The 144,179-nt window shown below is 40.4% G+C and overlaps 1 long non-coding RNA gene across 1 annotated transcript; it reads left to right on the top strand.

The window, feature by feature from the left end:
* The first annotated feature begins 23,315 nt into the window (after nt 1-23,315).
* On the top strand, nt 23,316-103,974 carry LOC129717586 (uncharacterized). The gene is made up of 3 exons (XR_008726711.1): nt 23,316-24,306; nt 39,895-39,948; nt 103,883-103,974. It is a non-coding gene; the product is annotated as an uncharacterized LOC129717586 (long non-coding RNA).
* The last annotated feature ends 40,205 nt before the right edge of the window (nt 103,975-144,179 follow it).

The following is a 144,179-nucleotide window of genomic DNA, read 5'->3' as shown; positions in this document are numbered from 1 at the left end:
CAAATAATTTGATATTACACGGCAAGCAAATATTGATCGTCGTTTCAAGCAAATATTTGCTTCGTATGATGCACACTATGAAGCTGCTCTACACTTCTACAACTTAAGATTCGTGTTTTGATTTTTAGTTTTATTGCAATTTTGTATGAAAAATTTTCCGAGGAGCTCGGGAATCCCGGGATCCCGGGAATCAATATTCCTATTCCCGGGATCCGGGAATCCCGGGAAAAGGCAATTCCAGGAAAATCGTTCCCGGGATTGCAAACCCTAGACATACGCATTCTATGCTTTCTGTGTTACGGAAATGAGACGAACTGTAAATTGTGAATTGTGAAATACGACTGCCTCCACCGAATTTTTTTGTGCATTTTAATTTCTTTTTAATTACCGATACAATACTCTAACTAACGACTTCATTACACTGGTGAGAAATAAATTACCCGTTATGTGAGCCCATGTATCGCCTATTCATTATATGCAAATCGATTAGCACCAATATGAATTCCACTGGACACCAGTAAATTGGGTACCCTAATTCATACATAGTGTTGGCGATTTCCAACTTCACACCAGTTCGATTTGTCGGTGGGCGTATTTTACACGAGCTAAATGAAATATCGATACAGCCCATCGAAAAGGGACAACGTCGAGGAATCGTGTGGACATCCGTGTATGTCTGTTTGATGATGACGATAATTAAAAAGGCTTCTCGCAGCTGAAACCAGCGCTACTACCTGCCGGATGATGGAATCGCAAAGAGCTGCACCCTGCAGTAGCCCACTCGATTCTCTCTCTCGGTTCTTCTGTCACAATGATTTAGTACGGCCAGTCAATGTGTAAAAATGAACGTAATTTCAAATTTAATATGTCAATTTTAGTTCGCTGACAGCCAAGCAGACAATAGGGTTGTTGATATTTTGAAAGAGCAGAAGGTTGAGAGGTTTCGCCGTATGGACGTCGAGAAGTTTTCCCAGCAGCTGATACAACTCGTGGTTAATCCACCTCCGCCACGGTCCATCATCCATCTGCACTCCATGTACCTGTCTTCGACGCATTTATAGCCACTCCAATTCGGCCAGCTTCTGTCTGATGTACGCTTTCATCAACTTCTCAAAAGTTCCTGCTACGATATTAATGTCAAAAGTGCCACTGCGTCACGAATGTTTGTCTTCCAAGGCTGGCCCCGATTATTTTACACAGATTACAAGATTCTCGAACTTATTGATGGAGTTGAGCTAATTGGTTGTAAGCCTGTGCCCCAATTCGGAGCTACATGGTTGATGAAACCAGTAACAGTTTTGGGATTGGTTATCCATACCTGGTATGGAGTTGAGAGTTAGTGTCTGAAAGTTCGCAAAGAGATAGTTTATACTTTATACCTGTTCCGTAGATCCCTGATCCAGTCTGGACCCGCTTGTTGAGCCATCCCTATAGAAACGGATGGTGGCCGATGGAAGACTTCAACCCTCCATTGTACCACATTTAGCGATCTGTGTCAATCACCCTATCCAGTCTGAGACTGTTGTTACTAAAGGTGTTAGCTTGAACTCCTTCAGGATGCTTAGATAACCGGTAAGGTCACTTCGAGCATCGTTGTGTTTTTTCGTAGCCTCAGTGCACCAAGCTATGCCTCCTTCTTCACATGAAGATGTAGAGGTAGTAAGTTGAGTATGACTTCCATGGCTGCAGCCGGCGTTTTACGCAGGGCACTGTTAAAAGAAAGACAGGCTAATCGTTGAACTTTGGTAAGGTTCGCCAGGGCTGCCGTTTCATTTACCTCGGGCCACCAAACGAGGGTTGCGTAAGATATACATGGCCGAGCAATTGGGACGTAAGACCAGAGCGCTAACTAAGGTTTTAGCCCCCGGGTCTTGCCGAACAGTGTACTGCAAGCCCAGATAGCTGAAGTTGCCTTCTTTATAGCGTAGTCTAGTTAAACGATCCAGTTCAGCTTCTTGTCCAGAATAATTCCAAGGTATTTGGTCTCGTTGCTGAAGCTTGGTCTTAACCCATTTAATAGGGGAGGAGTGATTGATTGCATCCTTCACTTGGTAAAGGGTATAATGACGATTATTGTTCAGCTTTTCTTCTAAGCACCACTGAGAGGTGGTGTTGGGAGCCGTTTGCATATGCCGAGATAGAGTTGCATCTGTCATCCGCATAACCGAATGACTTCATAGCCTAGCTGCGATAGCTTGGTTATGAGAACGTCTTCCACCGGTGACCATAGCAGTGAAGAGCGAACTTCGCCCTGAGGACAAGCTTGCACTGCCTCTACTGTGACAGACGTATTTCCTAATGCAGCTGTGATCTTCATGTTCAAAGGCATTACTTGAATCCAGCTTATTGTAGTATTGTCGACTCCTTTATTTTGTAGAGTATTTGATGCAAAGGACGTGTTATCGGAAGCTCCGACGGTATCAAGAGAAACGCAGACCGCTGTCTGTTTATATTTCTTTGACTACTCGATCTTCATCGCTAGGCAATGCACAGCGTTTTCAGTAGATTTACCTTATTGATAAGCATATTTGCAGAAAGATTAATGGAATGCCATCCGGTCCTGGAGACTTCATAGGCTCAAAAGAGCCTAATGCCCAGTTGATATAAGTCTCCGTGAACAGTCGACGAGCGAGCACTGCGGAGTCACGCGACGTCATACGTCTGGATTCGAGCCTCTGTAGCTTTTCAACGTTCGACTCGGAGGTCACAGTCGAGCCAGGAAAGTGAATGTGCATGAGAACATCCAGTGTTTCTCTGGCTTTGATAGTCATGCTTCCATCTTCCTTTTTCAATTTCCCAAGACCATTGTTATGACCTTTGGACAACGCTTTTTGCAGTCGTGTTACCTCAGGCAGAGTTTGAATATCTTCACAGAATCGTACTCTGGATCTCCTTCTGGCTTTGCGTAGCTCAGCATTATATTTTGTGAGGGATGCTCTATAGGCTTCCCAGTTGGGCGTGATTTTAGCCATGTTGAACAAGCGTCTGGCTTCCCAACGAAGGATGCTGGGAGTTTCGTTCCACCAGGGTACATCACGACAGACTTCATTAACGGACAGTTTAAGGTTACAGCTTCCGTGATCCTGTACTGTAGGTCACTTGCTGCGATATCCAGTTCAGCTGGAGTTCGAATATTTTTGTGACAGGATGTTTTCGAGTTGACCAAATGTTCCTTAAAATAGTTCCAGTAGATTTTCTGTGGATTCTTGAAGTGTTCTTTTCCTAGAAGGGTAGCCTCGACGTCAAATCTGATGGTTCTATGGTCTGGAAGTAAACGGAGGCGACTACCATCTCTTGGGTGCAGTTAGTCGTTGAAACATCTAGCAATGGCAACCAAATCCCGTTGGAAGGGCTCTGTAATGGGAACAAATTAAATATTTCTGTTCAAGAGAATTGCAGTTCTAGGATTTAACTGTTGGTTGCAATAGATCAAGTTACCGATTGCGTTGGTTAAGCCAAGAATCCTGGTCTCGTGGACCCATAATGCTTGAATCAGCGCTATTGATAACTGATTCTTGGTGAATCTCCTGCAAAAACACTAGAGTCGCCCTTTGCGTTATGGAGATTCACCTGAACACAGCGTATGCTGCTCACGATGTTGGCGACGCGTCCTTCATCGGATCTAGTTGAGTTCCGGTTGGCGGACGGCTGCCATTAGCGATGATGCTGTGTCGGTTTGACCGCGTACCCTCAGCAACAGGCTTCCGTTGCAGCACACGGTAGGTGACAGAAGTTCGACTCTCACGTTTAGGCGGCGGTATGTATCTCTGGGCGGCGCGACTCGTCAGATGCTCAAGCTTACTCCTCTTTCGATTTGTGCATCATTCAGGTGGTAGCGGTGAACTCCCTGAGGAAGTCTCATTTGTGGTATCCACACTGTTCTGGAAGTACCCCATGAATCTTAGGGCTTTTGACAGGTTCTTCGAGCGCAAGATACGATTTGAGAGAAGATGGCGTAGTCTCCAGCCACCAAACTGTGTCGTTGTTGGCAGAGTCAAGTTGTAGGATACCGTTTTTTAGACGGCAACTACTAAACTTGAGCTTGATGGCAGGTGATTCTTGGTCCGCAGTGCAGTCCAGGATGGCGTCGCAAACAGTTTTGAACTGTTCAGGGAAAAGTAGGGAGGCTGTATAGTCGATCGATGTGATTGACATGCTTGTAGCCTTCAGTATCTCTCTATAAGTTACCCCTATCGTTTGTCGCGGTCCCGGAGTCCCGGAAGTTTTTACTGCTCGGGCCCTTGGCACTCGTGTTTGGCAACGCTGTCTCAGTCGACCGTAGTCGCTTGTTTGCGACCTGACCTAAGCTGTCAGTCTGGTCGACTAGTTGATGTACTAAGTTAGCGGCCTCCTCGCGTAGTGGTCTTGGTTTTGCAGCCTCTTCAAGCGCCGCAGTTGCGATTAGGAGAGCCGTTTGACAGGAGCACGAGATGACTCAGGTTTCTCTTTGTCATTCGGCTGAGTCACCGGATCTGGAAGACAGTCGGTCGGGCTCTCCTATTTCCCGCAGGGCGAACCAAGTATTAGTGATGAAACAGAAGGCACTCCATCCAGTGATTCGCTGTCTAGGCTGAAGACCTTCTCCAGTTCCATCTCCTCGGTTTTGTCTGTTGTGTGCGGCCCTGTAGGGCTGCACGCCATGGAACTTGTTAACTTCGTTTGTTTCGGTAGAGTAAGGTTGTCGGGACCCGGGTTTGAAATTGATTATTTTTGTGTGTTGGAGTTCATTTTTGATCCCACAAGTTTGCCCCGAAAAAAGGGGTCCTTTGCGTGTTACGGACTGGTCAGGCTTCGTTAGCGGCTGGGAATTTGTTAACATGCACAGCCCTCACCTAGAAGGTAACGAAATCGATAAGAAGCCTTTCACTCGTAGTTGGAGCGTGCATTGGATAGCTATCCAAAAGCTTCCAAAAACATGACGTCAACGCACACAGTCTCGCGAACCGCCAAGAACATGGCCATACTATTTATCTACTTTCAGCAGCCTCTCTGATATCGATACACCCGAAGATCACCACAACAGACCGAATCACAAATCGATTATGTTTTGATTGACGGAAGGCACTTCCCGGATATTATAGGCGTCTGAAACTACCGTGGTGCAAACGTCAACACTGACCCATATGTCTTGAAGGTTTTAAACTAGACTTTCGTTTGTCAACAACATCCGCTACCGTCACCCACCACAGCAAGATCCTAAGCTTCCTAAACTCCTCAGAGTTGTCACTGAGCAAAGGCTTGAGGCAGAGCTGTAGGAGCTGGAGTATAATCAAAGCTGCCATTGACAGGGCAGCGGAAGGTACTATCGGGTTCGTCAAGCAGAATCGACGTAATTGCTAGTTTGATGAGGAGTTTAAGACGATTCTAGATAACAAGAACATAGCGCGGGCATTGACGCTGCAGCAAAGGACCTGTCAGAAAAAGATGGGATGCGAACAGGAAGAAAAACAGAAGACTCATCTTTTCGGGGACTAAAAGTGCAGCCTGGACGAGCTGGATTATGAAGCAATGGAGCAACAGTATCGTTCTCAGGTAACACGTAAACTCTACAAGAACGCCAACGAAACCCGCGTAGGGTTTGTGCCAAGTGACAAGTGTTTTTGACAAGTTGAAATGTGAAAACTATCACGATTCATGATTCTCAACGCAGCCTACTAAGTGCTCTCCCAGATCATATTTCGCCGTCTCTCGCCACAAGAAGTTTCATAAGAAGTTATCAAGCCGGTTTTGTGAATGTATGATCGACAATGGAGCAAATCTTCACGCTACGGCAGATCCGTCGCGAATTTCAAGTCCCCACGCACCGCATACTCAACGATTTCAAGGCCATTTACGATTCTATCGATCGTGTAGAGCCATGGAAAATTATAGACGAAAATGGTTTCTAGCGAAACTAACAAGACTGGACAAGGCCATGATGGATAATGTTGAAGATTTCGGGTATGTTATCATACCCTTTTGAAACATGCAAGAACCTTCGACAAGGCGACGGTTCTACCTATCTCTAGTTATGAAACGTGCGGCTTCGCTGATGACGTGGACCTTATAGGAGGAACGTTCCAGGGGATTGCAGAATAGCGCACCAAGCTGAAGTAGAAAAGCTTGGATTTAGGGTGAATACGTTGAAGAGCAAGTATCTGCTAGTTTGAAGAACCAAGCACGATAGAGCTTGCATAGGCAGTAGCGTAGAAAATGATGAAGATAAGTTCGATGAGGTGGACGAATTTGTGTAACTCGGATTATCCGTAACATCAGACAACAACGGAACAGAGAAAGCCGCAGACGTATTGTAGCTGGAAGTTGTGCCAACTGTGGACTCTACAAGACCTTAAGGTTCGGTAAAATTCACCCCAGTACTAAATACATCATTCTAAAGACGCTTGTAAGACTCTCGACCAAGGATGGCAAAAATCGTATCGCATAACAATCATTTGGGTATCATTTCTGAACTTGCTATTCATAAGCTTTCAATCCCAGCAAACCATAGCTATTAAAAGTTACACATTCTCACGCATGAAAGAGACAACCTATAGCAAAGAAATATATGGTAGCTTTCTTTGATGATTTTGTTTCAGTATTGCCTGCTTTAGGTGGAGCGAGCAACATATAGCGAGTGTTTCACGAAAGAAATCGTAAATCGGCTACTCCACATCGTGCTTTCACCGTGATACACCGCGATGATTTTTAGTGATTTCAAATATCACATGCTAACGCACCACACTACCATTTCCGTAAGCATTGATGATACCTAGTTGCTCCGGTAAGCAAACAGTTGAACGCAATCTAACGTTCATTTGGATTCATAATTTTGTATCACTGACGATAATATCTCGCAGCTTCTCGCGATACCGTTGAATGCAAGTGAACTTGGATACAATAAATACTATCGTGTTTGAATCATTAAGTCTCCTTCTATGGTATTCGGAACTTTTAGAAGCAAAAAACAATCAGCAGCGTTTCTATGGAAAACTTGCACGCGAGTGGAAACTATTGCACGATACCTGATGAATCAAAGAACACATTTGCATGAAATATTGCTAGTGAGTGAAAATTTCCATGGACCTAGTCCTCTGGAGCACGAGACATGTACAATGCTCAAAGAAGACTTGCAAGCCCTGATCGTTTAAGAATGACGTATGCTTAGGACCATCTTCGCCGGTGTATATGAGAATGGCGCATGAAGGCAAAGGATTCTAGACGATGTTTCACCAGGAGAGGAAACAATGTTTAGGTGATAAAAATTTAAAAAAAATTAAAATGTTTTTTTGTCCATTAGTTTAACATTTCCATTGACTATTCACAAAAGACGTATATTTTTCAGAGTGTTTCTTTTTTAAATCAAGAAATCAATCTTCCCGTGACCCGTGCCGTTGTATACGGTTTTTGCCATCAATTTAGTTTACTACCCATAAATACTGAAGAGTTGATTTGTGGCCAATGGGATATGAGAAGAGAACTTGGTTCAGTGACATATCCAAAAATACTCCAATAGTTGACCAATTCTTTCGGTTTCAATGTCAATAAAACACTAAAAATTAGCAACTCGTTCTTTGCGAATTTATGGCCAAATCGAGCCTCAAAAAGACGCCTTAGATGGCTTTGATCCCCCGGTTTTTAAATTTCTTCCCGGTGGGTAGTTCTCATCTGTTCATTATTTTATCTCGGTGATAGATCGTCACACATGTGACCGCAAAAGCCCATTCTTGCGTGACCATAAACCGTAACACTTTCCGCCACCCACCAGCGCTGCAATGTACCGCATACTCGTACCTGGTTGCTGTTTTTACCGAAAAGAGAATAACACAACACACAGGCTTTTCCCTTTGATCGTCACGGCCTAGTTGATTTCGGCTCGGATGGCCAGAATGGTCTTTTGATGATGATTATGACGATAGTGACATGTAACAAGCGCTATTTTTTGGCAACTCAACCGACCGCTCCGCACAGTTGAACGACTAATGGAACGACTCAAACAGGGAGCTACAGCTTCTACATGCTGCAGTCGAATATTTCGAGGCCAGCATTTGCCTATAGTGCGGTGGGTCAACCGATGGGATCCGTAGCAAGATGGGCCAAAATAGGTTTAATTGCTATCACACGCACGACCCCACCCACGGCAGCTGCGCCTAGTCTATCGGCACTGTTTGAAACACTACCATTTGAACGGACGGTGGATGGAGGCGCGGCTGCAAGCCTCCGAAGCAACCAGCAGCAGGCGCACGGTTGATGTTTTGGGCCCCGTTTGTACCTATGAGATAAACTCAAAGCATGTGTAAAATGATGACATAATAATTTCCGCCCGAATGAAACCTACCATGGTTCGACTTCTTTTTATTTTCAAAGGAATTATAAGCGGGATTCGGGGGTTGGTTCCGAAAAGCTTTTAATTTGGTTATCCTGCGGAGACTAGATCACACACGGTAATTAATCGTGCCGAAGCTAATGAAAGGGAAGCGTTTTCGTTGGGTGAAAATCTTTCTTTTGTCGTAGATTATGCTCGATTAGACGTTTTGAAAGATGAAAAAAGGCTATCAGTGAGGTGCAGGGATCTGGCTGTAACTTAAACGTTTTTAGTATGGTGAATTTACGCCTTTCTTTGATTATATATATTATCATACCAGACTGCACCAATCTTAACGAAACCGAAGACAAAATTCTATGAAGTAAGTATTCCTTCGTTTCGTGCTACCAAGATTATGTATGTTAGCTAAATTGTGTCCACGCAAATGTTATTTCAAAATAACAAATTTTTGTAAATTTTCTAGAAATTTAAAATTACTTAGAAATTTGAGGGTTCTAATAAACTTTATCCCGCATCACATGAAAAGTCGTGAAAGAAAATGCGCTTCAAAAATTATAACTTTTGTGAATCTTATTTTGGTTTTTTTTTTACTTCCGTTTCGTTGCAATTATGCAAGAGAAGCATTAATTTAACTACAAGTTAGTGTAACTAAAATGCAATAAAATTCCAACAGCAAATGTTTGAAATATAAATTAAAATTTAGACTGAACGCCTAATTGTTTAGTCACAAAAAAAAACAGATAAGAGGTTGATTAATATTCGACATCAAAACTTCCAATGATCCAATAATTTAAAAAAAAGCAACAATAATGACTTTCATCTGTCACTGCTTTATCATTTCACGATAACGAAGTTGAGCATTTTCTACATTTCCATGTCGATTATCAACGCAAAAACAGTATCACAAAAGACATGTCGAGTATTTTCATCATCCAATTGCTCTCAATACCATGTCTTGGATTTCAGTAATAATTTCTGAGGATAATTATGAAAAAATTTTTTCAAATTCAAAAAAATATCGAAACGACAGTTTTGTAATAAAATTCTGCACAACTTTGCAGAAGGGACTATTTGTCTATCAAGTCACGTTCAAAAGTTAGGTGTGGCGCCCTCTATATGGTGATAATTGTAGCGGGTTGCATTGAAGCATATAAAGGACAACAGTGTACGAAACAACTTTTTAGAAGATACTGATGACATTGGACTTCAAAATTTCCTATTTCCGTTCTTTCCAGATTTAGCCCCATTGTGGTGTCTTTAATCAGAAAGGTACTCTATAAGCTGGCTTCATAGAAGCTTGAATTCGTTTGCGCCTTTTTGAGTTTCAACTCAAATAAAAAAAGCCTTTAAAAACAGTTTTTTCCAGTTTTTATTCATAAATACTATATATAAAAACCAATATATCACTAGAAATTGTTCATCTTGATTTACCACGTCACTCTCAATTATATACAGTCATGTTTTAGGCCTTAGAGTTGAATATATGGATGAAAAACTGCTTTGAAAAAGCCTTTTTAAAAAACGTCTTGTAGCTCTGAAATCTCAATTTGTAGAGGTTTGTGGTATTCAGCAAACAGTTTTGTAATCAAATTTGACACAACTTTGCAGAAGAAACTATTCGTCTAGCAAGTCACGTTTAAAAGTTAGATATGACACCCACTATACGGCGAAATTCGTAACTAATTCTATTGAAGCATATGAAGGACAGCAGTAAACGAAGCAACTTTCTAGAAGATATGGATAACATAGGACTTGAAAAAATAGTTTTGCCGTCCGTTTCACGATTTGGGCACACTGTGCGACGTTCATAAAAACGTCGAAAACGACAGAAATTCACTTAAGCCCCTTTTTTGTACGCATATATTTCGGGCTCTATCCAACATCAGTATTATAATACCTAGTGTTGCATCCAATGGCACTGGTTCCACGAAAATTTTCTTACAGTGCCATATTTAAATGCTGCTCCTAATATCAAAAGGCATCAAATGGTGAGTTGACAACCTGGAAGGAGCGTCAAGCATAGCTTCGGCCCTCACAAGCTCCTATCTCTCACCTCCACGAATCATATGATTACACTAGACTGCCGGTTGAAACTTGGATACAACTGGTTGGTGTTGCCTGGGCAATGTTGTCATCCGACAATTGCTAAGTGAGAAGGTGCGACGCGATCATTGGCGCGTAAACCATATTCCGGCGGTAGATCAAATGCTTCGCCAACCCGAGCGTCTCTACACCAAGATGGTGCGGCTCACAACAGCGTCTGATCTTCATGTTAGGAGCGGCTGATCAACGTCCTGGTGGCAGTGTGGGACTCTAAACAAAGCTGACATGACGTGACAGGGGGTTGGGGAAGGCCCAACGAGTCGCCCCGGAAAACAACATGATACAAACAACGTAAGAGATAATACGGATCAGAACAATCGGCATGGACCTAGGCAACGAAATAAGACAACGATTGAAAACTTGGGATATGGAACTGAACATCTCTCTGCTTTCCAGGATGCGACAGGATAATCTACGACGAGCTACATCCACGCAACTTCGTAGTTGTAGCGCTGCAGGAACTTTGTTGGACAGGACAGAAGGTATAGAAAAGCGGGCACCGGGCGGCTACTTTCTACCAGAGTTGTGGCACCACCAGCGAGCTGGGAACCGGCTTTTGTACTGGGCAAATGCGCCAACGCGTGATGGGGTGGCAGCCGATCAACGCAAGGATGTGCAAGTTGAGGAAAAAGGGCCGGTCCTCAAATTACAGCATCATCAACGTGCACTGCCCACATGAAGAAAGACCCGACGACGAGAAAGAGCTGGAGCAGGTCTACGATAGCTGCCCGCGACGGGACGTGAAAATGGTCATTGGGGACATGAATACGGGTCCTACGGGAGGCAATGTACAGACCGGTAATCGGACCAGATAGTTTGCATGCCGTGACTAATGATAACGGCCATCGGTGCGTAAACTTTGCGGCCTTCCGTGGTATGGTCATCTGAAGTACCTTCTTCCCCCGCACAGGTATCCACAAATCGACCTGGAGATCACCCGACCAACAGAGAGAGAACCAAATCGACCACGTTCTGATCGACGGCAGGTTCTTTTCCGACAGCATCAACGTTCGCACCTACCGCAGTGCGACTTTATTCGGACCTCTACCTAGTAGCTGTGTGCATGCGCTCAAAACTATGAACGGTGTATGACACCCGTCGAAGTCGAACGCCGTGACCAACTATTGAGCAACTGCGGGACGCTGAGACTGCACAGGAAGGCAGCGCTACCCACGGAAGACAGCTTGGCGCAGCTACTCTTGAAGATGGCTGGAGGAGCCGGTAAAAACGCCAGAGCCTGAAGGCTCTGGTATATTTTATGAACTGACGAGTTTTGTGTAAATTCTTTTAGCAAATATTTTTTTGTAAAAATCTATACAAATTTTGACTGAAATGGAAAAAGCATCCGGATTGTCGTGTTTCTGGAAATTCACCCTTGATTGCATTGATTAATCCTTTCTCAAAATCGGTTATTATAACCGATGGATCAAGCCTCACATTCTTTTCTTTGCCGTATTCTAGTATTTCGGAAAAAACCTTCTTATACATATAGTAACTCGTGCTTCGATGTCAGTAACGCGAAAACAACAGGGAAAGAACGCTCATGCGAAGGTCCGATGCTCGCATGGATCGATAGCAGTTGCCGAAACAAACCGGGCACAGTGGAAAATGTGCCGTCAATGATCCAATATTTTGCTTGACTTAGACGTAAAACACTTTCTCGTGTTCCAAATATCAATGCACGTTGGCCATCGTCCTCCATATCTCCGATTAAAAAAATTTCACCATCTCCAAGGATTTTGCAAGTGTCTGTAATATTAAAGCCATCCAGAGTTTGTGGCTTCACGATTGATATAGCTTTGGATCTGATACGTTCGATAGTTTTACGTCTGGTTCCTTCGGTCATCCGCGACTGTATATCTAAAGAATGTGAGTTGAGCGTCACCTGTAGGTCATAAAACAGATAATTTTATTCTAGGTAATTGATTAAAAAATGACTCAGACGCGTTTTCTTACCTGGATAATTTTTGCGACGCTGCCTGAACTCTCTTCAGATTTTCGTTTCAAATTATCGCGGAATATTGTGAATGCTCGGAGCTCAAGAGTAGCTTGTGTGCACCATCCGAAAAAACGGTAGTGGCTCTTGCCGTGCAACCAGCTCGTCCTGCCACGTGCCGCCTTTTATTGCACTCCCAATAGAACGTTAATTCCTTTCACAAATTAAAATTGTGAATATTTGCAATTTTTCATATCATTACAGTTGACATACCTGTTTCCGATTAAGATGATATAAGTAACCATCTTAACATATCTCCACCTTTCACTGACTTCACTATGGATATAACCTTTTCCTCACTGAACCTCTCCATTCCACTTCTATCACTAATGAAAGTTTATGAACGAATGACTGTGTCTTCTCTGAAAATTTTTCCAATTCTGTCAATGTTACCAGGACAACGCGTCTTACCATAGTAACCAGCATAACGAAAGAATGAATAATAGCGTACAGATATCCATTTTAAATAAAATATAGTTACTATGGCAATGTAATTGCAATGAACAACAGTTAGTTCTGTATGGGTCATAAATGAATGTTACGTGTTATCTTAATGGCTTACTCCGATACAGTAAAGGGAATATGCGAAAAAACGTGTGAAGGAACCGATCGAATACTTATTTGTACATTATAACATAATCTTCATTTTTATTTATTTTCTTTTACTATCAACATAGATAAATTGATAGGGATAGTTTTATTCGAATACGAGCGACATAGTGCCTTACTTCGAATGGTTATTCTGATTGGTACCGTGAACTGGGGTGACTTTGATCACTTTTTTGAGTATATCTTAAATATTTTCAGAATATATTGAATACAATATTGTTTGAGCAAGATCCAGTCATCACTTCAAAAATTTAGCAACAATTTTGCTGTTTTCAAACATGCTTTAAAATTTTTACACCAATTCTTATTCCGGGGTGACTCATTATTTTGATGAATTTGCAATAAAACTTTGCTGCTTAGTTAAAGCAAAAAAAAATTTAACAGCCTAAAATGACCTAAACGAGTTTATAAATATGAAAAGCAATTTGGGACCATTCACATTCTACGTGAACAGTTCATGTTGGCGAATGTCCACGATTCATACAAAATTTTTAGAATATATATGAATGATTCTCCACGGAGAGAAAAGGTGATCTAAAATTATAGAAAACTATCTATTCCACGTGGAATATTGCTCATGCAATTATCCAAGTTTGCATGTTATTCTACGTCTTGGGTTGTTATTAAGAAGAAAACATGTGATACGCTGTGAAAACTTTTGGGACTCATTGCTCATTGCCTTCGAGGAAAAACTTGCAACAAAAATTATGAAAATCATTGTTATAATATTTGTTTATCCTAAGAGCTAATCAGGGAACAAAATCAAAAAAAACTTTAAATACTGCAACTTGTTGTTTTGAATCTGCTTGAATCGATTGTTTGTATGCAAAAAAAATCTCAAAAAATACATTTGATTTAAAATTAATATTTTAGCGTGACCAGTCGCCTCGCGAACATTCAGCCTCGTGTCCATTAGGCCTGGTGTCCATTCGGCCTCGTGTCCAGTCAGCCTCGTGTCCATTCGGCCTCGCGTCCGTTATGCCTTGTGGCAGTATGCCTCGCGTCCATTCCGCCTTACATCCATTATGCCGAATGGACACAAGACCAAAGGGAAGTGATGCGGAATATGTTATTATCGCCATCATCATCATCACAGCCCTCTTTCAATAACATATATTTCGCTTCAAAGTGTCATTTGGAAAGCAATACACTCGCTGTTCGAGCGAATGCTGTCCTTACTCGCTACCGCTCGTTCGGACTTAACTAAGGGAAGGAAACTCTGTTTGAGTAGACCTAGCAAACCAGTAGATCAGTCGTTTGGGTGCAAGAGGCCGCCGCTTCCGACTAGCGGGTCGGCGGCCGGCTCGGACTGCGGAAACCACGGTGGCTTAGTGCCGCCTCGTTCCCTTGCCCTCGATTATGCGTCTTCGCCGCATGATTCCAAGAAAAGTATTATACCCAACTTAAACTCTTTAGGAATATATTTACAAATGAACTACATAATTGGATCTCATGCGATCGTACAACATCGCATTCGGCCTTGCGTCCATTCGGCCTCGCGTCCATTCGGCCTTGCGTCCATTCGGCCTCGCGTCCATTCGGCCTTGCGTCCATTAGTCCTTGCGTCCATTCGGCCTTGCGTCCATTCGGCCTTGCGTCCATTCGGCCTTGCGTCCATTCGGCCTCGCGTCCTTTCGACCTCGCGTCCATTCGGCCTCGCGTTCGTTATGCCTTGTGGCAGTATGCCTCGTATCCATTATGCCTCACATCCATTATGCCTCACGTCTGTATGCCTAGCATACTATGCCTAACATCCTATTCGCTGTTCGGCAGGTCATGCAGAAATGCCGCGAATACAACGTGCCCATACATCATGTCATGTTTGTCGATTTTAAATCGGCGTACGACACAATCAATCGCGACCAGCTATGGCAAATTATACACGACTACGGATTTCCGGACAAACTGACGCAGTTGGTCAAAGCGACGATGGATCGAGTGATGTGTGTAGTTCCAGTTTTGGTGGCACTCTCGAGCCCCTTCGAAACCCGAAGAGGACTAAGGCAAGGTGATGGTCTCTCGTGCCTACTGTTTAACATTGCCCTGGAAGGTGTCATTAGAAGAGCGGGGATTGACACGAGTGGCACGATATTCCAAAAGTCGGTTCAACTGTTTGGTTTCGCCGACGATATCGACATTGTGGCTCGGACATTTGTGTAGATGGCGGATACGTACGTCGGACTAAAGGCCGAAGCCAAACGGATTGGACTGGTCACCAACGCATCGAAGACGAAGTACCACGAACCACGAACCACGAACTGCAGGAGCTGCTTGGTGAGCCATCTATCGTCCACATCGCATAGATTGGCAGATTGCAGTGGGCTGTGCATGTTGTAAGGATGTCAGACGATAGCCCGGTAAAGATGGTTCTTGAATCGAATCCGTCAGGGACGAGACGGAGGAGACAGAATGGAATGGAGACGACTCTTATGTACAGCGAAGGTCACACCACGGCTTGGGACTGTTTGGTAAGGTAAGTAATAGAGTAAAAAAGTCTCAGAAATCGATTGGTAGGTGCATGATCTACGTGAAATGTCAGCGACATGTCGATTTTGCCCCAATTTTCCTACAATACTAAAATAGATTTATCTCGATGTTAAATTAACTTATTTGAAATCTGTTTAATGTAATACCATATCTGAGTGGTACTTAAAGATACAATAACAATTTGTCTTCACATAATCCTCTCCTTTTTGCGGGGAGGGGATCGCATTCAACTTTATCAAAGACGCGATGATTCTGTCTCATAGCTGAAGCGAGATTTTTATGTTCAGATCGGCCTTGGCCAAAAATGCAACCCCCTCCCCGCAAAAGGGAGGAGGATCAGGTAAAGACAAATTGTTATTGTATCTTTGAGTATCGCTTACACTCTTGGTATTACATTAAACAGATTTCAAATAAAATAATCTAACGTCGAGAAAACCTATTTTAGTATTGTAGGGGAATTGGGGCAAAATTGATATGTTGCGTCGATCAGACACCAACCGTTTCTTCAATGTTAGTATCATTAACGTGCACAGCCCTCACCTAGGAAATAACGATGGTGATAAGGACGCTTTTCACGCGCAGGTGGAGGGTGCATACGAAGCTGCCCGCAACATGACGTTAAAATTGTCATCTTAACGCTCAGGTCACCGAGAAGAAGGAATTTAGTCCAGTTATTGAGAAGTTTCTCGCACACCGGCTCACGAACGAGACGACCTCCGATTTATTGACATATCCTGATGGTCAAAATGAGTCAAATACTTTTGGTTGTCAACGACCTCCACTATCGTCGCCCGCCACGATACGATCTGGAGCGACTTGAATAAAACGAGATGCGATATAAGAAAAAACGAAGATAAAAACTGCCGCCTAAAAGAGCTAAAGTGTGAAAATTAGGCAGCGCTATGGTTCTAAGGAAACACATTAATTCTACAAGAAACTGAACGCCCCGCATGCGCGGAGGCCTTTGTCCTGTGATCCGAAATATGTCGGGATAAGGATGGGGGATTGTTGACAGAGGCAGAGGACCAAGGCGGTAGGAATAACGACTTCGTCAGCACAGTGGATGAGGAAGACATACCGCCCCTCCCCAAGGTAATTAAAATTAGGGATGCTATCAACATTGCGCTCGAAGGTGTTTTGAAACGTGTGGCCCTATAACATGCGGGTCACGATCTTCAGAAAATCCAGCCAGCTCATCTGCTGGGCCTTGTCGGAAGGAGGTTTCAGGCTGTTGCTGAACAGTACACCAAGCATCTGCTCGCGGGGGGAACCAAGTGCGATAAGCTTCGCATAGACAGTAGCGTAGTAATTGACGGAGATTATTTCAAGGTGATGGACGAATTTGTGTACCTCGGCTTATTGATAACGGCTGCACAAAGCATGAAAGTCGCTCCCTGAAGCAATACCTAGCAGTCGTCCCGAGGAGTATTATGATCTGGAGACAGGAGGGTTTTTCATGGGTCAAACCCCACACTACCTGAGGTTGGTCTCTCAGGTGTTTGGCAGCAAATTTTCCCTCTACCTAAAATAAAAAAAGATAACAACGAGGGCAGATAAAGCCGCAGTCGTCTCATAGCAGAAAGCAATGCCTACTACGGACTCCACAAGACCTTGAGTTCTGGTAAACTTCGCCCTCGTACTAAGTGCACTATGTACAAAACGCTTGTAAGACCGGTAGCCCTCTAAGGGCACAAATCATACACAATAATCGAGGAGATCTTTCAAACACTGACCGTTTTCGAACGACATGTGCTTGACACAGTCTTCGATGGAGTATGCGAGGCTGGCGTATGGAGGCGAAGAATGAACCACGCGCAAGCGCAACTCTACGGCGAGCCCAGTATCCAGAAAATCGCTAAAGCTGTAAGGGTACATTCGGTGGGACATGTTATGAGAACGCCGGACAACAATCCCTCAAAAATGGTCTTCATCTCAAATCTAGCCAATACAAGATTTAGAGACTCGCAACGAGCTAGGTGGTTGGACCAAGTGGAGCAAGATCTTGGAAATGTGGGTCGCTAAAAAAACAAGATGCCAATTTGTATCTATCTAAATAACTTTTCCTTTGAATGACGAACGAGATGAGTATAGTTCACCACAATTGAATAACAAGTTTTGTTATATATATGCTTAAAAAAAACACACTCTTGAACATTCAAGTGTATAATAACAGAACTGGATATAAATCTATTCTTTTTAGCATTCTGGCATATCGAGAATATTACAGGCCTTGTTATTTCTATCAAGTTCAGATATATTTGTGTTACCCTGTTTGTTATAATTGTTTGATCAGGCAGCCTCCTTTCTTCATTTTTCATTGACGGAGGACACTAAATTTTGACGAAAATATAAATAGACCGGATGATAACAGTTGAAATTCTCGGTTCAATTTTTTCGCAATTTTCTTTGGGAAGTACAGAACAATCCAGATTTTGCTAAAACCTTAAAAAATGTATAGTTAATATTTTTGAAACCGATATATGTTCTGTTGAATTGATTCGCTGAGTGAGCGATCCTTGCTAATAAATATGAAAAAATAGAACACACACTTCTTCCACTGTCACTGAACAATAAACCTTCGATCGTAATAATCATAATTTCCTTATTGAACGATTCATTTCATCTACCAGCCGAATAAGGTAGAACAATAGTGAGCTTGTGTGCGTATGTCTGCCTGGATATGTTTATATGTTTGCGAATAGAAAAAAAAACGGTTAAAGATAGCGTTAATAAATTTATGAGCGGTAATATTTGGCGCTCCAAGAAAACCACATGGAAGTCAATTTTCAGCTCGGAACCCAGCCAGGTAATTGCAAATCGTCTGCAGCGATAATCATTAAACGTGTTGCAATTTCTTCTCGGTTCCGTCTCGGTTCCGAAAGACAGACCCAGCCGTTCAGCGGCGAATGGATGAAGATTGCACTCTAAATCCGAGATAAACGCAATTATTGTTCGCTTTCGGACACAATGTCAATACGGTTTGCTGTCGCATTAGTTGGGAAATACGCTTCCAGGGTACCGCCGGCGATGGTAGAATGCTTTTAGCCCGAATCACCAAGTTCAGCTGGAATTCGGAGATGCTACAAGCTAAATGGGGGGTATCTTTTTGACATTTATGTTTTTTGACGCCAAGAATAGTACACAATCAGAAATCATGAAATATTTTCCGAGGAAATCGTTTCAGCAATAACTAAATTATTTTCTGCGATTGAAATTTGTTTCGCTCCGTGCGTTTGATTGCAGGAGTAATTGGCGATCAATTTGTGCAGAAGCACACTAAATTGTAAGCCACTTTTTGACGCCTATATTATGCTACGCTTTTCGGTTTTCCCCTTTGCTCTACTGGCTCGTGTGTAAAGATGATCTCAAATCTAATTTGCGCCCTGCTGAATCGAAATCACTGACAGTGTAATCGCTATTGGCATCGTTGGTTTGCTCTTCGTATGCAGTTTCCCTCGCCGTCGTCGTCGTCATCGACGTCGCTGCCACCCAACGTGAGAACGATTTCCACTGATTTAATGAAAAACGAAAAAAAAAACGACCGTGCACAAGAAAGGGTCAAGCGACAGAGGGTGGATTGGGAGGAAAATCGACACAAAACTTCACACCGACTCACCTAATGAGCAACTGGCCACCTGCTGGCCGTGATCGGGGCCACGGCGCGACACGGAGTAAGCAGGATAATTGTAATTGCCGATTGAACCCAATTTTAAAGAAAAATTGATTAATTCTACGGAATCTCTGTTTACGTTATGGAAGTGAAGCTTTTCCTGAGAAATCGTGAGAATAACACGTGTAGATCGAATATTTTCATTTTATTTAAAAAAAAAAAAAACAAAATTCAGTACATAAAATAGATGCTTTTCACTCATAAAACCAATTAAAATCAAAACTTATGTTCGAGTTATAGACAAAAATGATTTAAAAAAAAGCGTCTCCAAGCCTCTAACCAATATATTTTAGGGTTGAGTCTTTAGACTTTAGACTTTATACTTTAGACTTAAGACTTTAAACTTTAGACTCTAGACTTTAGACTTTAGACCTTAGACTTTAGACTTAAAGATTTTAGACTTTGGACTTTAGCTTTTAGACTTCAGATTTTAGACTTTAGACTTTAGACTTCAGACTTTAGACTTTAGACTTTTTTTTCCTCTGTTTGGACTCATCACTACGACCAGAGACATTTTGATTTATTGGATATTGCCCAGGTGTTTTCTGTACTCCGCACTTCATATTATTGGCAGTATCACTATTGAAGTGAATGATACGCTTTTCATTTATATCCGTACTTGTGTGTGAGAGTTTACCCTTTCATTTCAAGCTTACTACTCTACTATACTGAGCCTCTTTTATATCCTACCAATATCGCCAAATTACAATTCCCTGAACTGAGGCTAACGTTCCTCTCTGGCCAGGTTTATTCTAAGAGGGACTTAGTATGTCAAGAGGAAGGAGTCTTATCGAAACCTCGTTTCTCGTGCCAATATCGCCAATTACAATTCCCTGTAGAGGGTAAATTTTTCTGAATCAGAAGAGATAAGAAGGACTTATTTTCTCAAGAGGAAGGATTCTTATCGAACCTCGTTCCTCCTACCAACACCACGTCACAATCACAATTCCCTGAAGAGGCACTCAATGCTGCACCTCTAGTCAGGTTTATTATAAGAAGGACTTATATTTTTGTCAAGAGGAAGGAGTCTTATCGAAACCTCGTTCCTCCAGCCAAAACTGCGTCATATCTACAATTCCCTGAAGAGAACTATTATACGGTACCCAGAACAGTTTTATTATAAGAGGGATTTTTTTGTGTTGGGATAAAAGTCAGCAAGGGTACTGTAGAGTTCAGCTTGAAGGAAGGGTATGTAGTGGAGAGCCTGAAAATGAACCCATGTTAAAGTCCTTTGACAACCAAATGGCCTGATTCTACTAAGATTCGAACCCACGATCACTCGCTTATCAAAGCGGACTCTGTAACCTTGCGGTTACGAAGCTCTCTCAGAATTTAGACTTTAGACTTTAGACCTTAAACTTTAGACTTTAGACTTTAAACTTTAAACTATAGAATTTAAACTTTAAACTTTAGACTTTAGACTTTAGACTTTTAACTTTAGAATTAAGACTAGACTTTCAACTGTAGACTTTAGACTTAAGAATTTGGATTTTAGACTTTTGACTTTAGACTTTAAACTTAAGAGTTTAGACTTTAGACTTTAGACTTCAGACTTGAAACTTCAGACTTTAGACTTTAGACTTTAGATTTTAGACTTTAAACTTTGGACTTTAGACTTTAGACTTGACTTTAGACTTTAGACTTTAGACTTTTAGCCTTATACTAAAAACATTAGACGTTAAACTTTAGACTTTAGACTTTAGACTTTAGACTCTAGACTTTAGAATTTAAACTTCAGACGTTATACTATAGACTTCAGACACTAGACCTTAGACTTAGGACTTTGAACTTTAGACTTTAGGCCTTAGACTTAAGACTTGAGACTTTAGACTTTAGACTTTAGACTTTAGACTTTAGACTTTAGACTTTAGACTTTAGACTTTAGACTTTAGACTTTGGACTTAAGACTTTAGACTTGAGACTTTGAACTTTAGACTTCAGACTTTAGACTTTAGACTTTAGACTCTAGACCTTAGACTTTAGACTTTGTACTATAGGCCTTAGACTTTAGACTGTAGCCTTTAAACTTTAGACTTTAGACTTTCAACTGTAGGCTTTAAACTTTAGACTTCGGACTTTATACTTTAAACTTTAGACTTAAGACTTAAGACTTTAGACTTTAGACTTTAGACTTTAGACTTTAGACTTTAGACTTTAGACTCTAGACTTTAGATTTTAGACTTTAGACTTTAGACTTTAGACTTTAGACTTTAGACTTAAGCCTTTAGCCTTGAGACCTTAGACGTTAGACTTTAGACTTTAGACTTTAATTTTTAGCCGTCAGATTTTAGACTTCAGACTTTAGACTTTAGACTTTAGTCTTGAGACTTTCGACTCTAGAATTTAAGTTTTAGACTTTAAACTTTAGAATTAAGACTTTAAACTTTAGAATTAAGAGTTAAGACTTTAGACTTTCAACTTAAGACTTCAGACTTCAGACATTAGACTTTAGACTTCAGACTTTAAACTTAAGACTTTAGACTTTAGACTTTAGACTTTAGACTTTAGACTTTGGACTTTAGACATTAGACTTTAGATTTTAGACTTTAGACTTTAGACTTTAGACTTTAGACATTAGACTTTAGACTTTAAACTTTAGACCTGAGACTTTAGACTTAAGACTTTGGACTTTAGACTTTAGACTTTGGACTTCAGACTTTAGACTTTAGATTTTAGACTTTAGACTTTAGACTTTAGACATTAGACTTTAGGCTTTAGACTTAAGACTTTAGACTTTAGACTTTAGACTTTAGACTTTAGACTTTAGACCTTAGACTTTAGACCGAAGCATTTTGATAAAACGCAAGCATGAACATCAAATGCAAAACACGAAATACAAAATAGAAAATACAATAGACAAAACGTAAAATACTAATGCAACATTTGTAAAATTCAAAAATAAACATTTCATCATATAGGATCTGTTCAATTTTTGTTTTCTTGTCTTTTGGGTTTTTGCCTTTTTCGTGTTCTGTTTGGTTTCTTGACGGTTAAAAGTTTTACCTCGTTTTTTATTTGTTTTGACTGTTTCCAATTTTCTAGTTTTAATAAATGTTGATTATTATATTTCTTGACTTTTAAAATTTTATTACCGATTATTCCGTTGCAAAAAAATAGCCGCCGATTGTCTGATTGATTGATTGATAGCCGCCGACGCCGTAAACTGTCTACTTCGAAACTAATCTTTGTGATATTAATTTAATTATTGTTATACAAATATATCATTAATAACTGAAATACAAATGCATGACTTGGTTCATTTAACAAATTTAAATGTAAGTTTCTTTTTAAACTGCACAATCTTTGCTATATTACTAACAAAATTCGATTTTGTTTCCTTCGTGCTTTGCATTTCTTTTATCTAACGAACTTTTGCAAACAGTCAAACCTAAAAATTCAATCTAAGCTTCGGCTAGGCTACAATACAACAGGTGCAACAGGTGAGAAAGAGCCAGCCATAGTGTTACACACTTTCCGACTAGACGTCATCAATTTCCCCTCCGCCGACTACGCGATGTCGAGAAAAATCTTTGCGCAAATTCCACCCGGCACCCGAACCCGAACGGGAACAATTTAGGGGAAAGTGCACACTAGTTGCTTCTCACTTGCGCTCAACAAGTGTGCACCGGTTCGTCCAAGATCTGGCTATCCCTTTCCGGTGGCCGTCCGTCCCTTCCCACCCATCCAATCACAACCCCAGCCTGACTTCAACCCGGGTTGACTAACGAGAAGCGACCGGTTTAGCACACCGTGTTCGCTGTTTCCTGTTTTAAAATTAACCAAACGTGCTTGCTTTTGGGGGCCCGATGACGACATACACCACGAAACACGGAGACAAAAACAGCCGAAACCAGCTCAAACATTGGCTTGGATGCATTAGGCTAGTGGAATTGGAACTAGCTCGAACTGTCAAATTTCCACTGCCAGCAAAATTACATTTTTTTTTTGCTACAACCACATGAAACATTGCCGTTAATTAAAAAAAAAACACTCATTAAATTTAAAAAAAAATCGTTGTTTATAGTTTCAACAAAGTATTAATATTGAGCTGATATAAGTGATACTTATAAAAATGTTTGTGTGTATAAATTCAAAATTCTTAACACACACTCTCAAGTTGTCCTACCCTCTCTAGCCCGAAGCAACAGCTAGCTGCTGGTCGGATATCTACGTATTTCATCGCAACCACCTGTGCAGCTTCGTCGGCACCTTCAGCCACCGCGATTGACTGTCGCCGGATACCCTTCCCGGAAAATCTCCCCCTCAGGGGTGTCTTCGCACCACCAGCAACATTAAAAGCAATAATACTACGGCGATAAACATTGCACCGAACGAGGAACGAATCTCGTCCTAGCTGGCTTCTGTTCCCCCTCTTCCGGGAAAAACGACACCGGAGGAAAACAGAGTGGGGCGGGAACGGGCAATCGTCCGTTGCTTCTATCCCTCCCATCGTCAACCACAACCCGTCATCCCGCCAGAATTTTCCAGCATCCTGGCTGGCGCGCTGGATCCTGTAATGGTACTGAACGGAACTATGCAGCATCAGTTCGATAGTTGACGTGATTTAAAGCGGTTGGAAATCTGGCGAGTGCTCCTGCCTGATCAGGCTCTCGGTGTTAGAATGAAAACGCTCAACTGAAAACTTATTCAAACCGATCGGTCGGATCGTTGGATTGTCCCCTCTCAAGCACTAGTCGGAAGCTTATTTTCATCGAGCGCTACTTAGAGACTTAACAAAGTGTGGAAACAAGAAACTCAATTTTCCCAGCAGCCAGAGCGGCCGGGTCGGCAAATGGGTGGTGGAAACCCCGGAAGGAAAACTTTACTCCGTCTGTTTGTCCACGTTGCGATGTCGGTTGGCGTGTTTGCTCGTTTGCACTTTAGCGCATACTAGTGAGTAGAGAGTAGAGGAAAAAAATACTGCCAAGTGTTTGGTTCGATCGGTGCGCGCTATTGCCAGTCAAGTGTGTCTGCATTATCGATAGATACATAGAACGGTTGTAGTTGCGGCAGGAAGATAGAATTATCAGCTTAACCTGCTGCACAGACCCGCGGGTAACGAAGGTGGTGTCGTCGGCAGCGGTAGATTTACGCATCCTGAGGGAATACCGGGAGCAACTGTCACCGAATAGTATCCGGGTAAGAATTAAAACACGCTTTTCGTGTTTTAAAAAACTATTAAATGTTTTGTTTCTACATGACATATTTCTAAATAACACCGAATTAGTAGGTTTTTTGGTTGAAAATTAAATTTTAGTTTTTTTCACAGGCAGGATGTTTGTTTTTCCGTTGGAAGGTATTTTTGGTTACCGACACATAAGATGTAATAAGTAAACATAATTTTTAATGATTAATATTTCGAGTGGAAACGAATTTTTTATCAGTTTTTTTGGCTCTAGAACGCGTACATTAAGGATGTTTATGATTTAGAATAATCATTCAAACTATATTAGCTTATCGTAATACATATTAATCTCGCAGAAAGCTTAAAAAGAGTGTTCCGAGAATTCTACAAGTGGTTTCTTCAAAGTGAAGTAAGTTGTTTCCTACAAGTAAAAAAATGTTCTTCTAGTAATTTCTACTCGCATTATTCTTTGGAAAGATCAACAAAACTTTCACATCGAAATCGTGTATAGAGTGTGAACTTTTCAAGTTGACATTCTACCATGCTGAAACATTTCAAGAAATATTTCAATTGATTGAATTGAATTCAATTGAAATCCATCTAGATTATTTCTATAGAAATCATCGACTTGCTTAGTGAACATCATATACAAATTATAATAAATAAATCTTGTTATGATACAGGTCGGACTCGATTATCCGGAGTTTTGAAAAACATTTCGCTTCGTATAATCGAAACTTCCGGATAATCGAGCCATTTTTATTTATTTAAATTTTTAATATACAGTCAGGTTCTTTTTTACGCGGGGGATACGTACTTCGTAAACAAAACCGGCCTAATTCGAAAATCCGCCTAAAAAAACCGCGCTAATTCAAAAATCCGCGTTAGTTAAAAAATCCGCGTAAAAAAACCACGTTAATTAAAAAATCCGCGTAAAGTAACAAGAAGGGCTTTAAAAAAAACCGAGACGCACTAGAACCAGTATTTTAAATTGTCCTCTTTGACGGTCATTCCGGATCTTTCGAAGGGCGGTGGGTATTTTTTTGACTAAGTCTTTTACTAGATAAACACTTAAACGTTTCTGGTTCCAAACCCACGTTAATTCGAAAATTCGCGAAAATTTTTTTGAATTAGCGCGGTATCGCGTAAAAAAACGCGTTAATTCAAAAATTTCGCGTTAATTCATAAATCCGCGTAAAAAACCGCGTTGATTAAAAAATCCGCATAAAAAACTACTTTGCGGATTTCAAGTCGTTATTGATTCCGCTTGATGAGTTTTGATTTAATAATCCGAGAGTATCCGGAACAGAAGCGGGACAGGCCTGCTTGTGGTTCTGAGTACTGCAATGATCATGGCCATTATACTACAGGGATATGTTCCTGCCATAAATCCGAAACCGGCTTACCAATAGCGGTTGTCCTCATTGGCAACAAAAAATCATAATACCTTGCTTTTGGATGTTATTGAGTAAGAATTGGTTGAAGGAACGACGAGAAAGCTGCCAAAAACGAACTGCCTAAGCGAAACTGGGCTTGTACCGCTATAATTATGAACAACCCCGAACCTCCCATTGACCCGGAAGACAAAAGTACGTTATGGAAATACAGAAAAAAAATACTCCGGATAATCGAGCCCCGGTTAATCGAGCCCCCGGATAATCGGGTCCGACCTGTATTACGTAACTATATTCATTCAACCTTTTTTATTAAAAATGAATAAATTATTTGAAATTTCGGAAAGGGATTCTGGGTTCTCTAATGTCAAATAGAAGTGTTTTACTTTAAACAATCAAAACGAAAGCCACGTTTTATAGAAATAATAATAAATAAATAATTATAATGTCATATTTTTACAGTGAACAGTTCAATACTCAGTGAACAGTTAATACTCAGCTATAGCCATTTGGTAAAGTTTCTGTACATTTTCATTCATGAAAATTATTCCATTCCAATCCAACAGACATACTTTGAACTTTTTTTTTTTTCGTAAGAAAATGAGGTACTAAAAATGTGATCTTTCTCTCTGTTTTACTGGATTGATTCAAAAATATCGTAAATTATGAGCTTCATAAACCACATGCAGTCTTATTTCAAAAGATTGTGCAACTTGCTTCAGTGACTTACATCAAAATAAATCAAAAGGAAACGTTCTTCAATACGCTGTCATCAAATAAATATGTAGTGTTCTGACGGCATTAGTGTAAATTTTATAAAAAATGGTAATCGAACAGCGCAAACAAAAATAAACGACTTCATGGTTTAAAGATAGAAGGCTAAATTCGGTAAGAATATAGGAATCATATTCAGTAAAAGTATAGAAATGAACAATTTTGAACCTTTCCAACTACCAACTACACTAGAGAGAGACTTATTACCTTATTACAGGGGGTCATTTACATAATTAAACATATAAAAATGGGTGAATACGCTTTATCTTTAATTTATGATTAGTGATTAGAAATGCCAGTTTAAGTGTGTATTGAATACAAAGGCGAACAAATGAAGGAGTTCAATCGCTCCAATAACAGGACGAAGAGTTAAAATTTATTTTTCAACTGAAAAGAGATCAGAGTAGAGTTAAAATGTTTTGAAATCTAGTAATTTCATCAACGGAAATAAAACCTAAAATTAATAACGCAATTTTTTTTCTTGATTCGAAATGTTGCCTTACTAATCAAGAAATCATAACAAAAATAGTTCAAAGTTTTTTTTGTTAAAAATCGTTACAAGTAAGGTTTCTGCTTATTGAAGTTGTTTGCATAGATAGCTTAAAATTTTCATCTTTTTATTTTCACTTACCTTCTAGATTTATCATCGCTTGCGTGAGTTTGAAGAGATTCGAACAAAGGTCTACACAGAATCTGACAAAATTGGCAGGTCGCATGTATTATCGGCTGGTTGAGTTTCATTTACTCTTCTGCTTTTGTTTCGCTCAGATTTTTAATGTATGGGTTCTCACCACCAACCTTGACGCTTCATTGAACCTCTAGAAAAGAAGAATGTGCACAATAAAAAAACACATTAAAAACCAATTTTACAGTTAGAATTTTAGTTTGTGTTTGTACACCTACATCAGACTTTGAGTAGTTTGAATCTATATTGTTTTAATTGAGCAATTTAAATGTATATTAATCTATATTAGTTCTCCGATCGTAACGTTTCTTATTCGGCAGAGCTGCCAGCTACATTTTATCTCGAAACAAAACATCATTGAAATAAGTTTTTACATTGCACAATGAAGATCTATAGCTTCTCATAGATATTAACCGCGTAATTTTTCAACTTGACCGATTTAACATTTGCATCGAACTGAGAAAATCAATTTTGAAAGATTTCAATATTTATTTGAATGGTTACTCATAACATGTACTCCAACTGATGTTTTACATTGCTGCGTTGAAGATTCTAATTGGGTTTGAGAATAAATGAGTTTTCAGCAAAAATAAAATTTACAACGCTTTGTTTGTTTGTTTATTTGCGTCAATCATAGTAGACTACATCTAAAAACTATTGCTAACGTCACAAACCTAGCTATGTAATTCTAGTGTTCCATTTCAGAGCATTTCGTGACCTTGTTAAATCAATAACTTCACAATATTTATTAAAAAGACTCATAATACAATTTACTGGCCCGGCCATGGCATATTCTGCTCTATAAGAATTTAATACAAAATTTTTTCGCGTTCTTAATGAGCGTGTACTGCCCATAATAGCATACCAGTCCCACCTGTATTCTTGTCGTTTTTATAGAGAAGATATGGTAAATCTCTATCTCATTATATTATGTCGAAAATATGGGAATAAACCACGCTCTACAACTGAAAAAACTTAAGAAAGAAAAAAAAAGAAAAAGCTTTACGCGTTGTTTTCTCAACATGATGAAAATTAAGGTGGGACTGATATGCGATTATAGGGAGCATAGAAGTCGAGTTTTTCTAGCAAATTTTCCGAATATATGCGTTGTGAAACTAAATCGTTAACAAGAGTTACCGAAGCAATTTCTCTTCTTTTTTCAAGCGTTTCTATATTAATAAGCAGCAACCCGATTCAAAACAAGGGAGAGGAAATGAATTCCAACCTAGTTTTCTTAGTGCATATAACAAAAACTGTTTTTGTACGGATTCGATTCTATAAGAATGGACGTCTCAATGAGGCGACCTAACGACACTACAGTATTCTAAAATAGATCTAACATATGCAACAAAGAGAGTTCTTATAGTGTACGGGTCTACGAAATGGTAACTGAAATATTTTATTAAACTTAGCATACTGTTGGCTCTATTGTTGATGGTATTGTAGAGATCAATGAATGTTAACTTAGAATCCATAATCACTCCTTAATCTCTAATTAAATAACACCTTTCTACAGTTTGCTGTCCAAGAGTGCAACTGAAATGTTCAGGATTTTTTTTTCTAGTGTAGGATATGATATTGCATTTTTTATTTTTCTTTCCATGTACAATTTCGTGTCATCGGCATATATCAATAATTTGAGACGATTCAACACAAGGGTGACGTCATTAACAAATAAAATGAAGAACAAAGGGCCTAAACGGGAGCCTTGTGGAACTCCAGATGTCACTTTACAGAAAGGTTCCCCTTAAACCTAACCGTTTGTGTCCTATTCGTCAAATAAGATTCAATCTAAGTAGGCCTGACTCAAATCCCAGTTTTTGCCTTTCTCCCAGAAAGGTATAGCAATCACTGCAAAAACTAAAGGTATGAAAGTGCTTCAAACGGCCGAATGTCGTATATCACTCGACTCAGTTCGACGACCTGAGCATTTTCTGTATGTATGTATGTATGTGTGTATGTGTGTGTGTGCAACTTTTTTTTTCTCACTCACATTTCTCAGGGATGGCTGGATCGATTTCCATGAAATTAATTGCAAATGAAAGGTCTAGTTGCCCCATAGGTTGCTATTGAATTTCATCGTAATCGGATTTTTAGCTTACAGGTTATGTATCATAATGTAAGAATCACGGAACATTAATATCTTAAAAACTACACAACCTATTTAAACAAAACTGATGTCAAATGAACGGGCTATCTCCAGAACCCTTAACTCATAAATTTCATAATAATTAAACATACGGTTCAAAAGTTATGAAAAGAAATGTTTGCTTTAAACTCAGTCATTTTTCTCAGAGATGGCTAGACCGATTTTCACAAAACTAGTCTCGAACGAAAGGTCTAGTAGTCCCATAAGTTGTTATTGAATTTTAATGTGATCGGTTGGTAACTTTGTCCGTTATTTAAAAAAATGTGAAGTCACGTTATAAAAGCAAAGCCTATACCAAAGCCTGCTTAAACTCACTCACTTTTCTCAGAGATGGTTAGACCGATTTTCACGAAATCAGTTTCAAATGAAAGGTCTAGAACACCTTATTGAATTTCATTGTAATCGGATTTTTAGTTTAGGCACCGTGTTTCAAAATGTGAATATTACGAAACTTTTTTATCTCAGAAACTACACAACCAATTTAAACAAAACTGGTGTCAAATGAACGGGGTCTTGAAAATACTCAACTAATGATTAAATATGTGTTTTAAAAAGGTTTCAAAAGAAACGTGTTTCGGAAGCTTTGAAACTCACTCATTTTTCTTAAAATTAGCTGAATCAATTTTTTCTAAATTAGTGTCGTATTGTCGTTGGAGTTGATGATGAGCCCTTTTCTCGCAGCCTTCCTCCTGAGAGGTCCAAAGGCCTCTTCCATTGCTCTACGGTTAATACCAATTATGTCGATATCGTCCGCAAAACCTAGAAGCATGTGAGACTTCGCAATGATGATGCCGCTTCTTTGCACGCCAGCCCTCCGTATAGCACCCTTGAATGCAATGTTGATCAATAAGTTTGACAGCCCGGCTCCCTGCTTCAAACCATCTAACGTCACGAAGGAGTCCGATATCTCACCGGCTATCCTGACGTATGATGTAGAGCCTTGAAGGGTGACACGTATCAGGCGAATTACATTTGTTGGGAAACCATGTCCGAGCATAATTCGAAATAACCCATTTCTCTTAACTGTATCGTTCGCTGCCCCAAAGTCAATGAACAGATGGTGAGTCTGCTAGTTGAATTCTCGAAATTTATCGAAGATCTGTCGCAAGGTGGACATTTGGTCCATAGTAGAGCGTCCCCTTCGAAAACCACATTGGTAATCGCCAACTAAGGTCTCCGACAACGGCCTATAGAAGTCTATAGAACAGAATACGGCTGAAAATTTTTTTAAACGGTGTTGAGAAGGGTTATACTCCGATAATTACTACAATCCAGGCGGTGACCTTTCTTATAGATCGGACATATGAGACCCTCCAACCAGTCAGAGGGTAATTCTTCATCGGACCACACTCTCAGCATGATCCGATGTAAAGCACGATACACGATAAATAATGATCCGAGGCAACACTTGGTCCTCTAAACGCGCTAACGTCTGTAGCGTCTGAAAAGTGTCGACCATCAATCAGAACACGGTCGATCTGAGAGCAGGCCTGTCCATTTGAGTTCCTCCAGGTGTGCTTACGTACGTTCCGGCATGCAAAATAAGTGCTACAGATAGCCATACCTCTGGCTGCAGCGAAATTGACAAGTCTCGGGTTTATCGTTGGTCGGTGCGTACACATTTATCACGCAGTAGTTGAAAAATTTGCCCTTAGTTCTCAATACGCATCGGCCTCCATCTAATGACACGCATCATCTGTTTCTCTATGAGCACGAAATCGACTCCCCTTTCTGCTTTCACCACGCCGCCACAGTAGTAGATGTGGTACTTAAATGAAATGCCCGCAATAGGATCTACTGCCCGGGATTCACATTCACCCGTTTTCGGGAGAACCCCTCACCTCCTGTATGGCAGCAACCTCCACATTCACCTTCTGCAGCTCTCTAGCCAGGATACCTACCGACGTACCGGTTCGAGTAGAGTCCTTACATTCCAATAATCGTTGTCCTTTTTCGTTCACCTAGATTCATGCCGATAATTTCGTTCCGTATTTATATCTGGATTGTTCGTAGTATGTTACATTCGGTATGCTGCCTTACCAGGGTTGCGATATCTAATCCCGCAACGGGGCTGACGTCTTAGATATAGCTGGCAAGGCACCGCCTTTCGTAATTCAGCCGCCCGCCGCCCGAGTCAGACGCTCTTGTACGCCGCCCCTAACATGGGAATACAGTCGCGCACGATCCCCTTATCAGTCAGCATACGACCATAGTTTCCACCGGGGGTTGGTTACCTGATCTCCGCTAAGGTAACTCGTATCCCGGTCGGCACCTCGTGCAGGTTGGGATGGGAGTTGCTGGACAGAGGTGAATGACCACAATGGGGTGACACGTGCCCAGCCATTTACCAACCGGTTGATTGATTATTTGAGCTTTATTTGATCCCATCTGCTTTGAGGACAACGACGCAAATTACAGCCTCTCCGTAATTACTACGATTTTTCTTAGTTTGTTGCTGCAAATAGAATGAAGAAAACTCAAAGAATCAATGATTTTGAAAAACTTTAATAGACTTTTACCATTGTTTAATTCAAAATCTATTAATTAGAAAAGTGTTTTTCATTCAATCGCGGATTCGAACAATGGGTTCCCTTGTGAAATCAAAATACTGTATGACAATTCGTTCAGGGCAAATTTAGACGCTAGCGCACGATATGGGATCTGGATTTCGCCCATTATGTTATAAAATAGGTTTAGGTATAAAATTATGTTAACATAAACTAAATGATTTATACCAACTTTTGCACTACTTTTTTGCCACCCGTTATGGTTTGGCAGAAAATAGTGCTTGTCGTGTGAAGAGCTTTAATTCGATCATAGTCCAGAAGGTATCTTACCTATAATGATAAAATATTTTAGTGAATATGTTCAAGCACACGAAACATTAACAAATTGAAAAAGTGGTAAATACAATTGACACCGAGCACCGATCAGTAGCCACACATTTAATGCAGTTCGTCTCACGTTGTGTGCAAACCATGAACTGTGGTTTTCAAACCGATGCTATTTACTTAGGCCTGAAAGCTGCGTTCGATAGAGTGGACAATGGGATACTGCTGGATAAATGGTATGAGTTCGGAATCCGTATGCTGGTTTAGGTCATACCTTACTGACCGTAAAATTTGTTTGAAAGTTGAATCAGCCGTCTCGAACTCAATAGTTATGTCAGGAGTTCCACAAGGCAGCAATTTGGGCCCGCTATAGACGTACGAGATTAGTCGTGCTCTGACAAGCACACGAACGAGTGGTTTTTAAGAACAGTTTATACAATATGGTGCAAAATGCATTGTTTCATCAATTCAACATATACAAGATAACGTATAAGTTGAAGAGGTAGTTTTGCCGAGAAACAAAATAAAATTAAAATATCCCAAGTATGCCCCGCATGCCGAAAGAAGCCCCGCACGACGGTATCAAAAGATAAGATCCGCATTACGGCAGATCTGATCGCGAACGTTTTGACGTAGAATTAAGTCTTACGGCAACGTTCTGAGAGAGGGGTGCAAAATGAAAGTCGGAACAATGTATTGTCGAGGATATTTTCTAGCTGGAAATTTTCTCGACTCAGCATTGGGGCACGGTGTATCATTGAACTTATTCTGCACATTCTACACTATTGACAAAATGTACAATAAACAATATCGATAACGAATTCTCTCAACTAATTTAGTTGATCAAGACCGCTATTATTCCTACAGAATAACGTGCAATATTGTTGTTGTTGTTGTTGCTGTTGTTAAACGCAAATTTCGATAAACCAGCTCAAAACAAAGCTAAATATCAGATGAAACTCTCAGTGCGGAGGAGTTTCGTAGACGACATAATGGAAAAGAAAACTCAAACATTTTTTCACACAATACTTCATTTGAAAGATCTTGAGGCGCTAAGAATTCCAATTGGTGTGCGATAATAGTTATATCTGGTAAGTTTGTTTAATTTCTCGTTATTGCGGATTAGCATTTGCGTATGACGTGGAATGATTGAGCTACTCACAAATCCCCCCCTTAAAAAAAATAAAAAACGGTACAATCATCACGAAATCTCACATGCTTCTTGGTTTTGCGAACGACATCATCGGTATCAACCGTAGGGCCGTAGAGGAAGCCTTCGTACCTTTTAAGTGGGAAGCAGTGAGATTGGGACTTGTCATTAACTCTGTCAAAACGAAGTACATGGTAGCTGGCAGGGAGCGTGGGAGTTCCCGTGGTGTTGGTGCTAAGGTGGAGATAGATGGACACCGATTTAAAGTGGTTGACGAAGTCGTTTATCTTGGTACGCTTGTGACATGTGACAACGATATAAGCCGTGAAGTGAAACGACGAGTTGCAGCTGCGAACAGCGCCTTCTACGGACTACGTAACCAGCTAAAGTCTTCTAGTTAGCAAACTCGCACAAAACTTGCGCTGTATAGGACGCTGATACTCCCGGTGGCCCTTTACGGACATGAAGCATGGACGCTGTAGGAAACACTCGTCGATCAGCTCGGAGTTTTTGAGCGTAAAGTTCTGCGATCGATTACTTTAATTTACTTTTACTTTGTTGGCTAACGGACCGTTCACCGGTCTACGGCCGAACGAATTAGCAATGTTTCTTTTGTCTTGGGCAGCCGTTCTCCAGTCTCCTCGTACACCAGCAGATCGTGCGTCCAACAGATCGTGCATCTTCGATCGATACTTTGCGGTAAATTGGAAGATAGAGTGTGGCGCAGACGCATGAATCACGAGTTATACCAGGTATGTTTGTGTACCTGATATAGTGAAGGTAATACAGCGGGGCAGGCTTCAGTGAGCTGGACATGTGGCCAGAATGCCTGACGAGAGAGCCGCCAAAACTATCTTCAGTAAAGAATCAGGGGCCTCTTCGTCGACTCCGTGGTAGGCCTCGCACGCAGAGGATGTGCGCGGTGGAAGAAGATGCGCGATCTGCTGGTGTACGAGGAGACTGGAGAACGGCTGCCCAGGACAGAAGAAGCTGGACATCTCTAATTCGTTCGGCCTTAGACCGGTGAACGGTCCGTTAGCCAAAAAAGTAAAGTAAAGTAAGTATATCCCTTCCGACATGTTTAGGACGTGGAACAAGTAAACATAATTAATGTCTAATTTACTTATATTTACTTCTCAAAATTTTACCCCATTTCTCCTTATGTCGAATTCGTTTTTACGGCAGGACTATCCCGTCCCGGACTACGCTTTGCAGCTGAAAAAAAACACTTTCCGAGCAGTTGCAATGGTGTGCGTAAAACCAGAGGTAACTGTCACTTTTGTTTTGGTCATTATCGCCATTGTCTTTTATCGCATTTGACAAAACAACAAAATCAGATAAATAAAATTCTACCTGATGTTTGACACGCGAAGAACGATAATCAAAGCAAACCGATTTTGACACCTTTTTTTTTTGGTTTTGACACATACGTGTGAATGTGTTGGTGTCTCCAAAACTGCACTCTGTTTCTTGCGCGGACTGTCCGGGACAGAAAAAGGGTAGTCCGGGATAGTCCGGAAAATGTAAAAAAAAAAACAGTGATAGGACAAAGTGTAGTCCGCGGGGTAGCTACACCGCAAAAACGAAAACGACATTAGAAATAATTTCTGGCTACGCCACAGCATGAATAACGAGTAAAATAACAAAAGGAAATAATTATTTCATGTTCATAAATCGCTCCAGCATCCCCTTGCTGAGAAGTATTTCCAAACAGTGGAAATGCGCGTGCTGTGTTTGATTTGTTCAACGGATTTGCTGGTATCTGAAAAGGAAACAATGAATTACATTGCACTCAGCCGACTACCAACCACAATAAAGACAAAAACTACCTATTATTTCTAGTTATTTCTTGAAAAATAACTGCTCAATATTGTATGAGTTGCGAAGCCTTTTGAAGCAAGCCGACTTTTCCTGGTAATTACCTGGAAAAAATTCATTATCGTCTTTACATACAATGTTTAGCTCTTCGCAGTGCATTGTTTAAAACATTGGATCACAGCATTGCTGCAGTTTTTCATGAAGCTTGACAAAATAACACACCGCAAACAAGTAACTTCTACTTATTTTCTGACATGAAACTCCTGTTGAAACCTTTGTTACACCTTTTTCGGTCTTAGAATGCAAACGCGTTTTTGACGTGGGACTACGTCTTTGTTTTCTATACTGGTATGCATTCTGTAAAATTCAAAATGAAACTGGCAAATGTTGCGTCAGATTTCAAACGATAATAACAGCTTAACCTCATGACAGATAACAATAACCAATATGTAGTTGGATAGATAGAATGTTGAACAATTTTGTAATGTAAGCTAGTTATCATTATTTTTCCATTGCAAAGCGGTAAAATCGATAAAAAGTGTCGAGGACAAATTTACGCGAACAATAAACCAATCACATGCAAGCATTCCCAGCACAGACGACATGAGTAGAAACCAACCATTCCCTGTGATATTCTCTGTATCAATATCCAAAAAAAATTGACAGATTCTGCCCGTTCCAATAGACAATTTATGTTTGCTTCCATGAACCTAGACTAATTTGATGTCTCGAAGGTAAAGATTTTTCGAAAAGTTTGAATCAACCCCTTTTGTTGAACAATTTCTAAACCTGCTGTTAGAGCGTAATAGAAACTGATGTCTTGAAAGAAAACATGCTGGTAAAACAACAGTACTGTAGAGTATATGTATATGGGGCCCAATGAGCACCCCACTGGGGCATAATGAGCACCCACGGGGTATAATGAGCACTCTTATAGAACATATCTTAAAACTATGTAGAAGTACAACTAATGGGCCAATGCCGTGATACTTGGCGGCTTGTTTTGTGAATGTCCCGTCGCGCCTTATGGTGGCCAATTCTGTCTGCAGTCCCTTTTTCTGAACGATTCGGTCTCAAAGATTTTCTAATATATGTTCGCACCATCACTGTAAACAAACACTGACGATGGAAACAAACAAACTCACAAGTCTACTAAGATTCATTTCAGGTAAGTTTATATGACAAGGTGTGCTCATTTTACCCCACCTAAAGGTGACCATTTCGCCCCTATCGAATTAGTTAAAGTTAACATGAGATTTTAATACTAATCTATACATATATAAATGCAGCTCTGTCTGTCTGTCTGTCTGTCTGTCTGTCTGTTCCATATAGGCTTGGAAATTACTGAACCGATCGGCGTGAATTTTTGTATATAGGGGTTTTAGGAGCCGAGAAAGGTGACTAAGATAGTTCGAGACCCCTCCCTCTTCTGGAAGGGAGGGGTCCCATACAAATGAAACACTAATTTCTGCACATCTCAAGAACTAACCAAGTAAATGGAACCAAATTTGGCAGGTGGATGTTTTTAGGGGTATCAAATTTATCCATAACAGTTTCACACCCCTCCCTCTTTTAAAAAAGAGGGGTCCCATGCAAAAGAAACACAAATTTCGCACAGCTCGAAAACCAATCCACCAAATAGAACCAAATTTGGCATGTAAATGTTTTTAAAGGTAATAAGTATGTGGTTCGTCACCCCTCCCTCTTATGTGAGGGAAGGGTTTCAAACAAATGAAACACAAATTTCTGCCCATCTCGAGAACTAACCAAATAAATGGAACCAAATTCGGCAGATGAATATTTTTAGGGGTAACAAAGATGTCTATAATGTTTCGACGTCCCTCCTTCTTCTGAAAGAAGGGGTTCCACACAAATTTCTGCACATCACGAGGAATAATCAAGCAAATGGAACCAAATTTGATATGTGTAGGTTTTTGAGAGCAAGAACAATTTTCGACTCCAGACGCCATTGTTAAATTTAAGATGGAAACTTCCGGTTTCTATCCGGAAAATGTCTCCAAATATCATTTTGAAATCCAAGATGGCGACTTCCGGTTTCTGAAAAACAGCGGAAAATGACCAAATATAGGTGTTCCAGGGATTGTTATGATGCATTGAAGCCACAAACCGACCTCAGACAACATTTTGAATTGTAAGATGGCGACTTCCGGTGACTGGAAAAAAGACGAAAATGACCAAATACCACCCAATATGGGTGTTTCTTTAATCAGAATGACGACCAGAGGCCAGAAATTGTCTCTGAATACCATTTTGAAATCCAAGATGGCGACTTCCGGTTTCTGAAAAACAGCGAGATATGACCAAATACCACCCAATATGGGTATTTCCGAAATCGTGATGATGCACTGAAACCACAAATCGACCTCCGACAACATTTTCAGTTGTAAAATGGCGACTTCCGGTGACTGGAAAACTGCCGAAAATGACCAAATACCACCTAATATGGGTGTTTTTTTTTTTAACCAGAATGACGTTCAAAGGCCAGAAAATGTCTCCAAATGCCATTTTGAAATTCAAGATGGCGACTTCCGGTTTCTGAAAAACAGCGGCAAATGACCAAATATGGGTATTTCCGGAATTGTTATGATGCACTGAAGCCACAAATCGACCTCAGACAACATTTTGAATTGTAAAATGGCGACTTCTGGTGACTGGAAAAGAGACGAAAATGACCAAATACCACCTAATATGGGTGTTTCTTTGACCAGAATGACGCGCAGAGGCCAGAAATTGTCTCCAAATGCCATTTTAAAATCCAATATGGCGACTTCCGGTTCCAAAACAACAGTGGCAAATGACCAAATAACACTCAATATGAGTATTTCCAGGATTGTTATGATGCACTGAAGCCACAAATCGACAACATTGTTGTTCACTCAGGCAACATTGTGAATTGTAAGATGACGACTTCCGGGGGAAACTGCCGAGAATGACCAAATACCACCCAATATGGGTGTTTCTTCAACAAGAATGACGCTCAGAGGCCAGAAATTGTCTCCAAATACCATTTTCTCCGGTTTCTGTAAAACAGCCAAAAATGGCCGATTTTCATCCAATAGAATATGCTTCGATACCAGAATGATACACAGGAGTTAGAATCGACCACAGACACCATTTTGAATTCTAAGATGGTGACATCCGGTTTCTGGAAAACAGCCGAAAATGACCAAATAACACCTATTATGGGTGTTTCTTGAACCAGAAATACGCTCAGGGCCAGAAATTGTCTCCAAATGCCATTTTAAAATCCAGAATGGTGACTTACGGTTTCTGGAAAATAACCTGAAGTGACCAAATACCACCCAATATGAGTGTTTCTTCAACCAGAATGATGCATGAAGCTAAAAATTGACCTCAGACACCATTTTGAATTGTAAGATGGCAACTTCTGGGAAATAGCCGAATACTACTACATATGAATATTTCCGTAATCGAAATAATGTATAGAAGCCAAGCATTGACCCTGGACACCATTTTGAATTCGAAGATGACCACTTTCAGTTTCTGGAAAACAACGAAAATAACTGAATACCACCCAATATAAGTATTTCCGGAATAGAGGTGATGTACTGAAGGCAAGGCTCCAAATAGAATGAAAAAAAAAACTTGGTTCTGGGTTTCTGCTATCAAGTTTCTTTTTTTTTGCATATGACGATTCCCCACCCTAATAAACACATCGCAAGAAAAGAAATCAATGAATTTGGAATATTTGAAATTATTCAATTAAACACAAGAATGGGCGGGACGAAGTTTGCCGGGTCAGCTAGTTATAGCTTAAAATCAAAACTTCAATGATGGTGAAATTTGGGGTACGACCCATACGTCATATTGATGTGTCTTCTTACTTGATTGAGCCATTTAGACGACCGTAAAAGCTTATTTTGTAGTGCGCAAAAATAATAATTTTTCTAACATCCGGGAACCAAGTTGATTTTTTCAATATATTTCCATATTTTCAACAGACAAACCTCTTTTGCTCTACATAAAGAGATACTGTAGTAACTACGGAAGAGTTCCACATACCATATTGTAATAAAAAATGCGTAGTTTCGCATAAAAGAGGGGTGCCCATTTCGCCCCGTGTGCTTTATAGAAGAGTAAGATCCGGCGAGTGCTTACGAATTTTTTGTCAATTTACTAAGATTTATTCAGAATCTTTTTTTTATATATTTCAACATTGTTTGATTTTTTTATTTTTAACTTAACAAAAAAAAATAATATACTTATATTAGCTGTCATCGTAGTACAGTGAATGTGATTGTTGGCAAATGTAACAAACTTTGTTGTAATTGTTAAATGTTGTTTGAGCACAAAAAAAAACACTTCAGGCATTACATCACCAAGGGTAAATGAAGTTCTTTCGAGTGTAATCAAATATATTTCTGAAAAAAATGAAGGGAGGGTGAGAATTAAAATACCAAAATCACTGAACAAACGAATTTATTGTGTCTGAAATTACAGTAATTACAGTATTTAGTCCCACGTCACCATTTGATACAACCCTAGAGCTGTATACCTTGTAGTATTCGTAATGTTAGGTAGGTTTCGAGCTGCAAAATTTTATTGTATTTTAATTAACTAATTGATCCTTGTTAAACGCATTTTAACATACCTTTGAACTGTTCGGCATTTCTCGGATATTAACAAAAAATATGTTGATTTTACAATGGACTTATAAACCGTCGTTATAAATTTTCGTCGTTATAAATAAACATGTCAAAACTATCAAGCACTCCTTTATTAAGTTTTAGTTTATAATGGTTTTCTTCATCTTTTTCAGATTCTCCTAACCTAGCTATGACCTACCATCGTGTGAGCCACGTTACACTAATTGGTAAGCAACGCCTTATTAAACTCGTAAATTTTATATTTCTTTCCGTCCTAAGCCACCATTCGAGAGTGCATTCAAACGCAAACATCTGTTTAGAAACTACTACAAACACATTGTATCCAGTTGGTCGTGGTTGCCCAAGGATTTTTTAATACAATGATATTTGGTAATGGTTAAAAATTTCAATGATAATTTAAAAGAATTCAACAAAAAGAAGTGTATTTTCTTGAAGTTTACATACGACACTAACATGATAAAACAAATTTTGACGGTAATTTGACGTAGCATCTTTGGCATCACTGCTATTCGTACGAATGGCCAGTGATAATTAGCATCGTACTCATCCTGTGCCAAGAGCTTTTCTTTTACACTATTATGATTGACCTTCTTCACGCTGTACCACAAAAGAACTCTAATTTGAACACGTCGAAACGATAGAATTTCTTAAACGAGTGCACGTGACTTCATTCTCTAGCCATCTTCTTTCGTCACCACCAACCTTCTGGATTCTGTGAGCACTGATTTGTCGTACGTACCGGTCATCACCGGTTAGAATGGGCGTTTTTATTTTCCAGTCCATTGAAAATGACACCCCGAAGCACGAGAAGAGAGTATTCCCTAGCCTAATCATTCGTGGTGGAAGTTTCTACCACGCGGCATAATCCCATCCTTGCAGCCTGCAAGTTGTAGGGCTCCCGATGCGAACGTCGTACGTACGCCAGATGTATCCAGTTTAAACCGGTCAACCGAGAAGCTGGTCCAGCGTACGATAAATAATTATCCAGGTATTCATTAGGCAAAACTATTCGCCATTCTGCTGGAGCTAGGTGGCAGCCGGAAGAATCACGCCACAGAGAAACGGGTCATTAAATGTATCTACCGTAGAGAAGCTCGTAACGCGATATGGAAGCCCGTTCAAGTCTAATGGGTAGGGATCTTGGGAATACACTTACTTCAACATGTCGTCGAAATCGCATTTAATTGCTTAGTATATTAAGGACAAATTCATTATTCACCCCTTTCTTATTCGGTTCAAAACTTCAATTAAACTTTTGTTCAATATTACTGACGTTCACAAACAGTTTCTTATTCTGTGACATTTTATATTACGAAACAGTCGTTTTTTTTTTAAGTAAATATTTGTAAGAAAACAAAGATCTCACTAATTTCACCTAAGGGAAAAAAACCCGAATGCAAAACTTGCAAGCATAACGCAGACGCTGCGTTCATCCTGCAGGCAAACGTTTCTCGAGCTGCTCTGACGAAATGATAATTATGATCTAAGTTTTGTCCCGCTTCCCTGCAGCACTTGCACAGGTGGACGAGGGTGCTACACAATCTGGTAGAAATTACAGATTAAGCAGGAACGGCAACAAATCACGACAAAAGTTTCGTGCAAAAAATGCACAACATTGCAAGCGATAGTGTCTCAAACAAAATGCAGAGAAAAAATGAATTGCATGTGGACAGAACCCATTCAAATCCCCCTATTAGTTCACCACTGTCTGCATTGTAGATTTTTTTGCAAACAATCCCAAAGCATTTTTTTTTTTTTTTTGGAAACGATCACACAATCTTTCGCAAAAGAAAAGTGAAACATAATTAGAGAAAGGGAAGATTAAACAAACAAGTGCGAGGAAACAAATCGTAACTCCGGAATGGGGAGCGAAAAGTTGTTGCTTTAATCAGAGAAATGTGACTCGGTTGGGGTGAATGAGAAAAAAACTAAATACACGACTGTGGTTGAAAGTTTTTCGCGCGTCACATTCCGTCGGTGACCACCTGTGGCTTCGAATCAAACGGTATTTGGCTCTACGTTCGAGTTCGAGGAATCTGTTCCCAACTCGGACGGAAACGGCGCGGGGGCTTTCACAGTCTATTTTCTATCCACTGAAACCTGGCAGTCAATGGCGCTTCCTTTCACGAGCCTTTCCAATTGTTCATCCTTGTGCTACATATTGAATAAAAATTTAATTTTGTTTCTTTAATACGTTTATCTTGAACGTGATCTCCCGGCCCGGAAAAAAACTCTCCATCCTTGTTACTGCCGTACCGCTCGTACGAGCGCCTGGCTGGGTGTGGGTGGTTGTGCGAATGATTCCTTCACAAATCCGCTATAGATTCTACCCTGCAGCTCAGCTTCTCATCTTTTTAACTTCTCTCCTTCCTTCGGTGAATCTTTCTCCGCTGCACGAACCATTCAATGGCTTGTGCAAGCAGATTATGTAGTCACTTCTCGACTTACACGTGTGTCCCGTTTTGCCGCAAAGATGTCTAATTCAATGGAATCACCGGCAGACGGGGACGACGGATGGATTTTCGTTTGCCGCTTTTCGGGAAGTCGGACAAGAAGATTACACACGAGAACTCTCGGAAAAGTTGAAGGAGGAAAGCGTTGTTGCAATTGTACATGAACGCTGCGTGGTTTGATCCCGTTGAACGCGGCCAAAGTATTTCCCTAGTTTCGATGTACGATGAAAATTTTATACGGGGAATTGAATATTTGATGAACTGTCTAACACATTGCCACATTAATTGCGATATTAATCTGTCTTGTTTACAACTAGTTTAAATAAAAGTAAAATTGATACTTGGTACCTAGTGGCCTGAAACGGAAAACGTGATTGAAATGAGGTCGATATCTTGTACCGTTTTTGAGTAATTAAGAAAAGCAACTCGCGTAAAAAAAACCGTGTAAAAAGACCTTACTGTAATTGATCAGGTGACTAGAACAATAACAATCATTAGTTCGATACAACGCGAATTGTTTACAGTTTACAAGTGATATTTCTTTTCTTTTCGAGATGTCGCCTATCGAAGTTAAAATATTGGGCACATAGATCCGAGAGAAGGATATTATGATATTTTATGAATAAATTGCTAAATGTCTCGGTGTTCATTCGGCAAATATGAAATCCGTCATCCACAACTTCGGGAAACACTATTCGTTCGAACAACATGAAGACGTACACATGAAACAAAACAATTATAATAAAGAACAAGATGCCACAGGACCAGTAAGCTGTACGATCGGATTCTTAAGAAACCAATTAGGAGTACATATTTTGATGGATGATGAAACATATGTAACAGAGGATTCAAAAGCTTTTTCAGAACCTCATTTGTATACCACAGGAATTGGCGACGATGTAAGCGACTCAGTGAAAACAATTTGAGCCGAAAAAATAATTGCATAGAGCTTTGCGTAATCTGTTTTCGCGGACTAATCGACTTCTACGCAAGAAACAAGATCTCTTGAATATTTACTGAGCTACAGTAAGTTTTGTTGAGTCCTTGAACTTAATGAAAGACCTCTAGTCGAACATCCTGAAATAATCCCAATTTTTTGTCTCACAAATTTTATAAAAAGTTTATAAAAACAATGACTGAAAATGCTTTTTCTATCCAAATTTAAAATGGCTGCATTTGCCGAAAAATATTTTTATATTTTTTTTGGATTCCTCGGTTTATTTTCTTCAAAAATCATCTGTCAGTATTTTTCGGACATCTTACGTCTATGAATTGTAAGAAAAAGAAAAAAGAGATTTTGAAGAAAAAATGCGTGACTTTGCAATAAACAGGGGGTCCCTCAGAGCGGGGGGTATTCCAATCGACACCAAAATTGGGATTTTTCCAAAGAGACAGTAGATGATTAATCCCCCCAACTTTGAGCAAAATCTGTGGTGGTCGTGTCCAAGTGGTATGTACACTTCGTATGGAATGACCCGTGTACATATTTTGATGGATGATGAAACATGTGTAACAGAGGGTTCAAAAACTTTTTCAGAACCTCAATTGTATACCACAAGAATTGACGACGATGTAAGCGACTCTGTGAAAACAATTTTAGCCGAAAAAATGATTGCATAGAGCTTTGCGTAATCTGTTTTCGCGAAATAATCGACTTTCTACACAAGAAACAAGATCTCTTGAATATTTACTGAGCTACAGTAAGTTTTGTTGGATCTTTGAACTTATTGAAAGACCTCTAGTCGAACATCCAGATATATTCCCAATTTTTTGGTTCACAGATTTTATAAAAAGTTTATAAAAACAATGACTGAAAATGCTTATTCTACCTATGTAAAATGACAGTAAACTTCGTAGCGTAGCATCGCGATGTCTGTGTTTGGCGTTTCTAAAGAAAATTAATTGTTTTATTGAGTGTAAAAACTCATTGCTATCATGATCATGGTTGATATTTTTTAGCGCTTTTGCGTGATCAAGGATACATTTCACTTTTATGCAATGTTCATTCTATACACCTTCGTTTCATCATCATTCGTAAAAATTAATACAATCATCCATTATTAAGGCAATTTACGAGACAGTTACGGTCAACTGATTTCAGTTTGTTTTCATCTTTTGACAGTCTCTGGTATGTTTAAAGGTAGCAACTTGGATGCAATCTAAATCGAAAAGCGTAAAAAAACAAACGATGTCCGATCGGTCGCTCTAATATTGCGAGTGGCAATCCTTTGCACAACAATAAAATATCAAGTTCTTTAAGCAGACAGTATGGGCATCAGGGCAAGCGAAAAATAAGCGGACTAGAAATGTGATACAGATTGCAAGCACGACGCAGACTGACTTTGGTCTCGATCACACAGGTCTATATGAGTTATCAGCATCAGCTGACTCTTCTGTGTGTGATGAGACATTCCTTTCAGTCTATAAATAACGCTTGCACAACAGTGTGTGTAGTTATCTCTGTATGCCTGAAGGGCACTGGGTGCTGAAATGCCACTGCGACATTCTTGCTGATTGTCTTTTGTGGCGGGCCCCGATTGCTGTGCACAGGTTACGGATTGTTCGTACTCATTGATGGAGTAGAACTGTGTTGTTGTAAACCTGTACCCCAATTAGGTACAACATAGTTGATGAAACTAATGACCTGCTTGGGATTGGAGCTCCATACTTGGTATGGAGTTAAAAGGTAACTTCCTAAGAAGTTGTACCTAGAGGAAGCAAGAGCTTCGCAAGAGCAAAGCAAATGCTCTGAACTCTCTGGTTCAGATTTGCAGAATCGGCAGGTGTCGTTCAACACTACGCCGATTTTCTTTGAATGATAAAAAGCGGGACAGTGTCCGATGATGAGTCCCGTGATTATCCGTAGGTCACTACGATTTAGACTAAGTAGCTTTCTGGCGATTCCAGGGTTCGGATAGATAAACTGTTTAGCTTGTCTACAACCCTGTGCCTGTTGCCATTGGGATACTATTTCTAGCCTTTCCCAAGTTAGTAGTTCGCTTTTGATAGCGGAAATGAACGTACCAAGAAACGGCTCGGGGCCAATAAACCGCTGAGCTGATCCCTGTCTTGCTAGGTAGTCAGCGTGTTCATTACCCTCGACTCCCCAGTGTCCGGGCACCCAAAACAGAAAAACTGAATTCTGTCGGGAAAGTTCCCGTAGAGTTTCAATGCATTCCCAAACAAGTTTGGAAGCGCATTTGACGGACTTAAGTGCTAGTAGTGCTGCCTGACTGTCCGAGAATATACCGATTTTCGCATGTCTGTAGTTGCGTGGCAGACATATTTTTGCGCAGATATATATGGCATCTACCTCTGCTTGAAAAACGGTGGGCCATTTTCCCAGGGAAAACGTTTCCCTGATACCGGGTTCGTATATACCAGATCCCGTTAGGGATCCCATTTTCGAGCCGTCCGTATAAAAACTGAAGATGCCAGGGGGAAGATTAGGCCCTCCATTGTTCCACATAGAGCGGTTTGTTTCAATCACTCTATATGGAATATCCATGTTGGTCCTAGGGGGGGGGGGGTTATATTGAGAGGTTATATTTATTTTCAGGTCCCATTCTACCAAAACTTAAAGTTTGATATGTCGCAACCCAGGTTTTAGAACCATTGTGCATACGGTCAAGTTAACCGGTTCACCCGATTTTTGCTTTATTAACCTCGGCAAGAGTGTAAAACTTGGCTGTAGAGCGTGCTCATAGCGGTTATTAGGAATTTCTGATGGAACGCTTAATTTCAAATGATGCGCCGATAATTCTAGATTCTTTCGGAAAGTTCCATGTTTGAGAACTAAACATTCGTCCACATTATTATCATTTTTCGGATGGCAGCACCGTACAGTCGTCCTCATGGATACTGAAAAAATTGTTTCACCTTTCAGCAGTCATGTCTTGGCCTTGTCATCAGTTGATTTTGACGTTAAGCATACATCATCTTAACAGTGTATAAATTAGTTCGTCTTTTGCTCATGCGCAGCGACAATCATGTCCGATGAATTCTGCAAGAGTCAGGTATCTTGTTCTAGTCATCTTTGCTGTGATCACTCTGCTAGAGAGCATCGCGTGTATCCAGTTTCTTGAAGTTTGGTCGATTCCCTTATGAGAAAGAGCCGTATCAATTGATGCAAAGGACGTGTTATCGAAGGCCCCTCCAATATCAAGAAAGGCACATAGCGCCGTCTCCTGATAACTCAGGGACTTTTCAATCAACGTCACTAAGCTGTGAAGAGCAGTTTCTGTTGACTTGCCGCTTTGATAGGCATGTTGGTTCCTGTTCAGCGGGGAGTCTTTAAGAAACTCATCACGAATATATTTATCCATTATTTTCTCCATCAACTTGAGAAGCGATGAAGTCAGACTTATGGGTCTGAAAGTTTTAGGTAGGGTTTTGTCCTTTCTTCCAACTTTGGGGATAAACACTACCTTCACCTTCAGCCAGTTATCCGGAATATGGCCCAGAATAAAGCTGGCTCTGAAGAGGTTGATGAGTTCGGACATGATAACTGCGGCCGATTTTTGTAGAAAGATGGGTAGTATGCCGTCTGGACCAGGAGACTTCATAGGGTCGAATGAGCTTTGAGCCCAACCTATTGAAGCTTCCGTGAACAGTCGACGGGCCAGCAGGATGGACTCCCGAGACGCCATATGTCTCGAATTGTCCTGCCGCGACCCATCACTATTCAGTTCTTCGGTCTCTGTCGATCCAGGAAAGTGAGTGTTCATAAGAACCTCCAGCGTTTCCTTGGTAGTGACAGTGAGGCATCCATCCTCTTTCCTCACTTGTCCTAAACCGTTAGTATGGTCTTTGGACATCGCCTTTTGGAGCCGCGTAGCTTCCGGCAGAGTTTGGATTCTTTCACAGAAACTAACTCTGGATTTCCGTTTAGCCTTGCGTAGCTCGGCGTTGTACTTAGTGAGGGACACCCTGTAGTCGTACCAGTTAGACGTGACTTTTGCCCTGTTGAACAACCGCCTAGTTTCCCGACGAAGGTCACTAAGTTGATCATTCCACCAGGGTACGTCACGGCATACTGACCGCTGTGTTAGTGGACAGTTAGCGTCATCCATGATTCTGTTTTGTAGATCATTTGCTGCCGAATTCAGGTCAACTGAATTTCGAATGTTGCTGTAACTGAAAGTTCGTGAATCGATCAGGTGTTCCTTAAAGGATTCCCAATCTGTACTCTTAGAATTTCTGAACAGCTCTCTTTTCAGAGGGTTAGCCTCTATATTAAAAACGATGTGTCTGTGGTCCGACAAACTAGTTTCATCGGAGACATGCCAATTTTTAATCCTTTCAGAAATAGAGGCGCTACACAGAGTGAGATCAAGGACCTCCTGTCTGATAGCGTTGATAAACGTGGGGTTATTCCCTACATTACATACATTGACATCGTTAGAAGTAAGGTATTCAAGTAGGTACTCACCCCTGGTGTTGGTGTCCGAGCTGCCCCAGATCGTGTGGTGAGCGTTGGCATCGCAGCCGATCAGAAACGGCTTGTTGATCGCCTTGCAGTACCGCACGAGCGCAGCAACTTCGGGTGGCGGTATATCACCTTGGTCGCCCGGGAAGTAGGCCGACGCGACAACCATTTCCTGCTTTCCTCTGGTTGTCGGTACTTCAACCGTGACGGCAACGACGTTGCGTTGGATAAACTCTGTAATAGGTAAAAAATTTTGTTCTCTATTTAGCAGAATTGCAGTCCTTGGTTTGGACTGCGTGTCACAGTAGATTAACCTACCGTTAGGAGCGTTAAGTCCGAGAACTTTGGATTCGTTGATCCACGGCTCCTGGATGAATGCAGCCGCTAGCTGCTCTTTGGCGAATCTCCTGCAAAGAACACCCGAGGCGCCTTTTGCGTGATGGAGATTCGCTTGCACGCAGCGAAGGCTGCTCACTTTGCAGTGAAGTTGCCGTCTTTGTCCGGATCGGAAGATGATCCTTGTATTGGCTGACGGCTTCCAACAGCGGTTCAGCTGGTTGATGAAAGTTGCTCTTCCTCACTGTTCGGCTTCGGTTGCAGCAGTCGATTGGCAACAGAAGGTCGTCGCGCACACTGTGGCGGTTTTTGATTGGATTGACTTATCGCAGTGATAACATGTTCGTTTGATTTTCATCGTGAACTTATCTGAAAATTTATTACTCTGGGTTTCATTGTGTGAGGAGTGAGTTGTAAGTTCGATTTAATAACGCATGCTGTTGGTTTTCCATTTCCGCTTTACCAAGGAACGATGAAGATCAATTGGTTTGATTATCTGCAAATTTTATTGCGTGGCTATGAAAGATGCATGTGAAATATTTCATCAGAGTATGACAGCTCGTTACAAGGACAAAAATTAAATGTTTAAAGTGCGCTGTATTCACAGATCATTGAACGATGACGTCATTTGACAGTGCTGGAAGGTAAATTTTACGGATTTATTTTCAATAAAGCCAAAAGAGGTAGGTTTAAAAGAATTTTTTTTTCGATCGGGTTAGAAGCTTTTTTAAACAAAAATAGATCTGGATATAGTCCTGGAAATTAATCTTAGAAGACCAAAAACGAAAACGGTTTTAAATTTTGGTTCAAATTAATGAAGTAATGAAGCACCGGACCATCATGGTTTAACCTCACTTTACTAAGAATTTAGCGAAAAAATAATGTAAACCATAATTCAGCAAAACTTCCATTATTTTGAATATTTTGTGCCGAAATTCCAGTTAGGTTGAATTGAGATTCACGAATAATTATGACAGCTATCATTTTTTAAAAGAGCACTCAGTGGAATCGTTATCGGCAATAAATAAACGAGTTTCGGCAACAAATTCTAAGTGTGTAAGTATATCTAATGAGAGGAACAGGCCAAAAAGATAATGATTCAAATTCGGCTTAATGGTTGGAGGACGCCAAAAAAGAAAAGGCCAAAGCAGAAATTGATGCCAAATTTAGCTAAAAGTGTTTCCATAGATGGATGAGACTAACGTCAAAATGAATCCAGCCTAGTCGGAGGTCCCTCAAAGTAACTCTTTGGCTGGAAACAAGGTTTATGAAAAATGTTTTCAAATTACCCCATACAAACTCAAAAGTACCACTGATAACCAGAGGAAACAAAGAAAATATCTTCTTATTTGACCTGAAATTCTTGAAAGATTCCAAACATGTGCTCAACATGTTTGAATAAAATTTCCAAAAAAATGACTCACCAATCAGACGAAAGCCGTGGTGACTCATGCTGTATCAAAAAGTCGCCATGATGCTCGGTTTTGGGCTATGTTTCGCCGGTTTCCCAGGCAGCTCATGCAAGTCTCCTTCTATCTTTTCGAGCCATCGTGCACGCAGCCCTCTATTTCTAGTGCCGGCAGGTTTGCTGAAGATCAGCGATTTCACAGAGTTGTCGTTCGCAGAGTTTTCTCCAAGCAGCGCGTGCAGCTCAAGGTTCATGCGTAGATAGTCCGCAGCACCTTCCGTTCGAAAACTTATCCGTTCGAGAACTTATCGGTCTCATCAAAGTTTTCTAAAGAATCGCAGTCACGGTTTCCAGCCAGGATGCGATTCTGGATCTCTTTGCTAGTGTTATTGTCAGTGGTCGTCACCAGCGACCCCAAATAGACGAACGCGTCGACCACTTCAAGCTCATCGCCGTCTACCGAAACTTAAGTTGGGAAACTGATGTTGTTCCCTCTCCTGGTGTTGGAGCCTCTCGATCACATGTATTTCGTTTTCGACGCATTTATTCGCAGTCAGATTCGCTCGGCTTTGGCTCTCGGGTCTCGAGAGTATCCCCTAAACACGCACGTAGCGTATTACCTGCGCCTTGGTGGCTTTGATTAGTCGAGTCAGTTTATCCGGAAATCCGTTGTCGGTCATGGCATGCCATAGCTGTTGTCGATTGACTGTATCATAGGCCGCCGTGAAGTCAATGAAGATGTTATGTGTGGGCACGTTGCACTCGCGACATTTCTGTAAGATCTGTCGGATTGAGAAGATCTGGTCCGTGGTGGCACGGGCTCCTCTGAAGCCCGCTTGGTACTGGCCCGTAAACCTCCTGGTTTAAAGCAATAGACGAAGGAACAAAATCTGTAAGAGTATTTTGTAGGTGGCATTGATATGCGAGATACCGCAGTAGTTGCGGCACTCCAGCTTGTCGCCCTGTTTGCAGTGCCCCACCTGCTCTCTCTATTCACTCGTCTGGCAGTTTTTCATCCTCCCAAATCCTGATGAATGACCCATTGCAGCGCTCTAGTTAGCGCCTCTCTCCCATATTTAAAGAGCTCGCTCGGCAGTCCGCATTTAACTGCGGCTTTGTTATTCTACAGCATCCCGATCTCACAAAGAACTCCATGAACATCGAGGGTTGGTAACGGGTCATCTGCTCCTGGTGCTCCTTGGTCAGATCCTGCTCTGCTTCTGTTTACTGTATCGCCATTCAGGTGTCCATCGAAGAACTCCTTCCACCTGTCGACCACCTCGCTGGCACATAGCCTCTGGGAGACTGGTTTACCTTCTCATAGAACTTTCGTGTATCACTGGTACGGTACAGCTGCCCCAGATACTAAGATCCTCTTCTTGGCGCTTCTTTTATCTGAGAATCTTGGGCATAGTGAACGGTCCGTGCTCGTTCATTATTGGCCTTGTTCTCTCTGATTGACCTGCCCTTTGCTGCCTCGCACTTCTCGTGCTTCAACTACTAGTGTCGCCGTTGATGTCTCCCCGATAGCTATGCGAACACTGCACCAGCCGTCCTCGAGAGGCGATGCGCCAAGCCCCACCACCGTGGGTAGTGCCGATTCGAGCTGTTGCTCGTATTCCCCCGCCGCCTGGGAGTCATGGAGCTGCTTGATGTTGAGCCGTGGGGTTCGGCGATGTCGCGCGTGGTATACGGTCGACAGTTTTGAGTGCAAAGATGGTCGTTGTCGTTCGTCACGAAGTGCAGGCTATGCGCGACGATCACCGGCTTGTATATTTTTTCCCTGTCGATGAGCGTTCATGTCCCAGATGACAATCTTAATGTCTCTACGCGAGCAGCTCTCGTGAAGTTTTTTACGCTGTGCCTAGAACGCTTCTTTCTTTACATCTGGTCTTTCATTGCACATTGAGGATAGTGTAGTTGTAGAACCGGCCTTTTATTCTCAACAAACACTACCTGTCGCTGATCGCCTGCCACTCGATCACACGACGCTGCAGCCTGACCAGTTGATAAAGCCGGTACCCTGATAATTGGCTGTTTCGCCGCTAACACTGTGCCGTGCGGCCACAAATCCTCTTTACTTGCTTTCCTTTTCGGCTAAGTTTCTGGAGCGCAACGATGTCAAAGTGGTGGGGTTCTAGCTGATCCAGCAAAATCCGGTTGCCAACCGGGGACGTTCAGCGATCTACAGTTCCATGTACCGAGCTTCCAATCGTGGTCTTTATTACGTTGTTACCCAATGTTCCTTTCGTACGTTACTCAGACCAGTTTTATTATAAAAGGGACTTGTTAGGAGGAGAGTCATCACTATACTATAGAACCCAGCTTTAATGAAGAGTATGTGTTGGGGAGCCTGACCCATGTTAAAGTTCTTTGACAACCAAATGGCCTGACTCTACTAAGATTCGAGCCCACGACCACCCGCTTGTCATAACGGACTCTGTATCCGGCTACGAATCTCCCCCGTCAAACACCATACGTTTTTTATCTACCACTCATTGATTCTGATACCGAAAGCCGGGGTGATTTTGGTCACTTAACCTCTTTTCCTCTCCGTATACATTCGCTCATATAGAGTAGTGAGGGGCGAAAGTACGCACTTAATTGTTTTTGCAACAGAACTATTGCGAACAATTATCATAAAAATCGGTTTTGTTTCAAAGCGGTACATGAACCACTCGCCTTCAAAATATATTACCAGAGTTTCTCGAATTTTTTTCGTAGCATGAGAATTTCACTTTTTAGAAAGAATACTCAGATGCGAACTTTTACCCAGCATGCGGGGCAAAAGTACGCAGTTTACGGGGCAAAATTTCGCACTGTATGAACAGTGTATTTATTACACTTTGTTCAAAAAAGTTAATTGTTTTTCGCTGGTTTTGCACTGATTATTTTTAGCTGCCGTAAAGCGGTGCCCAGAAATAATTTTCTTACTTCCGGAAATTCGGTTTTCTGGGGATATGTTTGGGTGTTTTGGTGATATATCCCAAAAAATGGACCTTCCAGAAGTGATTCCACTGGGGCTTCTAGAGGCCAAAGGAACAAATTAATAACATTTATTTTCGAAATTGGGGTCATACACAGAGACCCGAAAACGACTCCAGATGCTATATTAGATTTCAAAAAAGGCACTTCCGGTCTCCGAAAAACAACAAAAAATGGTTGAATACCACCAAATACTGGTATTTTCGGAATCGAATTGATGCTCTGAGATCAAAAATCAACTTCAGACGTTATTTTTGAATTAAAGATGGTGACTTCCGGTTTGCGGTAAACAGTAAAAATTGACCAAATACCATCCCATATGACTTATTTCGGAATCGAAATGATGCCAAGAGACCTGAAAACGATCCCAGACGCCATCTTGAATTCCAAGATGGTGACTCCCGGCTTCCGGAACACAACCTAAAATGGCCGAATACCAATATGAGTATTTCAGGGAACGGGATGATGCGCAGACACCAGAAATAAACTCAAAACGCGATTTTTAAATTCAAGATAGTGACTTCTGGTTTCTGGAAAACATCCAAAATTGACCAAATGCCATCGCATATGAGTATGATGCCAAGAGACCTGAATATAACACCAGACGAACCAGAAGTCACCATCTAGAATTTGAAAATGGCGTGTGAAGTCGATTTCCGGTCTCAGGGCGTCATTTGATTTTGAGATATACACATATTGTGGGGTACTCGACCATTCTGGGTTGTTTCCTAGAAACCGGAAGTCGACATCTTGGGATCCAAAATAGCGTCTAAGAGCATTTAATGGTCTCAGAGCATCATCCCGATTCCGAAAATACTCATATTACCTAGTATTTGATCACATTTTGTTGTTTTCCAGAAACCGAAAGTCGCCTTTTGGAATCAAAAATGGTATCTGGGGTCTTTATCCAGTCTCTGGACATCATCTCGATTACGGAAATACACATATTGGAGGGTATTCGACCATCTCAGGTTGCTTTCTATAAACCGGAAGTCGCCATCTTGAAATTCAAAATGGCGTCTGGGCCATTTACCGATCTATAGACATCTTCCCAGTTGCGAGAATAAATATTGGATGGTATTTGGCCTTGTATTTTTCATTGTTTCTTTGGCTTCCAGAAGCCCCCATCTATTTCGGAAGGACCATTTTAAAAGCATATCAACAAAACTATTGAAATGGTTGTAAGATTCCATTTAAAAAATCACGAAACCATAATATTCCTAAGTTTCGGAGCACATCCGCATATGACTAGTTATTTTTGAGTGATTTCTGTACAAAAGATCGTTATCATACACATTTTTTCATTACGGTTAATGGCACTTAGTGCGTACTTTTGCCCAGCGGTTTATGCGTACTTTTGCCCCACAATGAGTTTTTCAACTGGTTTGAGTTTTATGACAAACATCAAAATATTCCCGGCAAAATAAATTTACCCTACAAACCACAATTATACAATAGTTTTTTGGGCTCTGTTATTTTCGAGTTCTGTAGTTTACAAATAGGTCAATCATAATTCCCAAAACTAGGAAAATTAGATCGAAACAGCTCAAAACACAACTTTCCTCATAGCTTCGCCCCATTTAAACGTAATCTTATGTGTTTACATGTGTGATTAACTGACGTTACAATACTGCAAATTCATTCAATTCAAGTATGCTTCGAAAAGGAAACAGCAGAATTAGCTCCGTTCATGCGAGGTCAGCTGTTGCTGCTAGTGGTGTGTAGAAATGCAAAAAGCGGACAACGTTTGTTTTGTTTTGTACGCTCTCTGGATTTTGTGCAGGACATAAATGGTTACGTCCAGACATGTTTCCACTAGCAATACTCATAGGGAGAAATATGCGCAGATTGCCATACCACTGTTAATAGCGTACGGCGAAGGAGCAAACTAGAGTGACGCCATGTCATTCGAGGTAACACTGGTAACACTGAACATCCTTTCTCTTTTCTCCGCTCGAGTTAAATAGCATGTTTGCTCAAATTTAGAATAGAAACAATTGATCAAAGGATTCTGCTTTTACAACATTTACGAGAATCATATGTACTACATCAAATTTCGCACACTTAATCTATGACACGATTTTTTCACAAAAATCAAAAAAAAAGACCGGTCGACCACCATTAATTTAAAAAGTAAGCGTGAACTGCATCAGGCGCAACTTTAATATCGAAACCTGTCTCTGCTCGATATCCCTGCTCCTGGTTCTCTAAATCTGGATTCACTTGATATAAACACGCACAGTATAAATTGGTTACCTAGTGTGTTCATCCTATTATAACAACCTTCTAATAACAAGGTTTGCCAGTGAGTTACGCATATTCAATTTCAACAGGGCCAGTATAAAAATATTCGGTACAAAAACAGCGCGTTGGATTGTTATCATGCTTTTAGTGAAAAATTTTCAACATTTTTATGTGTAGCTAGTAAAAGCACTCAAAAAAATTGCAGAGTGAAAATGGCAAAATACTCAAACGTTCATGACTTATTGTTTTACATTTTAACATCACCAAATTTTGATAGATAGTAGTATATAGATTTTTAAAATAAGTAGTTTTTAAGATATATAATATTTTGTGACAATTTGGGAAATTTGGCACAGAAAAAAAAAATTGTTTTCTAGAGTGTATATATTTTTTCCTAGAACCGCAATTTTGTTACCCACAACGTTGCTGAAGACACCATTTCAAACAAACAAGCTGTTTTTTGATATAGAAATTTTTATCTATCAGTCACCATTTTGAATTGGCCCTTTTGAAGCAGCATTCGCGAGTCTACATGCAGAACTGATATCATGAAATGACCTTATTATCAAAAAGGGACAACAGGGAAAAGTATCAGCGAGATCAGAAATGGTCATTCAAGATCGATGTACGAAGTAGCTTGGAATAACTCAAAGGATAAATTTCGTTTAACTCAGAGAAATGAGTAAAGTTTGATGAAAGTACCACTTGAATTCTTGATCTAATGTCTGACATATCAAACAATGTCACATTTACTTTAGAATGCATAAATTATATTGATGATTGATTTCATCCCGATTAATCTCATAGGAACTTAAGGAATTCTCGGGTTTATTTATAAAGTAGACAAAAAATACCAGTACCAGTACTAATTTAAAATAAATATAGTTTCTAAAAAAATCACCATGAACCGAGGTATTCGGAAATATTGTAAAAAGTGCTCAACTTCACCCCATTCCATGGGAAACAAAATTAAAATAGAATACTGTTCTCGTGAGCATTGTATAATAAAAATAACAAAACAAGCTCAACAAGAAAAAGAAGATTCTGTGCCGTTCCACCTTAAGATTGCGTTTTCAACACTAGTACCGTCATCATCGGTGACAGTTTCAGGGAACAGTCGCCGTTAATTTGGTTAAAACAGCAAAATTTCACTCGAATTCATAAGAACAATGAAGTCATCAAAGTAATCCCGGAATAATGATTGGTGTTTTCAAATTTAAGAGCATATCCGAAAACAGCAGAGTTGTTGCTAAACTTTCAAAGTAGTAACTGGACCTTATTCATTCGTGTTAGTATAAAGTAAATGTATTCTCGAATAAGTATTTTTATAGATGAACAAAGCAGAGCCTCAACGTTTGTTTTCGTTGCAATGTGCCCTTTTGAAATTTTGACACCACGATGAATTCATGATTGACAAGAAAATATATGACGTTAACACTCCCCATCGTTTTCATGTCAGCTTATGCAGTGAACCAATATTGTCTATTTATTTAATTACTACGCAATCACCGTATTTCAACTGCGATATTAGGCTGGTTCCACTTTTGACAGTTGGAACTTATTCCTGAAATCTACTTTACCAAACTGGTAAACACATACTGCCGGTACCCGCATAACTGACCCATACTGATTTTGGTCACTTTTGAGTTATCATCGGGAATCGACCTAGTTGTTATCATACTTTCTGGAAAAAAATTAAAAATGATACTTTTGTATGGAAAAACATGAAAAAAATACCAAGTTGTTTTTGTCCCATATTTAAAGTACCCGCATTACAGTCCCACTGCATAGTGATACAAACTGCAAACATATAATTTTGCTCCAGATTAGTGTATATCGGATTATGTTAGGCATATAGAAGTATGTCATTTAAGTAACTAGACTAATGTTGTTTTTCTGTAGTACAATCTACATTGCCAATGATACTGCCGGTTGCTGGTTAAATTTATATGTGATGGGACAAAATATGCGAGTACTTTTGAAATGTACCCGCATATTTTGTCCCATTTTGTCTTTTTTTTTTTTCAAGTTATATAAGGTAAAACCAATTCCATCCATGGTTTTTTGTTCTCAACGATAAACTTGTGCTGCCATGAAACTGTTATGGTCATTGGTTCTGGATGTAATTGCTTGAAATCCGAAAATTCACGGATAATATTAAATCGCCGTTTTCTCAACATGTTGTTTTTTCATTATGGGACAGTTATCCGGGTACCGGCAGCATAGGCCGTGGCTACAAGCTGTCCGCTCTTCCCTAAAACCAAGACAAATGTCGAACATCAGAAACAGCAACTATTGATTTTTGTAAAATCGCCTAAGCATCCTCTTCGTGTGACAGCCACCGGTCAGACCCAGCTGGCAATCACACATCGCACCTTCCAATACAAATCTGCTAACGGTCGATTTTGCCCATTTAATTTCAAAATCATCCCTTCCCATTACTCCAGTTCCCTTTACTCTCCGCCGAGATAGGGCGGGATACGATTTCCGGACCTTCTCATAAATACACAGACCTTTCATTAAAAATCAATTTCCCTGCGACAGGCTTTTCCTTTTCTTCGGCTTCTTTTCCGACTTGTTGTGCTACGTTCTCACAGCAAGGCAACAGCTCTGCCTCGCCACACAGATTATGTTGGGATATCGGGGGATTATAAAGCATCATTATACGAGTAAATGTGAATCTGTGCATGTGGCGGACTGCTCCGGGAGCAGGTGAATTTGAATAGATAATGCGACTTTTTTACTGATGAGATTACCGAGATTTTATCCTAATTTGTACACCGTTAGCTTTTGGGGACGGGACGAATGACCCTCGTTCCTGGTCCCCATACGGGGGAAATGTATCAATTATCTGCTGTCAGCAAAGAAATCGATTTTCCTCCACCAGCTCTCAATGTAACGTTGATAGTAGCAAACCGTAACCGCATTCTTCAGATTTTATCGTGCCTGTCCTGTGATTTTTATTGATGATAGCCCGGTTCCGCACACAAAAGCAACACCGACTGCACGGCGGTGATTGACAAGGATAGGTAACTCGACTAACAGGCAAGTATGTATATACGCGCCCGACGGTGCGGAAATCGGATGACACTGACAAGGTGAACCAACGGAAGACACAGCACTGTTTCGCTCGGCTGGTTATGCCATCGAATTGTGAACCACGTTTCCCCTGATCTCTGAGGTATAATCTCTGCCGGTCACAGCTATTCAGCCTAACGTTGGTACGGCTGGCGGATTGATTGAAATGTGTTGTTAGAGAGGAAACATTACGAAAAATCTGCGTTAATCCATCAGACGTTGTAATCTATCGAGATTTTTTTCTCAATAATTGTAGTAATCCCGGGAAAGCTTTAACCTCAAATTGTCACACCATTTAGACCTTTTTAGCGATTACACGGAGAAGTGAGAATCTGGTTTTGTCAGAGATATAATAGCATTCTTAACTTTCTCAATCGGTTTTGTAATGTTTATAAATATTTATGCCAATATTTAACCTTATCGGTGCACTGGTCTATTGAAAACTACAAGACCGAATGATGGAATCACATTCCTTAAAGCTTGCTCGCTATAAATTTCTAACCAGTTGTTAACTTTATAATTGATCGATAACTGAAGCAGAATATCAGTTACAAAAAAAACTACCTATACTGACGAAAAATTTTGAAATATCCTGTCATAAAAGAACTCAACAAATTTTGGATCAAATCGGTTGCACCTTTCGACCTGAGCTTAGCAATCATTTTTAATTGAAAATAGTCAGGCGATAGTGACGCTGTTAACCTTCTTAACCTTCAGCTGAAAATCTTTTGTTTTTTAGAGCACTCTGTGAGTTACATGAAAATTGTTCAAATGCTCTTGTATCGATTCTAACAGCTCAAAGGTTCAAAAAGAAAAGAAATGAATTTCAATTGAAGGCGGTAATTAACAGCGTCACTCTAGCCTGACGATTTTCAATTGAAAGGCTGCTAAGCTCAGGTCGAACAACAGATTTGATCCAAAATTTGTTGAGTTCTTTATTCTAACTTTTAAGACAAGATGTTTTAAGATGCATGCAAATTGACATTTGAAGTTCAGTTTGATATCGACCAGGATCCCCGTTCTGTCACGTTCTGCGGATTTAGATACTCTCTGGAAAAAACGCTGCTGTATTGTGACCGAAAGAGGTCGGAAATGTGTGCAGTCGATGCAGCTTCCAGTTGACAGACATCGTAGAGGGCAACCCGGATTCATTATTTTGATCATTAATTCCAAATCAACACTCCCTTTTAACTTACGTTTTTGATGAAAAATCATTGTGATCCCATGCCGAACCCAGAATACGCTTTTACAAAACTCGATCTTGGGCTGCTTCTTGCCAGTCTCCCCTGACTGCTGCCCTCGTCCTCGTCGACAGCACACCTTCAGCGCGTGCCTGGTCTGCCTCGAAGTCGTCGGCCTCTATCCCGTTCTCTGCTAAATATTAAATTTGCCGGTCACTCATCCACCATTCGCGCTATGTGGCCAGCCCACTGTAACCTGCCGTGTTACATAAGCTTGGCAATATTAGCGTGTTTGTATACTTCGTACAGCTCGTGATTCTTGCGGCTTCGCCACATCCCATTTTCTAGATTGCCTCCGAGTATTGATCGCAGCATTCTACGCTAGAAGACCTCAAGCGCTTGTCAATCGGCTTCCTTCCACGTCCACGATTCATGTTCGTAGAGCGCCACCGTGATGATCAGTGTCATGTAGAGCGCAAATTTCGCATGAATCTGTAGGCTACGGGACCTAAGCTGGCTACGCAATTTTCAATAAGCCCTATTAGCCGCCGCAATCCGCCTATTCACCTCGCGGCTCACCTTGTTGTCACATGTAACGAGATTATCAAGATAAACAAATTCGTCGACCACTTCAAAAGTATCCCCATCCATCTCCATCGCGGCACCGACAGCCGCAGAACTACCACGCTTTCTGCCAGCCACCATGTACTTCGATTTGGCAGTTTATGGTGAGCCCAATTCTCGCAGCTTCCCTTCAGAGAATCGTAAAGGCCTCCTCAGCACCAATGATATCAATGTCGTCCGCGAAGCCCAGAAGCATGTGGGACTTCGTGATGATGGTGCCGCTCCTCTGCACATGCGAAACCATCAAGCGTCGCACGTAACAGTTGAATTAGTTTTGTTGGAAATCATGTTCAAGCATAATTTCCCACAGCTCGTTGCGTTCCACTGTATCGTACGCCGCCTTAAAGTCTATAAACAGACGGTGTGTCTGCAAGTTGTGTTTTCGAAACTTGTCGAAGATCTGTCTCAAGGTGAATGTCTTGACCGCATTGGTATTCTCAAACAAAGGCTTCCTGCAATGGCCTCAGTCGCTTCTTTCATAGGAGTAATTGAAGAGGGTTATGCCTCGATACTTACTACCGTCGAGTCTATGTCCCTTCTTATAGATATGAATCCTTCCAATCAGTCCGTAATCTGATGAATTGCACTACACAGCCACTCGCTCCCGACTATGAAATGTTCGGCCGTACTTCCCAGCGGCTTTGTGGTTCTTCAGCTCTTTATAAGCATTCTTCATCTCGTCCAACGTTGGCTGGTCCACAGCTTGTCCGTCCTCCCTAATTTTATCCTATTCCCTTCGACGACTCTCCTTCCTGCCTCACCGTTCTACACCGCTTCAAAATGTTCCATCCAACGCCTGGCCACCTGTGATTTATCGGTAATCAGGGTCCCATCCCTGTCATTACACATGGCAGGTACTGTTACGGTCCAGTTCCTGATTCCGTTAATCGTTCTATAGAATTTCGTTCTATAGAATCTCGTGTCGTGCCTGGTGAAGCAATTCTCCGTCTCCACGAGGACGCGTTCGTAGTGCTCACGTTTGTTACTGCGGTGAAGCCTCTTTTTGGTAGCTCTTGCTTCCCGGTATTTCTCCCGCATCTGACGCAGTTCTTCTTTTCCGTCACCTTTTGACACTCAACATCGAACCACCTACTACGCGTGGTTCCCGTTGTCATGCCTATTACTTCTCGCGCTGTTTTGCTGACCGCATCATGGATGTGCTTCCACTGCTCGTCCAGGTCCACGCCAGCTGGCTAACCGAACCGTCTATCAACTTTCCGAGTATACTCTGCAGCAACTCCCTCCGGTGATAACCTTTAAATGTACAGACGTATCTTCCTCGCTGATCTCAATTTAAATACGTTCGACAGCCGGGTGAGAATCCTCCCTTCCACGAGATAGTGATCCGAGTCGATGTTTGGCCCTCGAAAGGACCGCATTATCTATTACGTCTGAAAAGTGCCGGACGTCGATCAACATGTGGTCGATCTGGGAGCAGGCCTTTTCATTGGGGTGTCTCCAGACATGCTTCCAAATGATATTTAGGTCGTTTTGTGGGCACTCTCAATACGTTTTCTCAAAGAGCTCATAGAACTCCTCCTTTGCGTCGTCGGTTTCGTCGTTTTGTCGGCGGGTACACGTTAATAAGGCTGTAATTAAAGAATCTGCCCTTGATCTTCAATACACATATTCGGTCATTAAGAGGCCTCTACTTAATGACATGCTTCATTTGGGTTCCTAGTAGCACGAAACCGACGCCCCGTTCCGCTTTGTCACCGTCACTGTAGTAGATGTGGTACTTGAAAGAAGTGCCCGCGGTCAGATCAACCTCCCGGAATTCAAGTTCTCCGGTTTTTGGCCGACGCACCTCTTGTATGGCTGTTACCTCCAGTTTTGCCTCCTGTAGCTCTGTGGCCAAAATGCCCTCACGTGCTGGTTCGAGCAGAGTTCTAACATCCCAAGTTCCAAGTTTCCAATCGTAGTCCTGTTTCGTTTGCCAGGATCTACACGATTATTCCGATTCATATCATTCTGCGGATTGGTCATAGAATGTTTTTTTTTCTCAACAGGCTGCCTTACTAGGGCTGCGATGCCTAGTCTCGCGACGGGGCTACCATCTTGTATGTAGCTGGCGAGACACCGCAATTCATAGTTCAGCCGTCCGCTCCGGATTAGTTGCTGCTTGAGCCTTCATACGAGAAGCTACCTTTTGAATCAATATGATTTTCGTGAAAGACTGCCAAAAGCTACTTCAAAAGTATCCCCATCCATCTCCATCGCGGCACCGACAGCCGCAGAACTACCACGCTTTCTGCCAGCCACCATGTACTTCGATTTGGCAGTGTTTATGGTGAGCCCAATTCTCGCAGCTTCCCTTCAGAGAATCGTAAAGGCCTCCTCAGCACCAATGATATCAATGTCGTCCGCGAAGCCCAGAAGCATGTGGGACTTCGTGATGATGGTGCCGCTCCTCTGCACATGTGAAACCATCAAGCGTCGCACGTAACAGTTGAATTAGTTTTGTTGGAAATCATGTTCAAGCATAATTTGCCACAGCTCGTTGCGTTCCACTGTATCGTACGCCGCCTTAAAGTCTATAAACAGACGGTGTGTCTGCAAGTTGTGTTTTCGAAACTTGTCGAAGATCTGTCTCAAGGTGAATGTCTTGACCGCATTGGTATTCTCAAACAAAGGCTTCCTGCAATGGCCTCAGTCGCTTCTTTCATAGGAGTAATTGAAGAGGGTTATGCCTCGATACTTACTACCGTCGAGTCTATGTCCCTTCTTATAGATATGAATCCTTCCAATCAGTCCGTAATCTGGAGAATTGCACTACACAGCCGCTCGCTCCCGACTATGAAATGTTCGGCCGTACTTCCCAGCTGCCTTACTAGGGCTGCGATGCCTAGTCTCGCGACGGGGCTACCATCTTGTATGTAGCTGGCGAGACACCGCAATTCATAGTTCAGCCGTCCGCTCCGGATTAGTTGCTGCTTGAGCCTTCATACGAGAAGCTACCTTTTGAATCAATATGATTTTCGTGAAAGACAGCCAATCGTACCAAACGCACACACTAAAAAATTGCTTAGTTTTGTGTGATGATAATACACTAATGGGCACAGTGCCGACAAATAAGATGACAGGGATTATAATAAGGCTAGCTGTCAAATCCATGAAGCTTCACCGCTTCTCTTCAAGGTGAATTCAATTGAAACTAATTTTGTCCTTATTAGTCAAGTAATCACTGAAAAAATAAAGATTGGTTGCTTATACATAAAAATTATACATAAAAAGGCAAAGCCTTGCTGCTTCAATTTGATACGGAACTTGGTATTCTGTTTGTTGTACACAGACTTTGCAGTCAACTATTTAATGTACAGGATAATTGCGGGGCTACCGCTACAATCCTACTGAAATTAACTGTCGAAACTCACACCTACGACGACTAGCTTGTTAGGCCAGCATCGTTTCAACAAAGTATTTCATTTGAAAACAAAGTTCAGAGTACATCACCATTGGACATCAACATCACTATGGCTGTTTCACGTAAAGATTTCAATATTATATTTAAAATGAGACAACAGATAAAAACTCAATCTTAGTAGTGATTGGAACAAAACATTGCATGAACATTATTACGAGGGAACGATTATCCTCAAAAAGTTTCACTTCCAGAATCCGATTGCTAGTTTTCCCATATACTTGTTGGCACCCTGCTGACCATCTCGAAGACCATAAACCAGTGGCTGTGAGCCACTTCGCCTGGTTTCTACAGCAGATCCCAAACTGCACAAATTGCTGTCATTTTCGAAGCGTTCATTTCTGCTCCCGCACTGACGGTTTAGAACGGGAAAGAAAACTGTTATAAATATTTTGGAAGGCAAATGAAGCAGACTTTCTTCTTCCCTTCTTTTTTGATATGGGACACCAGAAGAGACGACAGAGCAGAGACCGGCTGCTGGGACCCCGCTGTGATTCGACGATAGCACGACGAAAGCACGTCGCACAGAATCGTTCCCATAAGAGTAATGATGGCGATGATAAGATACTTTTCTTTATCACTGAACGCCCGCTACACCTTCATCATGCTGTTCGGAGGGACATGAAAATGATTGATAGAGTTCTGCGGGTTAACACCGACCGGAAGCTTGCCATGTGTGAGGCAAATGCCAGTTTTTGTTGTGAACTTTGTTAGGTTTTTGATCAGCTGAAAAGCGAACGGTGTTGATAGCAATCTAAATATGAGTGGTGAGTGGAGTGGCTCGTAGGATATGATTTACCGTAAATGATCTTCTGTGCGATAAATGAACGCTGTTATTTGTTGAAATCTGAGGAAATCCTACCGAAATGGACGGTAATGATGTACATATACAAATCCTATTTTGGGGAAGTGATGCAAATGGAACCGAATGATTCAGCAATCACTCACTGCCACGGAAACGAACCCAATGCGGTAAGTGTGTTAAGCTGGCAGCCAGAGCATTCGCTTCTACCGCCGCTGTACAGCGCGCACGGAGACCCCCCGCTGTTCAGGCATAAAATCTAATAAAAACACCCGACTTCCCAGGAAAGCGATTAAATCCGGTTTAAAATTCCACATTGCCGCAGGGATTTGTTGTGAAATGCTTCTGAATTCCTCTTCAGACCACAAAAAAAAAACGGGAATAACTACACGGGCATAACAAGCGAGAGGATAACAATCAAAAGTCGATTTGGCAAAAAGGAAGCGACTAAATTGGAATACGTAACCAAATTTCCGCCACGAAGCTGGTTTTCAATTTTAACACTGATGGAGTGCAGCCACTCGTTCCAATACTCCCTCCTGCCAAGATTTAGAGAGCGGTTAAGTTGTAATACTTGCAATTTATTTCGGTCAGTTGGTGATGCCGTACAATTTTTCTACACTTTACACTTTGAACATGGACGATTCAAAATTGAAGCGTCGGAAGTTCTCTGACTTCTATTGCAAGATTTTCGTCCAGTAGAGAAAAAAGTGCCTCTGTGCATTAATTATTTACGAGTAAAATTTTCGCGTAGTCATTTCGATTCGAACAAAAACTGATGACTGTCTCAATTGGGTTTTAAAGTTTTCGGTTTTCTGATTTTTATGTATTATAATCTGAAAGAGTGTAATTTTCTGAGCAAAACGTGATTTTAAAAAATGTTTATCGTTGTTCTTCGATTTTTAAATGAAAAATAAAAAACTGCTCGAAATGTGTTAAATGACAGTTCGCCCATATGCCGTACTGTCATTTAACACATTTATAGCAAATTTATATTCTCCTTTTAAAAGTCGAAGAACAACGATAAACACTTTTTTAAAAACACCTTTTGCTCAGAAAAAGCATCTTTTTCAAAAGATATATAGAAACTGGTATAGCTTTAGGAATTGACGGAGTCACTGACGCATATTATGAAACTTTTTTTTCCTTCGGCGTGTCATTTGAAATTGGCACCGCACCATGTCATTTAATGACAGTTTTGTTACGCCGTAAGACGCAGTTGAAACGGGAATGGCATCCAAATATTACGTCACGCGTCCGTCCAATATTTCGGAGATTTTTTTACTGTTGATCACAGGCGCCCCGTAGCCACTTCGGGTTGTGAAACTGGTACTGTCGTCCTCGTCACGATTTTCTAAACTTCCTCTTCCTTCTATATGCGTAAAGTACTGTATAAAAGCACCCTGTCTCCGTCAGCGCTCATTTGCCATTTTCAATTGACAATCGTCAGGTGATAGTGACACGAATAATCTCCGCTTTCAAGTGTAAATAATTTTTTTCCTTTCCAATCTCTTCAGTTGTCAAAATCAAAGCAAGAGCATTCGAGTAGTTTTCATTCGACTCACAAAGTGCTCAAAAATCTAGATATTTCCTCAAAGTGCATTCGCGCATTTTGAGTTTTATTTTTATGTATTTTTCGACATCTCAAGTTATCTCCTGCTTATATATTTTCCAACTTTCCCATCAAATTCAGGGACACAAGTCTCTAAATGATTACCACGACTATGGTGTCACTCGACAACAACCTTCTTATCCGCACACGGCACACAATCAATCGTTGACCGCCAATCAACCCAGAAAATGCTACTTTACATCTGAAGTAACCGGACTAAACTCCCGTCACAAACCATCGGTCGAGCAAATAAAATGGTCCAGTCACACTTTACACCCCTTTGAAGTTTGACACTCACGCCTCGCCCCGGTGACCAAAACGAATGAGTGGCAGCCCAATGAGGATTCACTTTCTTCAACGCCCTTCGCTTTCAACGCAATTGCGGACAACTTGCCATCAGCAGCAAAAGCAGACACATTAGTCGGATGTCCAAACTAGTCATTGCTCGTACGCTTTCGGGAAAAAGCCAGGCTTATCTAAATTTTAGACGTTTCATCCGTCGACATTCGGTGATGAAACACGGTAGCCTTTTGCTGTGCGGCTCATTTTCGCTGCCTCTGAACTCCAGCTCACCACCGACCGGCATACGCCAGCAACATGAACACACTCCTACCTAGGAGTAACTCTGCACCACGAGGGTGGTCCCCACCGTCTAGATTCATGAGGAAACTCAAATCCCAGTAAGGAAAAGCAGTGTGGTTTTTGGCCACCCTAGTGATAGACACAATCAAAACTTCCACCGGAGGCTGGCACAGGACCATTTCTGCAAAAACCATATACCAGTTGTTTATGCTCATTTCCTCTTCGAGTAGGACCATAATTAAAATGTTGCGTCTCGTTTCCAACCCCATGCAGACCGACCATTGTGAAAGGGTGATTCGCTACAAACTTACTTATGTTTACAACTGAAGGTGGCATTCGAGGTTGGAAGCAGAGAGCGGCGAATCATCCACAACACAAAACAGGAGGAGGAATTGCTTAATATATCTGTGGCACTACATACGGCTATCATAGCCCTCATTACATGGAGAATATTTTCCGTTTTATTTTTAAACGGAGTACTGGGAAAAGATTGGCATGCCTCTACCCCCCTAACTGATGGGGCCGTTTGAAGCTTACCTGTCTACTGTGTGTTAGCTGTTGGTTGAACACATGTTTGAGCGGGATCAATAAAAGTTTGGCATAGTTTGAAGCTTCCCAGAACCGGTTCGATACGAGGGTTAAAGATGTTTAGCAGCTGTACAGAAGTAGGGCAAACCTGAACCGGACATTTTGCTCCGAAATACAGTAGGGTATGGAACCAGTTTTAAGCAATTAATGCAGATTCATGTGCAATGAGACGAAACACTCGAAATATGCGAGGAGAAATACAACCATATATAGGTCTTTCAATTTGTTTACTATCTTTTTCTCTGCCAATTATCAGATTAAAAAACTAATTTGGCAAACTTTTACAACAATAATTTGAAGTTCCTAACCGGATACTATTTGAATTCTTCCGAACGTATTTTAAGCAGTTTTCATCTATTTTAAATGGGGTTTGCTTCTGTATTTTTTTCGATTGGTTTTTTTTAGAAGATTTTTGTTTGGCCCTGACGACTCTGTTGATGGGCGATTAAAATGACTGTTCGACTGACGGCTGACGCTGCAATAAGAATGTTGATGATGATTTGTAGGCAGCATTTTAACCCATCAAGAATCAATTTGCAGTGAGTTATCACGAGTTTACGTAGCGGAAAACTTCAAAAATTTAGATTTTACCACTAAACGGTAGATTTAAACTAAGATAATGCAATTCCAACACGCTAGGTATTTACCGCCTCCTGTTAAAACATAACCCCACATTTAAAACGAACGTTCTCATATATTTTCAATTTCATATATGTATTTCTTTGACAGTAAGCATTCTACTAGATGCTGCCGAAAATTTCTAACCAGCTGTATTCTTTTTGACGTCAAGAACATCCATATTACGCAAATATCGCATGAAAAACAGTCTACTGTGTTTATCAGTTTTGGCTGAAAATTGAATCTATCATCACAGACTAACAGACATAACACTTCGAACAAATTTTCAATAAAATCGTCGTTCGGATGATTCCAGTACTTTACGTTAGTAACACTAGCACCATCTGCTGCTGTGTTCGCGCTGCGTCATGTATTTCGACATCAGCGCTAGCGTTACGGCATGTGTCAAATGGTGAACCACATAAAATGTAAGAGATTGCATGACAGCGCCCCAAGCGGAGTAGTCGCGCGAAGACTGTTATTGGATTGGGAATTTAAAATGATCGTTTTTTGTGACGATTGAGCTAGGTTCCAGTGTTACGTCTGTTAGTCTGTGCTATCATCTTTTTCCTAGTTCTAAAGTTCAAATCCAGAAGTCACACGGTCGTTTTCAGTTTTGCGTTAAATCGCCAATATTGGTTTGATTTTTGCTTTCAAAAGGGAAGGAAAGAAATATTCTTGCTTTTTTACTTCACACATAAATTGACAATTGCATATGAGAATTCGCGTAGGTGCGAACAGCCTTAAAAACCTCTTTTACTTGTGTCAGGGCAAATTATTTTCTGAATTTTGTGTATTTTCGCTGCTTGCGTTGTCATATTGATCAATTTTTCGACATGTAGGCGGCGCTGCGTTTATTTTTTACTTTGATCATCGTAGTGTAGAAGTAGATATTTACAGATCTGTATCATATTTATTTTCGACTGGTTTGTAAAGAAAAAGTAAACTAATTATTTACTGAAATGTGTCTAAATATGCAGAGGATTTTTAACTAATACGAATGTGTCTCTTAACAAACATTTTCAGTCGACAACTTTGCAACTCCCTGCAGGTTTTTTTTTTCTCACATAACATTTTTGAGATCACGGTTAGTTCTCTGCGGTTCTAGTAGATGATGAACTAACATTCCTACATCCGTTCCCCACCAGCTGCAAGGACGTATCCAGGGCGGTAACAATTCTCTGGAGACACCTGCCCTTTGTTCAGTAACATGTAATTGGATCCCAAGTTTTATGTTGCTGCTCACGAACAAGACTAATTTGTTTTCGTAAATTTTGGATTTTGTGTAGCTGTTTATGCTATGCTATAATGTTTTTTCAAAGATATTCCTTTGATAAACAGCCGTTACGAAAAGAAAAATAGAAGCTAGTTGTACTTATTGTTACATAGGGGGGAGGGGGGTAGTTGAGACAGTTACTTAACTGAAATGTTTGTTCAAAATTGAAAATTTGGAGGGGGATCAAGTATTTCAGCGTAACGTTATTCTAGGGGGGAGGGAGTCATATCGAATGTTACTTATTGTTACATAGGGGGGGACAATATCGCACGCTAGCCTGGAGAGCTAATGTGGTCTCGTTATCGATATTGTTTTTAGCACACTATGCAAGTGTAGGATAAGTACAACGATACACCGTGCCCCAGTGCTGAGTCGAGAAAATTTCCAGCTCGAAAAGATCCTCGACCTGATCGGGAATCGAACCCGATATCACAACCGTGTGGGAGAGCTAGCCGACCGACCGAACCACGGTGACCACACAGCGGGGAGGGGGTCGGAAATTTAGATTTTTAGGGTTACGTAATTTGTGTACGACGCCATAGATACATTTCCTTAGTTTCTCTTGGAAACTTCCTAACGAATCTCCATCATCCATTCGTCATAGTCCTCTCGTCCCTGACGGATTGGTTTCATTAACTATATTTATCAAGCTGTCGTCCAACATCCGCACGACATGCCCAGCCCTCCGCAACCTGTCAATCTTAGCGGTGTGGACGATGGATGCCTTCCCAAGTAGTTTCCACAGTAAATGGTTCATTCGCCTTCTTCACGTTCCGTTCTTCATCTGCAGTCCACCGAAGATGGGAGGATGCTCGAAGATCGCAAGGGCGCGGTTTCCTATCATAAAACGCCTCTCTGCTTTCTCTGCTGGTATCGTTGTCGGCACTAACAAGTGAGCCCAAGTACACGAAATCGTCGACTACCTTGATTTTATCACCACCAGCCTGAACTTGAAGTGGGAGTTTAGCAGTATCTTCTCTTGAACCTCTTCCTTTCATGTGCTCTGTCTTCGATCCATTAATGACCAGTCGAATCCGTTCGGCTTCGGCCTTCAGCCAGATGTACGTATCCGCCATGTTTACAAAGAACCGAGCCACAATGTCAATATTATCGGCGAAGTAAAACAGATAAACCAACTTTTGGAACATCGTGTCACCGTTGTTATTACCCGCTCTTCTAATCATACCTTCCAGATTAATATTGAAAGGTAGGTACTAGAGACCTTCACCTTGCTCCAAACCTCTTCAAGTATCGAAGAAGCTTAAGAGTTCCCCCGATACTTGTACCACGCACATCACTCGATTTGTCATCACTTTGGTCGTTAATTTGTAGTCGTGCATAATCTGCCATAGCTGACTCGATCGATTGTGTTGTATGCCGATTTGATCTCGATAAAAATATTATGTGTGTGCACGTAGTATTCGCGGAATTTCTGCAAAATCTGCCGAACCGTTAATATCTGCTCCGTGGTAGCGCGGGCACCCTTGAATCCCGACCAGTAGTGCCCCACGAACTGCTTCGCAAATGTCTGATCAGAAACTGGAATGCTGGTGTCTTCTGCTTGTGCACCAAGATCAATTGCCATACTGTCCTCGCGCTCTACTGCATCGCTGTTCAGATGCTTATAGAAGCGCTGGTTCCGACCTTTCGATCACCTCGCACCCGTCCGCAAGGAGGTTGCCATCGATGCTCCTACAGATATCGGCTTGCGGCACGGAGCCTTTGTGGTAGCTGTCCGGCTTTGCCTCCAAGTGCCGTTCGTTTGGTACAGCAGCTACGCGATCTTGGTCGTCTTGTTGGCACTTCTAGCTTTGGCGAACTGATTTTGACTGTTCCGTGTTCTTCGGTATCGTTCCGCGTTCACTTCCGTACAATGTTGCAGCGTTCTCTGTATTGACAGAATGCCACGCCATCACGCGCAGGCATGTCTAAACCCATCACACCACCCGCGTGTGTGTTTCAAGCGATGCCACGGAGGGTTTTTAAATTGCCCTTCAGTGCGTATACAAAATGAAAACCCGCAGTGTTCTAGATAAAACAGCACTTCGAATGATTCGGCAAACACAAACCCGAGTGTTCTCAACTTTGTGAGCCCTCGAGAACCCGCATGCCTACACGTGTTTTCTCAAACGCTTCATTTTTTAAAAGTACATATGAAAAAAATATTGCAGGTGGTTGTATACGATGCATAACATCCAACTATCCATTATTATTCCATTGTCAATCTCTTCGTGGCGACTAATGCTTGTGTGTTCCCCAAAACTGCAAGCCCTCGGTTGCCTCATGTGCCGAAGTTAAAAATCCTCGGTTGGCGTGTTTACGAATGGCTCTCCAGTGTTTTGTCTTGAGCTCGCGACGAAGGGTAATACGAAATGCCCTGCGTGGTGTGTTTGTTAGCAGATGGGCCACATGCGCTTTGGAGTGCTGTGGTTTCCCCATGCCTAATCACGCGTTGATGCATATTGGCCAGTACTATGAAGCTGGTTCCCAGCTCGTTAATAGTGCCACAAATTTGGTAGAAAGTAGCCGCCCGGTGCCCACTTGTGCATTCCTTCTTACCTGCTCAACAATGTTCCTGAAATGCTACCAATTCGAAGTCGTCGAAGGTGTTAATCAGCCGCTTAAAACAAGGAGATCAGACGCTGTTTTGAGTTGCGCCATCTTGGTCAACCGACGCTCGGGTTGGCAGAATTTCCTTTACCGTCGAAGTATGGTTTACGGGCCAATGAACGCGGCGCACGCCGTGTCAGAATCGGTATATTATGCAACTTCAATGCACCTCGGATTTTTCTTCACAAAAAGTTTGTTTAGGGTCTGAGCTTTCAAATGGAAGCGGTTTCAAAATATTCTATCGGAGAAAACTTGAATAAAATGAGCTTGAATTTCTTTCAATTTTTCCATCATTTTTGCCCGTGTATGGAGACACTAGATACATTGTAACATATGGTATGGTAACGATATAAACAATGTTTGTTTGAGTTTGTGTGTGTGTGTGACAGAGAGAGAGAGGGATAGGGGGGAGGGGGAATTACCGTGTACTAGTGTGTAAAATATGACTTTTATCGATAGGGAAAATGTTCATGATACACTCAAAAGTTGGAGTGTGCGTAACCAAATCATTTATGAGCGAAGTTAGCGCATTTACTGATTAAATTTGGAACCAGTACAACGCATGTGCGTTGGGCATAACGCATTTGATGCTCTAGCGCGTTTTGAATGTATTACGCAGCTCCAGACTAGAGACTGTGTTATAAGAGATACGCACAGAGGAAAGCAGTAAATATGGCAACCCTTTGCTAATATTTTATTTTAGACAATTTTGGCAACCACATTTATTTTCGCATGACTTTTCATACGCACTAAAAAGTGTAATGAAATTTCGAAACTTTGTAAGGATATATTACTGAGTTTCAGTGCTTGTTCATACAATTATAATAATTTCCAATGCATCACTCATAACATGAGCATGACGAACACATTTTTCGTTGGAACCATAATTGCACGTGATTCATAGAATTTGAACTGATCGCAACACACATTCTGTACGAAAAGCAACACGCATGAGTTTGCTTACTTTGCACACTTGGAGCCTCGATTTGACGGTTCACTTGGAGTTTTCGACCTCACTCTTTGCGTATCTGTTCATAACACCGTCTGTACTCCAGACCACTACACTTATAAAGTATCATCCGATGTTCAGAAGGTTGGCATCGTTGAAATAGTGCTGATAAGTTGGGTACTGACTAAATTAGAGAAATTATTGTCTGATCGATTCACTTTCATGAATCAGGTCATTTGAAAACATCATTCAATCATTGACAATAAACAAAAACATTAGATTTGTCCAAAACATTTGGCATTTAATTACGACTCTGGTTTTATTCACATGCATTCGGTTTCGCGTTACTGGCACCAGCGTCAATAACTTCTGCGGCAACAAGGCTCGCTGTTGGCGGTTGCTGACGATTTTTAGGGATACACAAGCCGTTGACACGCACCGGCTCGCGAAAGTAAAGAACGGTTTTTTGAGTGCCTCGAAACTGATCGTTCACCCGAAGCCGAAGTTTACCGAGGCATTACGATTTTTGTGTATATGACACATATTCTGATTTTGATCTCTGTCAATGTATTCCTTGTACAACCTTTGCGTTATTGAGAATATTCTGCTGACATCTATCATGCATTTCAGGAACTTATTGATTCATCCATCTTTTAGCAAATTCGCAAAGAATAATATCAATGGTCTGTTTCGAACATCGTCCAAACCCTTCTTTTGCAACCAGTAGTTGGCAGCCCCCTCTCAAAACTCAATGAAACATTGTGAATGTGTAGGCCTTACTACCCTAAGCAACTGTGAATTTTTCTAGAGAAAGAGAAAAATGACTGTGAGATAGAGAAAACAAATCTTTTTAGAAAGTGTCTGAGCGTTTATAGAAAAATATTGACGAAATTGAATTTGAGATCTTACACTGAAAAAAAAATTATTCTTAAAACAAAAAGTGACTAAAAAAAATCTAGATGACCGATATTTTCAAAATAGGATTTAAAATATACAATAAAGTTGCCCAAAACTTCTGTAACAAACCAAAATGGGCACTCTTAAGGAAAAAAAGTTTTCCTTACGAACATAATAATTGATTATATCTCAAATTTTTCCGTGTACGGAAAGGTTTTCCTCTCAAATTAGTAAAACTTACCATCGATTGATCATATGTGTAGCAGATAAGAGAAAAATAATCATAAAATGTCAAACAAAAAAAAAATTTAAATATTAAATATAATTGTTATGTAATATATATACAAAGTTTCGAAATTTCATTACACTTTTTAGTGCGTATGAAAAGTCATGCGAAAATAAATATGGTTGCCAAAATTGTCTAAAATAAAATATTAGCAAAGGGTTGCCATATTTACTGCTTTCCTCTGTGCGTATCTCTTATAACACAGTCTCTAGTCTGGAGCTGCGTAATACATTCAAAACGCGCTAGAGCATCAAATGCGTTATGCCCAACGCACATGCGTTGTACTGGCTCCAAATTTAATCAGTAAATGCGCTAACTTCGCTCATAAATGATTTGGTTACGCACACTCCAACTTTTGAGTGTATCATGAACATTTTCCCTATCGATAAAAGTCATATTTTACACACTAGTACACGGTAATTCCCCCTCCCCCCTATCCCTCTCTCTCTCTGTCACACACACACAAACTCAAACAAACATTGTTTATATCGTTACCATACCATATGTTACAATGTATCTAGTGTCTCCATACACGGGCAAAAATGATGGAAAAATTGAAAGAAATTCAAGCTCATTTTATTCAAGTTTTCTCCGATAGAATATTTTGAAACCGCTTCCATTTGAAAGCTCAGACCCTAAACAAACTTTTTGTGAAGAAAAATCCGAGGTGCATTGAAGTTGCATAATATACCGATTCTGACACGGCGTGCGCCGCGTTCATTGGCCCGTAAACCATACTTCGACGGTAAAGGAAATTCTGCCAACCCGAGCGTCGGTTGACCAAGATGGCGCAACTCAAAACAGCGTCTGATCTCCTTGTTGTAAGCGGCTGATTAACACCTTCGACGACTTCGAATTGGTAGCATTTCAGGAACTTTGTTGAGCAGGTAAGAAGGAATGCACAAGTGGGCACCGGACGGCTACTTTCTACCAAATTTGTGGCACTATTAACGAGCTGGGAACCAGCTTCATAGTACTGGCCAATATGCATCAACGCGTGATTAGGCATGGGGAAACCACAGCACTCCAAAGCGCATGTGGCCCATCTGCTAACAAACACACCACGCAGGGCATTTCGTATTACCCTTCGTCGCGAGCTCAAGACAAAACACTGGAGAGCCATTCGTAAACACGCCAACCGAGGATTTTTAACTTCGGCACATGAGGCAACCGAGGGCTTGCAGTTTTGGGGAACACACAAGCATTAGTCGCCACGAAGAGATTGACAATGGAATAATAATGGATAGTTGGATGTTATGCATCGTAACCACCTGCAATATTTTTTTCATATGTACTTTATATATATATATATATATATATATATATATATATATATATATATATATATATATATATATATATATATATATATATATATATATATATATATATATATATATATATATATATATATATATATATATATATATATATATATATATATATATATATATATATATATATATATATATATATATATATATCACTTCACATTATTACTGTACACCCCTATTTCCGTAACGTCAAAACAGAGAATGAATGCGGGAGCCAATCAGAAACGTTCGCGCGCTCGCGCAAGCATATAAAAAGGGCTTCGTTCAGTGCATTGGGCAGTCAATATTCCGATGCGAAAGAAGTAACATCAGCCAGCAGCAGCAGCCAAACAAGAGTTAACATTGAATTTTCTGGTTAGTCCGATAGGCATCGGTCTGCGCCGTTCGGATTGGCTATATAAGCCCTCCGTTAGGTGCGTTCACGTCAGTCGTCATTCTGATGCGAAAGAAGTAACATCAGCCAACATTTAATTTTCCGGTTAGTCCGATAGGCATCGGACAGCGCCGTTCGGATTGGCTATATGAGCCCTCCGTTAGGTGCGTTCACGTCAGTCGATATTCTGATGCGAAAGAAGCAACATCAGCCAGCAGCAGCAGTCAAACAAGAGTTAATATTGAATTTTCTGGTTAGTCCGATAGGCATCGGACAGCGCCGATCTGATTCAGTTTATCCATTCGAGATGGAGCAGCCACCGTCTGCTGTCGGTCGCGACAATATGTTGACTTGTTTCGAATGGCCTTCGAAACCTGATAATGTTCAGAACTCTCAGCTAGCATCAAAAGGTCTTGTTACTGTGTACCTTCCTTACATTTATGCACTTTTCCACGTTCTTCTGGAGTCAAACAATCTTTGCAAGTGTTTTTTTTTTTTGTATTTTCTCTATCTCTCTCACACACACATACACATACACACACATACACACACATACACACACACACGCACATATACACACTCACACATTGTTTATATCGTTACCATACTCTAAATTTATCGTCTCAAAGAATGGGCAAAAGGGTCTCCTACGAAAGGCAGAAAATCGATAGGCAGAATCACGAAAAGCAGAATTACGAAAGGCAGAATATTTCATGAGGCAGAATAACGAATGGCAGAATCAAAAAGCGCACGAATGGCAGAATCAAAAAATGGTCTATTTTCTTTTCAACAACACACACTCGCGGCCTTTGGCCGACTCTATTGTCCAAGTGTATGCTGTCCTTACTCGCTACCGCTCGTTTGGACTTAACTAAGGGAAAGAAAACCTGTTTGAATAATCCTAGAAATCCAGCAGATCAGTTGTTTGTATGCGAGAGGCCGCCGCTTCCGACGGCGGGTCAGCGGCCGGCTCGGACCGCGGAAACCACGGCGGCTTTGTGCCGCCTCGGTTCCTTGCCCTCGATTATGCGTCTTCGCCGCATGAATTATTTTATATTAGTTATAACCAACAAGCCGTTAAGACTAGTGTAAGTTATACCTAACCTCGAAAAATCATTCTCCGCGATGCCGTGAAAGTCTTAAGGGCCTAAGCCAAACCAGTTTGCACGTCTCGGACCTAATAATTAGGCTTGATTTGCACCACCCATCAAAACTGGTCATTGCTGTGTGACCAGTTATTATGTCTGGTTACCAAATAATATTAAATAATAAATGTAGAGTAGCAGCTTTGATACCATGACCAGGATTCGCACCAATTTGCCATCACGTACTTAGCTATCGTGAGTCAGGTTCTGCTACCAGTGGTTCTGCCTTTCGTGCCCTTCGAAATTCTGCCTTTTGAAATATTCTGCCTTGTGTGTACGGTCATAGAGTTCTGCCTTCCATGATTCTGCCTTTCGTGCTTCTGCCTTTCGTGATTCTGCCTTCTGTGGCGAACCCGGGAAAAAATGGTCAAAACATTGAAAAAAAATCAAACTCATTTTATTCAAGTTTTCCCCTATAGAATATTTTAAAACCAGTTTCATTTGAAAGCTTAGACCCTAAACTAACTTTTGATAAAGAAAAATCCGAGGTGCCTTAAAGTTTCATAATATGCCGATTCTGACACTGCGTGCGGCGCACCTTCTCACTGTGCTATTGTTGGATGACAACAATGTCTAGAAAACGGCAACCAGTTGTGTCCATGTTTCAGCTGGTAGTCTATTGTAATCATATACTTAATAGAGGCGTGAAATAACAACTTGTAAGGGCCGGAGCTAAGCTTCACGCTTTTTCCAGGTTGTCAACTCACTATTTGAAGCCCCTCGAAGCGACGCTCCATTCGTTATTACCGTGGTTACCATGAGAAAAAGTGAATTGTGGAATCTTCCGAAGCGCCAAAAAACGCAACAACGGAATTCGCAAGCAATAATATTCTTCGACTACCTTGAACATGGTAAAACAATTAATGAACCATATTATTGTACAATTAAGGTAAAACTTCCGGATATGGCGAAGAAAAATGGCCCTTTCACCAAGACAACGCTCCCGCTCATTCTGCTCGCGTGACGGTCAATAAATTTAAGGAATGGCGCTGCAACTGGTTCCACACCCTCCGTATTCCTGATTTAGCCTCGATTCAAGCCCCGACTATTTCCTGTTTCTCCGGTTGAAAATTTTGCTCTGTTGAAGAACTAGATTTGAAAACAAACGACTTTTTCAAAGGACTTGACGCGCAGCATAACAAAGCCGGTATAAAATTATTGGAGGACCGCTGCAAAAAATGCATTTCGCTGGGTAGAAACTATGCTGCAAGATAAAACAGTTGTTTCCTAAAAATTATACCTTTTCTTTGACGTAGGCCCACGTTTATCTAAAAGTTAGGTGCCTGCATTCGAAAATCAATAAATTCAACCGTTGAAAAAATGGTCAGGGTTTGAGCGCTTATATTTCAATCATTTTTATCAGATTATCGAGGTTTTGGCATCAAACCATCAGGATTTTTTTTTGTAATCTTTTGCAACAAAAACAACCAATTGATTGAAATTGGAAAAATTGATAAATAACATGGATTGTCCAAATCACACTGAGCCTTACCTTACTTCCCAAGCACAGCCGACACTATACAACCAGGGCGGAATTTGAGGGAGGGGAGAGAGGGGTTATGGTGGCAAATGCAAAAATGCAAATGCAAAAATGCAAATGCAAAAATGCAAGTCCAAAAATGCAAAAATGCTAAAATGCAAATGGCAAAAATGGCTTTTGGTACCCCAAAGTAATGTAATTAAAGTAGGCAGTTAATTTTTTTTCTCTTGAAACAAGTTGCCGATAGCGGTAAAAGCCATACAAATAAGCTTTTAATCGTATTATCGCTTTTTTCCTTAGTGTTCATTTGTCGACCGCAGCCGGTGCAGCTTTCCAACATGTTTTACTTTTTTTGCTATTCTCTATTCTTCTGCGCTCCACCCTCTTCCTAGGTTGCTGACAAAACCTTGATATAAAAGGTACCATTCGAACATTTCACCATCATTTTCATTCCAAGACCGTACCGGTGACTAACGGACACCAGATTTTCGTATTACAATTTTACAGCGATAGCAGTTTAAAATGCAGTTTCGTTTAGTCAATAAACGAGTATATTGAGAATTTGTACGAACACCTCAATCCTCGCAATGTCTCGTCATCGGCAGAAGACAATATCTTCGAAGCATCGAAATATGGAAAAATACCGTAGTTCTACGTCATGCGGACGTGCCTTGGACACCACCCTCCTACTATTTTTTTAGTAGGCCCGACATTTTCGTCATACTCCAGGTTTTTCTAATGTTTCTCCGTTTATATAATTTTTTACCCCCTCCCCGCTTGGTGATACCATGTGGCATCACTCGAGATTCAAACTTTGATTTTAGTTTACAAATGTACTTGAAATTTTGCACGATGAAATTATTCAGTATGGTTAGAGAACAGTTTGATCTTTAATATATAATAAAGTTTATGTCAATTGTGCATAAAACTTGATAAATAATAAAGGTTTTAAGTTCATTTTTTGAGGCAAAACTGATTTCTTTTTGCCGGAATTGAGTTTTAACGCACTCTTCTAGTATAAACATTCTTTTGTGACACTTTACATATATTTCATGGATTTTTCCATATTTCCGTTTCTGCAGAGTTTCAAGCAACGCTTCAAAGAAATAAAATTTTATTTGGTGTGACAATTTCGACAGCAGTGCCAGTGTATTTGCATGTGTCAAAACGAATTTGAATTTAGTACACACAAAACAATCTAGCCAGAATATCCGTGATTCGTTGACTTTTGTTCATCTTTTATTGATTCGTAAATTCTTGCTCCGTAGTTTACCGATTCACTCCACATTTTAACGTTTAGATCCACAACGAAATCGTGTTAACAAAAATACTGCTACTTGTTTCCAAACTCGTTTCGATTTGCAAGTCATTGATTGGTCAAGTAAAATATACGAAAGCTACCATCACGAAAATGACAAAATTAATCAAAGCATTGAACATGTTGTGTATCAGCAGCACCTAATTTCAGTTCTCGTTGCTGTTGCTGTCATACCTTTTAAATATTTCGGCAAATGTTATAGGGCAATTACTTAAGACGGAAAATAAAATAGCGGTCAAATTGTGATAAACAACCGCCTACGCCTCACTCCTGGATGAAATTTTCCACGGAATGTTCTGCGCAAATCAGTACCGTAGTAACAGAAAAAAAAGTAATCGGATTATATAAACAGAAACTTTTATACTTTACAACAGCAATATTAGGGTGGCAATGCGATGTATGGAAAAATCGAATTTAAAAAACCGACCATGTACATTTTGTTCATTTGCCCAAAATAACCTGTGCAAAATTTCAGCTTAATAAGAGATGATTTAGGGGTCTCAAAGCACTTAAAATTTCAATGTTTTGGTCCTCAAAAATATTACCATTTCTAATCAATAATTTATAATAATAATCAATAACCAATAAATCATGTCCGATTGAACTAAAATTTCACACAGATCATTTTTTAGGTCAATAAACAAAATGTACATGGTCGGTGACATGACCATTTTCGCTGCCACCCTAAGAAATATACATTGCGAACCATCAATGAATTAAGCTCCAATTCGCTTCTTGCCTATGAATCGAAAGAATAACTAAACTTGTTCAGATTGTGCTAGGATATAGATTCATATTTGTTTCTCAGAATATAAACAAACGAAGGCCTCTAAGACTCAGTTATGATGGGAACCGCTGAGCCAGAATGTGGATATCAAATCTAAAATCTGGCTTTAAAATCTTCTTCAATCCGTCAAACCGAGTCCCAATGTCGTTTACATTTCTTTAGAAGCCCGGCACCATAATTGTCTCCCCCAGAGGAAGAAAGCATCGCACCGTGCGTTTCTACCTTCGGCCGGCGGCCATCTATCGAAATCGATTTTCCTCCGTGTCTAGCGGAACCAATTGAATTAAAATTTAATATCGGGACGAAATTATGTCATTCACGGTACAGCGCATGATAGGAAAAGCTGGCAGACCGAGCGGTCGTCGGTTCGTCGTTACGCACATTTCCGCACTTTGCATCCGGCTAGGAGAGAGAGAGAGAGAGAGAGAGACAAGGAGGGGATGCGTCGCCTAGTGTATACCAAGCAGACGCAGGAAACGAATCAGGATGTGTACGATTTACGGCGCTACAATCCTCGCTACCGCTCTCTAGCGAAGTTTAGCTAACGTTCATACATTGCCCCGAAGCATGAATGCGGAGCAAGGTAGGTTTTGCCACCTGGGAAGATGATATTGTTAGTCGGGATGATGAGGATGATGGCGACGATGATAGCGATGATGGAGTTGCAGTCCTTGAGCGGTGTGTTCAGTGTGGGGAGCCGTAACCTTCATCGATTGGGTAAACCTGTTTTCAGCGGTAGGAAACCGATTTATTGGCCGATCAAAATCAATCGAATGCTTCGTATGAACTATTGTTTTTCGTTTATGAAAAGGTGATTTAACTTTGATTTAACATTGCTTTAGATTGGAACACAAATAGTAGAGCATTGTTAATCATATTACAGGTATCACCTGTATCGGCTGTTTTTTAGATCGATCTATTGAAATTTACTGTTCGAAAATTATTTTGAACGATTCATTGTTTTGAAACACACATTTTCAAGATGTAATCGACTTGGGTTACGTTCACATTCACGGATTTACAGAATTACACGGACTTCACACTAGTGTTTTTTTATAAAACCCGACTGAATGGTGTGTACCATACCGATATAATACTATGTTTATGCTCATGTACGTATGTACGTTACTAAAATTTATTTACGAAATCCTAGAATGCAATATAAATAAATCTACCAAAAAATATGGTATAGTTGATCCAAATCACAGATAGATGTTTTTGATGGGTTACCTGGTTACTTGGAAAGAACACAAACATTACCATTCTCGACAATCTGAGCCCCATCGATTAGAGAAATGCAAATTCTGATTTTTGGTTGATAAAAATTCAATGACATTTTCATTATTTGGCAATACTTTTATGAACCCAATTAGATGCTGCTTAATATATTCGCGGGGAATTCGGGCTGATTCAATTTTAACGCAGCACTCTTCCAGATGCACTACACACTCGTAAAAAATAACGACAACGTGAAAAATACAACATGAAATATTTCACGCGCATCGCTTACAGTCGCGCAATATCTTGCTGAGAATACAACCAAACGATCTTCACCTGCTCCGGATGGAGCAAAAATGAAAATCGAACAGCAAGTGTTATCAAAATGAACGCCAAAATAAATCCAAGAGAGGGTTTCTTGGAGCCAGTTACTTTTTGGGTGGTATTTTTCCTATCCACACGGTCATTTAATGAAACTCTTAACTGAGTAAAGTACCATTCTGCTTCTATTCCATCTATCTATCAGAAACTGAGTAGATTTTACTCTCACGCCATTAACCACAAATCAATGGAAGTGAGTAAAATTTCTTTCCTTACATCTTAGCTTGCGAGACGATTCCGCATCCACAACTGCTGCAATTTGTTACATTCTTTTGGGTTCTAACTAACTTACAAAACATATCTGTAAAAGTTTACCGGTTTATAAGACACGACCTGAACTAACTAACCTTTGAACACAACTAAAAACGTCGAGCAACTACTTGAAAACTTTTAACAGCCGTTATATTACGCAAAAATGAGTGAATACGGTCATTGAGAAAACCTGAGGACAAATGGAACCTAAAGAAGTTTATAGTACTTCAGCATAACTTCAAGGAAAAGTATTATAGTACATCATGATTCCACTTGCCCCTTTTCAACCTATACGCTCTTGAAGTTATCGAAAAAAGAAACTAAAATATGAGAAAACTTTGTAAGGAAAAGTCTTGGACATATATGATCTTTGGCAAAAATGTGTATTTTATGTGCCCTAACAATTCCTCCGAACAACACTTTCGTGTAAAACGCAACTAACAAAAGTTAAGTACAAAAAAACTAACTTTTGAATAAGTTCCATATAATATACTTTATAACTTTGTACCGAAAAAATATAGGATTTTCATTTGTTCAACAAAGTTTCAAATATTTAAATCTTCTACAACTTTTCTAAATAAACTAGTCTTCTATCTATTAACACAAAAAGCTATTTTTTTTATTTTTAGTATAGTACACTTTTTATATTTTTTGACAATTTGCGATTATGCGGGTCATTTATACAAACAATTGTTCCAAAGACATGGAATTGAGTTCTTTTTGCCTTATTGGACCACTGTGCAGTGGGGTCGGTAAGTATCTGTCCGGTCGCGTCTCTCGCAGCCATCTTTGGATTCATCCTAGTTCCACTCAAGCGTCTTGAGATATCGTTCGCTCACGCTCGCTTGTCCGGGCTACAAGAGCGTTCACTTTCCTCTCCGGAGCTGAATATCGTTGACGGGCTTCGTTATTGACTCCTCGGGTTTTCTATAGCGCTATCACGGCTTTTGCTTCTCTCCGCTCCTCTATTTTTCGATAGTTTCCATCTGTGATCCACTGTTTCCTCTGGGTGCGCAGTGGTCTCAGATTATTCTCGCTAGTCTTGATAAAAACATTTTTGATGGTCATTCATTTTTGCTCTACGTTACCGTAATTTCGCCAACGAACGATCTCTTCATAGCTGGATCTTCTAGTTGCCGTCCGAGCCTCTTCTTCCGGCGCTGAATTCCCACGATGCGCAGGCGGGTTTTACCAATCAGAAGGCGATGGTCAGACGTGATGTCGGCGCTACGTTTATTCAAGACATCAAGGCTCTGTCTTCATTTTCGGTTAATGCAGATGTGGTCGATGAGACTTTGTGCACTGGTCGATGGGAAACCCCCTATGACCATACCGTTGTTACCACAGAACTCAGCGAATAGCTCGCCGTTCGCACTCATTTCTCAGAGACCATGACGTCCCGGGCCGATCTTCATATTAAAGTCAAGTGAAGTGTAGATCTTGATGACGCCTTTTGGAACCTTGTCCACAATGGCATATAGGTTGGCGCATAACATTGAATCATGGTTAGATGTTCTGAATCTACGATTATCCTCTCTCTGATAGGTTTCAACTTAATAAGCGCAGCCTGTGCATGGGCGCTGAGCAGGAAACCAACTCCACCGGCAGCATTTTCACCTCGAATGCCAAAATACAACAGTACCTGTCCCAACGGCAGCTTGTGTCCTCCAAAGTTTTACCACGAATTTCGCTCAGTCCATTTCGAGCTTCATGCGTCGAGCCTCGCTGGCCAGTTGTGCCAGCTTCCCATGTTAAGTTAACGTTAGTACAGAGTGACAAAAAAGTCCGGTCACAAAGGAAAATCTCAATATTTTAAGGAATAAGAAGAAAATTTGAATCTGGCTTTCATAGCTTTATTCAGTAACTCATAAAGATACTTCACAGACGATATCTCGGAATTACACCACCTTTCTCTGATCGAACCAGCTTCAGACGTCTCGGAAAGTCGTCGCAAGCGGCGCGCACGTGCTCCATCGGCATCTCGTCCCAGATTTTCGTGATAACTCGCTTGAATTGCTCCAAATATGTTGTTTATAGTCATTCAGCTTCGACATCATGTATCCCCACACGAGATAATCCAGTGGATTCAGATCCGGAGACGACGGAGGCCATTTATTCTTCGAAATGAAATCGGTCAAGTTTTCCTCACACCACTCCTCAACAATCTTTGCGGTGTAGGATGGGGCGCCATCTTGCTGGAAGCAATAGTAATCGTCTTCAAACAATAGTTCAGCTTGAGGCAGAACATTTTTATTCAAAACCGTGTCCAGGAAGTACGCTGCGTTGATTTTGACCCCTTTAACAATAAAAATAAGAGGCAGTTTACCTTTCTTGCAAATGGCTCCCCAAACCATCACTGACGTCTTATTTTGGAACCGGGAAACGTTCGGCTTGTCAGCAGGAGCTTGTCAGCAGGAGCTTGTCAGCAGGAGCTTGCTGGAGGCTCACACTCCAAACTCGATCATTTTGGCGATTGACTGTTTGCTCCAAAACGAACAGCTTCTCGTCCGACAAAATAATCTCGTCATCTGCGCGCCAACCGAGCAATTCCCGCGACCGTTGGTACCTCTTGTCCTTTGTAGCTTTGGTAACCGCATGAACCACCTGTTTTTTGTACGGTGTAAGTTTTAAATCCTTGCGCAGAAGCAGGCGGATTGATTCTCGGTTCATTTTAAGGTTCCTGGCCAGCTTCCGTGCAGATTGGGCGGGATTCCGGCGAATCCGGTCTCGTATAATCTTTTTCAGCCTTGGAGTTCTCACAGACCTTGGTCGTCCAGATCGTGCCTTGTCCTCGATGCCTCCGGTCTCTAGGTACCGATTTATGGTCCGGTACACGAATTTCCGGTTGATTCCGAGCGGTTTTAGGTGTTTGAATATGTGTCCGGGTTTGTACCCTTTCACATATTCAGCGATAACAGCTGCTCTTAACTCTGCCATGGCTCACAGCTCAATGTAAACAAACTGCACAGAAACGACACTCTGCCACTTTGGGCAGCAAAGTTAACCCTTTCATTTGACATATAGATGGCACCAGAGAGATGCAACGTGCAGGCTACAGGCGACCCCAAAAAATTGTGACCGGACTTTTTTGTCACCGTGTACATGCCATGTTCCAATTCTTGTCCTCTGTTTTGCGCTAGAAGTCGATGTCGTAAAATCAGTCCGTAATCTTTCTTTATCGGTTTCTTTAACGATTCGAAGGTTTCGGATAAAGTAGGCGTTTAGCATAAGGTCTTCCATTCCCTTGGTGGGGCTGCCATCTTAAGTGTAGCTTCCGGGGAAGAGCATTTCATATTCAGCAGCTGGATGCCAGCCGGACAATGTTTGAGCCGCACCTCCATGATAAACAGATGCTCGAGTTGGCGAAACGCTTTCTCTAACGCCGAAAGATGGTTACCGCGCCAATGATCGCGGCTCACCCTCTCACCTAGCTATCGTGGGATTGACAATATTGCCCAGGCTACGCCAACCAGCTGTGTTTCGACTGGCAGTCTGTTATGGTCAGATGATTCGTCGAGGTTTAAGATATGAACTTGGGAGGACCGGTGATCCTTCCAGGTTGTCAACTCGCCATCTCTTTCAATTAGCGATACTTAGAGAGAGATAAGCGACGCCAATTTGGCCATTGATTCACATGTCAGAGGTACCAGATCTCTTCTCAAAGCGCAATGTTGACTAACTTTTTCATTCGACTCGTATAACTGATGGTAACGATGGAGGTCCTGGGGAATAATGAAATGCATCGCAAAAACCGTGAAGGTGTTGAATTTTATGTTTATGTTTAATTTTATAGTTTAATTTTATAGTAAAGTAACAGTTTGGGTGTGTTGAATTTTTAAAGTATCCACTAATGCGTAATAATTCAAAGTGGTTCGATGAAAATGGATCGTCAGAGATACACTCAGATTTTTACTAGGAATTTTTCTACACGGATTTTCGAATTAACGGGTTTTTCACGCGGATTTTTTAATCGGAGGGTTTTCAAATTACGCGTTTTTATACGCGTTTTTTCACGAGATACGTTTCCCCGCGTAAAAATACTGAGTAAATCAAATATTACGTGTTGTATTTGCTCATACTTCGAAGAATAGAATGACTTAGTCTAATTTTTGCCCAGAAAAGGTGTCCTGATTTCTAACTTCGACCAGATGGTATCGCTAAGCATTCTTAATTCATTGTTTAGCAATAGAACAAGAAAAACGTATGAAAATAAACACGCCCTTCATTGTGGCTGAATGCAATACCGTTCAATGTGTTCTCTTCGCCTATCTCTCCCTCTGAGTATCGCTAATTTCAATAAGCGTAAAGTATTCTGTCAACACTTTCTTCAATTCGTAGTGTCAATTTTCGCATCTGTGACTCTTGAGAATACGTAGAAGTGATTTGAGAGCAGTTCGTGTGGTAAAACGCCCATTTTCAAGTGTCTTAGAGATGTATATTAGCTTCGGGTGTCCTAATTGTTGCTACATTGGTGTGGAAATTACTGTGATATCACTTGCAGAGTCCAGTTGTAGCGAAACAACGACATTGTTGATGGTTATTGTCACATATTTACGTTTTCTGGAGCCAGATCTTCTTCTCCGCTTCAATCATCTTTTTGTTTAGCTTCGTCGGTATCATTTTCGGATACATACGAAGCAGTCATTAAGTTCGACACCATCCGCCCTCGAGTATGAACATTATTCATCAAATTATTTTACGTTTTCGAAAGCTTCCATTTCACGAGATTGTATACCACAACACTCCATCAGCTTCGAAAATTCCGCTTGAAGGATTCTTGCGCACGTTTAATGCAAAGTGTACCAACAAAAAATCTTTTCTGTTAGATTATCTGTCACGTATTTTATAACACGTTCTAAGTGTTCCTTGAGATTGTGGCACTGTCAAATCAAGAATCAAGAACTCCCTGTCACACAAAATCAAAAATTTTTAATTTAATGCCAAGGCAAACAAAACGTGTAGTAGCAAGGGCAATGTTTTAATGGCCTTGTATTTTATGTATAACATCAAGTTTGCATACAGATTATAATGATTGTATGTAAATAATGAAGAATATTTTTTTGATACATCAGGTTATTATATCAATTATTAATAATGGAATTTTGTTTCAATAGACATATAATTTTTTTGGTTTCCAGTTTACGCTCATTAAACGTCAGAACAACTGAAATTGGAGCCTAAAGCAGGCATTACACGAAGCAAATATTTGCCTTATTTTGGTACGAATTTTATTTGCACAAAATAAATTCCGTACTTAAAATAGTAAATATTTGCTTCGTCTAATACCTGCTTAAGACTTTAACCAGATTAGGTGTAAAAGACCTAAAAGGTTACAAAAAATTCTTTCACAAGATCATTCTAATGGCTTAGGCACTTTGAAATATAACAGCGGAGCTTTCACTTCCACCGCCACAGAAACTTTGAACCTAATGATGGAGGTACACTTCCCAGGATCCTCACCAGTCGTGAGCGAAAGTGCGACTTCGTTGGAATCATACACTGGATCAGAAACGACCAGCATAATTAATTCCATGAACCCAATGAAATTGTAGGTGCAGCTGGGCAAAATATGACCAGAGAGCATTCGCAAGATCTAGCAAGTCGTATTTTTACTCACGCGAGAGTTGAATGGGCAATAAATTCGTTTGCACCATATAAATCACCAGGTTCTGACGAAATCCGTCCTATCATGATTCAAGAGGGCAAAGGAAGCTTAACCTCTTGCTTAACTGAGATGTTCAAAGCAAGCTTAAGGTTAAAATATATTCCAAAAAGCTGGCGCCAAGTTCGTGTTGTCTTTATTCCGAAAGCTAATAAAAAGGACAAAACGAGTCCAAAATCGTTTAGACCAATTAGCCTTTCGTCATTCATGTTGAAATTGATGGAAAAACTCATTGATGACTATATAAAGGCAGAATATCTGAAGCCAAAACCTTCGAATAAATATCAATTTGCTCATCAGCATAACAAATCCACAGTAACAGCACTTCATGCACTAGTAACAAAAATTGAAAAAACATTCGAAGCCAAAGAAATTATGCTAGCAGCATTTCTAGACATCGAAGGCGCTTTTGATAATGCATCCTACAATTCAATGAAAGGTGTTATGATAAAACGTAACTTCGACAAAACTATCGTTGACTGGATATTTGAAATGTTACAAAAAAAAGAAATAACTTGCAATCATGGAGGCTCAACAGTCACAGTAAGGACTGCAAAAGGATGCCCACAGGGAGGGGTTCTCTCACCCCTGTTGTGGTCCTTAGTGGTTGATGAACTGTTGACACAACTAGAATCACAGGGTTATGAAGTAATTGGTTTTGCGGACGATATAGTAGTTATAGTTCGTGGAAAATATGAGCATGTAATCAGAGATAGACTCCAACATGCTCTAAATTTGACTACAATGTGGTGCAAAAAAGAGGGACCTACGATAAATCCAAAGAAAACTAACGTTATTCTATTTACACGCAGGAAAAAAATCAAAATTCCTGACTTATGTCTCAATGGAACGAAATTTGATCTTTCTCAAGAGGTCAACTACTTAGAAGTAACTCTAGACAGCAAATTAAACTGGAGCTTACATATGGAAAAAATAATAAATAAGGCTACAAGTGCCTTATGGATCAGTAAAATAACCTTTGGTAACAAATGGGGATTGAAGCCAAAGATGATCTATTGGATTTATACAGCTATCGTTAGACCCAGAATAACATATGCGTCCTTAGTATGGTGGCCAAAAACAAATGTCAGGTATGCTCAAAAGAAGTTGGAAAAGTTGCAAAGACTTGCCACAATTTCCATCACTGGAGCAATTCGAAGTACTCCTTCAAAGGCACTAGATGCTATGTTAAGCTTACTTCCATTGCATCTATTTGTACAATTAGAAGCAGAAAAAAGCGCACTAAGGCTACAAAGAACAAAAAAGTTCTTTGAAGGAGACCTTAGGGGACACCTCAGTATACTTGAAAATTTCAAAATTAGTGCAATGCTATCTCAGGAAGACTGGATGGATAGGTAATACAACTTTGAACGACTATTCCAAGTGACTGAGCAAAGTCGCACTGAATGGGAATCAGGTGGGCCTAGCATTCAACCAGGCTCAATAGTTTTCTACACGGATGGCTCCAGGTTAAACAATAGGGTTGGCGCTGGGGCCCTGGAGTCAATCTATCAATACCTATGGGAGAGTGGCCAACAGTATTTCAAGCAGAAATACAGGCAATAATTGAATGCGCTACAATTTGCTTACGACGTAACTATAGACATACAAATATATGCATTTTTTCGGATAGTCAAGCTGCACTAAAAGCACTGAAATCCGTTTCCTGTTCTTCGAAATTAGTATGGTATTGTATTCAATTGCTACAGCAGGTGGCTAGAAATAGTAAAGTAAACTTATACTGGGTACCTGGGCATTGCGGCATTGAAGGGAATGAAAAAGCTGATCTGTTGGCGAGGAATGGATCAATGCAGTTATTCATAGGGCCAGAACCGTTTTGTGGGATCTCGGAATGTGCCCTCAAAATGGAACTTAAGAAGTGGGAACAATCAATGATAGAAAACATTTGGAAAAACAATAATTCAGCTCGACAATCGAAAAAAATTATTGCACCCCAAAAAACAGTAACCCAGCGATTGCTCAGTATCTCAAAAAAAGACTTATGTACCTTCAGTGGCCTTGTATCGGGACACTGCCCAAGTAAATATTACTTTAAACAGATAGGTAAATTGCAAAATGATGCCTGTCGCTTTTGTAACCTAGATAAAGAAACCTCGGAACATTTATTATGTGACTGTAAAGCACTTTCTCAAAAGAGGAAGCAATTCTTTGATAAACACTTAATACAACCATTAGATATCTGGATGACCTCTCCCAATAAGGCAGTGAACTTTATTCGTTCAATAATACCTTATTGGGACGATGCCTATGTTCAGCAAGTGGAAACCATTCAACCTAATAGTGGTACGACACCCTGATAAGGCTTACATCAAATAGGGGCCCGCCACAAAAGATCAAATCTCTGGTCGAGTGGAAAATGTACCCAATAGGAAAAAAAAATATATCTATATTATATACATATATATATATATATATATATATATATATATATATATATATATATATATATATATATATATATATATATATATATATATATATATATATATATATATATATATATATATATATATATATATATATATATATATATATTTTTTTTTTTTTTTTTTTTTTTTTTTTGTTTCAGGTGAAGGGGAAATTCGCATCCAAACCCCTGTGGGGTTGGTTTGAATCAGTGACCGGACCCACTAAAACCCCTTCAGTCTCCAGCCCATAATACTCCCCGGGACCACCGCTAGGTATTGCTTCGGGGAGCGGCTTTCGTGCTCTGTGCACCCTCTTGGTTCTTCAGGACTTTTTGCTAACTTAGCTAACTAACCTGGAGACTGGCCGTTAGCTAACACTGGCGTGTCGGTGGTCAACCTGTCGCCTGTTTTGCAATTCTAAAACTATTTGAGAGGCGGCTGTACAAACCGCCCTCCAAATGTTTGGGTCTTTACACATCCTCCGAACTAGGTTGTCCGGAGTGGTGTCTGGCCCGCTCACTACCATCATGTCGCTCCGCGCATGTACAAAACGAGGGCACACGAAGAAGACATGCTCAGCAGTTTCTTCCGCATCCACGCACTCGGGACACATGGGGGACCCCGCATGCCCGAATCTGTGTAGATACTGCCTGAAGCAACCATGACCTGACAGAATCTGTGTCAAGTGGAAGTTAACTTCTCCATGGCGCCTCCCGACCCATCCGGATACGTCCGGAATAAGTCGATGCGTCCATCTACCCTTTACGGAATTGGACCATTCCTGCTGCCATCTGATCATCGAGAATGACCTTCTGGTGCCTCGTATACCCCTTGTGTCACGTTGATCGAAGCATTCTACGTCCTCCTTAATGGCTATGCTGATAGGCATCATGCCGAACAGGACGCAGATTGCGTCGTATGACACTGTACGGTACGCGCTCACAACCCTCAGGCACATGAGCCTGTAGGTACTTTCCAGTTTACGACGATGACTGTTGGTACCTAACGCTTTGGACCACGCTGGCCCACCATACCTAAGTATGGACGAAACCACGCTGGCAAGAAGTTTACGCTTGCTGCCATATACCGCTGAGCTATTCGACATCATTCGAGATAGTCCTGCAACGGCCGTTGAAGCCCTCTTACAGGCATAGTCGACGTGACTCTTAAATGTGAGCTTATCGTCAACCATAACCCCAAAGAGCTTCAAGGAACGCCTTGAGGTAATGGTGCAGTCACCGACTCTGACCACCGCCTGTTGCTCTAATTTGCGGTTGTTCACAACCGTAACTTCCGTTTTATGGTGCGCTAACTCCAGTTTCCTAGAGTGCAACCAGTCTTCGACCTTGCGTATGCAGTGCGCGGCCGTCAACTCGACCTCCTCGATCGACTCGCCGTAGACCTCTAGCGTGATGTCGTCTGCGAAACCGACGATCACAACCACTACAGGGAACTTTAGTTTCAACACCCCGTCATACATGACATTCCACAACACCGGGCCCAGGATGGAACCTTGCGGTACCCCTGCGGTGATTGGGACGCACTTCTGACCCTCCTCCGTGTTGTAAACTAGTACCCGATTCTGGAAATAATTTTCCAAAATCTTGTACAACGACATCGGTACGTGGATGCTCCTAAGCGCGAGCGCTATGGAGTCCCAACTGGCGCTATTGAATGCATTCTTCACGTCAAGCGTGACGATTGCGCAATAGCGAATGCCCCAACTCTTACGCTGGAGTGCTACCTCTGCCGTCTTGGTGACGGAGAGAATAGCATCCAGCGTGGATCTACCTTTCCGGAAGCCGAACTGGTTACTTGCCAGACCGTTTACACCCTCTGTGTACTTCACCAGTCTGTTGAGGAAAATCCTCTCAAGCACCTTGCCCGTAGTGTCCAGCAGACAGATAGGTCTGTATGCCGATGGGTCCCCTGGCGGTTTCCCAGCCTTCGGCAACAGAACCTGTCCGGAAAGAGGCAGTCATCCAGGCACTTCTGCATGACTGCTCGAAATAGATCGGGGGCCACTTTCATGGCCGTCCTGACGGCCAAGTTCGGGATTCCATCCGGTCCCGGTGCCTTGCTCACCTTTAGGGAGTTGGCGATCACGATGAGTTCCTCATTCGTAACCCTTACCTCCTCCACAACCTCGGCACGGCTGCCGTCTCTCACGGATTGGATGCCCGGCAGGTTGGCCGACCATCCCTGGTCTGTGTCTGAGATACTGGAACATCGGACGTGAGACTCAGCAACCGGAGGCCAAGGATTTGGCTCGTGGCGTGGAAAGAGTCCCTCGATGATACGCTCAAGCATCGCTGGTGATCGCTCTGCAGGCGCCAACACGCCTTTGGTCTCCGCCATTACGACTCTGTAGGCGTTGCCCCACGGAATCGTATTGGCACTCGCGCATAGCCTATCGAAGCAGGCCCTTTTGCTCGCCTTTATCGCACTTTTAAGCGCCGATCTTGCAGATCCGAATACTACACGGCGCTCTACCCTCTGTGCATCGGTACGTGCACGTTGCAACATCCGTCTTGCACGGAGGCACGCGCTACGGAGGTCCGCTATCGCGTCGGTCCACCAGTATACCGGTGACTTACCATTCCTAGGTTGGCGGGTCCTAGGCATGGTGGCGTCGCACGCCCGCGATAATGTGGCAACTAATTGGTCAGCACTCGGGCGGAGCCAACTGCCCCCCTCGCGCTCTCTTCTCATTGCTTCTGCAAATACCTCGGCATCGAAATGCGATGTCTTCCACCCGCGATGTCTTCCACCCTCGGCATCGAAATGCGATGTCTTCCACCCGCGGACGGTCGGTCGGCTCTACCCGTCGCCTGCCGCCTCACGTTATGGACTACGCTATAGCAGACCGACTGGTGGTCACTATAGGTGTAGCCATCGTCTACCCTCCAGTTCACGATCAGTCCTGGGCTGGAGAACGTCACGTCGATGATCGACTCCGCACCATTTCTGCTGAATGTACACTTGGTTCCAACGTTGGCCAGATCTAGGTTGAGCTTTGCCAAAGCTTCCAACAAGATCTTACCCCTCCGGTTCGTGCGGCGGCTTCCCCACTCAACAGCCCACGCGTTGAAGTCGCCCGCCACTACTAAGGGTGTTAGTCCTGTCAGCTCCATAGATAACAAATCGACCATCTGGGTGAACCTTTCGATAGACCAACGCGGCGGAGCATAACAACTGCAGTAGAACACTCCGTCCACCTTGGCAACCGCGTATCCTTCATTTGAGGTTGACACAACCTCCTGGACCGGGAACTTGCTGGTCGTGCATATGGCCGCCGTACTGGACTTATCTGCACCCCATTTATCGTTTCCGGGAGGAATGCAGTAGGGGTCCGATACGATTGCGATGTCCGACCGCGACTCAGACGCTGCTTGGTATAGCAGCTGCTGTGCCGCATAGCAATGGTTCAGGTTCAATTGTGTCACCCTCATGCCCGTGGTTTCGTGGCCGCCTTACCGGCTGGGCACCGTGGGCCTCCCATAAAGTGCTTGGCGTCCCGTTTTCCAGTACATACCAAGCACTTGGGAGGCTCCCCGCAGTCTTTAGCTTTATGGCCAGCACCGTTTACGGAGGCGAATTACCTCAGTGGCTACTTCCACTCCGCACTTCTCCTTGAGGGCCTGTGCAATATCGCACCTCTCGGTGATTTCATCCAGGTTTTTGAGCTGGAGAGTCACCTCTGAGGTGAGTGCCCGAATTTGCACATCTTTCCCGAGGACCTGCTCGGCTACCGTCTTGTAGGCAGCGCCCTTGTTTTTAGCATCCTTACGGAGCTCAAGGATCATCTCGCCGGTGCGAGAACGACGGATGGTCCGCACATCCGCTCCCAGATCCTTGAGCTGGGTTTCGCCTCTCATTTTCTTCAAGACTTCGGAGTACTTGGACCCATCCGTCTTGAGTATGAGGGCGTCGCCCCTGCTTCGCGCTTTCTTTCCCATTTTTTGACGATTTGTCGCCTTCTCGTCGTTGCGCTTGCTGTCTTTTTGGCGCTTCCTTCCTCCCACGGTAACCCAAGGGTTTCCCATAGCTGCCACTTCGGCAGACTTTTCGGCGGACTTGGAGGCCGTCGGTGTGCTGTCTCGCGGGCTTAGCACAACCAACCGTTTCTTGCTGTTCTCGGGGGCTTCCCCCGGAGACTGCCTTGCTCTTTTGCGGCTGACCCGGAGGCGCAAATCGCTGCAAACGTGCAGGTGTCCGTTTGGACCGACTTCGTTGCCCTTCCGGTCACCTCCGTTGCATTCTTCTCTGCAGCCACCGCTCTTGCCTTGAGCTCGGCGTATATATATATATATATATATATATATATATATATATATATATATATATATATATATATATATATATATATATATATATATATATATATATATATATATATATATATATATATATATATATATATATATATATATATATATATATATATATATATATATATATCTTGCATGAATAAATGTACGGCTCGAATCGATGTGTGGGTTTGATACAATTATAATTTCGCAAAATAAAATTTTTCGTTTAAATATTCATAGATAAACATTTTCGTATGTGCTTTGAATAATAATTGTCCTTTTAGTTGATAACAGTATAGTGTTAAAATAAATTATGTTATTTTTGATATTAGCAATTTAATATGGGAAAGCTATTACTATAATACAGTCTAGAACTGTTCGACTGTAAATAAATTATAGGATCCTTTGATACAATGAGTGCATCCGCTTTTAATCGCTAATTACCCGACCAAAACTCATAGAAAACGCGTTCGGAATAATGAGTGCAACTCAACATCCACCCCTTCCTGGTAGCATCGACTTTCAAGGGCCAGTTAGACGAAGGTTATTCAATTATTTAATTACCATACTGCGTACCTGAGTGGAGCTGATGGTCCTGAAGCAAACCATCCTCCCAGCCCGGTAGGACACGAACAACAGGAGGGTCACAACTCACATGGCATCACTTTGGTGTGGATAATTGGAATCTTAAATAACCGATTAAATGAGCCCAATCGACGATGAAGACACACACACAAGCAGATCAACTAACTACGACTGGCATGGCAGGTGTAAAGAGAAGACTTGCCAAGCATCTTTAGTGTCAAGTATTTTGGGCGGGGTCTGCTCCTCTTCAACAGACAACAGTATAGTGTAGATAGTGGGAGATGCAGGCGATAGAGTTTTGATTAAAATTTTATAGCTATTGAAGATTTGAAGGGTGTGTCGAGCAGTAGAATGAGGTATGTCATGAACCAAGTTTCCGCTAGTAAAGTTGGTGCGAGTAGAGTAAAGCACGACCGGTAGAATGCAGGAGCAAACGAAGCAGAAACGATCATCATTTATCCAATGATGCAATAACAGTAAAGACACTCTAACAAGATAGTTTATATGCAGCTTTGCTGCCCCGAGAGCTCGGTGGGAAAACGGAAGAGGCGGAAAAGGATGGATGCTCCAATGAACTGTGTTCCATCGAGGATGCCGATGGTTTTAAAGATATGAAAATGTGCAGCTAGATGATGCAGACCGGGAGGAGGAACAAGACCCAAAGAGCGGGTGACGGCATCTTGGAGTGTAATATATCGGATTTCATTTTACGGGCGTAAGCCCGGACAAGACAGATTGAAAGTATGGACTCGACTTGTTGCATATTGGAACAAGCAACCACTGTTCAATATGCTTTGGTTTACCTTGTCGTTGTCTGCGGATGATCTGAATCATATAAAGGCAAGCGTTTATACAAAATCTATGTTTCCTAGTTTTTCAGCTGTTAACTGTTTCGAACGGTTGTTACTCGTTTCAAATTGATAATGTCATTATATTGCATTACAGCAAGGTGCTAACGGAACAACTAATCATCAGGGGCAATCAAGTTAATCCGACTTCCAGACAGAGAAACCCAACTACCTGCTGATGACCAAAGCAAGATATTACAGAATACCACTCAATCTCATCTAAAGCGTTTACGGTAATGCCGTGCAAAAGACCACACTACATTAGAGGTGTTCGATTTCACACTTTGGCATGTGTTTTTCAACAGCAAAGTCGAACAGGTAAAATCACCACACAAAAATCACTCTTCCTAGGAAATGGAAGTAGAAAGGTTTAATCAACAGAAGTCCTTTTTGAATATTGTGCTTCACTGAAACAATAAAAAACACCCGCATTCATATCTGAAAAAGAGGCATCCCCTTGCTGGATCCGAAACGGAGCGGAAAAAATCCTGCGGAAAATTCCGCTCTAATTGATTTCAAAAATGTGATTTATTGCCTGCGGTGCGGAAGAAACGAAAGATGATTACATTTCTCCGCTGCGTTGCCTCTCCGGTCGCTAATAATAAACACTAGCATACTTCTTGTAACGTTAATCTAGAGAGAGATAGAGAGAAAGGACACGAAAACGCAGCTTTCAGTTTGGTTTCTAGTCAATTATGAAGCAGTGCTTCCGAAACCGGCCTTAGAGTCTTATACATTTGTGATAATATGTGCAAAAAAGACATATTATTTAATTTTAATTTAATCCAACTAAAAATAAATTAAAAAATATTTATTTATAATTAGATCCCTAAGCCTTTGAAAACTCCATTTCTTCAAATAATAACACTCAAAACCAAAACATTCTCTGATACGCTACACAGTACCAAAAAATGAAATTTTCAACTAATACAAATGAAAGCACATAACAATTTCTTGCACATAAATTGAAAAACATATACAATTTCACACCGTTAAAACAGAATCGTTTTAAGCCATGTAAATTTGTACGTTAATTGATATAAACTTAAAGTTTCGAATATAAATATGCATGCAAATTCGCAATATATTCATTTACTTTGCATGTGAATATAATGCCACACGGAATATTACGTGGTTCCCAATGCTCCATTTAAAACAAAATTTTACAACTTAATTTCACAAAAACAACAAATTATTCGAATCTACTCAAACATATCGAAATTTTGAAGCGATCGTAAAAAAAACATCAAAACTACTGATTATTAATAAATTGATAAGTAAATGATTATATGATTGTATGTGATAAATTTTGACATGTGACTACATCTCACTTCAGCAGGGTGGCATGCTGTGGAAAGTGTAACGGAAATGTCCTCTTTTAAAATTCATATTATTACCACTTAAACGTCATAACTTGGTCGAAAGGTGAAGGTTGCCTCAAACTTGCGGTTTAATAATTAGTATATTTTTTCAATGGTAAATTAATAGAAAGTTGAGTTGAAAATCAATCATTTGTGGTTAAGTTTCGCGATATTCAACCAATTACCAGCTCGCTTCTATAGCTGAGGACAGAATAATATAGCGTAGAATGGTACGTGCCAAGTGTCGGTTTGAATGCTTTGTTATTTTCACCAAACAGATTTTGAACATAAATGTTTTAATCACTAGGTGAAGTTTTCTTAAAACTCTTGGTATTATAATAAGCATATCTTTTTAATTGCTCGGGGACGAATATTGCCCTGATTATGTCCCGACGGATTTGCAGTGTATCTAAGTCGATGAGTCTGCATCGCTGTTCGTAGCTAGGTAATCAAAAAGGGTCGTTCCACGGAAGTCTTCAGAGAACAAAACAAGCAAAACTTCGTTGTGCTGACTTGATTCTGTTAACTCCATTCATATAGGATTCCACACTGTATCGCAGCTTTCTAAGTTCGAGCGCACCAAAGCGCAATACAGTGCTTTTACACGATAGATGTCGTTGAAATTTTTGACGATACCCATAATAAATCCTAAGTTTCTGCTAGCCTTGTCCAGGGTGAATGTCTTGTCATGTGCCTTGTGGAATGTCGAAGTAAAGTTTTTCAAAACTCTGGTCGTCAATTTTTTTGTGGCCGTTGATCGCTCAGGCATAAACCCGTGTTGTTCGTCTGCGATGTACTGCTTGAAAAATTAGAAAGTAGGTTCAAACACGCCGAGCTAGAAGTTTCGGTATGGAGCAAAGAATGATGATTCCACGGTAGTTTTTGATGTTACTTCTATTGCCTTTCTTGTGTACTAAACCTTAAGGCTGATTTCAAGACCGAAGGAAACACATCAGAGCGAATAGATTGAGTGAATAGACGACTCATTGGGGAAGCCAGACTACCAATGCATTTGTGTCAGATGATATGCCGTCTGGTCCAGTGGACATTTTTTTTTGTCTGTGTGGACTCATCACTGCGACCAGATATTGCCCAAGTGTTTTTCGTACTCCGCACTTCAAATTATTGGCAGTATCACAATTAAAGTAAGTGATACGCTTATCATTCATATCCGTGCTTGTGTGCATACCGAGCAGCCTCTGTCCATCCTAACAAAATCGCCCAATTACAATTCCCTGGAGAGAACTTTCAAAGTTACTCAGACCAGTTCTATTATAATAGGGACTTAATTTTGTTAGGAGGAGAATTAAAAGGGGTACTGTAAAATTCAGATTGAAGGCAGGGTATGTGGGGGGGAGCCTGAGAGTAATCTCATGCTAAAGTCCTTCGACAACCAAATAACCTGATTCTACTACGATTCGAACCGACGACCACCCGTTTACCAAAGCGGACGCTGTAACCTTGTGGCTACGGAACTCCGTCCAGTGGACATGGAAGACCTCAGTTTTAAGGCGGCTAATGAGGTAGGTTAGTGCACGACCGAGAAAAGGGACATGTTCTTTATGGGCATTTATTTCGTCCGTCGTTAACCGTTCGTCCACAATTATTCTGGAGAATTTCTGCGAAAAAAATGGCAGATTTGTTCGACAGAGTTCGTCTAAGTGCATACTCTAAGAAAGGCCTTCATCTCTACGCTGTTCGCTAACATATTTCCAAAACGATTTGGGGTTACGTTTAATCCTACGCTCGACATTACATAAGAAACTTCGAAAACAATAGCGACTTAATTGTTTATAGCGGATATTGATCGACAAGTAGTGATTCCGTAGAGGTAGAGTTCTGTATCTTGAGAATCTTCTAGGACCGCTTTTCTCTCCGATTTGAAGCGTCGTAATGTGGAGTTCAGCCTGGGTAATTTCTGTTGGACAGAGATTATCCTTTTTGGGACGTGTCGATCTACGACGTAGTTTAAAATGTGGGAGAGAGTTAAGGCGGCAGTATTTACATCATCCATGTCCAAGATCGATTCCAGTTAGTGATACGTTGATACTATCAAAATCCGCGCGAGCGAAATCGTAATAAACAGTCGTCGGTACCGAAGTCGTGCTGTGAGAGACTCTCTGATGGACTGCCATCAGCAGGGCCGGGTGATGAGGAACGTGTCTAACGAGTGGAGAAGGAGATCAATTGTAAAAGCAGCGGCTAACCAGTCACAAGTTCGCTTTCTGTTCACGATATTTATTTTGAAATAATACTGTAGGTAGCTCCACCTTTTTTTCAGTGTGATGTGATTTTCCCAGCTTTGCTATACTCAAAAAGACTATATGTATGTAATACAAATTTACGAAAAATGAATCTCATTTTGTGTTGGCAAACAGTTGAGCTATACCGATAGATCTCTCAGCAGCCACCTGACAGAATATCACAGTATATCGTGTTGCAACTTATGAGGAACTCAATCAAATTCTTCTCGGATCGGATGGAAGCAGATACCATAAGTGCAGATCTCGCAGCCACGCAACAGCTTATTACGCTGTTGCGTGTTGCATATTGCAGCTGTGTGACTGGGTGACAAAAAATTATGTTGGTTGACAAGAGAATGGAAGTCTGCAATCGAATTAGCTGTCGTTTTTTGAATGTTCCAACAAAAATTAATCAGCATTTTCAGAAAAACACGTCACCTTTTTTGCATTAGCTTTGTGTATAGTGCTGTTTGAACTGTTTATTTAGTACTCTCGAGTTGTACTACTGCGCATCTGTTGCGTTTATTTGATAAAAACATCAGCATCTTCCCAATGTGTTTATTATCCTTGAAAAAGACCGATTAATTTAATTGCAATTTTCATTCAGTTATCAAATGAAGTCGCACGATATCCGCACTATTAAAGTATCCGGGTTTAGTTTGAATACAACATTTCGTCGTTGTATAGATGTGCACCATGAGCAGTCTATGGCTAACAGACGCGCATGGTGTCGACTTGCTGACATTTGATAACTGTTTACCGCGCTCGATGAAAGAGTACCGCGACGTTGCAGTAAAGTTGTTTACGGACTGCACTACGAATCTCGTGCAAGCGTGATTTTGAACGAATTTGAGTGATTTTCTCTATAAGACGTTGAGGCTCACCATGTATTCGGAAGTTAATCCCCTGGACTTTTATGTATAGTCGTACGTACTGGCCAAGCAGAGCACCACAGAGTAACAGATATAACACTTCGAACAAATTGTCAATAAAACAATCGTTCGGATGATTCCAGTACTTTACGTTAGTAACACTAGCGTCATCTGCTGCCGTGTTCGCGCTGCCTCATGTATTTCGACATCAGTGTTTCCGTTACTGCATGTGTCAATTGGGGAACCACAAAATATGTATGAGATTGCACCACAGCGCTCTAGACGGCGTAGTCGCGCGACGACTGTTATTCGATTGGAAATTTGAAATGATCGTTTTTTTTTTTTTTGACGATGGAGCTAGGTTCCAGTGCTACGTATGATATTCTGTGTTAGCACTATAGACCAATTTGAATGACTTATTTCCAAGATCTGAGAAGAGATCCGGATGGATAAGGTGAGTGCCACGTGTGATTTTTTTTGGAAAACGTCTCAAGTTCGCCATGTGTGCTCCCAGCTAATATGCCGTAACGGTTCTTTATAAACGCTGCTGCAATGAAAATTGATTCAGGAATCAATAGTATTTTCATTATTTCAACACATTTGAGCTTATCGAACACCCTGTAGAGGGATTTTAACCATAACGTTCGTGATGTTCATTTTAAACTCTGCCTTTTCTTCACGTTATGTCATTTCTCCTGTTTCACAAGACGCCAAGTGTTTCTATTCGGTAAGTAATAAAAATGTATGAAAAACCTCATTTCGTGTCCACAACCACAGAAATCGGACTGATAGAGCTCTCAGCCACAAAACAACTCGTTGCGGGCTTGCAAAGAGAATAATCAAATTATTCTCATGTGGAATGGAAGCGGAGAGCTGGAGTGCAGTACTCTCAGCTCCGCACAAGTATATCACGCTTTTGAATGTTGCGGCTGCGGCAGGGGTACAAAAAAAATTGTTCTGAGCTCGAAACGCTGCCCTTAAGTCGAACTAACTATAACAGTCTTCCTTAAAACGTTTCAATATTTCGCATGAAATGAGTGACCATCACAGCAGCCATTAACATTTCCGTTCACTAGAACAATAAGCGGACCTTATCGAGACAACCACATCTGTAACTGAAGAGTTTGATGAATATTACTGTGCTACAAATCAAAAATGCAAGCACTGTTGAAGTGACCTATGTTAGGTTGTGGGCCTTGTTGAATATAACTTCGCTCATACTATAAATTTTCCAAACACCCCTAAAATTTGTAGGTTTGGACAAAATACTGTTTTTTGGACCTTAGCGCATACAATTTTTTTGAACTCGGTCATTTCTCAGCCGATTTTCAATGTTTTAGCAGTTATGAAAAGGAAAAATATAGAACATTCAAAATATATACCGGTATGTATTAATTTCACCAAAACATGGTTTTTAAAACTAATCGATTATACTTTTTCACGCGATTTCACAACTTAACATGAGATTTGCCGCGTATTTTTGTAGAAAAAATACAACAAATACACTAATACTTAAAAAATGCGAGTAAAATGAGAAAAATTCAGAAAAAAAACATAACTTATATTATTTATTTCAAAACTGCTCATTACATATAGGTAAAATCTGTAGGCATATCTGAATGTTTTGAAAATCACCACCTTTTTCACCTTTCTAAAACGGCTAAAATATAAATAATCGGTTGAAAATGACCTAGTTAAAAATGAAAATGTGGGGGTTACCAAAATCCTAAAGTTTGGGCCCAAGCAACACTCGACTAGAATCACAACCTTCACTAGGTCACATCAGAAGTTCTTGCATTTTTTTTTCATTTGTTACACCGTGAAAAAAATTGGGCAATATATCGAAAAACACTATTTTATTTTGTTTTTATCATTCAAATATTCGACTCACCCAAATATCAAAATCATTTTCACTACCGGAATTCTGTGAAAATTACAGCCAATCTTTTTTAATTTTCACTTTCAAAGAACGCAGCGCCCCTTCAAACACACTAGAATTTCATCCTTGAAACGAACTGTCACTTCCCGATAAAATAACTCACGCGCATCGTTCACGGTCACGCAATAAAATCTTCCAACCAATTGATATTGGTTGTTCCTTTGGTAAAACGAAAATGACGTTATCAACATGACATTTGCTGTCCCCATCATAATGAAACGCTAAAATTTCTTTCGAGCCAGCATTTTTCTTATCCCACACTAGTCGCGTAATGCTGCTGTACAGTACACAAACCGAGTTTCAAACATTGCAGTTCACACTCAGAGTAATCAATTTTCAGAAAATTTGAAATAGTGAATATCAAACGAACACGCTTTCACTGTGTCTGACGGATAACTAGACTTCAATTTTCTACGAATACTGAAAAAACGTAGGAAGAAAAAATGAACATTGCATGAAAGCGAAATATTTTCTTTTGATGGTAGAAAAACAGCACTGACGTTTATGGTAGCTATTTTTCACTTTCATGAAAAAGCGCTGAAATTTTTCAGCCCTGGCACAAAGTACCTAATATTTTACTTAATACGTCAACAGTACGGCTGTATCTTGGATACCACCCTCTTAATTTTGTTTTAATCATTCATAATGAGACACTGCACCAAAGCTTCTCATAAGAAACTTCACAGGTAAGTTTGAAAAAAGAAAGAAATAAGGGTAGTCTTTAGCAAATATTTCTGAATTCGACAAATTCAGCAAAAAGCCCACCTAGACTTTAGAATGAGAAGAATCGAAATCTTTTAATGTTGATTGAAAACCGGAATTATTTTTTTCCGTGGAGTCGGTACATTCTCAACATTCTGAGAGAAATTAATGCTTCAAAATTAGAAAACTACATGTTTGTACTCATTTACTACAAAAAATAGAAAAGGTTGTTTATAAGACACGACCACAGAGTTAACGTAGAACACGAGAACCTGTCTTATGTCAAAGTCCAGCAAAAGCTCAAAGCTTCGCATGTTCAAAATTTGAATCTTTTTTTTTTTCCTGTATGGACTTCCTCACTGCGACCAGAATCGTTGATCTATTGTGAGATATGCCCGGGTGTCTGCTGTATCCCGCACTTCTATTATTAGCAATACCGCTATTGAGAAGTGGCATGCTTATTATTATTTTTGATCAGTGCTTGTGTATTACCCTTCCTTTCACACGCTTACTGCTCTTCTATACCGAGCCTCCTTCCTCCTGCCAAATATCGCCAATTATAATTCCCTGGAGAAGTTTCGTCGTGCGTCCTTCTGGCCAGTATTATTGATAAGCGGGACTTATTTTTTGTTAAGAGGAAGTCACGCAAATGTATTATAGATTTCAGCGTAAAGGAAGGGTAACTGGTGGGGAGCCTGAGAATAAACCCATGCTTTAAAGTCCTTTTTGACATCGAATGGCCTGATTCTACTAAGATTCGAACCCACGACCATCTGCTTGACAAAGCGGACTCTGTAACCTTGCGGCTACGCAGCTCCTCAAAGCTTTGAATCTTATATTGCCTGTATATTCCGCTTAAAGTCTTACTGAAATCAAATATTGTTTTGCGAGGACATTTGGAACCCACTGAAATGACGTTATTTCAGTCTTTTACTGTCGTTACCTTTGGGCTCACAAGTGTACAATAAAACATGTCATCTTCCAAACAGTACATACGCAAAGTGCCGAGAACAACCGAGAGAGGGCAATGCACGAGAAGCCATTCTCTGCGCGGAAAGGCGATGCTCACCTTTCCGGTGCCTTTGGTGATTGTTCACGCGACAAGAAAAAAAATAAATAAAAGTATAACGACAACCGCATTGGAGTGATAATAATAATCCATTCAATGCGATCATAACCATTCAGATTCAAATGGTATTGTGTGATATATCATTCGTATTCTCTAGTGGAATTGAAGGCATTTCAGCGTTAAGCTTTTATGCAGACAACTCGACGAGAAAAGTTTGCTTACAGCTTGGGAAGGTCTCTCAAAGAAAATGGTTTATGCTGTGCTACAGTATTGAATTTTTTTCTATTCCCAACGAGGTCAAAACAACACGAAATCATTCTTACTCAAGTTTTAACTTTAAACTTTGGAAAAAAACATCCAACATGCCTTCTCGGAAGTGTTATAAAACTGTTTCCTATTTTTCCAACCCCAAATTAAAATCTAAACAACTTTTCTTTTTTTCTTTTTCCAGTGAAAGTAGCCCAGCGGAACCAATCACCCCAACCTCCTCGTGGCAACGTCCAGACACGTTTCCGTCCCTTCAACCGCCTTCTCAATATGGACCGAAAAAGTGCAGGTAAGAAGCAAGGACAACTTTGCCATCCGAACAGTATGCTAGTCAGGTGAGCATGACGAGAAGAGGAAACACCTAAACGCGAAAAGCGTCAAGAGTCCGGAGTTTCCTTACGGTGCCCGGTGCAGTCGAGTAAAATATGCAGCACAAAAAAACACTGATCCTCTTGCTTTGCGTGTCAGGGTTGAACGCTTCTATTTTCCCCAACTGCACAAAAAGTTTAAATCAGGTGATACCGATGATATTAGGACGATAAAAATACTGTATTCATCCCTGGCACGTGTTTCCGGACGGTTCCTACTCCACGCCAAGAAGATGAGCTTGTTTGTGCTCTCTCTAGTATTAAATTGGATGCCGTTCTGAACTTCCCCCTTCCGAGCCTCGACTCCAGCCAGTGGTCGGAAACATCAGACAGCAGCAACAGCAGCAGCAGATAACCTGTTGCTGAGAGCTAACTTTCTAAGAACACGATTTGAAGTTGCGGACAGAAGAGAAAAAAAAACACTCAGAACCCAAGTCTTTCCATCCGACCAGAATTATTATCCTTACACAGATACAAAGACGTTGCGCGAGAGAAGACAAATCCAATGAAGCGATGTATCATCGTCCTTGCCCATGTCATCGGATCGGATTGGATGGGTTTGGTCGTCATCGCTGTCGTCGTCCCCGTTCGTCGTCGTGGCTGTCGGAGGCAGCGTCGCTCTTTTCACTCTCTCCTTGGCACATCGAAACTAGAGACGATCATTTAATTGGTCAGTAGAATGGTCCCAGAAGATGCGATCTTTGTTTATTTCATTTTGAGGTTTTGATGTAGACCAGTGTGTGCTACGTTAATAAACCATCCTTTTTACGCTAGTACACACTAGAGACTGTGTTATAAAGGGATACGCGAAGAGAAAAGCAGTAAATATGGCAACCCTTTGCTAATATTCTATTCGAAACAATTCTGGCAACCACATATAATTTCGCATGACTTTTCACACGCACTAGAAAGTGTAATGAAATTTCGAAATTTTGTAAGGATATATAACTGAGTTTCAAAGCTTGTTTATACATTTTTTTAAATTTTAAATGCGTCGCTCATAATACGAGCATAACGAACACATTTTCCGTTCCATAATGCACTAGGTTCACAACATTTATACTGATTACAATACACATTCTGTAAGAAAAGTAACACTCCTGAGTTTGTTTACTTTGCACACGATTTGACGGTTCACTTGGAGTTTTCGACATTAACTCTTTGCGTATCTGTTTATAACACCGTCTGTAGTACACACACTTGCATGCATCAGTTCCACCCTTAAGACCCAAGCACAATAGAAACGTTCGCATTGCGTTGACAATAATTTAACAGAAAATGTATGGGCTAACTGTCAATTTGCCGCAAACGCAGCCGCAACGTAATAATTTTGCTTGGGCCTTTACTCGAAAGACTGCACTATACAAGGGACTATAAACGTCACAGTATTTCATTGAAAAATCTTACAAAGCATATCTTATTCATTGGAAGTGCAAATTGAACTAAAAACAAACGTTCAGTTTTTGTTTCCTCTATCTAAAAGAATATTTTTTCAAAAATAAGTCATTTGACAATTATGAGACTTTTACTCTATTTCAGTTGTTTTAGGGCAAACCAACCAAAAAGTGGGTACCAGAATCGCTAGTACCAGAATTAATGAGTGGTAGATGAAAAATGTATGGAGTTTGACAGCCACACGGGCCCCTTGGCACTACCAAAACTGTCGCTCGATTTCAGGCAAAGCTGCCAGTCTTCTTGTTTTTGATGAAACTGAATAATAACTACCATGAACGTTAGTTTGTTTTTTCTTACCATGAGATTTTTAGCATACCACGGCATAATATTCCTATTATGCTACTGCACGTTAATTTTCTCTTCATTTTTTTTTTCGTTTGGTTGGCTTTTCAGCAAATTTCATACCGTGACCGTGAACGATCTGCATGAAATATTTCAACGAAGAATAACAGCTCGTTACCATAATGAAAATCTAGTGTATCTGAAGGGTGCAGGCACAATTTCAATAAGCGAAACAATGCAAAAAGCCTAACAATTGGTTCTCGCCTGATCTTTGGGCTTGATTGATTTTATTTGGTTCTGCTAGCAACGATGTATTAGTGAAAATGCTGTATATTGTGCATCAAAACAAAGCACAGAAAAAGCCTTGGTGCTACATTCCGTATTGGAACTCGACCTTCCGGGATTCGAACATACGACGACAGTTAGGGGATGATGTGCATCACGAGAAGATAAAATTTCTGAATGTCTGATTACTAGTTTTTCATAAGGTGAAACGGTGTTAAAGCAACAAACGGCAGAGCCACCACTTCGAATTTTCGAAAGCAATCGGAAATAGTTAATTCGCTCCCCAGAAAACACTATTTTGTTTGTTTCACCGCAGCAAACATTAAATAGCGTTTTCACGGGTGACGGATTAACTATTACAAAGTTTTGTGCCTTTGAAAATTCGGAGTGGTGCACAGTGGTTTAAAACGCGAAAAACGTGATCGTCAGCCTTTTGAGTATAAAAATGCCATTTAAATGCTACACTGTATTCGACAAAGTTTTTGTAGATATTAAGGGGCATCTTTTAATGTAAATGAATTTTCGATTAATTCACCTAAAAGTGAGATAAAAATTTTATTTTTTTATTAACTTATCAAATCAAAACGAAGTCTTCAGCAAAGTTGTAGACAATCTTATGTAAAAAAACTTTGCTGAAGAAACTTTGGTTCTATCTCTTGAAAATCGACCACATACAGGTAGTTTTATACACAGACATCCTTAAAGTTTCTAAAAATCGAAAAATACCAAATAACTTTTTCTGAAGTGATTTCAGAGGCCTACTATGTTCTAGACATTTTTTCATATTTAAAAAATACATAATTCGGCCGAACATACCTTGGGAAAATTTTCGACTTTTTCATAGGGTTTAGAACATTTTAGATAAAAAAAATGCACTTTTTCAAATAAAATTTCTCGAAAAGCTGCAAAAAGCTGCAAAAACAACAGTCTTCACTTGGAAGACGGAGATTAGTACTAGCTTCTCCAGGTGGTTTCACTAGGTTCTTGCAGTCTCTTAAAGACTTGGGCGTGGGTTAAAAAATTAGGTTTTTTTTTGGTTTTTCGGCGTTTTTCCATGTTTTTTTTTTCTCAAAGGATGTACAAAATCGAAACGATTTTTGATTTTTCATTAAAAAGTACGAATAGCATTTATATTAACGGCACCGTGCATTATTTGGAAAACATAATATATAGAAAAAATTGATTTTTCCGAAAATAATTGTTATGTCACTAGTGTATGCAAATGCCAAGTTTTTAACAAAATAAGCAACATTCTTTGACGTTTTTCCAATGCTTGAATTCTGAAAAGGAAATGTCAGCTCAGAAACAGATACCTCTATTTATTTTTTTAATTTGGACATACGGAGGTATTTTGGTATGGTTTAGGTACTTCCGTATGGACAAAATTAAAAAAAAATAAGGATATCTATCTCTGAGCTGACATTTTTTTTTCAGAATTCAAGCATTGGAAAAACGTCAAAGAATGTTGCTTATTTTGTTAAAAAAAAACTTGGCATTTGCATACACTAGTGACATAACAATTATTTTCGGAAAAATCATTTTTTTCTATATATTATGTTTTCCAAATAATGCACGGTGCCGTAAATATAAATGCTATTCGTACTTTTTAATGAAAAATCAAAAATCGTTTCGATTTTGTACATCTTTCGAGAAAAAAAACCTGAAAATACGCCGAAAAACAAAAAAAAATAATTTTTTAACCCACGCCCAAGTCTTTAAGAGACTGCAAGAACCTAGTGAAACCACCTGGAGAAGCTAGTACTAATCTCCGTCTTCCAAGTGAAGACTGTTGTTTTTGCAGCTTTTTGCAGCTTTTCGAGAAATTTTATTTTGAAAAAGTGCATTTTTTTTATCTAAAATGTCCTAAACCCTATGAAAAAGTCGAAAATTTTCCCAAGGTATGTTCAGCCGAATGATGTATTTTTTAAATATAAAAAAATGTCTTGAACATAGTAGGCCTCTAAAATGACTTCAGAAAAAGTTATTTGGTATTTTTCGATTTTTAGAAACTTTAAGGATGTCTGTGTATAAAACTACCTGTATGTGGTCGATTTTCAAGAGATAGAACCAAAGTTTCTTTGGCAAAGTTTTTTTACATAAGATTGTCTACATCTTTGCTGAAAACTTCGTTTTGATTTGATAAGTTAATAAAAAAATAAATTTTTTATCTCACTTCTAGGTGAATTATTCGAAAATTCATTTACATCAAAAGATGCCCCTTAACATCTACAAAAACTTTGTCGAATACAGTGTAGCATTTAAATGGCATTTTTATACTCAAAAGGCTGACGATCACGTTTTCGCGTTTCAAACCACTGTGTGGTGGCTCGAAGTCGAACATTTGGGCTTGAAAACCGTTTCGCTTTGGGAGTTTGTTAGTTTTACAAGGCAGATTCATTGAAAAATATATCCTATATTTTTCAATCATGGATAAAACCAAAAACGAACAATAAGAAGACGCATAGCTCCCTGAATGTGACTGTCAACAAGATCGAAACACCCTCGACGCGTCCAAGAATCATCAACTATGTCTGTGTACGTGTTTTCGGTTTGACAAGTTTGACAAGACATTTCCATAGTTGTTATTGTAAAGCTCGTGTTTGACAGTTCACACACATTAACCACACATTCACTACTAATTTTTCTGGAAATTGTTCAAAAACAAATATAACGTATTTTTTATGACAACAGCAGTCATTCACCAACAATCTCTTGACAGCGATAATAATATTAGGTTAGTAAGACCTTAAACCGAGCTGAACATTTGAAGAGATAAAAGTTAGGCCTCCGATATTTTTACTGGGGTTGAGATTAGAGCTCAGATCTCCAAAGCAATTGTAGACAAAAAAAAACTTGTTGCGCTAACTCGTGCCAGCTGTTTTAGCTAACGTTTTGAACAATTCCAAACATTATTCGGCTCGATTGGTTCTCCCCGCCAGCGAAGTTACGCCACTTCAAAAATGTCAAACCCGTGCCCTAACAATATTTGCCTAACGAATAAGCATCATATATCTCCAAAGTCGTCACACCAAACATAACCCATTTCAATTGTTGAATGGCAATGATGCAGGACGCGCTGCTAGCCCTTCCTACCAGCAGCAATTTCGATCAACCCCAGCACCCGCAATTTGTCTAGAGGAGCCAAAATGCGGCGACACGGGCGGTCCGAGAAATTGTCTTCTCACTGAAGCTAGAATAGGCTACAGCGAGCGGCTAGCACCTTCATCGGCGCTCGAGTACGGTAAAACCGAGACAAGTCAAGCAGTAACCGCTCTCCGGAAACATCCCTGAGCGAGGGATGATAAGATCGTTAGCTGCCTGCTACGGACGTTGGCGGTGGCGTTACACGGAAAAAAGGTAATTGCAATTTTTCACCAGGAGTTTCGTTCACTTTTCCTGCAACCATTTTTCCTCCTACTTTTTTCGCACTTCTTTCTTGATTTCCGTTACTTCCCGCCTGACGGCGAGGCAGGGTGCAGTCTCAATCTGAACCGATTTACTACGGTGGACTCGATTGGATGAACGTTGTAGTGCTTGGCTTGCTAGCGCAGAACCAGCATCAACCGACAGAGGAGCAAGGGCGTATTTCAAGTTTAAAATTTATATTCTATCCGCCCGAGCGAAGAAAAGTGCTATTCGATGACGCTGGTGTAGGAAATTATAAACAAAAATACGTGATTTTTTGGTTGAGCAATTTTCCGACTGATGATGGCTGTATGAAGGGTATGAAATGTTTCACAAAGAAGTATTTCTGTTAGGTATGCGCTAGAGGTAATACATGCAGAACGTCAACGTTTTATTTTGCTCACGATTTGCTGAGAAATGAAAAAGTGAATTTAAATTAAAAACACTGATAAAGTAACAACAATAACATTTCTTCAGCAAGTAAGCGTCAATGAAATAAGCATCGAGCCCAGGTAAGAGCGAAACGGTAACGCCCGATAGACTCCAACCTAAAACCAGAACGAAGTAGAAACCGTTGTAGCATAAATGCTCCCATTTATCGTTGAGCTCTGCGTAGCTTTAGCATGCAGTTATTTTAAATTTATCACGACATTGACTCGACGATTAAATAATCCAACTCTTGCGTAGTGCTTCTCTATCGGTGACCACTTCCAGCCTCACCCGGAACCGTACCTATCTACAACGCAACAGGACGCTAAAGGCATGCCGACAAGGATTTATGAACGCTTCGCGTTTCTGCCACTGCAGACCGGAGACCAGACTTATGCAATAAAATAAATTCGATTAGGGAAAAGCCGATGGTACTTTCGACATCGATAGAGTGGCGGCGACTGCTGAACAAACCTTTGCCGTGTTTCGTTCCGGTGTTGATTCGCAGGTAGGCAGCTATTGTTAAACTGATACCACCTGATACTATGGAATCTAGCTACATGATCGAGTGCTGTATATTGGAACAGTAGTCAAATTAAGTGGTGGTGAGACAAACATCATTCGAATCGTGTCTCTTTTTGTCTTTTTCAGGCGCGTCGGCTTATTCGAGACAAGAAAAGTCTGCTCAAGGGCAACCGGCAGGCGGCAGCTTTCTTTTGTGCAAAAACATTAAACAAGCTGAGTTCAAATAGCGATGAGTTTTTACCATATAACAAATGCATTTGAGCTGAAAATATAAGTGACACATTCACACAGCTGCACATGCTAAACGATAAGCAGCTGAAGAATTCTGGAGTACTTTGTGATAAGGTCCATACCATATCCCATATGCCCATATGCTTTTGATAACGAAATAGAATCTGAATGAGTTAACAAATCTTGGAATGAAGTTGTTCTGAGACAAGACTAACAATTTATAGTCTCAATCAAAAGCTCGTTAATACTGCTCTGGTGGTCGGGATGGATTGTTTCGAAGACCAAGAGCCTTCTTGTTTTAGAAGTTACAGCTGTAGCTGCCGATATACTACCAGATTTTTAATTTTCATTTCAAACTAACGGCCACAGGCAGATCTTGGCCTTCCGGAAACTCAATTCAATTACTTTAATTTACTCGCGAGACGTTCATGATGTTTCTTTCCAGAAACTTGAGAGATCCCAAGGGATACACTCTTGTTTAACCTCAAACACCAACAACTGGAGCTGTATGGCAAGCATGTACGTTTGTGAGACCCAATTGAGAGCTACTTCTGAGCAGAGCTGATATAAATCATTTTTACTAGCGAAATTCTTCGAAAATTACGGCCAACCTTATTCAATGTTCAATTCCATTGAGCGCATCACCTATTCAGATACACTAAATTTTTATTGTTCTAGTGAGCTGTCATACTCTGGTGAAATATTTTACGCGCATTGTTCATGGTCACGCAATAAAATTTGGCAAAACGAAACCCCAAACTGATTCAAGTGCGAATTTTCCAGAGCCGCTTTTTTTTTCAGGATAGTATTTTTCCCATCCATCACTAGTCGCATAATGCCTTTATACAGCACACAAACAGAATTTACAAATGAAATAAATTTGCAGGAAACTGGAAACGGTGAAAATCAAATGAACACATTTGCGCTACGACTGACGAATGACTTGACCTTTTTCACGGATAATAAAAAACGAAGAAATAGAGAATAAACTTCGCATGACAGTAAAATATTTCCTCATCATGATAACACTACAGTCACAGTATATTTTACTAGTCTGGCAGAGTGGATTCGGGAACTAATTTAAACGACTGATTTCCGTTATAACAGTTAAAATTGGTCCCCAAATCTACTCCGCCAAACTGTAAAAAAGGGACTGTAGGTAACACGGGTAACACTATCGTTGCGCTTTCTTGAAACAACTTGTTGAATGTTGTTTTCGAATTGCTCCTTGACTGAACTAAGCAACGGTTTATTTAAGCAGCTCGTGCGTTTCACGGTAAGCGGCATCACTCATGATAGCAGAAAAATATTTCATCACCAAAGTTGTTTCGTCTCTCTCTCTTCAATATTCTCTTGCAATCATTTCTCTACTGCAACGTTACCCGTATTGAAAGTGAGTGACGTGAGCACGCCAAACCACTATTTCTCTAATGCCGATTTGTAATGCCGTTGATAATAATTGATGTATCTCAACCTGTCTCTCAACCTGCCTCTCTCTTCAATACTCTCAAAATTTCATATTTTGAGATCCGGCCAAAACACCGCGTCTTAGGCTTTAGGGTATTTATTGATAAACAACGCAATTTTCGCCAGGCACGTCGTACTATAAATTTCCCCGTTCACGGCCAATCCTCAGCGAAAGAAAAGTAGCTTTGACATCCCCTTCTCGCTGATTTTCAGCCATAGCAGCAACTTCTTGGGGAACTTGGTGTATGAAAAGAACTTTACCGTGGTGCTAACTTCCTTCGTGGGGGAGGTAAAATACGAAGCGCCCTGCCAGTCGTTGCCATCCAAGGTGAGAAAGGTCCCATCGTCCATCACCAGCGCCACGTCGTGATTTGCCGGGAAAACCGTTTTGACCATCTTATTCAGGCGCTGCCGCTGCGTCATTGCCAGCTCCGAGACTAGTGAACGGGACTGCTGCTTCCTGATATTTTTTTCATGTTCACCAGGCACTTTTTCACTGTTTGGCCGGTTACACCTACCTCCAGGCCAAGTGCACGCAGCGATGTAGACACTTTTCCCTCGGTCTTCTTCTCAGGGTCGTTGACCGTCCAGAACCGAGCTATCTTTCAATGCTCTGATTGTTGTCCAATCGTGCCAATATGTTGTAGAACGGGCGTAACCAGTGTCCACGAACTGCCGCATGATGTCCACTTCTGAACGTAGTAGGTTTACTGTTTTCGCCATCGCGGTTGGAGTTCGACTAACAGAGCTGTCAATTTTTTTCTGCTGGCTCATGGGTTATTATGATTGACGCTGCATGAGTAACTAGTTTCATCAGTGCGTGTGAAAGTAAACCCATGAAAAATCAATTTTTGTCTTTTTTGACCGTAAACGTCAAGTAGGGGATAACAACTGCGGCTGACTGAGCTTCACTGAGCAATTAGAAAAAGTACAGCATCTTGGGACATGGTACAGTTTAAGGTAAAGTAGTCAGTAGCACCCAGGAAGTGCACAAAGACTACTATACACGCTCCTTCGGTTGTACCCTAAGCTGTGTAACATCTACTCTGTATCGGATTTCTATGCTAAATGGAAAAAAATGAGCACCTCCGATTATTTGAAATTAGTGATATTTACTCAGATTTTGCTTAATATGAGCAAAGGTCGAGAATTTTCAAGTGACAAAAGCAGCAGTTGTTTTAATGCTTACGTTTTATTTCTTTTAGTTGTGTTTAAAATTTTTAAAATTAGTAAAGCCGTATTTTGTAAATAGGTTGGAACTAGAAAAAATGCCACAAATTGCAGCAGCTGTAAATGCAAAAGCGTCCCGCAAACTAAGAGTTACCTTTGAATCGTTGATTTGTGGCTATGGTAAAAAAATGAAATTTGCTCACTTTTTGACAGATAGACATGTAACTCAAAGTTGAGTAATTGCACACATATTCTATTTAAAGTACGTCCCTAGGGGCTAGACAACTTTATTTTCAAGAGAAATATTTCGGTAATATTATACGATATTACTGGATATTTTTTGATATTTATCGTTTATCTGTCAAATTCATATCATTCCGATAGACTTCGACAATAATGTGCTGTCAAGGAGTTGTGATAAAGGTAAACGGGTGCCTGAAAATGCAACGATAAATACTTTGCAATATCAAATATTTCGCAACATATCAATAGTGTCATGTCTCCAGGTACGTGGGTACGTCCACTTTTAACGAAACAGATTGATATTTCACTCAGTTCAAAGTCAACTTTAATGAACGTGTACAGAATTTGATGAATAGCGTCAAATTTTAAGTACGAGCATTCTATAGAAATCAAAAAGCTGCTTTCGATCCACTGTTATGTAAACATAATAAGCTATAAAAAATCATTTTGTTTCAAAATTGTTCCCAATAATTCTCCTATAATTATTGTACTTGAAAGTTAACGATTACTTTTCGACATTCATAGGATGGTGATTGCACATTGAATTTGTTCTTAATTTCGGCTTTGTTCTCAAACCGATACCGAAAAATAGCGACACTGGAAGATATTTGTTTACTACGCACAAGATCTATGTTTTTATGTAACATTTGCTGCTACTTACCGATACACTCCTCAAAACCCTGTTGATACTGAAACATAACTGACTATCCTCAGCCACTGCAAAGACCAAAAAAAAAGGAAATGTTCTAATCATATTTAATCATATTTCATCAAAATTATCTTCATTTCTCAATACCTGAACATCCAGAGCATTTTCGGAGATCCTTTATTTTTATTATTAAACCTCCCACAAAATTTTCATTGCTTCGCCATCGATACTGACTGAATGAATCGAGTTTCAAAATTCCAAATCACTGCTCGTAGGAATTAATATCAACTCTCGTTTAACTCACTCGGAAATGCAAAACCGAATAAAGATTATGTCAACAGGACTTTAGGTATATACGAAAGAGGTTCTGTATTCAATCCATTTGTCGACAAATCGCAGCCATTTTCATAAACAACTTCATACTTCCACATACTTCTTGACATGGTATTACGTAACAGAAAGTAATCAAATAAACGGAATCTTATCGAAGGCTTATCATCAACCTTTTGATCGATCAAGCCCACCTAGAAATCGATAACTTAGTAAGGTCCGATTGTTCGATCAACAAATCATGTCCGCGCCTATTATTCCCAGCTTCTGGAAATTCAGCAGGTCTGTACTCAATAAAACCAAAATCGCAACGCTGTCTGTTTCAGAACACAAAACAATCCACATTCCCACCACCACGGCTGCCCTTCCTCTTTCTCTCTCTGTCTCATCCAAGAGATATCAAAATGTAAATTTCCGAAAGGTGTTGGTGGCCTGTCACCGGTCCAGCGGGAATACTTGTGACTGCATCGATAGGCGTTGAATACTGAAAGCCGCCACCGCTACCCGCTTCAGTAAGCACTCAACTGCAGCAGTCGAAATAGTTTCATATCTCCAAGCTTTTTTTCGGTGAATCAACTCCAGCATAGACGACTTTTCAGAGCTCGCGTTATCAGGTCCCGGTGCTGTCTTTTCACGGCTGAATGTCTTTTCCGCTAGCTGTCCGTTTCGCACCCGGTACAGGAGTCTGAATGGCTGCAACCGTGCGCTGCTCCAGAACGAAGGCTGCATAAATGAAAGCTTAACCGCCTCTTCGCAGTTTACAGTCATACATACATATATTGCATTCTCGGTTGTTTCTCGCTCCTCCACCCCACCGGAAGTTAATGGGTGGAGAAGTTAGCCGTATGCTCCAGGAGATTGTGTAAATGTATTCTGCATGTTTTACGACTTGCTGGAGTGCAGTCACACACAAGTCGACCACACAGTCATACACACCGAGAGAAGGCAAAGTGACACGGAACGAGATGCTATTTCCGGTGCATTCCCCAGTCGTCATTTCATAGTCATTGTCGTTTGGCTTGTTGTTCGCTGCTAAGGCCTCGATCTTTGCTTGGAGCCACGGTGGTTCAAACTAGGTCAAATCGGCTAAAACTCGAATATTTGTTTCCAATCAATAGTTATAATGCTAAAAATCTTACGCAATAAGATAAAGTCCAGTTGAGATAAAACAGCTGCATTCACTGTGCTGCTTTTACCAGAGCAGGTAGCATCCCGCAGCAGCCTAATTTTCAGACGCACCGTGACGCAAAGGTTGCCGAGATACCGTTGAGAGAAAGGGAAATAAGCCTCATGAATCGTGGTCGTCATTATGCAAGACACTGACTGCCTGTTGCTTAACCATATCTGCGGTGCGGTGTGGATGAAGGATTCAGGGACCGTTCCTGCGGTTACGGTCTGACAATACATGCCGGGAAGCCGGCTGGCAGCGAAATGAGTTTTAAATTTCCTCGACTGTCATGTGCGTTTGATGACCATTGGGGGACGTTCCAGATGAGCTATACTCTGCGGAAAGTAACGGCAAAAATTTGAGAATCGACTACTTCTTGAGGTAATCGAATTATTGCCCACAAATTTTACTTATAGGACTGTTGTTAGTAAATTAGCTAATAGGGCTGCATTTTTTTAAACAACCACATTTATGCAAACATGTTTTAATTTATTATTTTACAACTGAGATTTTTTTTTAATTTCAAAACAAAATTTATTTCAAACTAGCCCTATTTTATTATTTTATCATTATTACTGCTTTATTTTGTTTTCGTTTTTAGACTTGGGATTTATAATCTGGTTGTTAGTAATGAAATTTCGTTATATTAGTATTGCTGCATTTTATAACATGAGTTTAAATATTTAATTATTTTAGCCCCTACTTAAAATTTTTCGAAGTCTCACATCAAAAGTGCTTTTTTTGTTGTCTGTCAGTTCTGAAAACCCTCAGAAACAAAACTATGCTTACAAAGAATATTAAGCTGAAAAGAAAAAAAATCTTCTTAAACCGATCGTTAACGGTCAAGTCGCATTCAACCACCTTCGCCAGCCAAGCAGACTAAACTCATGTGATGCAATTTTTTGCCTCCAGCGCAACAAGTTTCCACATAGTTTGCCGCCGGCATAGTTGTGTACAGATAAACTTTAATAAATTATGTTCTTTAATTTAAAACCTTTCCTCCTCACTCATCCTCATTTTTGTTTTTTGTTATCGAACTACCAGCAGCGGTTAGTTATGATTTTCTTTGGTCAGATAGAGCTTCAATTGTGGGCATATCACAATGTGGGCTCCTTGTGCTCTGTTCTCCTTGACTTCTATACAAACCAAGACTAAAACAAGGCGGGAATAGTCCCGACATCGGTACTCATATCGTGTTGCCATTGTTGCCTGATAATATTGTTTTTTTTTTCTCACACTCCAGTTCACGCGGATTCACTCAAGAGTTGCCTTCTTGTAGCTTGTCCTCTCTTTTGCACATCTTGTTAGATGAAATATTTTTTTCTTTTTTTCAGAGATGTGTAATGTTGCGTCCTCTTTTGTAAAATGGCTAGTGTTGAAGCTTTCTTGTTAGTGAAACCTAACGGCACAACTAGATTAGAATCAATAAAGCGATTCACTCGTTCAAAAGGACTCTTATTGAATGAACACAAAAGGTCTGTAATGCATGGAAAAAAAGAGACTTGCACACAAAAGTTCGAACCTGTAGTTCCTTCTTCGTCTCCATACGCCATCCTTACATATTTCGCCGAGAATGGTCCTTAACATACGTCGTACGAAAACGGCCAGTGCTTGCAAGTTCTCCTCGATCATTGTCCATGTTTACCGGACTACCGGTTTTACAATCGTCTTGTACATAATGCACTTAATACGGCGGCGAAGTTTACCAGACCTCAAGTTCTAGTGGAATCTGTAGTGGACACGACTTCTAGCTACAATACGTCTGCGGACTTCTCTGCACAAATTCGCCAACCATCACGAACTTATCTCCGTCGATTATTACGCTACTACCTATGCGAACGCTATCGCGCTCGGTCCCCCTGCTAGCAGATACCTGATCTTCGACGTTTTTACCTTCAAACCAACCTTTTTTGCTTCTCGTTTCAGCTTCGTGAACTGTTCAGCAACTGCCTGGGACGTCCTTCCGACAAGGTCCACGTGGTCAGCGAAGCAGACAAACTGATAGGGTTTATTGTAGATTGTGCTCCGCATGTTAAACGCACGTTTCAAAACACCCTTAAAACCGTGACCTTGTTCAAGTCCCTTGCGTGTTTCAAAAGGGCTTGATAACGCTCCCGAACTCTTCACATACCTAGCACACTAGATCATCCATCGTGGCTTTGATCAGTCTTGTTAGTTTCGCAGGGAAACTATTTTCGTCCTTAATTTTCCATAGCTCAACACGGTCGAAAGTATCGGAAGCGACCTTAAAATCGATGAATAGGTGGTTGAGACTTGATATTCGCGACACTTTTAGAGGGTCTGCCGCAGCGTGAAGAAATGTTCCGTTTTCGATTGCCCATTCCCAATTTCCCATATAACTTTCCACAAACATTTTTGCTAGTGGCGAGAGACGATCTGGGAGAGCACTTTATAGAGTGAATCCAATAGCAGCTTCCGCTGCCTTATTTATAGCTGCTTTTACATTACTCCAGCAGTCCTCTAGAGAGGCTTCGATGAGCTTTCCCTCATGTGGCAACGCTGTCTCAAGGCTTTGTACGTACTCAGTGGTGACCTCGGAAAGTTCAAGTCGCTCCAAGTCGTACCGCCGCGGGCGACAGTAGCGAATGGTGCTGACAACAGAAACCATTCTGACCATCAGGAGATAATGGTCAGAATCGACGTTTGTGCCAGGAGAGGTTCGGACGTCGATAATATCCGAGAAGTGCGGTACGTCAATCAAAACGTGATTCGGCCTGTTGTGGTGATTTCCAGGTGTACCGATATGGGAGGGTATGCTGGAAGTAGGCAGTACGTTTGGCCATGTTCTTCATTGCGCAGAAGTCAATGAGTCGGAAGCCATTTCTGTTCATGAGCCGGTGTACGCTGAATTTTCCAATGACCGGTCTAAATTCCCCTTCCTGGCCAACCTGAGCGTTGAGATCTCCGATGACAATGTTGATGTCATGTTTTGAGCAGCTATGCTGTGCGTAAAAGGTGTCTTTGTCGTCCTCGTTACTTCCTAGGTGAGAGCTGTGCTAACTTTTCAGAAACGGCCTCTACCTTATCCTTAATTTGCACATTCTGTTGTCGGCCACCACCCAGTCATACGCGTCTGTATTTTGCCCATAACAATGAAAGCAGGCCTCTAGCAGCGCTACAATGTTGAACTTCAGACCCACCATAAGTCTGAAAGAATGCGGGTAATGATGTAAAAGTGTAGCAAGTGAAGAGCCATGCAAATTAAGGAGGAAGATATAGTGCGATTTATCCTTGACTCATTATCAGTGTTACGAGATTTACAGAATCTAGTTTTCCTGGATAAGCTCAATGCTGGAAAGCGAGACGTGTTACGTTAGAAAAGATATAGAATGCTTAGAGAAGTTACTTTACTGTGATTTGTTTTGCAGGAAATCGCGAGCGTTTTTTCTGTTTTTATTTTATCTACTGTTGAAAGTTTGCCTTTCAAATTTTATTCCCCGCATATTGTCCGTTTATCAATCCGATCGAGATTATTTCCGACCTAGTCAAGTGGTCCTTGATAAAACGAGTTAATTCAGATAAGACAATTCAGAGTGTCAACCCAGAGTGTATCCATGACGTTCTTTGTGTATATATGCCGGAGAAGGGTCGCCACAATGACATAACTCGTTCGAAGTTCAATATAACTACAAGAGCTGTAACATCAACAAAGAAAAATTGCATCTAATTTGGCTAATTCCTTCGTAAGAAGCATCCCAAATAACAATCCTAATGCGATTTAGTTTTATTTATATTTTATAGTAGTTTTATCAAAACATAACTGAATTTATCGAGTTTTACCACAAGGTTTTTTAAAAACTTGTGGTTTTTATTTATCAGCAGTTTCCAAGAGTAATTAAGCAACACTTGAAGAGTCCTCCATAAAACTTCTCATCAATAAGTCTAATGAACCTGAGGAGCGGTTTTCCAACCTACTTAATATCCCTTTTAAAATACCTATGAGAAACTTCCATAAAACTTCATGAGAGTTTTACGATAGTTTTATGGTACTTATCTTTAAGATGAATCTATGTTGAAAATGTGCCCAAAATCTTATCTTAAGCCCATTTTGTCTCATGAAAGAGAAAACATTCGTGAAAGAAAAGAGTCTAAAATAAACAAACATTTTTCAGCTCATTCAAGCAACTAACTCCTTAAGTCAAGTCAAGTCAAGTCAACCTACATCATATTAAATCAAATCATTTAAGCGTGTATACTTTTGTTGAGAATAAGCATCAAAAAATGATATTCATGCGCCTGCTTCATGCATTATGTTACATTTCTTCATTTTACCCATTTATGTTTTAAGACCCCAGCCTATAACCGATTTGAGAAATTGAAAACATGTAAAAGGAACAAGAAATTTAAACAATTAACCATGGGCTTGGATGCAGCAATCATTCCTATGAGTTATTCTTCCGGTGTCACTACCATTTGCTTGTAAACGTTGTTGAAATCCTTCACTACATTATTATTGCTTATGAGCTTTGATAGCTTGCGTTTCTTTGGAGGTGGCACTGGATTGTCTTTCACTTCAGTATCAGGCCATATCTCCATCCGTTCGAGCTCATAATCAGCTTGATGCTTGACTGTAAACAAACAGCTGTCAAACGGGAGAGGGAGCTATCCCAGATAAAATTTATTTGTCTTGAAAAGATCAATCAAGTTTTATTCAAGCGCAAGTTTTCTACTCCGAGAATGCAATAAGTAAACGCCAGCTTATCGAGATGCTAAAAAATTGTTATTAGTCTTGCACAAGAAGTTTTAGTTAGAAGCCATCTTATGAGCGATTAATATAAAACCATCGACAAATATGGCAAACAGACTGTGATTGACTCCGTCAAAATAATAGCCATTTGTAATTAAAGGGTAATAAAATACCGTAATTCTCAATGCTACTAACAATTCTGGCAGTTTAGTAGTGAATGTTGACCATGATGAACACAAAGTTTAGTAAAATTTTCCATAGTCCAGCAAAACGAACTTAACAAAAACTCAAATATTTTTCTTATTTTCTAAATAAATTATTTATTTGGCAGTAATTTAATGACTAGGGATACCATCCGTCCTGATTTAGCAGGACATGTCCTGATTTTGAAGTCCTATTTGGGCGTCCTGATTTATTTTTTATGTTTTAGCATTTGTCCTGATTTTCTTGAGATATTTACCTTTGGTGTGTGGTAATTTGCAGAATTTTTCAAAATTGCTCAATAAGTGTTTTCGATTCAAGGTCACAATGCTCACTGCGATCGAAATTTTTCATTGGTTGAGTCTCACTAGAGTAATAAGACGAATCACTTACGCGTTGACCGTTATCATTAAACATCTGGCATTTGTTAAGTTTAAGTTGAAACAGTTTACGTGTGTTGAATTTTCAAAGTATCTATTAATGCGTAATAATTCAAAGTGGTTTGATGAAAGCGGATCGTCAGAGATACACTCAGATTTTTTACTAGGTATTTTTCTACACGGATTTTCGAATTAACGGTTTTTTCACGCGGATTTTTAAATCGAAGGATTTTCAAATTACGCGTTTTTATACGCGGACTTGTTTTTTATTAACTCGTTTTTCCGCGATGTACGTATCCCCGCGTATAAAAAACTGAGTAAACCAAATCATACTTCGAAGAATAGAATAATTACTACGAATACTTCGAAGAATAGAATAACTTAGACAAATTTGTGCCCAGAAAAGGTGTCCTGATTTCTAACTTCGACCAGATGGTATCCCTAATCATGGCGCGTTGAAAATTACAAACTTTTTTGCCACATAACACGTATAAACTGAACTCGGTAATTAAAAATTCTCATATATGAACTTGAAAATACGTGAAGATTTACCTACCTATTCCATTTAACGACTACGATGACATTCATTTTGGAGAAGGAGTAGATCGATGGGATTTGTTTCATAAATTGCTTTATGTAAATAATAAATAAATTCTGTTCCAAGCGAAATAAGCTAAAAAGGAGGATCGCGAACCTACTTTATAAAACTCTCGAAATTTGGTATAGTTTTTTCATGGCTGTGAGTAACTCCTAAATGATATCATGAGTACAAATCGATAAAAATATAGAGTTTTAAGCGAACTTTAGGAACTATTCTCGAGCACCTTCTTTAGTATGGGCCTCCTCGATCTTATGAGGTTTTTCCGGCTGATTTGTATCCGTTTGTGAGAATAATAAGATTTATACACTGTTTTAAAGGACAAGCAATCAAAACTTCTTCAAGTGCATCGTAAAACTGATATTGTTACTTGGGATGCGACGCTTATCTACGAATCGATTATTTAGGGTCTTCCAATTGTTCTTCGCAATCCGTTACCAATGTCAGCAACGCTCTGGCTTGGTTCCGTTTCTTTCGGTCGAACAGCAAACTCTATGGTATTGAACGTCTCGGCCCCAACTAGTAATCGGTTCTCAAAATCGTGTATTTTGTTCAAGGCTCCACAATATTTCGTTTCACCAAAGGTTCTGCACGTTACCAATTTCTTTCAGCCATCACCTGTTTTGTTTTGCGCTACAATCATTCTTCTTTGTACGACTTCCAGTCTGCTCGATTCAGATGATATGACATCGAAAGCAAAATCGAAAATTAAATTGGTGAAACACATTTGCCCACAAAAACAAGAAGCTGTAGCGACCTACCAAATTGTTGTATTATTTAGCTGACGTTACGTTAGGTGGGCTGTAAATAAACTCTGTTTCGAATCATTATTCTGTTTTGCTGGCGACACTGGCTTAGAAGTCACCGATCTGTATGGATGTATGTGTGTAAAGTGTGTGGAAGTAAAACTTAAAACTTGGGCAGCCATATTATTGTAAATTTGATAGGCAAGGCGAAAGCACGTACAAATAAAGTTTGAAAACCTCGTGTTCGTGTTTCGTCATTTTCTATCTGCTACAAAATGAAGATGTTTTATACGTAATTCTCCCGTCAAAGCGGAATCATCCCATGAGTTTCCACACTAGTTGACTAAACGTAGACATGAACTCAAACTGTTTTGCCTATCCAGCCCAGCTAAGTTCTTGCTCTTAGCATATCGATTGCGTAGAATTTGTTTCTGGTGGTTTCCTGGAGCGCTCTGAACTCACCGCATTATTTACTGCGGGCTGAGTGTTCTCCAACCATCTGGGAGTACCAACCATGAACGATACCTGCAGTTCTACTTGGGCCACCGCTATCCTCCAAGCAATCCATGCACAAGCAACCGGCAGTCTCATCTTTGTTGTCCCCGTAAAGGTGCATCCTCGTCCATTCTTTCAGACGCAACTGGCTTCTGTAGAATCATTGGAAGAAAATCCCGGCGAAAGAAAAAACGTGAACGTTCTCATTCAGATGAATTGTTCCCCCTTCGCAGGCCTCCACGTCATCCAGTGTATAGTAATCAACGATGTTCCTTTAATGAAAATGCGTTATACATATCAACACTGTTTCAGGGAATGCTAATTAATTCATCTATTATTGCAGATGAAATCGGCTATGCAATAGAAAAACACAAGGAACAACTCGGGTGACTGCGTGAACGATTTAAATTTGTTTGTTTTTGTAAACGTGAAAGACAGCGCTGCAGGTGCTATAATGGTTTCAGTGTTGCAAGAACAACGAAACTAAACCTGGTTACAGTTTATAAGCGACGTTTCGAAAACTTTTATTCAAATACCTAAAATTTTATACTTGTTTTTTTGTGAACATAAACGAACCTGACAATTAAAAAGTCTGTGTTTGTGTATATGAAAGTAGGCAAATCTAATAATGAAATAATAATCATTTGAAAACTTGATACCGGAAAAAGTAAAATGAAAGGAAAACAAATGCTTGTACCGGTAACCACGTCACAAGAGTCAAACAAAGCAAAATAATAAAATTCACGTAGTAAGAGGCCGTTTTTCACGTAAACAAGTTGCAACGCAAATTTTTCACGTGAAGTAATACCACGCTTCCACATTGCTTGCGTTAACCACCAATAATGCCTGCTTGAAAACAAATGTAAACAATACGATCGCTATCGAATATTTAATTAATACACATGTCTGTCTAAAAAATATGTGTTAAGCAGGTAAATGTATTTTATAAGGAAGATAATCAGTCAGACTCCCGCTTTGTTCTCGGTAAAGGCGTACTTACCTTACCAATCAGTAAAGAGCCGCGGTGACTATCAAGAAGTTGTCGCCATGTTGCTTGGTTTTGGGCCAGTCCTTCAGGTGCCACATCACCCGCAACTCACCTTCGATCTAGTCGATTCATCGTGCACGCTGCGCTCCTCTATTTCTGGTACCGGCAGGGTTGCTGAAGAGAAGTGATTTCACGGGGCTGTCGTCCGGCATCCTTACGACGTGACCAGCCCACCGCAACCTATTGACTTTCGCCAAGTGTGCAATGGGGTTCTCTCCAAGCAGCGCGTGCTGCTCATGGTTCATGCGCCGTCAACATTCTCCGTCGTCAGTCTGCACTCCGCCGTAGATAGTCCGCAGCACCTTCCGTTCGAAAACATCAAGAGCGTTAAGGTCCTCCGCGAGAAGCGTTGTTGTGTAAGGGTTTTGTACAGCGTTAGCCTTGTGCGTCGTCGCACTTTACTCGATTGAAGTGTCTTCCGAAGTAAAAAAGTACAATTTCCAGCCTGGATGCGCCTCTGGATCCCTTTTTCTGGTATTATTGTCAGCTGTCTCCCTTGACCTCAAATACACGAACTCGTCGACCATCTCAAGTTCATCGCCGTCAACAGAGACTCCATCCACTCGTCTAGCAGTTTCTCCTCCTCTCCAATCCTGGAAATGACCCCTTGCAGCGCTCTAGCCAGCACCTCTCTAGCCAGAGCTCGCTTAGCAGTCTGTCTTTACCTGCGGCTATGTTGTTCTTCAGCTTCCTTATCGGACAAAAAAAATCATGAACATCGGGGACTGGTACTCAGTCATCTGCTGCGGGTGCTCCCAGATCAGTTCTTGCTCCACTTCTGTTTACTGTATCGCCATTCAGGTGTTCATCGCAGTACTCTCTTCACCTGACCACTTTCCCTGGCATCCGTGAGAAAGTTCCCATCCGCGTCGTTGCACATGTCGGCTTGCGGCACATAGCCTTTGCGAGACTGGTTTACCTTCTCATAGAACTCCCGCGTACCACTGGAACGGTACAGCTGTTCCAACTCCTCATGTTCACGATCCTCTTGTCAGCGCTTCTTACGTCTGAGAATCGAGGTCATGTCATTCCTTACTCTTTTGTAATTGGCCTTGTTCTCTTTCGTTGAGGTTCCGGTTATTCACCGCTGCATCGCACTCCCCGTCATACTAGTCGTTTCTGCTACTCGGCGCTTCCACTTCTAGTGTCGCCATTGCGGTCTCCCCTATAGCTGTGCGAATTCTGCACCAGCCGTCCTCGAGAGGTGATGCGCCAAGCCCCTTCGCCTCGAGCTATTGTATATTTAATAAGTGTGTTTTTGACCATGTTTGCAATCAACGATTTCAAATTTGAGACCATCGTTGGAAAACAGATCGGAGATCTTGAAGGATGCATCAAAAAATCAGTTCGCCATTAGCATTGACTTGGAAAGTGCGGTGTGGAGCCAAAATAACGGGTCTTGTTATAGATAAATGGTTATCAAAGCAAAACCCCAAAAAATTAGAGGTTTTTCAAGCCAACTTACATATTTCTTAAGTTTTCTTTTGCGTTAATAGAATTGAAAATAGCGGCCAAATTCAAGATCGCCCTATTATTCCACTCTATAATAATATTTGCATAGTGAATTTTGGAGATTCGGCCCGAATAAAAATCACTAAAAATGCTACATTTCTAAAGTGTGTTACACTATTTAGTTTTCATTTCTTCAAACTGATGGACCGTAGAGGGTCTATTAATTTGAAAATATAAAACCTGTAATCACTTTTTCAATATTTCCAATCAATTAAGCTTATCGATTTCGCAAAGCCCATGTGCAACTGGTGGCCTTTTTTTAATTAAAAAAGCCCTATACATAGTCTAGATAACGAAAATAAAATTAGGAATTAGTTCGAACTATGAGATATTACACCGAAAAACGTTTCAAAAAGGTAATAATACTTTATTAGTTCAGTACACGTTCTGCATCTTATCTAGAAGTGCTTCAAAGAAGGCTAAACTAGAGTTGAACAGCACGTTCGAGCTACAACGCAGTGTAGTCATTCATCAAGGTGTACGTCGAGCCTACAAACTCAATATTCCGTTCCACATTCGATAAGCTGCAAGAACCATGAATGTATAATTTGTCATTGTATGTCCCATCTTGCACACGAAGGAATCCTGCTGCAAATAATCTTTTGGGCTAAGACGTCACCCCTTGTCCTCTCCACGCTCTCTACACCACCAAAAACCATAGCATCCATGCGAACTCGGATCCTTCGATGAAACTATTCCTGCCTCGGCGATGTCTACAGTGTTTCTTCCGTTCAACAAATATGATTATGAATTGAACGAGAAAAAGCAACAACTCACACACAGCCATGTGCACACATAAATCGGAAACATTGTTTTCCTATCGCTTCTGTGAATATTTTTTTTCTGCACTCCGGCACCTACGAAGCATTTTCCAGACATCTTTTCCTGGTGGGTTCCGCACTCCCAACCGTCCTCCTTCCGACCAAGCCCCAGACAGCTCGCAAACAGAGTTTTTCCCGCTCGGAAACATCCCGATAGCGCCCCAGCGCAAACCGGATTTCAATTTGAATGATCCTGTTTTATAGTTTTGCCTCGCTTTCGTTTTATTTGTTTCATAAATTTATTCACAACTCCTGTGTTGCGGGAACCGCCCCTAGTCGAAAACCCTTCCAGCGCGGGTTCCTAGAAGGAGTGAACTTTCGAATGGTATTGAATCTGTCTGTTTACTTGTATGCTTACCTGAAATTTGACTTTTAAACTTTCGTTTAGACCCGAGACAGTTGTCTCGATCGGCATTGAAGCAAGATAGCGTTTCTCTTCGATTGATTGAATATAAAAAAATGTGGGATGAGCAGAATTGATGCTGTAATGTGATTGATTTCATGTATGTATACTCGGAGTAAAACTGAACTGTGCGCGATGCACATTTTCAATTTTGCTCAACTGAATATCCATCAGATTTTTCAAGGGATAATTAGAAGCTTCAATGCGTTTAATCCGCGGAAACTCCGGCAAACAAGACAGCAACTAGTGATAAGAACAGCGAAGTGGAACCAGACAATATGCTATCAAGTCGAATGAATTGAGAATCTAAAGCTGAAGCATACTGCAGAAGGCTGATTATTTCCAGGGCAGAGAAAACATAATAATTAGCGTCTTATTTCGAGAGTTCTTAGCCAACTAAAATTAGTGGTTATTTATTTTCTTCCAGGTGAACGAAGGGTCGACTCTGCCCGTGTTGATCCGGTTTCGAAAATATGAATTCAATGGCTGCTGCCAAGGCTTTAATGCTCAGAAATCATGAGTCCCCAGGTCCACCAGGTTGTCAATGGCGCGCCACCCGTCGTTGGCGGCTGTAATGTTACGGGACTTTAATTAGTCAACTTATAATTAGAGAACAGTTTGCCCGAGGACAGAAGACAAACTTTCGACGGTTGAACTCTAGCGTATCATCCTACTGGCAGACGATGAAGACAAATCATAAATCAGGAGAAGAGAAAAAATGCACAATCAGTGAATTATGATGCATGTCACAGCCGGGCGCTCGTTTGTGTCCGCACAGGATTGGTTCGAAGCAATCAAAACCTGGCTCGAATTGCTTCCAAGGCTACGTAATCGAAGCGCCAAAGTTAGTTAGTAGTACCTTGTCTGGATCGGGTTTCGCGGCGAACGGGCTTTCATTTGTAACACTAATCAGTTCGTTGTCGACGAAACCTGCACACTGCAAGGATACCGACACCGTGGGACAAGGAGCGCGGAAAGTTCACAAGTGAAATAAGTCAAAAAATAAACTTATACTAAAAAATAAACTGATCATTCTAATTTCTAGCTCAGTCAAGTAAATGGCTGCAAAAAATTAGCTTTGGAACATAATAATAAAGTGCAGCAATTAACTAAATTCTTTAAAGTTGTTTTGATTCATTGAACGAGATAATTGCACATCTGCTGGGCTCGAGAACATCCCAGAAAGTGATAACACGAACACAATACTTGTGTTTGTAAATATTCAAGCGTCAAAGTGAATGCGAAAAAAAATGAAATACGTTGTAATTGGAGAAAGGAACGTGGCACAACCGGTGTTCCGTTCTGAGGCTATCACCGAGAATATAAAGAGAGAATTTAGTGATGTGTGTAAGTAGTACATGAGACAATAGATAGGAATATACAATGAATTGGTATAACTCCAAAGATTGAAAATTCGTGCCGAAACCCACTAACCCTCTTAACTGCCTACATCTTCACAAACATGATTGAACAATTTTTAAAAAAAATTATTCAAGGTGCCCTAAATATAACAAATACATGTGTGTTAACGAGTATATACTTGCAGTGAATAAGTTCTTCATTTTTTTATAAAATTTAAATGTTTATAAATATTTTCAATGTGTTTGAATTTTCGAAGGTGGTCTTATTACATTGTAAGTGTTAATACAAATTTTTCATATCTTTTCCCGCTGGAACAATGTCCCAGCTGGTCTCGAGGTACGATGTTGGCCTAACAAGCCAGTCGTCGCAGGTACGAGTCGGGAGAGACTGTTAGTGCCAGTAGGATCTAGCCCTGCAATTGTTCGGCGTGCGACCAGACCAACCCAAGCGCCATTTTTTTTAAATTGAGTTTTTACCACCAGTGGATGTTAAAATTAATAATCTATCTTTCATGAAAATAATAAAACAATTTGAACTATTTATCTTGGAATTATAACAAAATTTCTTTGCAGCAGCCAGCAGGAAACATACGGGGTGGATAAACTTTGATCGCCGATTACTCGAAATAATGTTTTTGACGCTTGGTTCTGTCTGGTCGCACACCGACCAATTGTACTGTATACTAAACAGTTGGCTGCAAGCCTGTGTATAATAAACAGAAGGTCGAGTTCCGAATCGGAATATAGCACCAAGGCATTGCTTTGCTGTGCTTTTACCCGCTAGAACATTATGTAATAAACTGACTCCTTCCTTAAAATTGGATTAAGCTGGCTGAGAGCAGAAACAAACTGTAATATAGAGCAGTGGTTCCCAACCGGGGGTTCGCGGCCGGAAGTAGGGCCGCGAGGCTCATTTAGGGGGGCCGCGAAGCTCTTGGTAAATTTGACAGATTGGTAAAATTTCAGAGTATGTTTTCAAATCTTTAAGCTTTTCTACCCAATTTATACGATTCGATACAATGTCATTGAATGTCATTCCCGACCGTTGGAAATTCTCGTATCTGTTTCCAATTCACAAAAAAGGTGATAAACGCAACATTTCTAACTATCGTTACATCACATCCTTGTGCGCTTGCTCTAAGTTGTTCGAGATAATAATTAACGACGCTTTATTCGCTAGCTGTAAACATTATAATTATACCGAGCAGCACGGATTTTTTCCAAAAAGGTCAGTAACTACAAATTTGTTGCAGTTCGTGTCTCGCTGTGTACAAACCATGGATTGTGATTGACTGACGTTAGAGTTTGTGTGACAGTAGGATCTGTTGTTTCTGACCGCTTTTCCAATATGTCAGGAGTTCCTCAAGGTAGTAACCTGGGTCCGCTAACAATATCGCACGCTTGCCTGGGGGCTAATGCGGTCTCGATCAACTAGATTAGTTGAGAGAATTCGTTATCGATATTGTTTTCGACACAATTTTGCATGTTGTAGGATAAGTACAACGATACACCGTGCCCCAGTGCTGAGTCGAGAAAATTTACAGCTCGAAAAGCTCTTCGACCCGATCGGGAATCGAACCCGATATCACAACCGTGTGGGAGAGATAGCCGACCGACATCGCTAACCACAGAACCACGGGTCCGCTACTCTTCTTTATTTATATCAACGATGCTGCTCTTCTTCTGCCACCAGGCTGCCGGCTGTTGTATGCTGACGATACGAAACAGCTTAAAAAATTAAATGTTTTCATGATTGCATGGAGCTACAGAACTACCTAGACACGTTTATGAGTTGGTGTGGAAAGAACTTCTAACGCTAAGTATAGATAAATGCAACACAATTACTTTTAATAGAAGGCGTACGCAAATCGAATTCACATATTCCATAGAAAATCAGCATCTTCTCCTTGTAGAGTGTATAAAAGGCCTCGGAGTAATTTTGGATCGTGAACTGACATTTAAAAACCGTTATGACAGCATTATCGCTAAGGTTAACCGAAAACTTGGATTTATATTCAAGTTTGCTGATGAATTTCGTGATCCGTTATGCTTCAAATCGCTGTATTGTTCCCTCGTGAGATCAATCTTAGAGACCAGTTCTGTAGTATGGAGTCCTTTTCATGCAAATTGGTTACACAGAATGGAAAGGTGCAGAGAAAATTCATCCACTATGCTCTTCGCTTTCTCCTTTGACGGGATCCACAGAACCATCCACCATACTAAAACCGCTGCCGACTTCTTGGTATTCAACCATTAGAATATGGACGACTCGCACAGGCCGTCTTTGCCGCAAAACTATTGACTGGCCACATCGACTGCCCAAGTATTTTGACCCAGCTTAATTTATAAGCTTCTGAAAGACCATTGCGTCACAGAATCTTTCGTTATTTGGAACCGCGCAGTCGACTTTATAGTTCGCACGATCCGATTCGCACCATATGCCGCCGCTTCAATGAATTTTATGAGTTATTTGACTTTAATATGCCGCAACCATGATTAAACGTTTCGCTCCGGCGCTTTACAGGTACTCGTGAATAGTTTCCTTGTACTTTTCAATCACTCGCGTCAAGAAACTTTTAGAAACACTCAACAGTATTACCAACTCCCGAGTTGACACTGACGGATTCTGGAGATAACTGTTTAATATTTTTGCCTTTCTCTTAGAAAGGTATAGCAATCACTTGCAAAACCGAAGATATAAAAGTGCTCCAAAGGGCCGAATGGCATACATCACTCGACTCAGCTCGATGAGCTGAGCTTTTTCTGTATGTGTGTGTGTATGTGCAGATTTTTATTCTCACTTACTTTCCTCAAAGATGGCTGGATCGATTTTCATGAAATTAACTGCAAATGAAAGGTTGTTGTCCCATAAGGCCCTATTAAATTTTATTGTAATCGGATTTTTAGTTTAGAGGTTATGTATCAAAATGTGAAAATCATGAAACATCGTTATCTCAAAAACTATACAACCGATTTGAACAAAATTGGTTTCAAATGAACGGGCTACCTGAAAAACCCTTAACTTCTGAATTTAATAAAGATTGAACTTGTGGTTCAAAAGTTATGGAAAGAAACGTGTTCTGAAGACTGTTTAATCTCACTCATGTTTCGCAGAGATGGCTAAACCGATTTTCATAAAATTAGTGTCAAATGGAAGGTCTAGTTGCCCCATAAGACCCTATTGATCTGTTTTGCAATCGGACCATTTCTTTGCCTGTTATGTTCAAAAATGTGAAATCCAGCTATGAAAAGGAAAATATTCCGAAGGCTACTTGGACTCACTCACTTTTTTCAGAGATGGCTGACCCGATTTCCACAAAATTAGTGTCCAATAATGAGCCTAGCTGCCTCATAACACCCTATTGAATTTTACTTTAATCGAACTGTTACTTCGTCTGTAAAGTACCGAAATGTGAAAATCACGAAACTTCATTATCTCAGAAACTACACAACCGATTTGATCAATATTATTATCAGATGAGCGGGCCAGTTAAGGGTTAACTGATGAATTATGATTGAACACGTGGTTTCAAATTTTGGCTGCCCTATACGTTCTCATTTCATTTGTTTATAATCGAGCTTAAGCAACCGTTATGTATTAAATTGTTAAAAAAACAACGGAAGTTTATTATCTCAAAGATTGCATGACTTATTTGAACATAACTACTGTCATACGAACTTATTTGAACATAACTAGTGTCATACGAACGAGTCCAAACTTACAAATAACAAACTTCATAACAATTTGATATGTGGCTCAAAAGTTATGAAAAGAAAAAAAAATCAATAACTAGGTATTTAAAACTACATCTGCTTCGATCGATATTTGTGCCCTCAACATAATTTAAATGTGGTATCGTACTATTTGAACGTTTCAAATTCATTAATTCCTTGCGATGTGTTTAAAATCTGCAAATGCACGACGAATCGGCCATAAGATATAATCAAAGTCAAAAAACAAATCGTTTAAAATGATTGATTTTATCGAAATGACAACATCCTCGTCTTTTGGCTTCTGTACATCGCCTTATTTCTGAATATAATCATGTTGGGTGGTATTCGGTCATTTTCAGCAGATTTTCTGGCAGCAATCTGACACCGGAAATACCCATATGGGGAGGTATTTAGTTATTTTGGTTGTTTTCCAGAAACTAAAAGTGGTCATCTTTAAATTCAAAATGGTGTCCAAGGTCAATGTTTGGTTTCTATGCATCATCTCGATTACGAAAATATCCATATTGAGCATTATTCGGTCATTTTCGACTTCTAGGAAACTAGAAGTTGCAATTTTTGAGTTAGGGGTAAATGCGGATCTACTATTTCCAATAGAATGCAATTCGCCTTAAACTACACACTTAAATGGTGTAACCTGTAAAGACTAAGCGTCAATCCTTCTAAAACAGTCATAATCCCATTTACAAGAAATAGAAAGTATAATATTGCAACTCTTAAATTGGGAGACACACAGTTGGTGCTATCCAAGCGAACCAAGTACCTAGGTGTTATGCTTGACCATAAGCTCAACTGGAACAACCATCTAGAGTATGCGATCTTAAAGCTAACAACGCTCTTTGGGCTTGCAGCAATACATTTGGCAAAAAATGGAGACTCAAGCCGAGGATGATTCACTGGATATACTCGGCAATAGTGAGACCCAGAGTAACTTATGCCTCGCTGGTGTGGTGGGCTAAAACTTCACAATTATCAGCTCAGAAAAAGTTAGATAAACTACAACGTCTGGCATGCTTATCAACAACAGGAGCAATGGCCAGTGCACCCTCCAAAGCCTCAGAAGCTCTTTTATATCTTCTACCCTTACATCAGTATATACAACTTGAAGCCGAAAAAGGTGCTCTTAGGCTAAAAACTTTTCAGGAAGGGGATCTAAGGGGACATCTACGAATCCTCAACGATTTCCAACTGAACACGTTAATAACCATGAATGTGGACTGGATGGACGCTGGAACTAACTTCAATGTTCCTTTCAAAGTAATTGAAACCAATCGCAGTGAATGGGAAGAAGGAGGTCCCAAAGTTCGTCCTGGATCAGTCATATTTTATACAGATGGCTCTAAAATGGGCGAGTCTACAGGCGCTGGGGTCACTTGACCAGGAATCAATATATCAATTCCAATGGGGCAGTGGCCCACAGTTATTCAAGCGGAAATAAATGCTATTCTAACATGCACAAGTATTTGCTTGGCTAGGAAATATAGGTATGCCAATATCTGCATTTTTTCGGATAGTCAAGCAGCTCTCAATGCTTTAAAAGCATACACATGTCAGTCGAAGTTGGTATGGGATTGTATTCAATCCCTACGACAACTAAGTGTAACAAACGTTGTCAATCTATACTGGGTGCCTGGTCACTGTGGTATAGAAGGAAATGAAAAAGCCGATCTCTTAGCAAGAATTGGTTCTTCAACTGCTTTCGTCGGGCCGGAGCCATTCTGTGGGGTATCTCCATTCTGTTTGAAATCTGAGCTAAGAGGTTGAGAATCAATGATGATTGATGCCAACTGGAAGTCTTACTCCAAAGCAAGGCAATCTAAACTATTCATTACACCATGTAAAAGAATCACACGGAACCTACTCAGTATGAATAAAGCTGATCTGAGTACGTTAACTGGCCTACTTACTGGGCACTGTGCAAGTAAGTATCACCTTAAAAAAATAGGTAAACTGACAGATGACTTATGTCGTTTCTGTAATTCTGAAGTAGAAACCTTGGAACACTTACTGTGCCAATGCAGCGCATTAATTCAGCAAAGACTGCGTATTCTTGGAAAAGGTATTCTCACGCCTAACGAGATATGGTCTGCTGAACTAATGAAGGTAAGGAACTTCATCAAAGAAGTCATACCTTCTTGGGGTGAAATGCAAAGTCTGGGTGCGACTATCACTGATACCCATAGTGATGGAACGAACTGACAGTGCATAAAAATTAACGCGGAGTATACCACAATATATCTAACTAATGGTAGCAGTGGTCATAGGCTCCTACAGGAAAAAAGTTTCAATTTAGCAATTTGAAATGGTGCCTGAGGTCAATTGTTAGTTGGTTCCAGAGATACTCATATTGGATGGTATTTGGTTATTTTAGACTATTTTTCACAAACCGGAAGTCGCCATCTTGAATTTCGAAATGCTATTTAGGATAATTTCTGGCATCTGAGCCTCATTCTGGTTGAAGAAAAACCCATTTGGGTGTTATTCTATCATTTTCGGCTGTTTCCCAGAAACCGGCAGTCGCCAACCTAGAACCCAAAATGGGGCCTGTGATTGATTTCAGCTGCTGTGTATCATTCTATCCGGAGATACTCATGTTAGACGGAAATCAGCCATTTTTGGCTGTTTCCAGAAACCAGAAGTTGCCATCCCACAATTCATAATGGTGTCTGAGGTCAATTTTTAGCTTCTCGCAACATTCGCTCCGGCTCCGGAGATACTAATATTGGGTGGTATTTGGTCACTTTGGGCTGTTTTTCAGAAACCGAAAGTCGTCATTTTGGACTTTAAAATTGCCTGAGAAATCAATTTCTGTTATCTGGGCGTAATTCTGATTCCGAAAACATTCATATTGAATGGAATTTGGTCATTTCCGGCTGTTTGCCAGACACCGGAAGTCACCATCTTAAAATTCAAGATTGTGTCTTCGATCAATTTTTAGCTTCTGCCCATCTTTCTGGTTCCGGAGATACCCAGATTTAATGGAAATCGTCCATTTCAGACCGTTTTCCAGAAACCGGAAGTTGCCATCTTACAATTTAAAATGTTGTCTGAAGTCGATTTGTGGCCCCAGTGCATCATTACGGTTCCAGGAATACCCATATTGGGTGGTATTTGCTCGTTTAGAGCTGTTTTTATGAAACCGGAAGTCGCCATTTTGGATTTCATAATGACATTTGAAGACGATTCCGATCGATTTTAGCTCCTGAGTATCATTCTAGAACCAAATATTATTATATTGGGTGGAAATCGGCCATTTTTGTTGTTTTCCAGAAACCGGAAGTTGCCATCTTACAATTTAAAATGTTGTCTGAAGTCGATTTGTGGCCCCAGTGCATCATTACGGTTCCGGGAATACCCATATTGGGTGGTATTTGCTCGTTTAACGCTGTTTTTACGAAACCGGAAGTCGCCATTTTGGATTTCATAATGACATTTGAAGACGATTCCGATCGATTTCAGCTCCTGAGTATCATTCTAGAACCAAATATTATTATATTGGGTGGAAATCGGCCATTTTTGTTGTTTTCCAGAAACCGGAAGTTGCCTTCTTACAATTTAAAATGTTGTCTGAAGTCGATTTGTGGCCCCAGTGCATCATTACGGTTCCGGGAATACCCATATTGGGTGGTATTTGCTCGTTTAACGCTGTTTTTACGAAACCGGAAGTCGCCATTTTGGATTTCATAATGACATTTGAAGACGATTCCGATCGATTTCAGCTCCTGAGTATCATTCTAGAACCAAATATTATTATATTGGGTGGAAATCGGCCATTTTTGTTGTTTTCCAGAAACCGGAAGTTGCCATCTTACAATCCAAATTGTTGCCTGAGGTCGATTATGGAACAAATTTGTTACCACTAAAAACATTCACCTGCCAAATATGGTTTCATTTAGTTGGTTAGCTCTCGAGATGTGCAGAAATTTTTGTTTCATTTGTATGGAACCCCTCCCTTCCAGAAAAGGGAAGGGTGCCGAACCATTATGGACATATTTGTTACCCCTTAAAACATCCACATGCCAAATTCGGTTTAATTTTTTTTTTTATTCTCGCTTATTTTCCGTCGGTCTAGTTCCGCCACTGTTGTGGCCAATCACCGACGCCCAGGGAGGCGACTCCACACCCAGGACCCTAACTCACGACCCGTTTATTAACGGACCGGCGCCAACGGCTTTACTTCCTCATGCGATGGAAGGCGTGATCCCAGAGATTTTTCGCCTCAGAAAATCTCCCGGTGTCGGCTAGGATTGAATCTAGACCAGTTGGGTTGGTTGTGAGTGGATCACGCCACCTCACAACCATCGACACCTATGTCGGCGGTGGGATTCGAACCCAGGCGTCGAGCGTGGTTGGCGGAGACGTTACCAACCACACTAGGCCCCCGCTCAAATTCGGTTTCATTTGCTTGGTTTGTTCTTGAGTTGTGCAGAAATTTATGTTTCATTTGTATGGGACCCCTCCCTTCCAGAAGAGGGAGGGGTTTCAAACAATCATAGGAACCTTTATCGGCACCAAAAACCCCTACATACATATTTTCACGTCGATCGGTTCGGTAGTTTTCGAGCCTTATAGATCAGACAGACAGACAGACCGAACAGCATTTTTATATGTAAAGATTACAACATCAATATTCTAGAACCTTAAGAGTGAATATACATTTATTGGATTGAAGCGTTCATGTAAATCTATTGAAACAAATAAAAGTTTGAATGAGAAAGGCTGAGTCTGACCGCTAGGTGGATTAATTTAGGTTTTTATTTTTATCTCCTCTTTCATGCTCATGTCGAATTCGTTTTCGCGGCGGGACTACACCAAAACTACACCCCACGTGCTACAACTGTCAAATCGCATATAAAACATGACTGTAGCACTGTGGCGAATTCGTCATTATTTTCTCGGTCCCACTTAAGTTTGATGCTGGGAAAAAACTTGGCCTGAGAGATTTATATATAAGCAACAAAACACTGTAAAAACAAATATTTTCAATTCGCGGCTATAAAGCTCGAAGGGATTTTGACGGCTGCTTACACTTACATAAACTCTTTTACAAATTGTCAACATCTGCGTGATGACAAAAACAAAAATATTTCCTTCTTTTAAACACTTAGGCCGAAAAACAAACAAATCTCAGCAGCTTCGGTGTCTCGAATTCACAATACGAATCTGGCGTGGTGGCCAAACATTACGATATTGTATAGAAATTGGGCCGTCGCTTACTTCACTTCACTTCAATTTCTTGGCTGACCAGTTTTGGGCCAAACGATTTAGAGATGTCCAGCTTCTGTCTCGGGCAGCCGTTTCTCAGTCACCTCGTACACCAGATCGTGCATCTTCTTCTACCGACTACGAGGTGTACTACTACAGTCGACGGCCTCGTCCTGGTTCCCTACTGAATATAGCTTTTGCGGTTATCTCGTCAGACATTCTGGCTACATCTCCAGCCTGGTACAACTCGTGTTTCATGCGTAAGGCCATGTTTGCAGCTGCAACTCGTCGTTTCACTTCGCGGCTGACATCTTTGTCACGTGTCACAAGCGTACCAAGATTAACGAAAACCACTTCAAATGGTTCCCCATCAACCCCAGCGGCCATGCCGTATTTCAGCTCACTAATCGCCTTTTTAATCTTCTCCTGTGCTCTACTGCTTGTTCGTCGATCGCAATCCTCAAACTGTTCCTGTTTTACTAAACTTGCTTTTCACCATTTAATAACGCCTGAAAACGATTCTTTCTCCAGGTTGCAACCATCGGTTCATCCGTAAGTAGGTTGCCGTCCCTACACATTACCCGCACAGAAAAATTCCTGCATATGACTCAGTTGACTGAAGCATCGTTTCTAGCAAAGTTGTCCTGTGCGCTGGGGAGCACCTGCTCCTCGTACCCCTGCTTCTTCCGAAGGGCGTTATAATTCTCACAGAGCTCAAGATGGGTGTCGTAGTGATCTTCTCAGGGCTCAATACGGTTCCAACATTCTTTAATGTGAGTATCAATATGCACAGACTAGTTGCAAGGAACTGTACGGGTCGCAGATTGTGGGTAGCGAAACGGCCTTGAGATATGGAGGGTAGGTGCGAATACTTCAAATAAGCACTCCCGAACGAGCAGCTGAAGTTAGTTAGGGCCGAGAGATGCGTAGTGGGCTCTATATTATCTCCCCTAACGACCTAATAGGCGAGTCGACGCCGCCATAGGCACCACTGACAAAAAAAAAACCGAAGCGCTCGATCTCCAACAGGAGCGGCGCAAACAGCGTCTGTTTCAGAGCGAATGGTTGAGTATGAAATGCTGTATCCCGTCAGCTACACCTAAGATGGAAGCCCCAGCAGCAATACGTAGATCAGAGTGGCAGCGAAAAAGGTCATGTCAAATTTCGAAAACCGACCATGTACATTTTGTTTATTGGCCCAAAAAATCTTATGTGCAAAATATCAGTTCAATCGGACATGGTTCATAGCGCTCAAAGTGGTTATTTTTCGACCCTCGAAAATCTACGTGAAATCGCGAAAATCGAATTTTTTTTTTCAATGCCAAATATCCTAAAAATACTTTAAACTTCGAGATCTGGTGTTATCTCGAAAATAAAATTCCACCCGAAAATCGACCTTCTGGGACTTATCCGTTTTCTGGGCAACCGAAGGCTTAGAATGGGATATTTTTGAACTGGATTCTAAAATGACTCACCACTCGTTCCAAACCAGATGTGAATTATTTTAATGTTCATTAGGTATCTCACACTTGATTTTCATTAGGGTGGTTCATTTATTTTTTAGTTGGATGGTTCCAAACACAATTAATATTTATTTGGAAGTGGTTTAGTAGGAAAAACGCTCGTATTTATTTACCTATTTGACAACCTCTTCTTGATGTACCACAAAGATGGACCAACTAGTTTCTGTAAGGGTGGTGGTAACTACAAAAAACCATAATACTTGAATGAAAAAGTCCGTTATACGCACTGTTACATTTTATACAAAACACTACAATTTCTCATTTAAAAAATATTGCTGCGCTAAATTTGAGCGCTTCGAGGCATCCCTAAATCATGTCCGATTGAGCTGAAATTTTGCACAGATGATTTTTTTGAACAAGAAACTATAAATGGTTCAGAATAAACATCCAGTGTATTTTAAAATTTGGGCCTAAACATGAGCAATAATAAAGAAATGCAACATATTACTTGAAACAGGGGAATGAATACCATTCCTCTGTCATTCTCAGGTACAAGTCGGACTCGATTATCTGGAATTTTAGATTCGATTATCCGGAATCTCATTTTTTCGGTGATCGTTTTAGTTTTTATTCCGAAATTTTGTCTTTACCACCCCTTCTGGCATAATTGTTACCATTTATGTCATTTCCGGCATGTTTGGGACATGTTCGATTTAACTGAAAATAATCAATGTCCAATTTATTCTTTTTTGCTTCTCAAGAAATAATTTCCGGTTACGCCACTCCATCATACAAGTGAAATAAAAAAAAGGAATTACCTATTTATTTATGTTCGTTAATCGCAAATTTCAATATATTTCTGTGATTCGATTATCCGGAATAAAAAATGTTTTGGTAATCGAGTCCGACCTGTATTGGAATTTCTACCATATTATATTTCATGTCCGTTAGTGAGTATTGAGTTTATACTGTTTTTAACACCAAAAGTAATATACCCTTAAATGACTTGATTTAGTATGATTTAGGTTGACTTGACTTAGTATGAGTTAGTTGTTTGAATGAGCTAAACAATTTTGTTTATTCTAGATCCTTTTCTTTCATCAACTTTTTTGCTCTTTCATGAGACAAAATGGGTTAAAGAAAATTTTATGGGCACATTTTCAAGATAGATTCATCTTAAAGATAAGTACCATAAAACTATCGTCAAACTGTAATGAAGTTTTATGGAAGTTTCTCATAGGTATTTTGAAAGGGATATTGAGTGCGTTTCAAAACCGCTCCTCAGGCTCATTACACTTATTGATGAAGGAATTTTATGGAGGACTCTTCAAGTGTTCTTCAATTACTCTTGGGAACTGTTGATAAATAAAAACCACAAGTACTCGAATAAATTTATGATAAAACTCGATAGATTTAGTAATGTTTTGATAAAACTTCTATAAAATATAAATAAAACTAAATCGTCTTTGGATTGTTACTTGGGTAGTGTCTTCAACAAAGTTGTTTTGTTAATTATTCTTCATTTTATGAAAGTTTAAATTTTGTAATTAATCTAGTCAAAAGAGAGAAACGAATTTTATTTTTCTCATTTTTGCATATAAAAATCCACTTTGCTGAGTAAAGTTTTAGCTCTTTTTATGATAAACAACTTTGTCGAAGACACCATATTTCTATCTGCCAATTTAAATGAACTATTGTGAAGTTCCTTCAGAATGCCCCTAAAATCATTTTTTTTTTGTTATAACTATATTTTCTATTTTCATGACATCGTGGCTTAGCAGAACAAATCCATACATGCTGCATATCCATGGCCATTCGACGATCATCAGACGACCATTCAACTACAAAACATTGATTGAAAAATATATGCTAGTTTTAAGATAGACTTAATTTCAGCTCGTAGTCGGCAACGAGGATAAAAAATTTGCTTAAAGAATTTAAGTCATCAGATATAATTGGCGCCGTTAAACATTAAATTGTATTTGTGTCGTGTCAAATAAACGATAGGTGAAGAAAAAAAAATATTTTCTATTTTGTGATATGACACGAGTTCACCGAAAAAAGTAGGAGGTTGTATTCAAGTCACGACCGCATAATTGACGTAGAACTACGCACACTATTAACAAATGCATTGTTGTAAATGTATCATCAATGAGTCATAAAGTCTCCAAACGCTTGCTTTGTGCTGCCTCAACAGTGGGGGAATAGAGACACTGAAAACACGAGCTATAAAATCTGTTTCACATTCAGTAAATTGCTAGTATCCAGCACAGATTTCTCGCTTGAGTTGTCGCTTGGTGATTACCATTCAAATACTTATTTATTTGCCTTAAGAATGGCATTTTACTGCTGATTTTGCTGATGGCAACCTTTATGCTGCCTCAGTAGTGGGGCAATAACGGCAGTCTGACGACACACGCTAAGAAGTGAGAAGAACCGCGCTGCTACTGAAACATGGTGACCTGTGATTTGTTTAATTCAAAGGCAGCCACAGGCGAAACCCGCTGCAATCCGCTGTTCCTGCTGAGTGCTAATATCTGCTGCTACTGCTGTCAAAGTTGTGGACGGTCCAGCCAGCTTACCTTTCGACTAATGAATGTAGCTGATTTTACCAAAAACACTCTTTTATAGTCGAAGGTTGCTACGAAATAGGCCACGCCTTTCTGTTCAGTTTTACCATTCTCTATATTCTTTAGACGAATTATTCCACAAATCGCATTTGATTTTTATGTACAGCGAATATACACCGATGGTGCTCTCACGCAACGATTTTAACCCGCATCGTGCTGCGGTTTGTAACATCAAGCGATTTCGTTTGCTCGCTGTTGCGTGTTGCATCATGTTGCAACTTAGCAGCTGGGAGACGACGAAATTCTGTTCATGTTGATTGATTGATCAACTTCCATTTATTCCTGTAAATTCGAATTAATCACCGTTGACTATTTTAAGTCAGCGCGTCCCACTGTGCGCAGCCACTGACAAGCGATAGCTCATAGGGGAGAAAGTAAGTCACCACACGATCAGTCAAGTGATCTGAAGTCAGCAAGCTGTCAGAGAGGAGTTGTGGCAAGTCATGTGAAGAGATTAAAAGTGATTGCGCGTTAATTTTCTCTGGCATCTAATTATTTCTCTAAAAGCTACTGAATTTAAAAGTTAAAACTAGAATATTAATATACTTAAGTTTAAAGGTAATGCTAAAATTAATTTCTATTTAAACCTAAATTAAAAAGAATTGTGTTAGATAGGAACACTTGTGAATAGAACCGAGATAACTATTTTTTGCACATGCGCTAAGGTAAATCAAATTCTATTTTAAACAATTATAATTATTCGAATTAACTTAACTCTAAGGTGTAGTACGGACTGGAAGAACGTTAAGCATATATCACGCGTTATTTACGGGAAAATACTAAACGTAAGTCTATCTTAACTAATAATTGCTAACCTCAATTGAATTTGTAACTTAAAGCTTATAAACCTTACAGAAAAATAATAATCCCCCTTATCAGTAAATCCTAAGTTACGGTCGTTTTGTTTGGGGATTATTATTGCGGAATTTATCCCAACGGTTGGCAATCTCCAACAATCACCTTTGTTAAGGCGTTCTAACAGGACAGGATAGTTTGTTGTTTGTTGTTTAAAATCGGTTATGTTGATCGCAGCTTTTGTGCTGCTCCAATAGTAGGGGGCATAAGGTAAATAAATAAAGTAAATTTTTTGATCGCGACAGAATTTGATTGCTAGAACCCAGCGTATAATGCTTGTGTTATTACCAAAAAATTATTAACCTTCAATTACTCGATTATTTGCCTTGAGAAAGACATTTTGCTGTTCAAAATCTGTAAAAGCTGTTTTCGCATTCAGTAAATAAGACGGCCGCGACAGATTGTGTTTTCTTGGATTCAGCACAGAATATGTTGTTGCCAAGATAAAGCAAAACTTTATTGCGGAAAGAATACCGAAGCCCTTAACTGGCATATCGAGACGTTTGGTGCTACCTCGCTGCTGTTTAGATACGTGATGTGTTTACTGGCGCAACCAGCTGCTGCTACTACCGCAATTAGCTACGATGCGGCTAACTAGTTATACTTTTCTGTCGACCCTTTTTAGGGAAAGGCAGCAAGCGACCAATCAGAGGACGTTATTTTCGTTTCAACAAGGGTTGACAATTTTCAATAGTACAATAGTTCGCATAATCAATCAATACTTTTCTACATTTGGGTGGATGCGTGTATATTTTTCCAATCAATTGCTGCAAGAATCAAGGAAATCGGTTGAAGACAAACCATTTAAAAAGATTTTAAAGAGCATTTAAAAAGAGACATTTTTCGTCCCCTTTTCGTTAATAGTTTTTCTATTTACATTCCTATGTGGTAGGCTAAAGAAAAACGTAGTTCTACGACAAAAGCTTCTTGTTATCTCTTATAATTAATCAGTTATTGAAGATTTATATTAAGATAGTGCACCAATTTACTTACAGATATAAACACTGGAGACAGCAAGAGACAAATGCTGATATTTGCAGATTTTGTATATTTGTTGTCTGTTAGTAAATAAACTTTCTTGGCAGACATTGTTTGTTTTGTTATAGCAAACATCATTGTAGAACATTGAAAAATGGTAAAAAATCACTACTAAAAGTTATATTGAAAAAACTGATTTTTAGTGACAAGAAAACTTCACATAAGTCCATTTAAATAGGCAGATAGAAATGTGGTATCTTTGACAAAGTTGTTTTTTATAAAATGTGCTACAACTTTGCCGAACACGATGAATTTTTATGTGCAAAAATAAAAAAAGTAATCTATGCTTTTCACTGTTAAGTGGATTAATCACAAAACTGTAACTTCTATAACATTGAGAATAATTACTGGAACAACTTTACTGAAGACACCGTGGCTCTAAAAACAAGGTTTTGTGGGTCAAAATAATTTCGATCACGTATTTGTTTTGTTAGAAACAGTGGACGCAAATTTTGTACGAGAAAAAGACGATATACTTTTCAACCGAGCGAGTACTGGTAATTAAACTAATATTTGTAAACCACAAGAAATGTTTTTTTTTTTTTTCGAAAAGATCAAGCGTGCTGCCGAAAGTAGGATATATAAAGTGTGCTCGTGATCTGTTAAATTTTGCTGAAGCTGATTGAATTTTAACTCAACTTTTTTTTAGTTTGATATTGGAAAAAATATACCGATCAATTGTCACTATCACAAAAGACATTATGATTATCGATCAAAATATTGGTGTTTGAAAGTGGTTCGTTAGTAGAAAGATTATATGAATTGAAATGATCGGTACGGAACAGTTAAGATTTGAAAAAAGCAACCAATTACAAATAACTAAGACAACAATCAACAATTTTAGCAAAAACAATAATTGTTATTATTACAGCTTCTAGTGTAAGTATTTCATGAGAATAATATAAAACTACCAGAATATGTTTATTACTCCACGCTGAGGACCATTTTCACAAACGATAGAAAATGTATCATGTTTCTTGTCCAAAATCCGATATGTGGATCAGTATTACCAAATGTTTCCGTGCGAATTTGTAATTTACATGTGGTAGGAATGAAAACGGAAATAGTAGACGAATAATTCAAGTCTATATTCTATCTAAACCATCTTAGCTAAACAAAAGATTTCTTATAACGAAAGAAAACATGTGTGTTTTATATTTGAAAGGTATAATAAAGTTTTTCGTATATATATATATATATATATATATATATATATATATATATATATATATATATATATATATATATATATATATATATATATATATATATATATAT

This window comes from Wyeomyia smithii, chromosome 1 (genome assembly GCF_029784165.1).
Source record: "Wyeomyia smithii strain HCP4-BCI-WySm-NY-G18 chromosome 1, ASM2978416v1, whole genome shotgun sequence".
NCBI classification, from domain to species: domain Eukaryota; kingdom Metazoa; phylum Arthropoda; class Insecta; order Diptera; family Culicidae; genus Wyeomyia; species Wyeomyia smithii.
The sequence above is the reverse complement of the archived record's forward strand: the minus strand, read 5'-3'. Positions and strand labels throughout refer to the sequence as shown.